The sequence below is a fragment of the Eublepharis macularius genome, chromosome 1 (assembly GCF_028583425.1).
Source record: "Eublepharis macularius isolate TG4126 chromosome 1, MPM_Emac_v1.0, whole genome shotgun sequence".
Lineage (NCBI taxonomy): Eukaryota > Metazoa > Chordata > Lepidosauria > Squamata > Eublepharidae > Eublepharis > Eublepharis macularius.
In genome coordinates, this window is record NC_072790.1 from 198,064,484 (window position 1) to 198,208,662 (window position 144,179).

The window sequence follows — 144,179 nt, forward strand, 5'->3', positions numbered from 1 at the left end:
CTCCTGCCAGTTGCCAGCCTTTTGCTGGCAACCCTACAATCTTTGTGTTAGCATTACAGTCTCGCCCTTTGTCAAGACATGCACAATAACAGAATGGAGGGAGGCAGAAGGCCAGGAGTAGAAAATATCCTTATGTACAATCCTGTACACCTATTGTATCATAGCCAAAGATATAAGATCTAAGCATCTAGCCTCCTGTGCTTCAAAGGAAAAAGCTTCCTTCAGCTGGAAGGCATGGGAGAAAAGTTACTCCCAAAATATCTATAATCATACACTGGAAGTACATGCAGTGCTTCCAAGTCATTTTCAAAAGTGTGCTTCTTGCAACATTTTTATAACTTGAAATATGTTCTGGCAGCTGGATTAACTGCCGTGATAACACACATAAAGATAAGACACTCTTCTCACATTTTTTAAAAGTCTGGAATATTATAAAACTAGCTTCAAATTTCCTTCACCAATTCATCAGACGTTAAACCTTAAATGCTTCTAAGACAAGTGAAAAACAAAACAGCATGCCTTTCTGTGTGCTTAGCTTTCCAAAACTGGTTTTAGTAAGAAATGAAATATATACTGTTCACATTTTAGTGAATTTGCGTAGCTTCTTCTCATTTTTGATTTCTTTAAGTCTCAGAAGTCTTCATTCATATTCCCCCCCACCACCGCAACTTCTTCCATACTGAGAATGCCCCAAGAGTTGTACAGGACAATGGGGTAGAGAGTCAGCTGTATTATACGGAGACTGAGACCTGATTCTAGATTGTTATTACTGCTTCTTATCAACATTTAGATCCACACACTCCACTGGTAACATGAAGAAATTGTGATGTCCCCAGTTGTGATGTCCCCTTTTGCTTGCAAATCAGAAATAGGGTGCTCACTCAGGTTTCTACTCTTAGGATCACACAACAGAGTTGGGTGTTTTCTAAATAGCAAAAAGAAACAAGAATGAGAGTGACTGGTTTCAGGACAAAGGAGCTCATGCAGTTCACAATTCTAACTAATAAAAAGAAGTAACTACAGGAGTCACATGGGATGGGCAGATTATGTGGGCAATAACCACGTGATGTCTTTGATGATTTTTCCCAAGGACTAGAGACACTGAAATGGTTATGTGATTTTTCTTACATAATTTTTTTTCATCCAAGCATTACCAGAGGGGAAGAGCTTTCAGCTATAAGAAATCAACAACTACACCATTCCTGCAACTTATGAATCATATTGATGGCATGGCCTTGAGCAAATCATTCTCAGCCTCAGTTTCCACCTTTAATTTGAGTTTAGCAACTGCTTCCTAAGATGGCTGTGAGAAAGGCTAATGAAGGATTGTAAAGCTGCAACAGAAGTGCAGCCTTCCAGCTGACAAGTTTACAATAAAAAGTATATCTGTAATATCTCATGTGTAATATATCTGCCTTCCACACTCAATCTAAAACTTCATTCCCCGATAATTGTCAAAGTATTCTGGAAATTGTTGACTTTAGCTCATCCTTGTTAAAAGGCTTATGCTGGGTAACAATCACTTAAAATGTGTCTCTATTTAAAAATAGAGACACCTAAAACATATTCACCCGGTAATAAAATAAGTTTTTGTTAATAAACAATTGTATACATATTTGTATAACAAAAAGGGCCTGGCATTGACTGTGCATAGAAAAATATGTGTAAATTGATTGCATGTTACCCCCAAACCTCTGATTTTGCATTCTCACTAAATAAGCAAGTAAGAATATTGTGTCTGTGATCAATTATGCACGTAGAGATACAGTGAACCGGCCATGACAAAATCCCTGGTCCAATCTGTTATGGGTTCTGGAAAATATAGAAAAATAGTGTTGGATCCTATGACTCAGTTCCACTAAAGTGAAGCACTTTCCCCCAAGTGCCGCAGTTAGCAGATGTGAATGGTAGGATCCACCCAGTGGTCTAGCTCTGGCAGGAGGCTGGTTCAGCATCTGCTTCTATTCCTCCTTGGACATCTCTGGTGCTCCTCACTAAAAAAATTGTATTCTGTTTTGTGCAGGGTTTCATTGACCAAAAAAACTTGAAGTATTGGAACAAGAAGCTTTATAAAACAAATTATTCATTATACGTATAAACAACATTCAGTCTTTTCAGATACTGTTCCATTAGTCAAGCCGGGGAAGCTCCTATAAACTGACAACTACAGAGGAACCAAACAAGTTATTGTACTTGGCTTCTGTCAGACTCCCTCATGATTGTGACTAGAGGTGGTCACAGACTGGAAAATGGCATGGACCGCCGGCTCATGGTCTGTCGGTTTCCACAGACCACGGACCACAAACTTTTCACAGACCTGCCTCGATTCGCAAATCAGTTCATCAGTCTGTGGTCCGTCACTTTCAGGGCCCTAGGACCACCTCCTACACACTCAGAGATGCCAACCTTGCAACAAGGCTTCAGCGGGCTTTCCTCCAGTTACCCTCCAGGTTTGGCCAAGATTGCATTTCGGAGGTCTGAGTTACAGACCCCCCAAAGCAGCCGCCCCCAGGAAACTTCCAGTAGATATTAGGAGTAGACATGGGCACGAACAGCATTACGAACGGGGGCTGGGGAACCACAAACAGCCCATTCGTCCGTTCTTGAACAAGCCGTTCATGAGGCTCCATTCTAAATGAACAAGTGGTCGTTGCAAGCATCGTTCATTGCCTTCATCTGCTGTTCATCAAGCCAGACAGTCTGGGGCCTTTCAATCAATTCCCCTGGCAACGGCAGGGACTGAACTCTGTCTGAACACCTTCTGGCTTTTCTTCTGGCTTTAACCCTTCAAAGTACTTCCAGCAGAGAGTCCCGTTTTTGCCCCTGTGAAGAGAAAATGACAACAAAGGGAAGGACCCATGGATCATGCCTTTCCCGGGGTGCAATCTCTCTGAAACTTGGGGGGGGGGGCTTTGGAGGACAGTGAGGACTATGTCCCCTGCAAATTTGGTGGGTATTGGACATTGGGAAGGTCAGTTTCTGGGGTGTTTAAAGGGCCCTGCCCCTTGCACGTGGCAGGAAAGGGCCCTTTAAACTATCAGCTGGCAGGGAGCAGGGGGGAATTCCCCCTGCCCCCTGCCAGCTAATAGTTTAAAGGGATCTTTAAGGGGCCACAAACAACAAACAACAAACATGTTTGTGAACAGGGTCATGTTCGCTACTGTTCGTTGTTCATTGTTTGTGGATGGCAACGAACAACGAACAGCTTGGCTGTTGTGGGTTTTCCGGGCTGTATTGCCGTGGTCTTGGCATTGTAGTTTCTGACGTTTCGCCAGCAGCTGTGGCTGGCATCTTCAGAGGTGTAGCACCAAAAGACAGAGATCTCTTGTTCAGCTTGTTCATTTTTTTTTCGTTCGTGCCCATGTCTAATTAGGAGTCACAAATGCCAATTGACTTACATTGACTTGCAGCACCAAAAAGTTGCAATGAAGCAAAATCAAACAGAAAAGGGTGGGGGAAGAGCCCCCTCACTCACCACATAGACACCTTCCCAGCCGTTGCCTAAGGAATTAATTCTTGATCCTTGCTCTCATAGAGAAGAATGGGAGCTCTCTGTTTGGCAGGCAGAGCTTCTTATCAAGGTTTTGAGGGCTAAGATTGGTGTTCCCATGGCTGCAGAACGTCCACCCCTCAGTTGCCTAGGGAATTAATTCTTCCTCCTTGCTCACATAGAGCAGCATGGGAGCTCTCTGGCAGAGCTGCCTATCAAGTTTTTAAGGTCTGCAAAACGTCTGTGGATGTCCCCTCCATTGCCTAGGGAATTGATAGATCAGAGCCAGGATGTCTGGACTCGTGGACCAATGGACCAGCCCAAACAGACCAAAATTTATGAAAGAGTCCCATGAACTTTGTGTACGCAAACCGCAAACCAGGCTGGACCATGTCAAATTTCAGTCCATTTTCCAGACCATGCCCACCTCTAATTGTGACTAAAGACAAAGCAAGAACAGCCTGTTATTGTGACTACCCTGAGATTCTGTTTTGTCCATAATGCTCTATGGTAACAGAACTGTTTCAGTAGGTAGCTGTGCTGATCTGCAATAGATGAGCAAGGTTCAAGTTCATTAGTGCCTTAAGGACAAAAAAGAGTTTATAGGAGTGCAAAATGCACAAAATTAGCATCTGTAATGCAAGAAAAAATTATGGCCATTTCCACACATCCTTAAAGTGACAGCCCACTCACCAAACACCGGTGGATTTTCTCCTGCACTCCACACATCTCCAGTTTCAAAGCAGTAGCAAGCTGTTTGCCTTCTGTTTTTTCAGATCCTTTTCAGGGATGCAGGAAAGTGCAAGAAATTGCGTTCTCATATAAAGCACCCAAAAACCCGGAAGCCAAACAGCCTGCTACTGCTTTGAAATTGGAGACGTGTGGAGCAAAAGAGTAAAGTCATCAGTGTTCGGTGAGTGGGCTGTCCCTTTAAGGACTTGTGGAAATGGCCTATGTCTTGATTCAACCTTGGGGGATCCATTGTTCCAAATTTGCAAATAAACTCAGTTTCACCAATCTTGTATTATAATTTCCCTTTGAAGTTTCTCTGCTTGAGAACTGCTGCTCTTAAGTCATCAATGGAAAGTCCTAGAGGATTAAAATGTTCTCCCCCTGGTTGTTAAATGTTGTGATTTTTATTAAGCTAATTACAACACATATTATAGCTAGCTTCCTGTCAATCTAATTTAAAATACCCCTCCTACCCTCTGCTTGGATTATAAGGATTGCTTCTTTTTTCCACTCCTCATATATGACAAAGGAAGCTTTCACTCTCAAAAGCTCAAATCTTGGAAATCTAGTTGGTCTTTAAGGCGCTGTGGGGCCCAGATCTTACTCTTTGACTACAGATCAACATGGCTATCCACCTGCAACTATCATCATGGAAGGTGGCCTGTGCTGTATGTAACTCAGTTTCAGAGTTTTAAAAAGGAAAAGAGTTGTATTCTAACACTTAACAAAAATGCCAAGACGGTCCTCTTTTGTGTGCCTCTTTTGTATGACTATAACTCCTAGGCATCAAAGCAGAGTTATAATAAATAATATTTTCTGACCTAGCAGGAAAGCAGAAAGGATAAATCTACAAATTTTAAGGGATGAATTTAGACACTAGTATACAGAGTGTTCTATATATACATGCCTATTGCACACAGTTCCTTATACAGCAAAAATCATTTCACATGAATTGTGAATGTGACTGGGGCTTTTATACTTATGCTGTCAATGGCTTATCATGAACAAAAATGAGTTTGCACTACTGCAGCCATAATCTGAGGGATAAATAGCATTTTTATGGAAGTTACCTAAATGCACAAATGGGTTCAGCCTACGCCTAAACAACATTTGCAGATTTCCAGTTTAATATTAAATAGTAATATTAATCATGGTAGCATGTAACTGACAAATACAGAAAATACAAAAAGACACTTTGCTGGATGAATTTAGCATGAATTTAGGCAGATAGTGAGAGGGAGGCCAGGAAGGGATGAGCCAGTGCCAGGCAATCATGGCCCTTTTTTATATGCCCAGAGTAATGCTTATTGTCTCTTTTGGATCAGGAAGGAATTTTCCTCCAGGCCTGATTAGCCAGGGATCCTGGAGGTCTTTTTGCCTTCCTTTGGGCATAGAGCAGGGATCACTAGGAGGGAGCAGGGGTAGCTGTGAATTTCCTGCATTTTGCTGGGAGTTGTACCAGATGACCCTGTGTTTCTATGGCTATTGTAAAAGGATGAGTGACTATAGACTTTACTACTATTGCTGTATGATTCCACAGGTTTGTTCCTATGTTGGTCTTAGAATTGCTTATGCTCTGTTTCAGCATTTCTTGAACCCTGTATTGGATTTCTGTTGGTTTAAATCTTTGCAAAATTGCACATATATATTCTATTACATGTTTATAGAAATGTCTATCTAGTCAGTGACTACTTTGCTTTAGAAATTTCCATCACTTCTCTAAAGAACAGATATTTCTTAAAACATTTGAAAGGGAGACAGAAGTGGATTTTGCAAGTGGTTAGATCCACATTCCATTGGATATTGTTCTATTGCTGCATTGTCATAATACTGCTCTCCCTGGATTTTCTTGTGTGGACAAGGCAATTAGGAGTGATTACAACAGAACAACAATAATACAATATCCCACTATGAGTGGATCCAGCCAGTGTGCTTTTCCCTGAGTGGTGGATCCAATGGTGTATATTGAACTGTGCAAAGACCCCCCCCCCACACACACACACACTGCATGAATAGGCACCAAAGTGTGGAAAGATTGAAAAATATAAAGTTTCCACTCAATTAGGAGAATTAAAGGGGGGAGGAGTGCTGAAATCTGGAAAATATCTTATTACCAGGAAAGCATAAAGAAATTTATCAGGGAGTGTCTGATGTGCATGTGTACAAGCCCCAACTCAAGGAAATCAAGATCATACTCCCAGCGTAGCTCCTCATGTTCCCATGATCCATTTGTGAATAAGCAAGAAAATAAAGTAATTCAGACAGCATTACAATACGTGTCAAGTTCTGTTTGCTTAGCTACTCAAATTAACAGTCTTGGAATTGCCTCCATAATTGATGGCAAATCAAGCTATTTTGCTTTCTTTAGGATAGTGCTGGATTACAGCTTGGTTGTAAATTTATCCTTGTTTCTGCTCCAAATATGTCATCTGAAGTTCTAAGCTATTGTTAGGAATTCCTGGGTTGCTTGTATGAGTATGAATTAATGAATTCAGTGAGTCAGAGTTATGTACCCACCCATGGGGATACAAATCCTTTCTGTGTGCAAGAATAGCCTTTTTTTTCTAACAGCTTGTGAATGTTAATAGCCTTTTATATTTAAACTTATCTCCTCCCCCCTCAAATGTTTCTAAAGAAATATCTGAATAAGAAACAGCTCTCAAAATTAAAACAAAATACACCTAACCATTTTCTAACACTTACTCTAGAAAAGTTATGGACATTTCTAAAACAGATGCTATAGACCTTCCTTTTGGTTAGATGCCTTTTGCTCAAGAACATGCAGGCTCAGCCATAGATTAATGCTTATGAGCATACCAAGGAGCTCGTCAGATGCTCCAGGGAAGCAACAAAGGAGGAAGCTAGGGCTGCTAGTCCTTTTGTGGGGGCAGGGGATCCCCTACTCCCAGCCTCCTTCCCCCACCATCACTTACCAGGCCAGCAGGGAAGAAAGGCATGAGAAAGACCCGGGAGGCAAGGAAGCTCCCAGGTAAGCATGCAGCAGGTGTGCACCCAGCAGGTGCAACACTATCACTTCCTGAAGTGGCACCAGCATGCCCAGCTGCAGGCATTCTCCCGTGCTTCACAGGGACCAATTCAGGTCCCCAGTGGGCTGAATTGGCCCCACACAAAGCACGAGAGTATGGCTGCTACTGACTCAATGACATCACTTCCCACAAGACTGGTCCCCCTCTTCCCACTGGGAGGGTATAGGGACCTGGCAACTCTAGAGGAAGCATGATTGACATGCACTTCCTCTCTCCATACTTCCAGATCTCACATGAAGGAGAAGCTGTGCGTGCCCCTATAATCTTGCCCAATCTACTGAAGCTCCACTCAGTGATGAGGTAAGTGATTGCCACAAACAGGGACTTTTATGCTGTGTTACCTAGGTTGTGGAACTTCCTCCCCACAAGCGTTTGCTTGATGTCTAGCCTTTTAAGTTTTTAGGCATCAAGCAAAAACTTCTTTGCCCCCATATTTTTAGATGAATTTATTATTTATAGTTGATAAGTTCTTTTTGTTCCTCAGCAATGAGATAATCTTGCTGAGTTTTGATTATTGATTGTTTCAATTACACACTTGATTGTATCTCTTTTTGTTGTTACCTACCTCAGAAGCTGTAGCTGAGTTGCAGTCTAGCAGTCTCTAAAATAAACACATTTGTTCTGAGCAAGAATTGATAGAATAAGATATGATTTCCCATCAGCCTTTTGTTCTCTGGCTGGTGAATGGGACTAAATTTTTCTTCCTCTTAACTTCTGTACCTGTGTGGTAAGAGGATTATTTTGACTGTCAAAACGTACATTGGGAGATGGGGGTGATCCTTTTATACTTTGTTTTAGGATCTATAATAGAAAAATCCTTACCTTTCGTTTGAGTTTAGTCTGGACTTTCCTGTCAGAAGCAGCATTCGTCGGATAAATTATAGCAACACTGTCTAATTATATTAACAAAATTGTAACATGTAATTTCCCTTTCCTGTGATAATCTCCATGTTTAAGCCTTTTGATAAACGAGTTCATTGTCAGTTAAGGCTTCAAAAATTCTGAGAACGTTCCCTGATGAGAGTTACATTGTCACTCCACCCCCCAAAAGGTGAAATTACCCTGGCATGGTTAATGTCAGGCTAAACTACATAGGCAGCCCTCCATGCCCACCCAACTTGGCTTCCCTTATTGGCCTAAGAGGAAAATGACCGTTATTTAACACCTAAACATTTCAGGTGTGACTGTTAGGATTTCTGTTTTGCCCTGGAGAAGAAACTGGATAATATGTGGTGGGTAGGGTCAACAGGATACTTCCAGATGGATGCAGGCCACCGGGCCTGTAAGATGGAGCTGTTCCGCCAGGCATACGGTTGATGCTGGCTAGGGCCTCCCCACCCTGAGCAGATAGTGCCCTACTCTGAGTCATAATGCTCCTAATACAGACTGGGACCAGCATACCTGAGGGACCGCCTCTCCCTGTATGTACCCTGGATAGTGCTTAGATCAGAAGGTAAACACCTACTGGTGGTCCCTGGCCCCAGGGAGGCTTGATTGGCCTCAACCAGGGCCAGGGCATTTTCGGTCCTGGCCCCAACCTGGTGGAACTCTCTGTCAGAGGATACTCAGGCCTGCCAAGATCTTGTATTCTTTCAGTGGGCCTGCAAGACAGAGATGTTCCACCCGGCATATGGTTGAGGCTGGTATCAGATAGATCAAATAAGCCTACCTACCGGTCTCCTACCAGCGGGGAGGGGGGCACTATATAGTCATTTCCCCCCCCACACACACACACACGCATGTGTAGTTACAGAATGATACCAACTTGCACCTCCACCCTTTTATGCATGGTGGGCAGGGAAGTGTGAAGGGGGCCTCATCTTGTGTGTTGGAACTTATACCTGTCAAGATTTTGATTCACTGAAAATTATGTCCTTTGAGATTTCTGATTTTTGTTTTATTCTTTGTATTTTACTTATTGCTGTAATTTGTAGAAATTAAATTGATGATGATGATGAAAAATATCTGACCTGAAACTGAAAGTGGGATGATTCTGCTGTTCATCCAGACACAATCACAACAGAACAGAGGAAGACTTAGCAAGAGCCCTTGCAAAAAAGAAGCTCTCCATTCATGCACACCATCCTATGCATTATGAAGACATTGGCTGATATATACGTGGGAACAAAGGAAATGTTATATATAATTCCACGATGACCATTTCCCCATTTTTTAAAGGAAAAGCACCCAGGGGAGGCAGGAGGAGGAAGAAGAGGAACTATTTAACCCTCTCATCAACAGCTGTTTATCCACTCAAAATCACCCTCCCAGCAACTCTTCTCACTGTTAGAGAAGCACCACAGGGATTCTTTTCTTCTCCTTCTCGGTTAGGAAAGCAGCTGTGGAGAGGGTCTTTGAGCATACAAAAGAGAGCAAAAAGAGTTGTGTATCCCTACAGTCTTCTGCTGTAGACTGCAGTCTCCCACAAGTACTTTTCCTTAGGGGTAGAGAATTATGAAAGTACACGTAATATGTAGCTTGGCACTATACTAATATAAAATTTTTGGCACACTATGTGAATAACTCTGCCTATCAGAAAAGCAACTCATTAGTTTCAGCTTCAGAGATTTACAGTGCAATCCTAGCAGAGTTACACCACTTTACATCCACTTGAGTCAATGGTCTTAGAAGACTGTAACTCTACTTAGGATTGCACTGGCTTTCACTAAGAAAACCAAGAAATAGAAGAAGGTGAAAAGACATAAATGCAAATATTGCCTTTGGGGTGACCTTTGTAATATGCTCCCTTCCTCCCTTAGTTCTGCTGGACATCAGCCAAGAACTACATACGGTCTCTGGCAGCGAATGGTAGAGGGAGAAAAACATTACAAAAAATCCACCTTTTCCTTTCTTGAGGAACTCTTTGGGGATCCTGTGAAAACTGTCTAGCCTGTCTGATACAGTTTAAGAGCCACCACGCAGACTCAGCTGTCAGCTATTATAGCACGAAGCATCCAGAATCAACATCTCTCTCTCTCTCTTTTAAAAAAAATTATGTTCAAGGACATCCATCACTGAATTCTGCAGGAAAAAAAGTTTCCTTTGCTTTGAAAAAATTTCCTCTCTTTTCTCCCTCCAACCAACTTCTCCTCCTAATGCCAGCATGTTTGAAGTGGTGAGACATGTCAAGTCAGGCTGTCAAGGCTGGTAGGTCCAATATTTACCATTCATTATTATTTATGCAGAACCATCAATGTCCATCACAAGTAATACAGCCAAAAAATAAAAAGAATGGCCAGCCCCCAAATAGTTCATGCTCTCCACAGAATGGCTCTGAACAAGATCAGATGCACATTTGATGCACATCCAGTTTCTGTCGTGCACACTAGAGAGGGGCTAAACAAAAAACTCCACACTGCAAAGTTCTGTAAGCAAGCAGAATGGATCCAACTCACCCTGCCCACATGCCAGGGTGGACTGGAGAAGCTCAGAATGGATTTTGGACTCCACAGATTCCTCCTTGGTTTCTTTGATATAGTGGTTAAGAGCAGTGGGACTCTAATCTGGAGAACCAGGTTTAGTTCCCCACTCCTCCACTTGAAGCCAGATGACTGACCTTGGGTCAGTCACAGTTCTTCCAGAGCTCTCTCAGCTCCACCCACCTCACAGGGTGATTGTTGCGGGGATAATAAGGACATACTTTGTAAACCACTCTGAGTGGGTGTTGTCCTGAAGGGCGGTATATAAATTGATGATGATGATGATGATGATGATGATGATGATGATGATGATGATATTTTCCCATGTGAGTTTGAAGCATGAGAGGTGGGGGCATGAGAGATAACACCTAGAACAGATCAAGGATACATTATGAGGGCGTCTCAATATGCTAAGCCTCCAGTGTGACTAGGAGGGGATTTTTCTATGCCTGCCAGCCACACCGTACATAATCAAGGCATCCGAGAGCAATTCAAGGATGTCCCCAATCCATTTCATAAGAACAACTGACTTGCTCCCAGCCTTCAGAGGGACCAGTGGATGATGCTTTCACTCTCCAATGGTAACATCTGATGCAATCAAAGGTTGATTTTAAAAATTGCCTGGTCTAGTTCCACAGAATGCTTTCACCCAGGGTTCCTTTCTAACTGGGGAAAATTCAGGAAACCTCTAATATGTACTTGCCAAGGTTTCAGTAATAGGCAGTCTGTTGCCAAAACTGTATTTTACTTCATCCCTCAGGCAGAAGCCACAGCTCAGTGGAGTTAAGCTTGTTTTAGTCCATTGCTTTTCAGTGTGCTTAAACCTGCTTAGCTCTGTATTGGATTGTGGTCAGGGACATTTGCAGAATCAGTGTGGTCTTGCCTCTGTCTGATCAGTCTGGTGTGACCACATTGATCTCAGACAAAAGTTTTCTCCTTTGAGTGCCTCTATTTGCTCACCGTGACCACATTGATAACAGTGACTCATGGAGCCTTCAGCCTGCTGACACGGAACCCATTTATGCTCACTGTCAACACACCATCCTGTGATACTGGCTTCCATAGGTTCATTGCTTGTTTGTTTGTTTTAAGGATTTTCACCATGTTTTTGTGCTGAATTAATCTGCCAGGTAGCCTAAAAATACATTGAAAACAATAAAACAGGGTTGCAGCAAGAAAACAGAGCCAGCAGCAGAACAAAAGGGGCTTAATCTAGTGAAATTTAAACTTTAAACTACAGTCTTCTCCTTTCATCCATACCACATACAGATTTAAAAACTAAAAAGGACAAATTTCACCTGAGCCCTAAACAGTGACAATGTGGGTGCCTGGCAATTCAGAGTCACGGAAAAAGTACCATAGCCAGGTGATCACCACAGAAAAAATTCTTTTGGTGCTTTGTCTTAAAAATGCTTTCAAATTTTGTCTTAAAATGTCTGCCTATCACTCCTTTTTGTAGTACGTTCTCTCCTCAAAACACCAGTTCTGCAGCCAACCTATCCAAGCCACTGCTTAGGGCAACACATTGAAGGAGTCATTGCACTGGAGGAGCTCAGCTTGCTCCTGACCAGAGGCAAAACAGGGGGTGAGAGATATTGCCTCTTGGACCTGGTCATTGTGGTGCTGGAAGAGGAGGCAATGGAAGTACTTTGCTTGAGGTGGCAAAACACCCTGAACTGGCCTTGTACGCTGTTCATGCTATAAATCTGTGTCCCTGCTTCAGTTCTCTTTTTTCGAGGTTAAAACACCAGACATTTGTCTTTCTTCAGAAGGAAGCCTCTTGGCTGTGTTTGCGTGTGCACATGCATGCACACACACAATTTCTACAGGCTGAGGCAGGACAAAAATAATTTCACACAATACTTTGAGTGTTATATCACTGCTTAATGATTTGGAATTGGGATTAAGCAGTGAAGTGGCTAAATTTGCAGATGACACGAAATTGTTCAGGGTGGTGAAAGCCAGAGAGGATTGTGAGGCACTCCAAAGGGATCTGTCGAGGCTAGAAGAGTGGGCATCCATGTGGCAAATGAGGTTCAATGTAGCCAAGTGCAAAGTAATGCACATTGGAACCAAAAATCCAAAATATAAATACAAGTTGATGGGGTCTGAACTGGCGGAGACTGACCAAGAGAGAGATCTTGGAGTCATGATAGATAACTCACTAAAAACGTCAGCACAGTGTGCGACTGCCATAAAAAAAGCTAATGCTATGCTAGGGGTTATTAGGAAAGGGATTGAAAACAAATCAGCCGGTATCATAATGCCTCTGTATAAATCGATGGTGAGGCCTCATTTGGAGTACTGTGTACAGTTCTGGTCGCCACACCTTAAAAAAGATATCATAGCACTGGAAAAAGTACAGAGAAGGGCAACTAAAATGATTAAAGGGTTGGAACACTTTCCCTATGAGGAAAGATTGAGGCGCTTGGGGCTCTTTAGCCTGGAGAAAAGACGACTGAGGGGAGACATGATAGAGGTTTACAAGATAATGCACGGGTTAGAGAAGGTCGAGAAAGATGTGTTTTTCTCCCTTTCTCACAATACAAGAACTCGTGGGCACTCTATGAAATTATTGAGCAGTCGGGTTAGAACAGATAGAAGAAAATACTACTTTACACAAAGGGTGATAAACACATGGAATTCGTTGCCACAGGAGGTGGTGGCAGCTACAAGCATTGCCAGCTTCAAGAGGGGACTGGACAAATATATGGAGCAGAGGTCCATCAGTGGCTATTAGCCACAGGAGATAGATGGTATTCTCTTTGTGGGGAGGTGGTGCTCTGTTGTCTTGGTGCTGGAAGGAAGGCAGTGGGAGGGCTTCTGGTGTCCTGGCCTCACTGACAGTCCTTTAGATGGCACTGGATTTCTAGCCACTGTGTGTGACAGAATGTTGGACTGGATGGGCCACTGGCCTGATCCAACATGGCTTTGCTTATGTTCTTATGTTCTTATATACCCATATAATGAAATTTTATTATTTTGTTTCATACGTCTTTTAAAAATATTTTCTGACACAACATTTGCCATTTGTATGCATTTACCACGTCACTTCCATGCAATTTAAATGGCCACAATGAATATTGATGGAAGCGGCATCAGCAAGATAGTGTGTAGGGTTAGGGTTAGGTCATATGCGGCTGCTGGATTGTAAGAGTTTCAGTTTCCTACTGCAAGTGCTTAAAGGCTGGGTATGGCTGATGGCCCAACCTGGGCCCTTTTCACACTGCTTTCCTGCTCCCGGGACATTGCAAAATATCGTGCAAAAACTGTGGAAGATAGCGTCTTCTCACGAGAGTTTTGCACGACCGCGCAAAACTCTTGCAAGAAGACGCTATCTTCCGCGTTTTTTGTGCGATATTTTGCAACGTCCCAGGAGCAGGTAAGCAGTGTGAAAAGGGGTGAATCCAAGCCCAGTTTACCTTTGGATATGTGTATGCCTTTAAATTGTGTCTTGTTTATTTAACTTGTATTAGTATTCTTGAAAGCCACTTTAGGTCCCTTTTGGGGAAGAATGCAGCATGAACATATAACAACAACAGTCTGGAGCTCCATTGTAATTTGGGGAGAACTCAAGGCCCCACCTGGAGGATGGCATCCTTACATGTGTAAAATTACTTGGCAAAATGTAACCCTCAAGCGGTATTTTGCCTGTACCAGCTCTCAATAGCAACTTCCACAGGCTCCACTGGGAACTGTAAATAAAAATTCTAGGATGCCCACTTCCCTTAGGCATCCTATTCCACATTATGTGAAAGACGATGAGGCTGGAGTCTGGCCATTGGCCTGAACTCCATCCATGGCTGCTCCAGCATGCTGCTTTTATTCTTGAAATATATCACTACAATATGTGACTCATTTGAAAAATGTCATAAAGCTACTTACTAATAAATCTCTTATGGTTGACAGAGCAGTCCTATGTATAGCCTGGTTTCTAGATTTATTATTCCAGGGAGTTGCCGATACTTATCTCATCCCTTTACCTGTCTTCTTCTTCCAGTTTCTTTTCAAAAATATTTAAGTTTAGGATTTTACCATAAGAGTACCTGAGGCTTTTTGAAGTGTAATGTTAAATAGTTTCTGGTCTTTGTGTTCGCAAGCAGTTCAGCCACTAATTACTGTCACTCTTATTGTCCTACTAAAGTGAATATTATCATAACCATTCCTGACTGTCACCATATGCAAACTGGGACCTTCTGCATGCAAAGCAGATACTCTGCCATGAGCCACAGCCCCTCCCATCTGAGTCACTGATTCACATCCTGGCCACACCATTCGCCACAAAACCAAGCACATTTGGTTACATACCAGTTTCACCATGGTGAGCATGTTTATTCAGAAAAGCTAATATAAAATTCCACTTTGTGAGAAACTATCATGGTGAGGTGATGATTTCCCTGCAACTCTTCCTTGGCTGTTCTGATAGTGGCATCTGCATATTGTGGAATCAAGATGTCCCCAAAAGAAATTGGTTATTGTAAATTAAGATATATTTATCCAATTTGTGCTGATGATTCACTAATTCACTAGCATTACTTTACTAAAAGGTAAAGGTAGTCCCCTGTGCAAGCACTGAGTCATTGCTGACCCATGGGAGACATTACATCACGACGTTTTCTTGGCAGACTTTTTGTTACGGGGTGGTTTGCCTTTGCCTTCCCCAGTCATCTACACTTTACCCCCAGGAAACTGGGTAACCATTTTACTGACCTCGGAAGGATTGAAGGCTGATACTTGCAATATTTTAATCTGTGGATTTCAAACCACTGAAGTGGATTATTAATTACTAATATATAATTACATTACTAATATGTGCAGAGTGTGTTTTACAAAAACTACAGCACTCCTTATGCAGTACATTTGACTTCAAAAGATTCACAATAGTGTAGCTGTTAAACAGCAGAATCAATGGAAAGATCCATTTCTTCTTTCATGTGCTATACAGGGTGAAGGAAGCATGATGTCTTGGGTCCTATTTGTCTGGAAGAAAGGCAGGCATATAAATATTTTAGGTAAAATAAATAAAATGCCCAAGATAGCAGTGGCCAAGAGCTGCATCACAGTTTCCTGCAGCTGTCATTGCAAGAACAGACTCATTCTGTAGTCAGCTGGGCAACCCTTATCTGCAAAGCATACAGATAGGAGCTTTCTCATACAGTGTATTTTCAGCTCACACAGTAGACGCTTCAGGCATCTCTGCCATCTTAACTGTGTCAGCACAAATGACTTCCTACCCAGCTTCTGCTCAACCATCTGTAAAAAGGTCCATTTATTTGCCCATCAAAACGCAACAGGCAAGCTAATTTTGGCACCAAGTCAGGGCCAGCGCAGACCACTTTCCTGACTTCTCAAATGTCTACATTGCCATGCCACAGTACAGGCTGGACCCTGCACAAATATGCAAATGGCTATTGGGGAAATTAATCTGAAGAGATAATTAATAATGTAGATGGAGACAGTACATAAGTACATAGGTCCTTCACTGCTTAAAACACTTCCATTGGATGACATTGCCCATGCACAACAGTGTTATCATTGCCACAATGCAGTCTCCTAAATAGCAGGTATGCCACCACTTATGCTTTCACTGGCAACATCATTGTCCAAAGTTCTCCAGTAAACAAAGCAGTTAACTTCTAGCAAAACTGTCAGAGGGTGTATCTAGAAGCAGTTTGGATGATGGCTCTGGATAGCAGCCCATTCTGTTTATCATACAGTGCTTCTATCTAATGTGCTTCTCAACACATTACAACAGTGCTTCTCAAACTATCTAATGTGGTGGACCGGCAATTTTTTTCCAAAGTGCCAAGGGCCAGTGTCATATTTGCGCCATAGTATTATTGTATTTGCATAGGTACAGAGCACGGCAGATCAGAACAACTGACATTATTCGCAGTATTAATTGGAAAGAGATATACTAGGTATAGCGTACTCAGGGAGATGTTCCCATTTAAATACACTGAAGACTGACCGAAAGGCCATATGTCTGTGCAGATAGTAAATGACAGATTTGTACGAGTGGGGGTCCCCCAACAAAATGTTGCAGATTGGGGAAACATTTTTCTGCACTGTTTTCTCAGCCACCCTTCCCTGTTATTGCCCTTCCCACCTTTCCCTGTTCTTTGGCCCTCCCGCAGGCACCCTTTGCTGTTACTCTTGTTACCTCCCAAAAACCTTTAACCCTTCACTCCCTCCCTGGAAAAGACTTTTACTCTTTACCCCCTCTGTTCCAAATGCCCTTACCGTTTCCTACCCATTTCCAAGTCCCAAACATTTTTTGCCCTCCCCCTTTAACATCTCCTAGGCATTCCTTACCTTTTTCCAGAGCAGTTCTGTCATGGCTGATGCTGACTGGGCCTCGCCATGGCATTGGGTGTACCTGGGCCAGCTCACCTCATTGAGATGCTGGATAGCCCCTGGGTGGGTTGCCTTGCCACAGTGCTGCCTGGGCCTGGGGTGGCTCACCTCACCACAGCACTGAGTGACCCCAGGATGCCTCACCTTGCTGCAGCACTTTCCAGCATGGTCTTGGTGGCCGCACTGCTTGGTGAAAAGGAAAATATGCATTTTCTGCATGTGTGATTTTTAAATTATACTATTGGGTCTTTCTTTCCTGAACTTGCTGCAGACCAGCAGCTGATGGCTCACATACTGGCGTCAGTCTGCAGATCACCAATTTGAGTAGCAGTGATCTAAAACATGTAAAGCTGAGTGACAATTGTTGCATATTTTCTCTTTAAGATATAGGATTGCTGGGTCCCCTGGGGCTCAATTGTGGGCCAGTGGGGCATGGTGGGGCACAACAGGAGTACTTACCTTGCTCGTGCATGCAGCACAGGTATACTGTAGAGCACATCTGCATTGTGCCAGGACAATGTCAATACTGGGCCAATGCGGAAGTGTTTCAGAGTGCATGTGAGTGTGCTGCGGGGTTCCCAGGTGCATTCCCACCTTTCCCCCTGCTCTCCAGGCAAGAAGAGGCAGGAGTGGAGGCTGGGAGCAGGGTATTTCCCTCCCCTCTCGAAGAATTGGGCCTATTAAGAAGACCAGAAGGCCTCAATTGAAGCAGGGGAGTAGGAGGGCATGTTTTCCCTGAGCAACCTGCAGGAATGCTGAACCTACACAAACTATTAAGAATCAAGCCAGGACAATCCTGGGCCTAGGGGACAAGAAACAATTTTTAGTTCAGTATTATTATATTATTTTTTCCATGCCAAGTTATCTGCTCCATAGTTTTAACATTAATAAATAAATAAATCATTTAAGAAAACAGGATATATGTCCTAGCTCCACTATGCAATAACAACACTGATCCATTTAGCCATGGCTATTCCATCCAGAAGTCTCTCTCCAAGATCTCAGGGAGGAGTCCTTCCTAACCCTGCTACCAGATTTTCTTATTGGAGTTGCCCAGAATTGAACTTTGACCCTTCTGCATCCAAAACATGGAGATAAGAACCATTGGTAGCAGTAGGTTGATCCCCCAGAGTAATTGGGTTGCTAAGTCTATGGAGGAGGACCATTCTTTCTGAGCAGAAGAAAATAAAGACAGAAATCTACATCTTGATCAGAAATTTCCATGACAAAGAGAAGACATCAGTTCTCATGTGTGGTTCTTGAGAACTCAGAACAACTCTTTAACAGCCACACTTCTGTTTTCTAGGTTCAGTCCTCTCCTACTTGCTGCCACACCTTTCTTTCTGATGTCTTTGCCATCAGCACTGGACCTTGCACTCACAGACATCAGCACCTTGTCTCCCTTCATTCACCCATCTTTACTTTCAGGTGGGCTGGCCAAGACTGGAGGCCACTGCTGAGCCCTCATTGGGCCACAACCATGAGGAAGGTCACTGTTGCCAGAAGATGACTAGGCATTGGGGTCTCACCACTGGGTAGGGTTCCCTGGACCCCCAGTCGGGTCAGGGGATCTCCCACTCCCAGCCCCCATCCTCTGCCTCCTCATACCTGGCCTATGGGTGGGAATGTTGCAGGGAACAGGAACAGGAGCTCCGTAGCACACTTCAGTGTGCTCTGGAGCCTTTGTCATCGCATTGGGAATCACATCATTCACAGTGCGACAAGGAAGGGAAGGGATTTTAAGCAAAAATTCCCTTCCTCATCACACCAGAATGATGTCATTCCTGGTACTATAATGCTCCAGAGCACACGTATGCTTTGCCCATACAGTAGGTTTGCCCTGCGTGCACTCTCCTGCAATTTCCCTTCCATCTCAGGCTGGCTGGGATTGCTGCCTCCCTATCACACCTCCCTTTCACCAAATCGTTTATTCCAGGCCAGAACAAAATACTAAATGAAAAGCACCAAATGTGTTGAACCTAAAACATACTGAAAATAGAAACTAGATTATCCAAAACAAGTACCTTGAGAATATGTTTTAGATATCTGCTTTTGTGCTTGCAAACTTCATATTATCAAGCCCGGCCTTTAATCTTTCTCAGCAAATGCTTCAGGTGCCCCATGCCTTCTGAGATTAGGTGGGTAACTACTAGCAAGAGTGCAGGAATGCCTGCATGCACCCTGATGACCCCAGTCCTGGTGCCTGTGCTTTGCCCCAGTAGACTTGGAAACCCTAGTGGCAACCCAGTAGAGGGCCTTTTCAGTAATGGCACCAAAACTTCAAATCTCTTTCTCCAGGGAGAATTGCCTGTCTCCTTCACTTGCTATCTTCTTTCAGTGGGTGAAGACTTTTTTTGTTTCACTTGACATTCCCCCCGTGATTTCTCCCCCTTCCTGTGTTTTGCCTGTTTTTATCTTTTGTAGTTATTTTAAGCTCTGGTTTTAAATTGTTTTAATGACTTATTCATCTGCTGGTTTTAATAGTTGATTTTAATCTGTAGGTTTTAATTTGTTAGCTTCATTGGAAGCCCTATTGGGGCAGAAAGGTGAGGTAAAAATCTTGATAAAAATGAGTGAATCTATAATGTTGAATACAAAATATAAAATGTAACATATCTTAAGTATGTATGGGGGTGGAGAGGGGAAACATGTAGCTTCATTATTCTGATTGGTTTTTTTTGAATTTTATGTGTTTGTTTCTTTAAATATTTCACTCATTGTTTAAAAATTAAAAAATTAAATAAAATCAATGAGTCACTCAATCAATCAATCCATCTGGGCATTCTACAGATAGTTCCAAACCACTTCATTCCCTTAATGGTACAGAACTTTCTACCTCTTTCATCTTTAACTAAGATACCTCGGGCCTCCTGGGAAAAAGAGGAAAGAATCATAAACCAAAGACTGGACTATACGACAGTATCATCTACAGGTCCCCAGATGTTTACATCCTGTTTCAGACAAGTCTCAAAGAACAATGGCCTATTATAAGTATGTAATAAGTAGCATCCACAGATGTTTTAAGCTTTCAGTTATAATTTATATTCCAGTTCTAAGAATATTGCTATGAAGTACTTGGAAGAAAAAGCTATTGGCTTCAAGCCTACAGACTTTCAAGTAAATGTTAGGATTGCTGTTATTATTATTTGCCTCCCCTTTTTATTTAAAAGAATGCAAATCTGATAAAAATGTTTAGCTGTGCTGATATGATGGCTCAGAACATTCAATTGCTCGCTTTTTGTGAGGAAAAGGTACATTATCAGTTTAGGTGAGATTAAAATCCAATGCAGACTGAGGGTTGGCAAGAGATCCTAGGAGGACAGGAAGACAAATCAGGGCCTCTTTACACATTACACTAACCTGAGTTGAGGTTTTCTTTAGAATCTACAACCAATACGAATTACTTTAGCCCCAACAGGATACCACATCCTCCTCCAAAATAAAGCTTTTTGTTCTAAAATGTCTTGTCCTGCAGCCAAGGGACACACCAAAATAACACCGTATTTCCTTCTTTAAAATCTGATAGGGAATAAATTTGATCTGGTGAAGGAAGTATGCTTTGAAAGTCTAGCCTCATATTATGTCACCTGTTTCCTGGAGCTTCCTTCCTCGGTAGAAGTGTCAGTTAATTCTGCAGCACTAGGGCCACAAAATTTGTCTGATTGAAAAGGGAGGAGAAACGCTCCATACAAAGCATGAGCAGAAACTATGAACAATTTTCCATAAAAGATGTTTGCGATCCCCTGGGCTGCACTGCACTTTTCAAAGGGCATCATTTCAAAAAGTTTCTCAGTCAGCCCATGATGGACAAGCTAAAGTGAGGACCCAGCAGTTACCATCATACCAGCATTGGGACATAATTCCTGCCGCCTCACCACCACACTTAGCCATTAGTATATAATCCGTATTCTAGACCTGAGCCAGTGTTCATATGTTACATTTTTTGCACTGAAATATATGCATTTGAGAAGGAAGGACTAACAGAGAAACTGAGTTTCTGGACTGTGCTTGGGAATCTCAACATAAATGAAACATTTCAAAAGGGCTATCAAGCATCAGAAAAAAGCTGAAGGTTTGGGGTTTTTTTGGCAAAAGCAGAAATGAAAACAAAAATAATGTGAGTAGGTACTACTCATCCCTATCTAACACAGCCTCTTGTCCTGCCTAACACAGCAAGTATGAGTTGAGTAAAATTATGTGAGCTATGTGCTGAACAGTGAACATGCATGGATGCATAGAAGCCTGGATGGATGCATGCATGGATGATAGTGAAGTTCAGGCCTGGTCTTATAGTCAGCCAAAAAAGACAAATAAGTGGGTTCTAGATCAAGTCAAGCCTGAATTCTCCCTAGAAGCTAAAATCACAAAACTGAGGCTATTTTACTTCAGTCACATCATGAGAAGAAAAGAGTCACTGAGAAAGTCAATAATGCTAGGAAAAGTTGAAGACAATATGAGAAGAGGAAGACCCAAAACGAAATGTCTTGATTCAGTAAAGGAAGCCATGTCCTCCAGTTTGCAAGATCTGAGCAAGTCTGTTAATGATAAGAAGTTTTAGAGGTCTTTCATTCATAGGGTTATCGATGGATGGACAAATGGACAGACAAACAGACGGACAAACGGACGGACGGGATGGATGAATGATGGTGGGATTCAGACTTGGTGAAATGTCTAGAAACTTAGCCCCCATATCCTGAGATGAATGTAGTATGGTTACTTGGTGACAAATGAAAAAGACTTCGCTGATGTGCAGAAAGATTTCATTTTTATTTTACATGATCTCCCAGGGAATTTATGTATGTATGTATGTATGTATGTATGTATGTATGTATGCATGTATGTATGTACGCACGCACGCACGCATGCATGCATGCATGTATTTACCATATTTATAGTCCATCTTTCCCTCTGAGACTCAAAGCAGAGTACATTAGAATAAATTGATCAAAATGATGAGACACCTAAGCAATGCACTAGGACTAGATTTACACAAATCTGAACACACATAGGATATTAGATAGGAAATAGAATGCAGGTCTGATGTAGAAAATGTTATTATATCAGTACACAATAATAATACAGCAACAATGGTATAGTTCACAGTCCCTTTCTCTTTATATAAAGTGCCTTCCTGAGCATTCTGTTATAGTATGGCCCTAAAACCTTTATAAAAATACCCTCCTGAACAGTTATGTTGTACATGCTTTACAGAATGTGGCATTTAAAATAGGTTCCAGGGATAGAATACAAACTCAAATGAAGCCCCATATGCAATCCTTTCTTGGTCTTGTTTCTCAGTCGTTTTTCCCGTCTCATCTTTCTCATCTTCATTCACCACACATATACTTCTGTATTCTTATCAAAGATACTTATTCCTAGCCCTCAGTATAACACGGTTCAGTTCAAGGAACTTCTGTGACCTTCCTCCCCTCCTTTTTTATTCTAATAAATTCTGCTGCCAGTGTTTCTTGCTTATAGAGCTAAATGGAACTCTGCAGAAATGCAAGACAGAAATTTTTGTGTGATACATAGTCCATTTTACTGATGTGGTTATTCATAATCAGATTTGGAATGTATGCCCAGAGGGGAGAAATAAGAGAGAGAAACCTATGCTGCAAGCAAATTAGCTGAATCATCCAGTTAGCCCATATTTCTAGCTCAAATAGTTTAGTCGGGAGCCACTGTTCTCTCACCAAAGCTAATGAGAGCTATTTGTAACATGAGGCTTACAAGTTAAAAAACTCCGCCCCATGTGCATGCTTGGTAGCATTTCATGATGTCCTCTATCACCGGGTTAATGTCACTATCTTTTGAACAATGTCATACATTTTACAATAAAGCCAGGGGGTAAGTACATGCATTTTGCTGCTGGAATCATAAATTCTCTTGACAGCTTTGTAAGGCTGCTTTCAATACAAAGAAGAAATATGTTCAAATGATATGAGAATACTGGTGGAGGGCATGCTGTGCTGTACCAAAGTACATGTGTTAATCTGACAGTGCTCAGTGCATGCTTTAAACTGTGGCATCATTTAGGTTCTGAATGTGCATTTGGTGCTCATCAGATGTGAGCTCCAGGAAGTTCCAGGAGCACTCACCACAGATCTGGTGCTTTCTTCTAAAAAGAGGGTGCTGGTGCTCATGATAGTCTCCCCTCTCAGACCAAGTCCCAAATGTCCAATAGGTGCCAGTACTCCATAAAGTGGTGCTGGTACTTCATACTGGTGCATACCCTCTGAAAATAAGCCCTTCAAAGATCAATTTACTTGGACACTTGTGGACGGTGCTTTTTTTCTTTAAAAAAAGAGGTGCCAGAACTCATGTCGTTTGCCACTTTGGGACCCCCCCGCTCACCGGCTGAAAGAACTGCTGGTAATACAGAAAGTGGTGCCAGTACTGCAGGAAAAGGTGCCAGTACTATGTACTTGTGCATACTTCCAGGAAAAAAAGACTTGCTTATGGCACATTTTATGTACAAATGTGTTAAGCAGGGCTGGGAATGGAGAGAAGGCTTCTAAAATGCCATTGGTTCCAAAAATGAAGAGAAGCCTCGAAGACAGCTCCTTGCCAGCCATTTGCAAGACCAAAAAAACCCCTTTTCTTCCTGTAGTCAGATTCAAAACTGCTTCTTTATTCTCTCTTGTCTTTGGTCCACACCTTCCTAGGTCTCAGTTCCAGCCAGAAGCAGATAGATGAAATGGTAGGTGTAGGCTGCACTTGCAGCTCGACTGCTTGCTTATTTATTTATCTGAAATATTTATAAGCCTGCTTTTCCTTCAATACATTGGGAGAGGTGGATAAGAACCCCATTAAAAACATGGAGATGACCTGGATTGCCCATTAATTCACATTCGTTTTTACTAGCCAAATCAACAGGAAAGAGCTTGTGTTTCGTAATACTATTTCTGTTTTTTGTTTGTTTGTTCTGTTGGAAAGTTTTCATTTGTTTTCATTCTAGGCTGGTAGCATGAAGCCCTAGATTGGGCAGGGCTGGTACGTACCAAAAATGTGTGGGTCTGCCTTGCCCAGTCAACAGAGGAGTAACTTGTGCCATCCTGCTTCAACTTTGCCAGGTCAACACGACCTCAGGCAGTGCACAGCCTCTGGATCTATTTTTAGGCATGGCCCCAGCATGGCCCTGAGAGTGGACAGCACTTTCTCAGAAGATCTAGAAAAGCAATACTTAGGGCGCCATTAAGCCATGTCATCCTTGGTGGAAATGTATGCAGTCATGTCCCACCTGACAGACAGCTGAGACAAAGTAAAGAAAATGCTTTGTTTTGCTTCATCAGCTAAACACAGCTTGTTACTCTCCCCCAAATGGCAGAATTTCTAATAGATTCAGATTTCACAACATACAAAATTGACTTGAAGTGGGGAGAGGGAGTGGATCTGACCCCAGCTGCTTGCTACGTGCACATTCTCATCTCACTCTTATCAGTTACTCCCATTTGCAGTTATCACGAGTGAATATACCCTGAGGTATGTGCAGCATATAAGGTAAATTGAAAACAGGCCACTAATGTCCTCATCCACTGAATGAGCTTAGCTCTGGGACCTTCAAACCAGCCTTTGTTCCCTGCCAGGATGAGATAGTAATTGCTTTGCATGTCTTTTTCTCCCCTTGTGCCTCTTGCCTAGTTTCCTCTCTTCCTCTAGTATTGTCCGTTGTAGCGGTTACATGCTTTTGACAGGGAGCTTACCACTGGGCTCTAATGAATAACCCCTCAGTTTATATTTTGCCTTCCACTGGCAGAGCATGTTTGCTCCCCATAACTCCTAGCAATGCTCTGATTTATCTGCTGCTGTCAAAGCAGCAGCTGCCTTGCCCTCTCAAACAACCTCTCTCCTCATTGCCTTTTGAAGGGTGATCCTTGAGAATCTATTTTTTCCTCTACAATCATCTAGCTGGTTCTCGCTGATGGTTCTGCATGGCACAAACTAAAAGCTGTGTTTTCATTGAAACATTGGCATTGTTTCATTAAGAATATTTACACACTTTCTTTTGTATCAGTGCCTCAAACAACACAGGCGATCACTGACCAAATGGTAACTGTTCATGGTGGACATGGAAACTTGGAAGCAGATGCCCTCTTCTCATGTACAGAATATGAAAGCTGCCCTATACTAAGCCAGACTATTGGCCCTTCTAGCTCAGTACTGACTCCTCAGCCAGAGAAAGTCTTTCCTAACACATGCTATTCTTCTAATTGGATATGTGAGTGCTTAAAACTCACCCCCTTGTCCATTGCATGTCCTCTGCCACTGAACCACAGCTTTTCTAGTCACACAGAGGGTAGGAGCCACCACCACATGGTTTCCAGGTGTTGACTGGGGAATTAAAACATCCAAGAACAAGGCAAGCTGAATGGTCCTTGCTGAACTACAGGAGCCATCCAGCAGTGCCAGCAAGGGGCATCAACTCTCTTCTTGCCTCTTCCTGAAAACTAGTGGTTCAGAAGGCAAGAGGTAAGCTGACACTGATCACTGTTGCCGGTGAAGAATCCAAGCTAAATGGCTTCAGGGGCTCTAGCTGAACTGCTGGGGTTTGGTGCTGCTCGATTCTAGCCACTAGTAGCTCTCTAGGACAGCAGCCCACCGGGACCTTTCTCTGTCCCTGATGGTTTTCCCTAAGTTGAAGCGAGAACATCACATGAACAGATTCATTGCCTTACACTGAGTCAGACTATTGGTCTATCAGGAGCAATATTTTCTACTCTGACTAGCAGCAGCTTTCCAGGGTCTCATGTAGAGGTCTTTCCCATCACCTCCCACCTGATCCTTTTAACTAGGTGCCTGGATTGAACCCAGGAATTTTTCCATGCAAAGCAGATCCCCTGTCTCATTCCCTTCCCTAGACATCAGAAGACCTAATTCACAGTGAAGGTATGCACAATGCTATTCCTTCCATACCAGTCTCCCTCTTTCCAGCCAGCTGGAGGGAGGGAGGGAGACTTTGTTAGGAAACCCCTGACAAGTGGCTGAGTCAGGGGTGAAGTGCCCCTCTCCCTGCTGCTGTGCAGCAGCAGGGAGAAGGGCATTTCACCCCGGCAGGCTGCACTCAGCCACTTGTCAAGGGTTTCCCTGACAAGCAGCTGAGTGGGGGATTTAAATGTCCCTCTTCCTGCGCTGCACAGCAGCAGGAAGACGGAAATTTAAACCCCAGCAGGCTGCAATCAGCCCTTGTCAGGGTTTTCCCTGACAAGCGGCTGAGTCAGGGGTGAAGTGCCCCTGGGCTTAGATTGGGGTTTCTAGGGCAACAAGAGTTCAGACAGAGTTCAGAAAGTCTGTGCCTACTGTTGCCAAGGGAATTGATTGAAAGGCACCAGACTGTCTGGCTTAATGAACGTCTGATGAACATCATGAACAGGGCTTGGAACGAACACATGTTCGTCAGGAACAGGGCCTCATGAACAGCTTGCTCGTGAACAGCTGATTGGGATGTTTGTGGCTTTTTTGTGTTCATATTGCTGTCCATGCCCACCTCTAGTCTCTATTAAAAGATACTCCATTAGTAGGTACAGTGAAGCAGATCTAGCTGCAAGTTGTTACATAATTTCAACAACATTTATTCAATTCCAAGCAGATTTTATTTCTCCTATTTAAAATAATATCTTTCCACTTAAGAGCTGGTCTGGCATCAAAATGCAGTCTGATTCTGTGACCAATCAGATTTCTTGGACTGCAGATTCTGTGGCTTCCTTCAAGCATTGTTTTCATTCTTTTCAAATCCTATCTCAGCAGAATGTTTAGTCTTTTTTCTTTTTTCTTTTTGCTCAGATCTGCAATGCCAAAAGTAACAATTTTTCTGTGTTGAATGTAACATCAGAATCACTCGACACACTTATAAAGAAAAATCAAGCGTACAAGGTACAAACATGCCCTATGAAGAGAGTGTTTGCTCACTGTGCTTGGAAGGAAAGTTGGCACAAGTGCGCTGGGCATGTGTACAATCACTGAGTGGTTTGCATGAAGGCAAACACAAGGAGGAAGTACCTATGCACATGCCCCCTCACCTTCACCAGTGATGCTAGTTTTGGGATGTTGCTGATTATGGGACAGGGTGTTTGCACAAGCACTTCCCTCTAGCATTTGCCCTGGGCAGAGACCACTTGGCAATGACATATAGGCAGAGGCAAGTACCATATCCTTGGGTCTGCTCTCTCTCCCTGCTTAGTGAGTGCATGTGCTAAGAGGACATCTGCACAGGCTCAGATGGGATGCACATTCTCTGTAACTTGCGAACAGGGCTTGTGTCTGTGATTCTGTAATCCAGGCTTTGCAAGTTTAGCCTGTTTTGTCTCTTTCAAGAGTTTGCAGTTGGCACTTGGCACATCCTTGTACAGTGGCTCCACTTTTTAAACTCTGCTTGGGTCACAAGGCACCCACTAAGCCTTTTAAAAGATCAACGGAAGCAATTACATAATTAACACACAATAATGTAACTACATCCCAGATCATGGAGTGGAGAAATAACAAATAACCCAAGCTCACCAATAGTGCAATCCTAAGCAAAGTTACTCTAGTCTAAGCCCATTGAAGTCAATGGGTATAGACTGGAGTAACTCTGCTTAGGATTGTAATGTAAATCTGCCATGTCGCCTTTCTGGATAACATCCTTTTCCTGCAGGTGTAACTCTTATTTCTTAGCTCTTTCTTCATGTTAACCACATGAAATAATGGGCAAATCCACACACCCTTGGCGTTCGCTAAACATCCATGTAGCGGAAGGGATAGGACTAGCCCTGCTGCCAGGGGACAGTTTTGTGTCACATCATAGGAGACATGAGCATTGGAGACAGGGAGAGAACACCTTCAGAAGGAAAAGGAGATGAGAAAAAGCAATAAACGTTTGTGAGGATGAGGCTTTGAAAATGGTCTGTATAGACAAAAACAGGATTTGGGATGCTCCTTGCAGCAACATCAAAAGCATTGTCCAATAGATACTGAAGGCTCCCAGAGATAAAGGAATACCATGCCATAGCAAGTACTACAGTTTCCCAACAAATGGTGATTTGATTGATGGGAAACAATGATTCCCTGCACAACAGGAACATTTGCTGGAACTGTGCCATTTGGATAATGTTGTGAAGGTTGTGGGGGTTTCTCCAAGAAAGCCACAGCATTTAGAATGGCCTTTGTGGAAAAAAACCCTCTGTGATCTATAACTGAATTTTCTGGGAATACAATGCTGCAAATCTAATAAATTAATAGTTGGCAGATATTAGAATGTTCGAGAACAGTCACCAGCTGTAGAAAATGGCATAGATTTAAGAATATTCTGGGTTCATCAGCCAAAAGTTTTCAAGCACTGATCCAACTACATATAGAGTTTAATTGTAAACTGTTGAAGTATGAAACTGATTTAAACTGCCATCTGTCCAGCTCTCTTGCCAGGTGCTGCTTGTTCTGACCAGCAGGAATGCAACAAGGTCTTACTTCCCTTACTGCCTAAGATACATTCACTTGAGAAGCATGAGATGGAACCTGGGAATCTCAGGCACACAAGGCATGGTCACTGCCAGCCCCGCAGAGATTGCAATTAAAGCTGGCAACCTGAGATGACATTTGACATGCAGCACAGCAGGGGAGTCTTTGGCTGCTTCCACACACGTTGGATAATCCACTTTCAATACTCTTTAGTGAAGATTTGAAACTGATTTTCCATGTGTGGAACAAAAAATCCACTTCTAAAGGATTATGAAAGTGCATTGAAAGTGCATTATTCAACGTGTGTGGAAATGGCCGCTCTCAGGATGCTGTTTTGTCCACTAGAGTTTTGCTGCTGCTCATATACCCTGAGAACTTCTGACAAAAAGAAACGGATTATTTACATAAGCATATCTGTATAAGGGACAAACTAGATGTGGTGGAAGGACCATCTCTGTTCATTTACTTCTCCCATTCACTTGTAAAGCCTATCTATTTTTAACCAGAAATGGAATGCACAAGAGGAAATGAGTAAAAGCTTTCCCTCCCTTCTCATCACTGTAACTAGTGGTACTCTGTTTCTTGAGCATTTTTCTTCCGACCCAGACCACTTCTGTTGCCAAAGCCAGGCTTGGGGGCAGGGAAGTTTGAAGCTTCAGGGTTGAATCCTTGATGGTTGTGGCAGGATTGTTGGAGGGACTAGAATTTCTTTTTCCGGAATTTTCTTTTTTTGATATAGCAATTGGTTCCTCTTATTCTATTTTCTTCTTTCAAAAGAATAATTTTCTTTGATTTCTCATTAATTTATTTTTGAGTTTTTTAAACCATGTGGTACTATAACTTTCTTCACCTGTGGATTTCTGCCGGTTGTTGTGCCACTATAATATCATACAAAGGGTAAAAAGCAGTTTAAAGCAGCAAGGATATGTTCAGACAAGTCCTGGCTTATGTTTAATTTTTTCCTTAAAGGCTCACCTTGTTCTTAATTTTCAACTATGCTTGTAGTATATAAATAAATGATAGATAAATAAATAACTGCTTAGAGATCTGAATCTAATTTTCCTCTTCATGAAAGAGGAATTGATTTGAAACTGAATCAAATTAAAAGAGAGAGGAATAGAAACAGATTGCAGGAATCTGGGAGAAATTCAGCACAGAGGAATTGAAAGAATTTCACTTAACAACCCTTGGCCGTGATAATTTCTATCAATTGCCCCTTCCTGCTGCAGAGCCCTGATTTTCCCATAAGCTGTTCCTGAGTGCCCCAGTCCCCCAGAAGCAGTATTTCAGGGAGATCTGTGTGGTGCAGTGAGAGGAGGAGGCAAGAAAGTTCTGTTCCACTGACAGAAGTGCCTTGTGTGAGCAGAAAATTTAGCCTGAATTCAACCTTCAGAGGGCCACAAGGTAAGGTAGCATTTCACTCATCTCCCTTGCATGCTCTATTGTCAGTTAACACTAGTTGAGCACACATACTTTATATGTGAACTACAGTTGCCAACATGTCTGAGGAAAATAATGTCCTGTCCCATTTCATGTGTGAAAATTGGCAGCACAAGTTTTTCATAGCATGAAGGCAAAAAATATCACCTGGTAAACAACATCCCATATTAAAGTTTAAGTTACAAGTCTTTTTTTCTTCAAGCAGTTGGCAAACCCTAATATGAACTTACACTTGAAAGACTTACTTATACATGACTATTCCCATGTAACAGCTTTGTTTTTTCTAGCAAGGTCTATTGGCAATAACCACCACCACCCTTGTTTAAGTTACGTTCTGCAATACTCTGGTCTCAGCAGGGCTTTTCTTCAGCAGGAACACAGTGAACGGAGTTCTGGCACCTCTTGAAAATGGTCACATAGCTGGTGGCCCCGCCCCCTGATCTCCAGACAGAGGGGAGTTTAGATTGCCCTCTGCGCCATGGTGTGGAGGGTGATCTAAACTCCCCTCTGTCTGGAGATCAGGGGCGTGGCCACCAGCCATGTGACCACTTTCACCGAGGGCAATTTAAATGTTAAAAAACTCTCCCCTTGTACCAGCTGACCCAAAGTGATGTCATTGCACAGTCCTGGGAATGTGTGCGCACTTTGCATTTGCGCATGTGGTACCAGAGGCACCACCTCCCGCCATGAGTTGCCCCCTGTGCTGGCAACCCACTGAGTTCCACCACCTCTTTTCCCAGAAAAAAAGCCCTGGGTCTCAGGCTTTTCGTGAAACAGCCTTTGGAAGAGGTCAAAGGGATTTCTACTCTTCTGGCTTTCCAGTGAGGCAGCTGGACAGAAGTATTCTGGAGAGCACTGGAGAGCCTGATGCTGGGCAAAGGGGAAAATAACCAGCCACTGGGGGCATAAAGTAGTTTTTCAGCTCAATCCTATGTCCCGAGGCAGCGTTGTCACTCATGTGCTGACATAAATGGGGCACCATTCCACAGCTCCCTATGGACTTTTGCAGGAGAGTCCCACCAGCGCCTGAGCGTGACAAGGTGAGGTGTGGCCGCTGCCAAAAGTGCCCACCCACCATTCCCCTGACAACCCCACTCACACCAGCTAATGGCCACACCCCTTCCCTGATATCTAGGCGAGGGGCAAGTGGCAGTGCAACCAATGGGGAGGCCGCAATCCCTGCTGCTGCCAATAGCCCCCCCTTCAGAAAGCAGGCATCCCTGCCAGGGAGGGGGGGCAGAGGTGACAGTGAAGGTCCAGATCAAACACCCACCCTCTCGCCCGTCCAGCCCCCATTTCCGATGAGGGCCAGGCTGGTGGCTGCAGCTTGGTGTGCCTGCAAATCCATGCTGCCGCCACCATCACCACAAGAAACAGGTTCCCCCTCCCTGAAATGTAGGACTCTGGCCTAGTAGGGAACTCATCTCTGTTGCCTGGAGATCAGTTGTAATTCTAGGAGAAATCCAGCTACCAGCTGGAGACTGGCAACCCTAAGTAGTCCCCAGGTTCCGGAGAAGCAGGTGGAGGGGAGGCAGGGTCTTCAATGAGAGACAGGAATGCCCATTGGGGACCACATGAGAGGCCGGGAGGCCGTTTGAAAGTGAGGGGAATGAAAAGCGCCTACAAACTTGCTGCGGTGCCACTTGAACACATCACTGCATCTCTACAATGCAAGAACATGGGTTGGACCTCAACAGCCATGCCCCAGAACTGGGGAGATGCCCTTCCCCAGCATGGACTGACAGGCCCTCCCCACGCCAGATTGCCCAAGTCCATCCCTGCTTCTGCAAACACATCCCCCACCCCCTGGCAGCAACTGGAAGTGGACGTGGATTGGCCCCCGTGATAGTCCCATCCTATGCTCCTTCGGGCTGCGGGGGTGAGACCGAGCAGCAAGAGAGGGGCTTGTGTTTTTCCTTTTAATGGGCGCTTATGGGCTGCGTCTCCTTATTTCCTGGCATAAATTTCTGCTGCTGGAGGGGGCATTCCCAGAGCTGGAGTGCCTTTGGAAGCGGACTAACTTGTACCCCGCCCCACCCCCTCCCACACTGGCATGGGGACTTGTGCCAGACTTGCTCCTCCACCCAGCCGCCAACGTGCCTGCTGCCGCCAACGTGCCCGCTGCCGCCAACGTGCCCGCTGCTGGCAACCCATCTGCGGTACTGTGTCTTGGGTGGACACCAGCAGAGAGGGGTTTACATCGGCATAAGTGCCATTTACACCCGTGCAAGGCTTAGTTCTCTCCCTATGTGGTTTCCACCCTGCTGCTTAGGATTGCTGTTTTAATGTTTATTGTTTTATTAAATTGTTTTATATTGTTTTTATACTGTTGTTAACTGCCTTGGGTCCTGAGATAAATATAATAAACAGGAAGACATGTGACTAAAAGATACATAGATTTTTCCATTGTGTCTTATTTGATGTTCTTTAGTCTAAATCAATTTATCCAAGTATTTTTTATTACTATTATTTTAAAAGACTTGGAAATCACTTCATTTTGGTTCACATCCAATTTTTCCCAAAGATCAACAGTAGAATCTGATCCACCTCTCACGTAGATTGATAGGTTCACTAACATTCTTGAAGGGAAAAGAGAGCCTTTGGATCCCAGGAGTCATGCTGTACAATCCATTTTTTAATTGTTGCTATCTTTCAAAACCCATATTTGGTGCACTAATGTGAACCGTGAACATGTAAGCCACAGAACAGACCTGGCTAACTATATCAATCTTGCCTTTGGCTCCAAGCAAATCTGACTCATCTCTAAGTTCTGCCCATCTGTTTCTAATATTGAGCAAGCATGTAAATTTCAATTTCCTCAATCAGTATCAGGAAGCAGAAAAGGTTGAACGGCTGACCACAATGGATGACCCATGAGCAAATAAAAGTCAGGAGCAGACCAAATGTTTTTGCAAATGCAATGGAGGCCCCCATGATATTTACTTAGAAGTCATCACTACTACTCTTGCCTTAAAGACCAGCCAACAATGGAAGCATGACCAGGGGGTATTTTCAATTAATGTTGCCTTCATTCTATCCTGAATATGGAACAGTCTGAAAGACTGAGTGTGTTTCGTCTATCTCTTCTAAGTGTACACTTTGTTCTCTTTCCCTCTCAGCCTATTTCACTGATTGGGATAAGCGGTAAGATTTATATTAATATACTCATACACTAGAATCCATAGTACTCTCTGGAGTTTTCTCTGTTAATTCCATTACATTTTAATCCCAACTTTTCTTCAAGGGCAACATACATGATCCTTCCTAACTGCTTTTTATCCTCTCCACAGTTCTATGAGGTAGGTTATTCTGAAAGACTGGGTGAACTTCATGGCTGAGTGGGGATTTGAACACAGACTAAATTCACATATTGCAAAATTTATATTTTGATATCAATTGATATTTTTTCTGTGAAATCAGTTTGATGTAGTGGTTAAGAGCAGCAGGACTCTGGAGAACTGGGTTTGATTCCCCACTCTTCTGGTTGAAACTGGCTGGGAGACCTTGGGTCAGTCACAGTTCTTCCAGAGCTCTCTCAGCCCTACTCACCTGACAGGGTGATTGTTATGGGGATAAGAATAACACACTTTGTAAACTACTATGAGTGGGTGTTAAATTGTCCTGAAGGGCAGTATATAAATAGAATATTATTAGTATTATTATTTATCTAAAATATAAATAAAAGTGACTGATCTGTAATTATTTTCTTTTTACAAAACCCAGTTTCAAATTTTGAAGGGGCAAGATTCGCTAATGCTCTGAATGCTTACAAAGACTTTGAGGCACATACCAGACTTCTGCACAGTAGAAATAAGCCTTGGGCTTATCTCATCATAAGCTTTCATGGACAAGAGCTCACTTATTCAGATGCTCAACAGGATAATCTTCCCTCCAATTGTATATTAAATATTCTGAATAAAGATGATGATGATGATTTGATCTTCCTAATACTGATCTTCAACATATACTTAATAATAATAACAACATTCAATTTATATACCACCCTTCAGGATGACTTAACGCCCACTCAGAACGATTTACAAAGTATGTCATTATTATCCCCACAACAACAAATACTCTCTGAGGTGGGTGGGGCTGAGAGAGCTCCTAGAAGCTGTGGCTGACCCAAGGTCACTCAGCTGGCTTCGAGTGGAGGAGAGGGGAATCAAACCCGGTTCTCCAGATTAGAGTCCCGTGCTCTTAACAACTATACCAAACTGGCTCTCTTTTTTTGGCATACCACTTTTAGTGGTATGCCAAAAAAGAAGAAGAAGAAGAAGAAGAAGAAGAAGAAGAAGAAGAAGAAGAAGAAGAAGAAGAAGCATATTCTGGATCTGCCAAGTTTTGGTTGAAGCAGCAGTATAGCTTGCTTGGCAAGGCATCAGTGGCACTTATACTTCTGGAGGGTTCAGTTAACTAACTGAAGTTACGGGTTTTGGTCAGTTTCTTGTACAGAGAAACTTAACCTCAGTATTACTGAGTAATGATGAGAGGAGATGTTTATGGTGGCATTACTATGCACACTTGTTTGGTAGATCTATAGGATTTCCTTCTAAGTAAATTTAGATTTTAAGGCTGAAGTACTGATCATACTTTGCTGACAGTAGGTTTCGGGAAAACCAATGAAACTCCAGTGAAGTCAACAGAAGGTAGGTTTATACAGGACAATAGCTTAAATCTTACTTCAGCTGACTATGAAGGCTTTGCATTTCTGTTTTTTAAAAAGGAGCAAATCTAACTATGAGCAAGGGGTCAGATATACTTCCCCAAGTGTTGTGGTAAGGAGATACAAAGAAACTGATAGATAACACAACAATGATATGCTTGATTTGCATACTTATTACAAAAATTGTTGTAATATGCAGACTAAGTTGCCCTGATTTGGGAAACTTGAATAGGCCAAATCTACTGCTGTAGAATTCTCATGCATACTCACTAAACAGAGTGATCAAATTACATGTACAAATACACATTTAGAATAGTGAATTCTGCCACTTGCTCAGTAGTATGACTCATTTTCACATGATCTGGTGCTGAAAATCATGCAAGTGACTGGCATGGTCTGCATTTCATCTCATTTCCTGTCCTTGATGATTCTTGATCAGAATACCACTTCCTGGTTTTGTTGGGCGACAATTGAAGATTTTCCAGTTTGTCAAGTATCAAAGCATTGTTGTTGCTTGTTTGTTTTGAGAGAATCTATAAACTTTCTCTTGAGGAGGTGCATCTGTCTGGGAATGTCATTGTCCCCACCCCATGAGCATAACCAAAATATTTTTTTTCTTCACTAGAAGTTGTAAGTTGGAAATATTTTCATTGTCTAAATAAGCCTGTTATAATTCATTAAAGAGGCAACAGTCTTTATTTGGAATGGATGTCTGTCATGGACCAGGATACTGGCTGTTCCTCACCGGAGGGGTAAGACACAAGGCACTTCCAGAAGCCCTCTTCAGTGTCCAGGAAGTCCCACCCCCCAGGAGACTCGGTTAGCTTTTTCACCTTCAGATGTAGCTCTGCCTTCTATCTCAGCCTCAGACTCTGAAACCATCAGCTCAGAACCGGCTGCAGCCTGTAAACCTGAAACCTATCTTTGAGGAGAAGAGACAGGAGATCATGGAGAAAATAAAAGCCAAAGAAATACAGTTAAAGAAAAGACCAGGGAAAAAGAAAATTTACCCAGATATTAAAATTCTTCAAGAACAGTTGACAGCAATGAATAACAAAGAATTGGAATGGAACCTTAAGAGAATGAATCAAAAGGCGTTTGAAGGCGCAAATAAACCTGGGAAATATTTGGCATGGCAATTGAAGAAGAGAAAGGAGAAGAAGATAATAAATAAAATCTGTGAGGACAATAAAGTGTACCTGGAGCAGACAGCTATCAGCAGAGCCTTTTATAAATTTTATGCCAAATTGTATAATAAAAAAGAGGTGAACAAAGACTCAATAGCGACATATTTGGGGAAAATGAAGCTCCCAGTAATTTCGGAAGCTTGGAGAGACAAACTGAATAATGAAGTAACGGAGGAAGAAATAAGAAAGGCAATACAGTCAACAAATTTGGGAAAGGCGCCAGGACCGGATGGACTTACAGCCAAATTTTATAAGGTAATGGCTAATGAACTGGCACCATTCCTAAAAGAAGTGATCAATGGTGTTTTAAAGGATCAGCGGATCCCAGATACTTGGGATGAAGCTAATATATCATTGATCCCCAAAGAAGGGCAAGATTTGACCAATGTGAAAAATTACAGACCTATATCGTTACTTAATAATGATTACAAAATTTTTGCGAAAATACTGGCAGAAAGAGTGAAGGGATGGCTTTCTGAAGTTATTGAGGAGGAGCAAGCTGGTTTTTTACCAAACAGACAAATTAAAGACAATTTAAGGACAGTTATAAATGCTATTGAATACTATGACAAACATTGTGACAAGGAGGTCGGTTTCTTCTTTGTGGATGCTGAAAAAGCGTTTGACAATTTGAACTGGGATTTTATGTTTGCCACCATGGAAAAGCTTCAAATGGGAGAAAGATTCATAAGAGCAGTAAAGGAAATTTACAGAGACCAGAGTGCAGCAATTGTGGTGAATGATGAGGTAACCAAGAAATTGACTATAGGTAAAGGTACAAGACAAGGTTGCCCGTTGTCGCCATTGTTGTTTATTTTGGTTTTGGAAATATTGATGATACAGATACGAGAAGATAATGCAATCCGTGGAATAAAAATAAAGGACTTTTCCTATAAGGTCAGAGCTTTTGCGGACGATATAATGTTAATTGTGGAAGATCCAATGGAAAATATGCCAAAGGTAATAGAGAAAATAAAGGAATTTGGAGATTTGGCAGGATTTTATGTAAACAAAAAGAAGTCAAAGATACTATGTAAGAACATGACTAAACAAAAACAACAACTATTAATGGAAATAACAGACTGTGAAGTAACAAGCAAGGTAAAATATCTGGGAATTGAATTGACTGCAAAGAATATAGATTTATTTAAAAACAACTATGAGAAATTGTGGACTCAGAGCAAGACTTGATTAAATGGAACAGATTGAACTTGTCATGGTTGGGAAGAATTGCAGTAATTAAGATGAATGTGTTGCCAAGAGTGATGTTTCTGTTACAGACAATACCAATTATTCGAGATTCTAAGCAGTTTGAAAAATGGCAGAAGAAAATATCAGACTTTGTTTGGGCAGGCAAAAAGCCTCGAGTGAAAATGAAAGTGTTACAAGATGCAAAAGAAAGAGGCGGAATGCAACTGCCCAACCTAAGACTTTATTATGATGCAATTTGTTTAGTGTGGTTGAAAGATTGGATGATGTTGAAAAACCGGAAATTACTGGCCTTAGAAGGATATAAAAAATTTTTCGGATGGCATGCATACTTATGGTATGAGAAAGTAAAAGCGGACTCTATTTCTGCTGAAATTGGGAATGGAGAGCATTCCAGCACAATATAGGACATTGTTATTTTATATGACAGCAGCGGCTAGACTTTTGTATGCGCAAAAATGGAAAGTGCAAGAAGTGCCAACTATTGAGGACTGGATTTACAAATTGCTGTACATGGCGGAAATGGACAAAATGACAAGGAAACTGAGAGACCTTGATCCAGGACAGTTTAACACGGATTGGGAGAAGCTGAAACAATATTTGGTGAAAAAATGGGAGGTGGGAGGAGAACTGTGGCAGTTTGAAAATTACTGAAATACAATAAAAGTAGAGGGAGGTGACTTTACCGGGGGGTGGAGAGTTAAATGAGAATTTCTAAGCAACTATTTTATTTGACTATTATATATAGTATTAAGTATCATAGGTGTTATTATAAGAATTATAATGATAGAAATTAATTAATTATAAGAATAGAAACTAATTAATTTCATTTTTGGCAATAATTGTATAATGGAGATATTTTATAATTGCAATGAAGAAACCTAAGCAAGGTGGGAAAATACATAGTAATAGACTATATGTATAGTATAGACTACATGTTAAATTGACTGACTGAGGTATATATGGGTCAAATTGGTTGACTACTTTTGGTGGATAGCTGCATAATGGAGGAATTATATAGTTAAAATAGTACGAAGACAAGATGTGCAGAAAAAGTAATATATAGAATATAAGTTAAATTGGTTGACTTATATTGAATGTATTGTTTATAGAAGTACCTAAAATTATGCTAAATGAGGGATAAATTGTTTGTCCCATATTGAAGATGAGATTATAAAATAGAGAATAGAGTACCAAAATTAGTTAAATGACTATTATTAAAAGAATATATGCCAAGAATGTATTATTTAGTTATGCATTATTTAGTTGTTAAAGTAAGTAAGAAGACAGAGGATACACTGTGTTATATAGATAAGCTTAGAAGAAAGTGAAAGTTAATGTTTGACAGATATAATAAATTTGAAATGAGTAAGGGATAAGGGACAAGGGGTTGGAAAACTGTTGGAAGTCAACAAAAGGGGGGGAAAGGGAGGGGGTTAGAACTGGGGAAATTAAAGGAAATTGACTGTAATGTACAATTCAATGATTTCTAATCCAATAAAAATTAAAAAAAAAAAACAAACCTGAAACCTATCTTCAACTGCTTGTTCAGACCCCAAGAGGCCAAGAAGCATTCCAGCCCCACAGGAACACTCACCACTGTAACCATGGAGCACATTTAAATGCCAGCAGCCAGAGATGTTGGGCTTGAACATACGCCACCATGCAGAAATACTTATTCTTCACTGCAAGACCATTTAAGCTTCTAGGTCAGTTTCATCCAGCCTCAGTGTTCTTGCCCTGGATCAAACAGCTGGTGAAGGCACTGGCAGTCTAATCCGTAACATATAGCAGGACAATCTCTTACAAAGCTGCTAATTCTGTACTATCCCTGCTACTTTATTAGGACAGCTTCTTTTCCACCTCTGCATATTTTTCAAATAATTTGTAAGTTATTTTAAACAAATTCACCCATTCAGACACACAACAATTTCTTCTACATCTTTTTTTTTGGGGGGGGGTATAGTATTTTATTGTTACAGCTATAGTAATAATGATGACCTAGTCCTACAACTACATGAGAAGAAAACTGTATTGTGTAATAAACTGGTCGTTTCTGGTCACCTATTGGACATCCAGGATGTTGCTCTGGCTATAAGACTTGTTCAGTTAATTATTATATTGTCCAGACTGAACATCTGTTAAAACTATTCCAGACCTTCGTTTTTACATACCAGACATGTAATCTCGCTCTGATATGGACAGAATACTTGGATTTTTTAGGCCTAATGTATACTTATTTGACCTCTTTCCCTCATGGTTATTTAAATCTGTAGGAGGAGAGCTGTCCCCATGGATAACAAATATCAACGCATCCTGGACAGAAGGATCATCTCTCAAAGAAGAAGTTTTTAAAGCAAAATTTTAGAAAAGGTGTGGCCATGCAAACCCCAGGCATTTATGCAGAAAACTTCGTGGCTTTTAATCTGGCTTTCTCCCAGGGCATGGCATAGAAACAATTTTAGGGACTAATCCTGAGCAGATCTATTCTGAAGCAAGTTCAATTTTATTCAGTGGGGCTTACTCCCAGGAAAGTATTCTTAGGATAGTAGCTTTAATTACCCTGATGGACTAATCCATCAAGAAGAGTGTATCTCTGTTGGCTTAACTGGACTGGTCAGCAGGTTTTGATACCATTGATCATAGCATCATCTTCTGACCCACCTGATAAAGTTGAACATGCCTGGGGTTATGTCAGTGTTGCTTTGTTCCTTTCTGAAAGGCACATTTCAGAAGGTTGTGCCTGGAGATTCTGCTTTGTTCCTTGGCCATTGGCCTGTGTGATCTTACAAGGTTCCATCTTCTCTCCCATGCTTTTTAAGCTCCACAAGGCATTGCTGGGGGAGATTATCCAGGGATCTGGAGTGAGATGTCACCAGTATGTAGTTACAATCAAATCAATCTCTTCTTTCTTTCAAGATCCAGAAGACCTATGGATGAACTTAACTGGTGTCTCTTGAAGCTTCAAGAGACTAGATAATGATGAACAAACTGAAAATAAATCTGGATAAAACGGAAGTATTGTGGGTCAGGGCTTTAACGCAACAACTCTTTGGAACTTGCTTCTTCCCCCTCCTGCACTTTAGACAGTTCCCTGAGGTCTTCTGGAATCAGCTGATTTTTAAATTCTGGAATGTCTTTTTTTAGTTAAACCCATTCTAGAGTAGCCAGGTCCTGGTAGGGAAATTCCTGGAGCCTGGGAAGGATGGGGTTTGGGGAAGAGAGGGACTTCAGTGGGATATAATGCCATACAGCCTATCTGTCAAGGTAGCCATTTTCTCCAGAGGAACAAATTTCTGTCACTTGTAATTCTGGGGGATTTCACAGGGTTGCCAGGTCTCCCTGGTAACCAACAAGAAGGGGGGTATCTAGTACTTACTGGGCTTTCTTTTCCTGCTAAGCAGCACATGATGATGTCATTTTCAGAAGGGACATCACTGCATGGGCTGCAATTGTCTTTAAGAATCAGCCTGTTTGGAGCCAAAATTGGCCTCTCACAAAGCATGGGAGCACTCCCAGAAGTGATATTGTTGAGCCTGCTGGGAGCACATGCACTGCACATTTGCCTGGAATTCCTGCTGGTGGAATTCCTCATACCAATTGCCAGTAATCACCAGGCAGGGGGGCAAACTGCCAGGACTTTGCCCACCACCATCGGGCACCTGGGAACCCTAAGCATCAACCACCTAGAGGTTGGCAACACTAATCCATCCCCAGTGCTTGTAAATAAATTAATACTAAGCTTTTAATTGTACAGGTTGCAGAGCTGCGAAGAGCTATCAGGGCCCTCCAAGACAAAGATTCTTTCTGGGCAACTCACACAAACCCAAAAAGTCTTATGAAGGGAAGTAGCATCATTTGCCCAACTCAGTGGGCCTTCAGAGCACTCAGGCCCCCAGGACTTTTTCCTTCTAGTCCATCCATCTTAGCATCCCAACAGGGAGATAATCATGTGCGCCTGCAGTTCCACAGAAATATAAAAAAGAAAGGTCCAAGTATGTACAGAATTCAGGTTCCTGAGAATTTCCAGTGAGAGATATGCAGTTGAACATTTTTAAAACATTTAAATTTCTTGCCCTCATGGCAGCAATCCTAAGCAGGTCACTTGGAAGTTAGTCCCATTTTATTTAATAGGGCTTACTCCCAGGAAAGCATTCTTAAGATTGCAGCCTTTGCCTCAAGCGGCTGTAAAAAGTATAGGAGAGTAACAACATTGGTAATTCTATTTGGATTTTTTGAAAAAAAAAATCTGCTTTTAGTTGATTACAAATATGATGTTGATGCACTCACACTCTCCTCTGAATTTTAAAATTCTGCTGCCCAAATGGTGAAAGGTCCTACATTTACTCACAAGCCTGAGGAGGTAGACAAGCATGTGAGGAAACTAGAAACAACACCATGAGGAAGAAGAAAGCTGTGGTGTTATTAGAGGTTATGTTGCTTCATGAGGCACAACATGTGGTTTGCTTTGTTTTGAAATCCAAATCTGACTTTAAAAATCCAAATTTGGGGGGTGGGAAGTATACAAAGCCAAATATTTTCTGAATCTGGAAGCCTATGCTTCACTTGATTGCTTCCTTACAAGGTCACATTGGGGAGGAGTGGGCAAATACACATAGAAGAATTTTTTTTTTACTCAAGACATGGCAAACTTTGTGTCAGGTGTCTTTCTTGAAGATATTGGGGACTCTGATAGGATATTTTACCACACACGCTGGCCCAATGTGTATTTTTATATTTCACTGAATCAATGTCATATAATTAGCTCAACAGAGCAACTGAATTTTGTGATTTAATTATTTTATTTATTTATTTACTTCAGTTAAACCCTGCTTTTCCCCAATGGGAACCTAAAGTAGTTTACATCATTCTTTTCTCCTTCATTTTATCCTCACAACAACCCTGTAAGTTAGGTTAGGCTGAGAAAGTGTGACTCACCTAGCGAACTTCCAGGCAGGGATTTGAACCCATGTTTCCCAGCTGCCAGTCTGACACAAACCACTGCTCCAGGTTTATGAAAACTAAATATGTAGATTGGGGAGGACTGGGGAAAGATCTCCTGCCTCCAGAATGCACTTAGTCAGCTATGGCTATGATACCAATCTGCAAATACATGCCTGATGCTTCCTCCACCAATAATCTCAAGACCCATGGACCAGTTAATAAAGAGTTGGATCTAGAGCTTATGTTCCAGTACAGCAACAGCTTCAGTATGAAAATGGGTGTAGCATAATAGCTAAAAATGGTGAGGTGAGAAGTCTCAATTTCAAATTTAATCTCAGAGCAGCAAACTGAATGGATGGCCTTAGCCTAGCCACTCTTGCCACCCTTTCATTCAAAAGGTGGCGTTAGGGAGCTGCTGTTCTCTCAGCCTTGGCCCCCATCTGCAAACAATGGAAAATATTTCTGGCCTGTGTTATAGGCAATGTTGCTTGAAAGATTAGTGAGAGTGCACTTAAACATTCCAAGGCAAACACAGGGTTCCGGGGCCTGTATTTGCCTTGAAAAGCTAGTGCAAGAGGACACTTGTAGCATTGATTTTAAAAGATCACAAGGAGAAAGCTGCATACCATTTTACCAGACACAAAATATTCTAACTGAGCTATAATTAAAATGAAAAGCTGGGGGGAGGGGAGTTCAGCAACTTTTCACAATGTGTCTAAAAGAAGGCAGAGGTGCCTCCATGCTTACTTGGAAAGGAAACGCCAGGGCCACCTCTAAACTTTAGAGCTTTATTACAGCCTTTGTCAGCATTGCAGGGTGCTTTTCTTTAATCCCTCCCCCCCTTTCTTTTTCTCCTTTTTTTTATATGGTGGTTGTGAATTCGTCTGTGACAGACTCAAAACAGGAAATTAACACCCTGCTGTGAAGCAGTAAAGCCTCAGAGGAAGCAGCACAAGGGTACATGAGGCCTAGGACGGACAAAGGCTCAAAAACACCCATCACCCATAAAAGTAACACTTCTTTTTTTGTGTACACACAGGAAGGATACTAAGAGAGAGCAGCTGCATTATGCGTCAGTAATAAAAGATGCACCAGAGGAGGGAAGGTGTTATGTGGCAGCTTGCTTAACAAACCAGTTCGTATTGTGTAAGCATGTTTAAAGTTATGAGTGGTAGTTTGTTTCTAAAATGTGTGGTGTGGCTCAAACCCTCTTGAAGCTCACAAATCTCTGCATTAGAAGCTCCTCTAGTAGCCAATACTCCCAGATAGCTGTGACAAGGAAAGAGCATTCAGCACTTGCTCAGATTCTCTTTATTTGCATGTTCCAAAGGTGCAGTGGCCCTAACACTGTAAACAGCTAAATTCTATTAAATTGTGGTTTAAATTAAACCCTAGTTATGAGCAAAGCAAAACTCCTATCACTTCCATATCAGAGTGGCAGCCAAGATAGCGTTCAGCAAATTAAACAGGAGTCCCATTGCTCCTTAAAGCCAAACACAATTTATTCCACCATAAACTCGAATCACATCAGGTGTTCAGATAAAGATTTTTGGTAAAGAAACATGAGATACGTTTGCTGAGGAATTTCCGTAGTGTGACACTTCAATCTAATGTTTCTTGGCATTTGCTATACTATAAACTGCAGGATTTAGATCGTAGCAGGATTTTTCCTCTCAGAGCTGGCATTAGGTTCACAATGAATCCTTTATGTCTTTAAAGGTGTGGCTTTCCATACTATAATCCTGTCCCGAAGGATGAAGTCATCATATCCTTTCTCACACTCTGATTTTTTTTTCTTCTTATAAAATAATAATGCAAAGTCTCCAGGATTTCTAGAGAAAAAAATTATGAAGAAATACGTGCATAGTTTTTATTTTATAACTACACTTTCACCATCACAAAATGCTGTTTTTCTGCCAAAAAACACACCATTTACCTGACAAAAAACAGAAGAATTTTACTTCAGAAGAACTTCAGAATCAGCCACTCATAACAGGGTGTGTCAAAATAAAAAGGCTTCCAATTGTGTTATATGAACACACACCCACACAAAAAAAAGATTTCATTTCTTAGCTAGTAAATACTTATTTTTAAAAACATTGTCTGGAAGATCCAGTGCAAAATTTGTGATTAGATCTTCTGATGTCTTCATATAAAAGCAGGTGTGGGTAGCAATTTCAGTCAGGGCCATGGCACTGAGGAGGGAGAGTTTAACCCTTTCTTCCTGAACCATCTCCTAGATAGAAATTGACCCAAATTAGGTTGTCAGTCTTCTTTTCCTTACCAGGACTAAAAGTTGATCAGGGACCCCACATTCTGTCTGGGAAAGAGTGCAGATGAATGTGTTAACTCCTCCCCTGCCCCAACACCATAGGCCCAATCCATATCAACCCTTCCCGTACACATACAGAGCTAAATGCTTGGGGGGCAGCAGCTTGGCCCCTGTCATGTCTGTGTATAGCCATGCCGTGATTTTCTGTTGTTATAATGCTTGTGCCACAATATGTTGAAACTTCAGCTATACTGCTTTGTTACTGAATTGTTGTGTTACTTTCTATGATCCTCTGTAACCATATTGCAGACGTTACTTCCTTAGGTCCCAGAAAGGGCCCCTCTTGTTATCTTAATATGTGAGTCTCGGCTAGCTGTGACCTTGATGTGTCTAGATTCTTGTTTTCTCTCCTGTTCCCAGATGCTGGGAAGTAGGCATTGTATACCTAATCTAAAGTCATAACTGAGTAGATACCCACAGAACTCTTGTAAGCTTGCCCGCCAAAACCTGTCATTTGGAGCACAGGGAAAATCAACTATAACATAGATTGCTTGATTTGAATTGTCACTTCTGTCAAGCTCTGTGATGGAGAACAGACCTGAACTGCATAGATCCTAATAAAGCTGATTCTGCTGGAACCATCGTGTGTTCACTGTGGAGGGGCGTGATGGGTTCACCTGCCAGGGACTGACAGCCCCATGACTTTTGGTCTCGCAAGGTTACATCTGGTCTCCCATGCTTTTTAACATTTACATGAAACTGCAGGGAAAGGACATCTGGAGATTGGGGCTTGCTTGCCCCCAAAATGCAAAATGTAATCAGTCTTCCAACAGATTCCAGGTAGGCTGTGGCAGCATTGAACTGGTGTCTAGATGCAGCTTTGGGATGGATGACCACTAATAAACTAATACTTAATCTCCCCAAAATGGAGGTGCTATTGGTTATTGGAAGGACTGACCTGGGAATTGAATTGCCCCTTGTTACGGGTAGAGTTGCACTTCCCTTAAAGTTTGCAGCATGTGGTAGGTTACCTGGACCTGGGTCTCCTATTGCATAAAGAGCTAGCAGCAAAGGCCAAGAGCACCTTTCATCAGCTTTGGCTGGTGAACTAGCTGCAGCTATTCCTGGATATAAAAGGTCTTGCCTTGGATTTTTTTAAAAACGTTTATTTGTGCAAAGCAATAAAAAAGAAGGAAAGAAAAACAACAAATACAAATAAAACAATACTGGTGAATCTATACATAAGCTTCTATAAAAGATCTCTAAAAATAAGTTCATATGCAATTGTCGTCCATATGCAATAGGTTCAAATGTTGTTAAGTTTATAAGGTCCTCAGTCCAATGAGTTATGAAAGTGGGCTTTTATCTTTCCAATGTGGTAATGTCTTTTAGCAACATCTAGATTGCATTGCTCCAATGCACTCTAGGAGCATCTGGAAACAGCAGTTGATACAGAATGCTATAGCAAGAGATCTGTCTGTAGTGGGTCGTAGGGCCCATATCATTCCAGTCTCATTCCATCTACACTGGATACCAGTTTGCTTCCAGGCCCAATCCAAAGTGCCAGTATTGACCTTTAAAGTCCTCTATGATTTGGAACAAGCCTACCTTAAGGATGGCCTTGTATGAACCTATTTGACCATTATGATTATCTTTGGAGGCCCTGCTTTAGGGCACTCTGTTATCTGAGGCTAGATGGTGGGCAACCTAAGAATGGGCCTTCACAGGCATACCAGATTTGTTGAATTCCTTCCTCAGGGGGACTTGTCTATCCCCCACTATAATTGTCTTCCACCAGCACGTAAAGACTTTTTGTTTTGTTTGGTGACTCCTTGTTGACATTCCTTCCAGTTTATATTTTTAACTGTGTGTGTGTGTGTGTATGCATGCGCGCATGTGCATGCACGTATGTATGTGTGTGCACACGCATATGTATGTGTGTGTGTGCTCAGCATGAGCATGCACACATTATTTATTTATTTATTTATTTATTTATTTATTTATTTATTTGCCTATACTTACTGTAATATATCCAGGATGTTTCTTATGAAACATAGCCAGCAATTTGACCAAAATAGGACTCCACTGTCAATCTGTTAATAAAAACACAAGGATCCTGTCAAGTTACTAACAATGTTCTCATAAGGGGATTTTAATCAAGTTATATATAAGGATCATCTAAGTGGGTTAAACCACAAAACTTTTACTGCAGTATAACAAGCTGTGTAGGACTTTCTAAAAACATTTGTATAGGAGTATTAATAGCCACCTTGGGAAATTCCCTTGTATTAATAGAACTGGTTGTAACTGCTTATGCTGTGCTGGGTCTCTGTGGGAGTAATTAAAGTATTCTTTTTGAGCTATTTGGTCCGTGCATGCTGGTTTGGAGAAAGATTTTGATAAGTGGGGAAAGCTAAAAGGAAAATGAATATAGAGCTGCAGTGTTTACAAATATGGCCCTGGTGCTGAAAGGCTATCCTGTAGCAACAAACTCATTGATATCAAAGGAGCAACAGAAGCCCTGGAAAACTTTGGACCAGTGTATCAAATAACCCCTCTCTCCATTTATGCATAGTTTCTGCACTCTTGCATTTTACTGAGTGCATTCAAATCAACAGTGTAATGAAATCTCTGGATATTTGTACAGCTGACTCTTCAGAGGTGGTTGAAATATACAATTTTACATACACAACTGCATGTGTTCACTTGCGAGTCAGAGTCCAGACACCCCCTTTAACAGACTTTTATTGTTTTAAAGCAGGTATGCACAAATTGTGACCAACCAAGCCAAATGCTGCCTACCAGCCATGAAGAGTGTCCTGCTTGGCAACTTTCCTGTTTTTACAGCCCCAAGCAAATATTTTTAAAAAGGTTTATTATGCCTCATGGACCTTCATACATGGCTAGTGGGTTATGTTTGCTTTCATGGGTCACAATTTGTGCTGGTTGAATGACCCATATGTTCAGAAAATCCTGTCCTTTTTTCAATGCAAAACAGGGTTCTTTTAATATTTAAAATATTTTAAATTTAAAATTTTTAAAATGAGAAAAGAACAATAATATGAAAATTAATAAATAATAATGAAATAGCTATAAAACAAAACTAAAAACAGCAAACTATTTTGCAAAAAAAAAGCCCTGGTACAAAAAGTCTTACATAATCTGAAGACACAAGAATTTTTCCTAAATTAGACTTTCCTAACTTCCTTAGTAAGTGTTTCACCAAGTAGGAACTACAACTGAGGAGGCCTGAGCAAGTGAAAGATTGCACTTGTAATCTTTACGATTGCAATCTTTAAGAGATTCTGCTCAGATGAACTCAGAAAAATATGAGAGGCCATCCTGTGGCTATGTGGGTCCAAGGTCATGGTGGGAATGTGTTCCTTCACTGCTAAAAAACAAACTCCTATTGGCAATGCAATGGAATGCATGCATGTAGATTTTGTTTAGCACAAGAGTAACAACTTTATCCAAAAGGTGTTCTCTTAAAGAAATGTATGTGTCAGATTTGGGCTTTTTACCCCTGAAAGCTCCTGCTATTTGCGGGTGCCAGTTTGGCAACCCTACCTTCATGTTCTCCTCTCTTTCACATTACTTGATAAGTTATTTTAGCTGCAACCACTGCATGATTGAACTGGCAGGATCCATAGGCCTGGTTCTTATACCTATAGAATGAAACAGGTCATCCATGTTAGATGAAATCCATCCCTCCATTCCCAGTCCCCTGCCTTCACAAGGTTCCCTACTTTCCTTAATGTACTACATCTTTCTAAGCTTCCTTCCCAACATGCTTGCTCAAGGAGAATCCCATCTTGATCTATCTTCACCCAACCTTGGATAAGAGCTACCAGCACTGTAGGAGCTGTAGCGGCCATTGGATCCACCATCATAAGAGTTGCCATCAACACTTTAGCAGCTGCCCTAAGAAACAATGCTGCTATTGCTATATCCTGCCATGGCTTCAGACTCCACCCCCACCCCACTCACCTGGTTGGTGGAGGGGGAAGGCACAGGAACGGACCTCCTGGAGCACTGTGACAACATCACTTCCCGGAAGTGACATCATTGTGCAGCCCCAAGAGTGATCCTGTGTATCCAAAGGTGGGGGGCAGCTCCCTCCCTCTGTACTTACCCCATCTTCACCAGACGAGGAAAAGAGAAATGAGAAACGCCTCAGCCACCAACAGAAACTTCAACAAAACAAGAGGAGCAGAGCGGCCGCAACAGCAGCAGAGGGCCTGGCCAGGAGGAGGGGAACTCCGATGGCCAACGAGACAGGAGGAGTGGAGAAAGCTGCAACAGCAGCAGAGGGCCAGGCCGGGAGAAGGAGAACTCCAACGGCCGATGAGACAGGCAGGAGAGGCCCTGCAGAAGAGCCCTCCCACAGCCGGGAGACTCAGCCGACGCCACAGGCCGGTAAAAACATGGCACAATGGCCCCACCCAATCAGAAGTGCCCCAGAGGAGCTGCCAGAAGCAGCAGGGAGCAGGAAGCAAAGCTCCCTTGGTGTGTGACGCAGTCCAGCCAGCCCCACTCTCAGGGGCCATTCCCATTGGAGGGAGGAGTGGAAGAGGGGTGGGAACGTATCGTCTCCAGTCCCAGGGTTGATCCGGCTCCAGCTGGAGCCAGGGGGAGGAAGGCATAGGTCACAGCCTGGAGGAAGGGAGGGCCTTGTCCCAGGGAGACCCCTGTAAATGGAGGCCCCAAGGGCAGGGCAGGGAGGAAGTCAGCTGAAGAGAAGCCAGTGCTCAAAAGCAAGAAAGAGGGAGAGCAAGAGTGGGTACTAGCCCCAGCTAAGATGGCTACCCAGTCAGGAGAGAGAGAGGGAGTCAGGGTGCAGTAATCCCCCTCATCCCCCCCCCCATTCTGAGACCAGCCTAGAGGACCTCCCACCTTAGGTGCCACCCTGAAGGGCTCTCTCCCCTCAGGCTCCAACAACCCTGGTGCTGAGGCTGACAATGTGCATTGCAGCAGGCCGATTTGGGCCCCAAATTGGCCCACTTCACAGCATGTGCATACTCCTACACCTGCATTATGATGTCGCCTAGAACTGACGTCACCAGAAGTGGCATCATCGTGCAGGCACAAGGGACACAGAGAAGGTGAGTGCTAGGCACCCGCCATCCCACTGAGAGGATAAGGGGACTTGGTAACTCTATTCACTACACTATTGTCAGAAACTAGAAATCATGGCTCCTGAAGCTGAAAACATTTTTGCCCATTTTCTTTTTTTTAATAATGCCTTTTATTGAAATTTTCGACATAATTATAAAACATTCAGTTACAAAAGAAATGAGAAAAACCAGATAAAAACCAAAAAACAAAAAAGAGAAAAAACATGAAAAAGAGAGAAAAAGAAATAAAAGAAAAACAAATTAGTAGGAATATATACCAATTTTCCATTTGAAGCAATCAAAAGCTGATACAAGTTTCATTTTCAAGGCCTTCCCCCACCCCAAAATCAAAACAAACTGGCCCCTCACACATGTAGAACTGCATTTGCACAACACACCTTCCCAGTGTGGCTTAGCATTCAAATAGATATTACAGGCAAGAGTTCTTAAATGTTATTCTTCTGACACTTACTTATTCTGAACTTGTTTAAAAATTAATTTTTATGTTATTAAGAAGCAACTAAGCTGCTTAGGGAGTATCAGGGAGAAAACATGAAGCTTTCATAAAGAGTGCTCCAGAGATTACAAAAAAATGTTATCTATCTTGCTGAGTTTCTAAGCTAGATATTCACAAGATGAACTCCCTGAGAAATTGCATGCCAGGAAATCTCTTGACAGTAACATTCTTGACAGTTCCCAGGACTTCTCAAAACAGAATGTTTGCCTGTCTCTTGTTTCTTTTGAAAAACCAAGTTTTTTTGACACTGCTAGTTGCTTATTGATACCGAGTGTTAGTACCTGGCACTGGGAGGAAAAAAAAACCCATAGCATTGCAGTTTATGAGTGTCATCATGGTGGTTTTAAGGGAGTTTTACTCTCTCTCTCTCTCTTATGAAATCATCTGTAGAGAAACCGTTCTTTAAAAGATACATCATTAATGGTGCTTATGTTGTCCTTACCAAGAGAATGGAAAACTATGTTTACTATGGTCTACATCTAAGGACTTAACTACACTGCAAGCAGTTGAACAAAATGATGTGTTGGGGGTAGGGTTTCAACATCACTGGCCACTAAAACCTCATAAACTTCCATCATCCAGTTTTTTGTGGTTTGTTATAGTTTTATTATTTAAAACAGTATTTTGTATCCCAGTCAGATGGATCCATTAGACTTGCTTCCTCCAGGACTGCAGAGGATCTATCTTCATGGTTAACAGTCCACTGGTGGTAACAGGGGACCCCCTCCACTATCAGTTCATGTTTCCTATCACCTTTCAGAGTGGCAGCATGAGAAAAATTTTAAATGGCCATTGGGCTGATAGCGTGATGTCATTTCTGGGAAAACCCAGTAGAGATGTTATGCCTATCACTGGAGATTCTATGGTAAAACTATAAAGATTCTGGAGATTCCTAGAGAAGGCTGATGTCACTTCCAGGGGGAAACCATAGAGTTTTACAATTTTCCAGGGAAACCTGTAGACTTTTACTATAGAGTTTCTGGCGATTCCTAGAGAGCTATGGCTTCAATTTTGGCTTTTTCCCAGAAGTGACAACACTCCACCACCAACTGCCCTCCTCCATGACACCCCCCCCCCATTTCCTGCTGGTTTCCAGGTACCCTTCAGATCTTGGTGGTGCAGTTTTGCAGCTAGGGGTTGGGTGGGCCAAATCTCTTCTCAGTCTAAAACATAATAGGTAGCCTTAGGCAATATACTTTCTCTCTTCCTCACTTCTGTATATGCAATATGGGAAAAATAATACAGGCCTTCTTTACAGGGTTATTGTGAGCACAGGCTTGGATCCTGAAGAGGTTTACAACTGTTGTCAGAAGAGGTTTACAACTGTGGAACATGACTTCCTCACCACCTCCCCGCTCCTGCTACAGCTCAAAATACCCTCAAAAGTCTGCTTTGAGGGACAGATGACAGTCCCCCAGAAACAGCATGAGGGGGAAGTTTGAGGTCTGCAACAGGAAGAAATGCAAATCGTTCCACACTTCCCATTAATGAGAAATTTTCACAGGGTTCAACCCATTACTGTAGCAGCATATGTAAAATATCAATATTTCTCACAATATATCAGGGATCCCAGCAAACAGGAGAAAGCCATATCCTTCAGTAATTGTTTTGTTTGTTTTCTTCTTAACTATGTTGGAAAAATTAGGCTTTGCTGCCCAGGTTTCATGCAGATGAGTAAGCCTTACTTTTTCAGACAACTTCACAACAGCCCTGTAAGAAAGATCAGTATCACTATATTCCAGATGAGAAGATCGAGGATGAAGATAGTGAATTCCCAAGGGCAAGTGAACTCATTGCTGAGTTGAGATTTGAACCATGGATTTCCCTGTTCACACTCAGCAGCTACGATATGACAGACAACAAAGAACAGACCGTTTTTAGCCAGCAGTACATGAAATATTTTTGCTAAAGGTTCTGTACAAGCCCAAATGTTTCTTTCCTGCTCTTCGTTATTATTGCAGCATCTGAGGTCATTAAGACTCATGACCTCTGTTATAGGAGCTGTGCTCAGTTTCCTGTTTAACACACACACACACACACACACACAAATATGCAGAATGAATCAAATATTTATCAGGCAGCAGGAATTTTCTGAACTGTAAAGACCCTTAAGCTATTCCCCACTTATGAAAGTATTTGTGCCTCTACAGCTGTATATACTGAAAAGATGAGTAGGAATGACTGCAGACTATTACTGCAGTTGTTACCTTATTTGTGAAATGCCCACCAAATAGTGGAAATGTGGCCTTGCAGAGAATATTAGCAATGGCATGCACAATGAGCTGAGTATATTTCTGGTGGAGGTTTTTGCATCAGTTTCTTTTTCCACCAAATCCTGCACTGCAGTACTTTTGCTGATTTGCCTACATTAATTCCTTATCTTTTACTTTCAGGCAGGGCTTGCATTAGGATGGCATGATCAGGCACCAGCCATAAGGTTGCCAACATCCAGGTGGGGCCTTGATATTTTCTGGAATTATTTCCAGACAACAGAAATCAGTTCCCCTGAGAAAATGGCAGCTTCAGTGGATGGGCTGTATGGCATCACATCTCCACTGAGCTCCCTCCCTCCCCTCCCCAAATGCCACCTTTCCCAGGCACTGCTTCCACATCTCCAGGAATTTCACAAGAGGTGGCAACCCTAGAACCATTAGAAGCCATCTTGCCCAGGATTCCCCAAACCCTGGATCTGTGCTTTCAGACATGGCAGTGTTTTTCCCATTTCCTTGTGTATAGTGCAATGTTTGCTAAGTGTGAGTACAGGGGTTCTATAAAACTGTACAAGTCATTGATGGATGGCTCCCTAGAATAAGAAAAAACAATAATATTCCTCCTATGTAGCATCTAGAGTGCCTCGAACAGCTGAAAAGGCACAGATTGCCCTATTACTTCCCTCACACATTCAGCTTTCCAATAGTATATCTGCCACCAAGCTGTTCTGAAGAAGAAAGCAGGCAAACGGTTAAGACACAGAGTTGCAGCCGTGTGGGCATCACTGTAGAAGCTAGCCGCTGGTAGGTATGCTTGGCAAATGAATTCAGGACTGGTCTTTACGATGCAGTTTGCTCATATATGCATAAGAAATACTTCAGTGGATCTGATCTGAGCATTTTCCAATGAATGCTCGGCTTTTCGCAGAGATCAACAATCAAAAAGCAACAAGCAAAAATTATTAGAATTATTTTTTAAAAGCCATGCTTGAGGAATCCTGGGACATGAAGGGCTTGAGCAGTAAACTCTATAACCATATGATCCCCACACAGGAAGAAAGGACAGAACAAAAAGAATAAAACACAAACATCAAAACCTCAGAAAAATAACAAGCAGGGCTTTCTGTCTCAGGTGACTTCCTAATGTGGTTTGACACTTCTTAAGAGCTGACAGTGCTATATACTCAGAGCTTGATGCTTATCAGATGTAGCATATTTGTTTGTGCATCAGAAGGTAGCACATATAACATATGCTTTCCATGTGCCAAATTATCCAAGAGGCTGTGAGTTTAAATATCAAAGCAGAAAAAGAAACGTTGAAAGAGTGAAATGTAGGAGAGGAGAATTATGTAAGCCACCTTGGGTCCCCATTTGGGAAAAAGTGGGGTATAAATAAGGTAAATAAAATAAAAGTGAATGAAGTCTAGAAGTCAAATGAAATGTTGAATAAATTGGTAGATAGAGCAAAAGCTCACTAAGTGGCCTTAGGTCACTGATCCCCATTGTGGTACCCATTGGTATCATGGTGCCCACTGATGTGTTTCCTAGAATCCAAAATCCTGGCTGTCCTTGATCTCATTGGAGCTTCAGAAGAGCCCCAGCGGCATTACCTTTGTGTATGCAGAAAGCACCCATACAGAACTAACTGCTGCTATCAAGAGGATGCTTGAATTTGTAATGGCCACCCACAGAAATCATTTTGTGAGTGCCATCTTCCATGGCAGCAGCTATTTTATGACTGTATCTTTTCACAGAATTCCAAAAGTGGCCACAGTTGCAACAAGTTTCAGCACCCTTAATTTAGGCAATCATTCTCACCACCGTCACCACCCATCCCAATCTACAATATAAGGATTATAATGTTGGTCTGTTATAAGCAGGGGTGCCTAGGAGGCCTCCATGGAGACTGCCAGAGCATCACGAAACATGCTTACTTTACATCTGGGGTTTAGGGTAGATGTGATATCACACATCACCAGACATTGTTTCCACCTATTTCCATATCTCAAATGCTCTGAGGCATACTGACCAGCAGCCTAACATTCCTCATTATAAGGATTAGAATAACATACTAACTGGCCTATATTCTACCAGTTTTCCCATTGGCAAAAGAGGGAGAAGTGTCATCCTTTGGACTGCCAAAATCTCTATGCTGGGGATTATGGAATTGGTGAAAAGAAACGTCATATGGAAGAGTGGCTACAGTGAGGAGATTCAGAGGAGACTGAGGCCCTTTTCACACCCGGTCTTTCCATCGTTTCAGTACCTGGTTCACATCCCATGTTTTCAGTGGTTTCAGACTACCGTGGTAGTCATGGGACGCAACCACGCTCTTTGTCTGCTTTTTCTTCCTGTGCACATAGCGCAACTTTAATTTTGGATCAGCTGTCAAGTCGTGCTTGATCAGAAAGTCACTCCCATCCTCAGCTCAACCCTGCATGCATTTGCACGATTACGTTTATTTTTAAATAGATCAAATATGCTGTAACATTTCTGCATTGTTTATCCTTCCTCGATAATCACACTTAATGGAGGAGCCCAGCGCACTTGTGCAGTGAGGCTGGCCTGAAGACACATTGCTCTGCAGTGGCTGTGGGGAAGGTGGGAAGGCAGCATGATGCTCCAGAACACCGGGAATGCTTGCACGGCGAGGTCAGGGCGCAGCATGGATGCATGTCTCTCTATGGTGGCTGGATGGTGGGGGGGTGGAGGCAACGACATTCCAGCCTGCCCAACCTGCTGCTGCGCCGCCCTGGAGAAGCTGAAAGACTACATAATGAAAAATCACCCGGGTATTTAGAAAAATGTTCAGTTGTTATTATTTAACAAAAGGACAATCACTATACCGAATATGTGTGAAAAATTCATACAATGTGCAAACAGTGCATTCCTATACTCCCATCCTCAGCTCAACCCTGCATTTGCTCAATTACGTTTATTTTTCATTGTGTAGTCTTTCTGCTGTACCGGGTATTGCCTTGTTATATTGTGCCCTGGAGTAGCTGGGCATGCTTGCTCCGGGGGCGCTGGGTGGGGAAGGGGGGTTGTAAAAAGGCCATGAGCCGGGGATTGAACCTGGAACTTTTTGCATCCCCAAGCAGATGAGCCGGGGATTGAACCTGGAACTTTTTGCATCCCCAAGTAGATCACCCCCCGCAAGGAAATTCTTTTGGGGGAGATATAGGGCCAATGAACTAATGAAGAACACAGGGAGGGGCGGGATTTTGTAGTAAAATGAAGAAGCAACGTCACGTCATTACAGCGCATGCTCAAACTTTTTTTAAAAAAGAGTGACGTTATATCCAAAGCCCACAAAGCCTGTGACTGGACCGGTACCTGATATCAAGTGTAAAATAAAAAATTGAGAGCAGCATCAAATAGGCAGTGGACAGTGTAAAACGTGCGGATCCAAATCAGAAGTCAACACGATCGGGGAGACTGCTCAGAAATAGCGATTTTGACTGTGAGTGTGCAAAGGGCCTTACTGGTGATGTTGTACAATCTTATCCAGTATGAATGAAACAATTGGACAACAGAAAAACTTCCCAGGATTTTTGGGATGGTACTAGAATTTTTGATTTATTTTTTGCAAAAAAAGTAGTGAAATTGACTAAATATTAAACATTCTGAGGAGGTCTCAAAATATCTAAAGATAGAAAGGAAAACTCTCTTTCTTATAATTAATGGTAGAGTATGAAGAACTATAGAAGATGCCCTCCCAAGGAAAACTGAAATAAGACTTTTAAAATGTCTCTGTTTCATCTTCCCCTGTCTGAAAGGCTTATTAAGAAGCCTGTGATTCTGTTGGATTCTTCAAGTTCCCACTCTAGGAAGGGTAATATTTCCTAGTATGATTAGTAGACACAGGCACGAACGGGGGGGGGGGGGGGACTTGAACACGCTGTTCATAGTTCATTGCCATCGACGAACACGAACAAATGAACAGTAATGAACATGTCCCATTAACGAACATGTTCATTGTTTGTGGGGGCCAAAACGCCCCCCGTTGGACTTAGAGAGCCCATATTCACAGGGAGTGTTCAGCAGGCTCCCCTCCAGGCATCACCCAAGTATGGTCAAGATTGGAATACAGCTCCATTCCCAAATCCGAAACCTCCAGGAAAATCCCATTCAATACAACAAAAGCCATCAGTTGACTTTGGCCCCATTTATAAGTGTAGGACTCGAAGGCAGGCCACCACCCCTCTAGGAGGTGAGGGGTCTGGCTGCTCCCTGGTGGCACCCCCCATGTGCCTGCCCGCCCACCCGCCAGACCTCAGAGTACTGTACTGTACTTTCCTGAGCAGACAGGGATGTGGGTGATGAGTGCGGCTGCCGGGCCTGGTGGGCTCAGGGAGGCTGTGGCAGGCCACCTCCCCTCTAGGGGGAGGGTGGTCTGAATGCTTACCAGCAGCACCCCCCATGTGCCCGCCTGCTCACCATGCCTCAGAGTATTGTACTGTACTTTCCTGCGCAGACAGGGACGTGGGTGATGAGTGCGGCCGCCAGGCCTGGTGGGCTCAGGGAGGTAGTGGTGGGCCGCCTCCCCTCTAGGGGGCAGGGGGGTCTGCCACTGACAGCTGACATCACCCACTTTCCTGCTTTCACCAAAAGGACGGAATGGACTGGAGAGGTCATTTGAAGGGGTAGGAATGTTCCAGAGAGGGAGAGGTCAAAAGAGGGACTAGGAACTGGGAAGATCCCAACAGTTGCGAGGCCTCATCTGAGGATCCCACTGAGGTACTCAGCGGTGGTGGCTAACATCACCCACCTTTCTGCTTTCATGGAAAAGACGGAAGGGACAGGATGGAAGAAGTTGTTGGGAGGGGTCGGAGTATTCCAGAGAGGAAGAGGTTGGACCGGGAACTGGGACGATCCCAACAGTTGCAAGGCCTCATCCGAGGATCCTACTGAGGTACTCAGCAGTGGCAGCTAACATCACCCACCTTCCTGCCTTTGCGGAAAGGACATGACTGTTCACAGTGGGACCCATTCCCCCCTGCCCAGAGGGGACAGCCAGTTCCATTGAGATGGCCCACCGTACCACACAATTTCATGCACAACAGCAGCTAAGCTGTACCTGCCGCAGCTAACATCACCCACCTTCCTGCCTTCGGGGAAAGGAAGGGATGGACAGGACAGGAGAGGTTGTTGGGAGGGGTTGGAGTGGTTCCCGAAAGGGTGAGGTTCAAAGAGGGATGGGGAGCTTGACAGGGAGAGGAGAACAAAGAGGACCCCAACATCCACCATGTTGGATTGTGCAGACTGCTCTGGCAGAGGCTTCTCCACCTCCTGTGTCGCAGTGGAGGCTGTCGCCAGCATCACTCACCTTCCTGGCTTCACAGAAAGAAGGGATGGACAAGACAGGAGAGGTCATTGGGAGGTGTCGGAGCGGTTACAGAGAGGGAGAGGTCAATAGAAAGACCAGGTACTTGTCTGGGAGAGGAGAACAGAGGCTTCCTGGCCACATTGTGCAGCATGACGGTGACGGATGACCCCAACAGGACAGGAGGCTGTTGCCAACATCACTCACCTTCCTGCATTTGTGGAAAGGAAATGAGTCATGGGACCCATTCCCCCCATGCACATAGGGCAACAGCAGGTGCCCATGGATAAGGGTGCACCGTGCAGCACAACCATATCAGCAAAAGCTTTTGAGCTGCCCCTTGTGCCCAAAAGCAGCAACAGCAGCAGCACAGCACCCACCTTCCTGCCTTCACAGAAAGGGTGGTAGGGACCCATTCCCCCCTGCTCAGAGGGGATAGCAGGTGCCATGGAAATGGGGGGTACAGTGCGGTACAACCCTATCAGCAACAGCAGCAGAGCTGTCCCTCATGGCCAAAAGTGGCGGTAGCTGACATCACCCACCTTCCTGCCTTCGTGGAAAGGACGGGATGGGCAGGACAGGAGAGGAAAGGTCATTGGGAGGGGTCATACTGGCTCCATCCAGAGGAGGAGAGGTTGAAAGAGGGAATGTCCAGGACCTTCTCGGGGAGAGGAGGACAAAGGGTTGTTTGTCACAGCTGCATTGCAAAGTGAGACCGGAAGGCCCAAAGGTGACTGCAGTGCCGTGGTAGTCCCCCGTGATCAAAGGTGGTGGCAGTTGACATGACCCAACTTCCTGCCTTCATGGACAGGATGGGATTGCAGGAGAGGTCATTGTGAAGGGTCGTTCCGGTTCCATCCACAGAGGGTGAGGATGAAAGAGGGAACTTGTTATGGAGAGGATGCTACGGGCAGGACAAGTTGTGGGGAAGGGTCATATTGGTGCCATCCAGAGAGGGAGAGATTGAAAGAGGGAATGGGAACTTGTCTGGGAGAGAAAGACAACGGGTTACTAGCAGTGGAAGCAGCTTCGAGAACTGAGGAGGGCTGGAGTCAACTGCACAGGAGCTTGGCCTAGAACCACAGTAGACTTGGGAAGGCTCAGTACCCAGGTAGGTCCAGGCCCAAGGAGGGATGCCGAAATAAGTTGAGGTTGCCCTTGATGGAGGTCAACATGTCCACCAGGTCTGGTTGCAGATGTGTGCAGCGGGGACGGAGGTGGTCTGCCAGGTGGGAGAATACCCGCTCACTCTGCACGCCAGTGGGAGGGCAGGACAGGATGTTGGTTGCCATGATGGACAGGTCCGGCCATACGGCAGATTTACTCACCTAATACTCCAAAGGGTTGGAGTGGGGGGGGGGGCTCGGTGGGCTCCACAAGGTACTTTCGCACCATAGCCCCTGCCGAGTCCTCCACTGTGAGAGATTCACCCACTGTTCTGCGGCCAACCACACAGCCCACCAATGAGGCCCAGAGATCAAGTGTGGCCATTTGGGTGGGTCTTTCCTGGCGTGGCTCTATTCCCAACTCCTTCCCCCCTCCACCTCCTCCTCCTCCTCCTCCTTCTCCACCATCCGCCCCTCGCCCCTACCCAGTTCCCTCAGGCCGGCCTTCTCTTTTTGGTAATGGAGCACCGCTTTGCAGAGCTCCATTTTCCAGCACTGCATCTGACCTGATGGCATGGTGATGCTGCCCTTGATCCAAGGGTCACAGAGGGAGGCCATTTGGTACGGCACCTCATGGTGCAAAGGATGCAAGCGCTCAGCCACACATGTCTGGATCCACCTCACAAAGTCTTGGACCCTGGAGAGCAGCTCTTTCTTGTGCTCGACCTCCTTGGCCAGGAACTGGTCAAGCCTGTGGATCAGGGGGATGACCAGACCCAGGCTGGCCTCATATGAGCACAAGAGCTCAGTGGCCTCCTTAAAGGGTTTCAGCATCAGGGACATCTGGGCAACGACTCTCCATTCCATGGAGCTGAGGCTCAGCTCTTCTTCCCTCCTCAGAACGTCCATAGATGATGGGATGTCCTGCAACGGGCCCTTCTGCTCCACCAGACAATATATCATGTCATAGGTGGAGTTCCAGGAGGTGGGCAGGTCCTGAAAGAGTTGGTGCTTGGAGTCCCCCCTCCCCCTGCCTCTGGAACAGCTCACAGAAAGAGTCGATGCTGCGGGAGAAGTGGGAAGCGATGCGGCGGCAGCTGTTCAGCAGATTGCGCATCCACAACATTCCCTCATCCCAGCTGTCCCTTGGCTTGCTCCCCAGCCCAAGCATGTCCCTCATCACCAGGTGCAGCTTGTGTGCCATGCACACCAGGCCTGGAAGGGATGCCTCTTTCAGGGCTGGCAACATGTTGCTTCCCGCATCCATCACCATGAAGCCACAGACAAACCCTTCCCCCCCGGCCGTCCACTCCCTCAGTGCCGCGTTTATGGTGGTGGCGATGTTGTTCCCAGTATGGACAGCCCTGGTAGTTTGGTATGGGGGTAGACTGGATGTTTCCTCGAACCCCAACCATTCCTCAAAGGATCCCTAACCCTCCTCCTCCTCAAACAGCTTAAAGAGTTCCTCTTCCCCTGGCAGCAAGAGCTCTTCGGCCTCCTCCACAGCCCCCACAGGTGATTTTTGGGGAGTGGGAATTTCTGCTGCCCCAGAAGCCTGCCCAGTACTGCTTCCCACGGGGCAACTGGGACAATCTTTGCACTTCCCCCCATGACCACCCTTGGCCCCCAGCCAAAGCCTCATTGTGCCAGAAAACAAGAATTAAGGAGGAAAGAAAAGGAGAGAACTCTGTGAGCCCTCAGCTGAGGTGCCCACTGAGCTTGGCCCCAGGGCCTGGCAGCAGCCCTGGAACCAGAGGGAGGGGGTAGAGCCCTAGCCCAGCACTCCCAGGAATCTGACCAGATCAGACACTAATAATAATGTAAGCCCTCAGCCAAGGTGCCCACTGAGCTTGGCCCCAGGGCCTGCCAGCAGCCCTGGAACCAGACGGAGGGGCTAGAGCCCTAGCCCAGCACTCCCAGAAACCTGACTAGATCAGGCACTAATAATAATGTGAGCCCTCAGCTGAGGTGCCCACTGAGCTTGACCCCAGGGCCTGTCAGCATCCCTGGAAACAAAGGGGATATATCCCTCTCCCACCCACCTCACACACAAAAAATCAAAGCTCCAATGCACTCTCCCTGTCTCTCTCCCAAAATGCTAGCAACAGCTCTGTCCCACTCCACTACCTCCTAAAACTGAAAGTCAGAACTGGGAGCACAGTGCCCTTTTATAACCAGAGGTCTCATAGAGAAAAGCAGGAGGTCTGTGGTTGGCAGTCAGAACTGCCTAACAGGGTTTGCAGAGATGAGATTGGAGTGCCCATGGCTACAGAACACCACCCCTACCCCCTCTCTACCCCCTGGTCTCTGGTCCCACCTAACCAATTGTAACCAATTTGGAGCTCCACACTTGAAAGGAAGACCTAGCCATTAAGCTACGTTCGGCTTAGATTGGGGTTTCCAGGGCGACAGAAGGAGTGCAGACAGAATTCAGGCAGTCCCTGCCTCCGTTGCCAAGGGAATTGCTTGAAGGTGCCTGACTGTCTAGTTTCATGAATAGCGGACGAACGCAACGAACCAGGCTTGCGATGACCACTTGTTCATTTACAATGGGGCCTCATGAACGGCTTGTTTGAGAACAGACGAACGGGATGTTCGTGGGGGTTTTGTGTTCGTAATGCTGTTCATGCCCATGTCTAATGATTAGTAGAGGCAGTATTAGTAAAATAATTGTATTCATTAAAACACAACAAATAACCAACTTACAGGCTTCAAGGAGACTAAAAGTGCCTATTATTATTTCCTATCAATAAGACTTCATGCTCTTCTTTCCAATGAGCCTCTGAGAGTTGATCTTAAAGTGACAGTATAAATGTATTACAAGGAGGTAGGACTCATAGAGTTGGAGGTGTCTTTCTCCACTTTGGAAGACAGAATAGCTTCTCCATGTCTTCCCACCGTTCACAAATCAGCTGGAGCAATAGATGGCAACATTTGCGTGTGTGTCTGTGTATCTGTGTTTGTGTTCCTGTGTGTGCCAGTATAAAATATCTTAAATCATGTCTTGGTGTTCCTACCATTTGCCAGACCCAGCACATTCATATGTGAGCAGAAAGCATTTTCATGCAGAGATCCTTGATCTGCAGGATTATTTTTCAAGACTAGTAGGCTGCTGCTGCAAATGGGGAAAAAAAAGTTCAGCTGTCTGAAATCTGACCGGTTCTAGCTAACATCATGAAATATAAAGATAATGTAGAGTTTACTAAACAAAGTCTACTCACTCTTATCATTAGAGGAGGGGACTGAAGAACTGTAGAATATAGTTAGCATGAAAGAATATCTTTTATATTTCCATTTTTCATTCTGTGTTACAGTAATACATCATACCCCAAATCATCTTGCAACAAATAAACAAAACTGCAGCTCCACCAATTAAAATTTGTATTCATTAAGATTGACCCACACACATATATGCACTATTTAATCAACTAAAGATTTTCAGCACACTCCTAAACAATCTACTCAGAAATGAGCTCCAATTAGTCCAGGGAACTTGGTAAGTATGTACAGGATTGCAGCCTATGTTGATTCATCTACTTCTGTGAGCTTTGGACAGCAGTAGATATTCGACTGGGGTAGGAAGATTTTTTGATAGCAAAGGAAAATTATTTCACTGCTTTCCCCTCTCAAATATGAACATTTCATCAGCATCTTCTAGGACAAAACTCTCCAGGGGACACATGCAAAAGTGTGTGCATGCACACACACACACAGTTCACAGTAAGAGTTCTGTTACTTGTCACGTCTGAGTTCTGGATAAAAGAAAGCCTAGGCCTGATTAAGATAAATCAGAGGGAAAATAAATATAGTGGTGATTAAAATGTAGGTCACTCAGTTCCAGGCAACAATATACAAGCTTTCTTGCAGGAGTATGTGTCACATAATAATTGAGTGCAGTTTTTGAATAGACAGTATCTGTTGGCTAGGATTCTGAAATGAGGGGTAACAGAGAACTTACTACAATCTTTCTCTACATGTCCTATATATAGCCTTGGCCTAGAAGGTGATGATGAAACATTCATATCCTAGTTGGGGGGAGGGACTTATGCACAGTGGAAAATTTTCCATAGTTCTTCCACATAAAACAACAACTGGATCTTAAGAGACCGTTCAAAGAGAAGCAATAAAAAGAGAACAACGTTTCACAGGAAGGAAGGAAGGTTCTTAGAAAACACTATGGGTTGGCTCTAGCCACCTTTTTTGCTCAACCTCACCAAATTCTCCTTCTTACCACAGCCTTATCCCACATGCATTTGTCCATGCAGGTCCCATGACCCCCAGCATAGCCTTTTTGGTTGGTCGAAGAACAGCCCTCCACCTCTGGGGAGGGGCTGTGGCTCAGTAGTAGAACATCTGCTTGGCATTCAGAAGATACCTAGTTTAATTCCTAGCATCTCCAGTTTAAAAGATCAGGTAGTAGGTGATGTGAAAGACCTCATCCTGAGATTATGGACAGCCTCTACAAGTCTGAGTTGACAATACTGATCTTGAGGAACCAATGGTCTGAATGAACATGAAGCATGTTCATGTGTTCACCTATTTTCACCAGCAGAAAATTTGGCTGGATTTAACACAATGTACTCCTAACTGAGCTTGCCAACAGAAATTAATAACCACCAAGAAAAAACAGATGTACAAAATGGGTAAGGGGATAAAATGGAAAATGCCAAAAGGAAATTTAATAATGCTAGGAGAAGAAAATAAAATAAAGGTAGCTCTGAAATTTTTGTATCCGTAATGTTGGACACCATAAGTGCAAAGACATGTGACATATGGGTTTTAGGTAAAAACTGAAGAGCTTTACTGGTCATGTTGTATTTTTTGCTGTTTTTGTTATTTTACTGTGACTTAGGAGACACATAAATAACATGTTCCAAAAACAATGCTTATTGCATTACAAGATCCTTTAAAAGGAAACTGTCACCCTTGACATTGTATATTGTGGTTTCCCTGTCCTTTACTTTATTCTCACAACAATCTGTGAAGTAGATTAGGGTGGGAGGTAGTAGCTGGCCCAAATTAACCCAATGAGCATCATGGCTGTGTAGGGATTTTAACCTGGTCCTTCCTGGTCCTCTCTAGTCTCCACCCCACACCAGCCATAGGCATGGTGAAGTGTCCATCTTAGATGGCTGATTTGATGGTATAGTAATAGGACTGCAAACGGTCACTTCTTGAATTTATTATAATTTTACTACCATGAGAACTGCTGTTTATGTTTTCTTTCTCAGTTACCAAAATGCCTGGGGTCTCTCATAAGATTTTGAAGATGTCCTGAAGCATTTACAACCATATGAACCTTAAAACAAATCATTCATGTTGATTTGACCCAAACAACCTCTTTTGAATTAACTGTACTGCTTTATGCTCAGTGTGTTTCAAGTTCTGTCTATAAGCAAAGCTGTAAATGATGCCCGATGCCTTGCGCAATCGTCTTTCCAATTGCCAAGACTCCATCACCGAGGGATGGAAGAGTTCCTAAAGTTTCTCATGTCAAGCCAGGAGCACAGTGTTGAAACATTCTTTACAAGACAGCTTGACCTCAGTGGTCCACAGGTGCAGGCTTCCTTTCAGTTATCAATCAATCTCTGGAGCAGCAAAGTTGGCATCCTATCATGGGCCCAACAGGGCAGAGGGTTTTCAATAGGAGAGTGGTGACTGCTTCTCTCAGGGAAATCAGCTGCTGTCTAAATCAAAGGAAATCAAAAATGAATTCTAATTCTATTTGGTGAAGCTATTATGATTATTGTGTGGATATAACAGAACACTTCAAGGAAATGGTTCTTTAAATCAGGTGTTGTTTCAAGCGTTTGCTCACCAAAGAACCTTTTTCAGAGCCATAAAGTGTTTTTCATCAGATGTATCCTTACAGTGAATCTTTGCTTTGCCTATCTTAAGTTTCCCAGTATGATGTAGTGGTCACAATGTAGGGCAAGTTCCGCTAAGAAGCTCATGGAGTAGCTTTGAGTAACACTATCACTTGTTTAATATACCTCACAGGACTGTTGTGAAGATAAAACAGGATAGCTCAGGCATGCTGTCATGAGGACTTGGGAGGTAGGGTAAGATGCAAATGCAACCAGTGACACAGTAAACTATCGATCAGCAAGTGTTTCCCGAGCTATGGCTCTAGCAGTATATGCATTTGAACGTGCTCTCCATTCACATTCTTGCTCAACCAGCAGATCTGAAACCCAAAGCTTCAGAACTTTGGCACTGAAAAGAAATGAATCACAAATTACCACATTCAAGTTTTACCTGAAATCTGTCTGCTAGCCTCCAGCCACTTGGCTGTGGGATGGTCTGTGCTTCAAGAAAAGAACCTGCCCTGGTTGTAAACAGAGCCTTACACCAAGAAGATATATTCTATGTCTATGTCTATGTTAATGTTGTGTTTTTACTGTTACTTCTATGTGATTTTAATGCTGTAAGCTGCGCCATGGCAGCTATGTTGGATGTGTGAGTCTCAAGTTTTAAAATAAGAACAAATCTGTTTATTAATGTTTTCTGGTCAGGAAGAGGTTGGATCTAAGAGTACCAGTTGCCTTAGTTGGTAAATGAAGCAGCCCCATAGAAGTGAATTAGTTATTATTTGAATAATGCTCATCATTAGTTAATACTGCTGATGTTCAGAGTACCAAGCAGGGGGAAATTTATAGACATTTTTGAGCCTTAGCAAACCTACAAACCTGATGCTTCATCTGCTTACAGAAATTGCTTAGTTTTATGTTACACTATGATAGAGCCCCATGGCACAGAGTGGTAAGCTGCAGTACTGCAGCCCAAGCTCTGCTCATGACCTGAGTTCGATCCCAGCGGAAGCCACGTTCAAGTAGCTGACTCAAGGTTGACTCAACCTTCCATCCTTCCGAGGTCAGTAAAATGAGTACCCAGTTTCCTGGGGGTAAAGTATAGATGATTGGGGAAGGCAATGGCAAACCACCCCGTAAAAAGTCTGCCAAGAAAACGTCATGATGTGACGTACCCCCCATGGGTCAGTAATGACTCGGTGCTTGCACCTTTACCTTTATGTTACACTATAAGCTTTCGGCACTGGCCTCATAACCATCCTGTCTGATGTATGCCATCTTATTTTTTAGGTTTCAAAATTTTTCTAATTCCTGTGGGTTTTGCCCATTTACATGCCCAGCAGCAAGAATATTGATTCTTCAGCATCTCTAGTTATATCTATGTGGATTAGGTACACTGACTGATAGCCATAGGACACATGAATAGAAAAGTTCTCATGTTCAGGTTTAGCAAAGTTCCTTGAATCTTCCTTCCTTCCTTGAAAACAGAATCGGCATCGAAATGTTTCAATTTCTAAGTAGAAATTATTCCACTACACATAAACCATTTTGATATCAGTAATGCAGATGGGAACTCCTACTGGAAGAAAAGTAGATTTTTGTAACAGCATTAGAATGACATCGAAACATGGCATCTGAAGAGTTCCAGTATGAGATTCACTCAAGTGCTGTCACACTTCTATCCTGTCAACTGTACCAATTTAGCAAGCACAAACACCGAGCCTAAGACAGGAGACTGGATTTCTAACAGTTACCAGGTATACTGAATAGTCCAACAGCTTAATGTAGTGCAAAATGAGAACAATTCTGGCTTGAACTGGCTTGAACTTTAGGCACAATCTCCAATCAGAAGATGGCTCTTCCATGGATATGTCAAATTATTGTGGGAATTGAGGTTTTATAACCACATCAAGGTCTTTTCACAAGATGTCTCTCTAAATTCCTCCCAGAACTATAATTTCCTGGGTTCATTAAAAAAGGAAGCCACTTTAATAAAGATGTTCAGCATGTATAGGTAAGAAAACAGAAATGAAAGCTCGGCATACATCTAACAAATGCTGTTCTGCACATTAAACTTGTTATTTCTCTTGAAAGCTCAATTTCTCTCTCTCTCTCAGGCTCCCAGCCATAGCTAGCCTTTGTTCTTTCTATATGTGAATTGCGTGGATTTCTCATCCATTCAGTTTTGAATTAATTTGGAGACATCTTCTTCCAACACCCCTTGTTCCACATAAAACACACTTTAGGATTTTCAGTTATTCATGCAACTGTCATAATTTTAGGTTAGTAAAAAAAAATACAACAGGAAAATGTTTTGCATGCACATTTTCTAATGTGGCCACATATGTGTGTATAAGATAGAGGTAGTGTGTGTTAAGAATCGAGGGGAGGAGCATGGTAAAGTGGGCTATAAATTGTAATAATGGAATAACGATGGAAGCATGGGAACAACTATGGAAAAATACCTTAAAAATATCAACATGTACCAGTATTAGAGAGAATGGCTATAAAATGTTATATACCTGAAATTGAAGAATGGACAAGGAAATTGTTGTACATGGCTGAAATGGACAAACTAACAAGAAACTTGAAGGATCAAGATCCAAAAGCATTTTTGGAAGATTGGAAAAAGTTGAAAAAATATATGGAAAAGAAATGGGATGTTAAGGGACAATTATGGTCTTTTGAGGGGTTTTAATGATACTAAGTAAGATAAGATATAGTTAAGATCTTTACTAATAACAAGATAAGAACAATTTTAGTATAGAAATAATGTGTTACAGTGCTGTTGGAAGTCAACATCGAAAAGGGGGGGAAGGGGAGGGGTGGGGGAATATATTCATGGGAATTGAAATAGATTATATTTGTATCTTAATTTGACTATATATTGACCCATCCAATAAAAATTTATTATAAAAAAAAAAGAATCGAGGGAAGGAGCAGAGGCTGCACTACAAGTGACGCCTTACACAGGTTGGACCCTTGTCAGCTTACCTCAAGTTTTGATGGGAAACGTAGGCGTCCTGGTTTTACAGCTTGGCTCTCCATTACAGCTGCAAGACCAGGATGCCTATATTTCCCATCAAAACTTGAGGGAAGCTGACAAGAGTCCAACCTGTGTCAGGCGTCACTTGTAGCTTGGCTCTGAGGCTCAGCTCCACAAGACACTGGGAGTTCTGTGATGAGCGGTCCCAGCATTTTTTTTTTGTGAAAAATCTGGTGTGCATATCCTTGGTGTCCCCACCCTCCATCTTCCCATAAGACCTTGAATCCAACTCACATAGCTGAGTCTTCAGTAAAACTACTAAGCCCCATATGGTTCACTCAAACTGACAGCAACTCTCTAAAGTCTCCGATATAGAGAAGTCTTTCCCATTGTCGGCCACCTGAGATCCTTTTGCTAGAATGCCATGAACTGAATTTTAATTCTGCTTCATGCAAAGCATGCATGTACTGTGCTCAATGTACCACAAATCCAATGCTCTGCGGCATCACACCTGTGCATTGAGCTTGAGACAAAATATGTGCATGTTTCCATGTGCAAGACAGTGCATATAAGATTTTATTCTCTTACTATGCCTCAGTGGCAAATTCAGATAGCTTCCCTCTGCTACAAAATAAGAAAATAGAATTGTCCTTAAAGTTTGCACAAATTGTAAATTTTTGCACAGCACTTCTATTGTTTCTAACAACTAAAACAAACCACTACCCTATCAAAGGAGAAAAACTCAGCACTAAGAAAGAAAAAAATACTGTAGAGTGTTCAGCAGAGGGAGATATTGACACAATGTTCAACTCCGGGATGAGAAGCCACTGGGTTTCAGTATCATTATTTTTGTTCTAAATCACCAATATTCATTTTCTTCCCATTTCTAACTAAATGAAGATTACAAGTTACCTTAGATTCTTGTCGCTGCCTCTTTGAAGGTGTTTTGCTTACATTAACTTGGTGCTCAAGATCATGTGAATGTGCTGTAGAGAGAAAATAAACATAAATATTTGAAGAGAGGCCTTCAATCACCAAAATAATCAAAACAATTATTCACCAGAGTTTTTATACAGAAGAAGGATATTCCCTGAGTAGGTGTTCCTCAAGACAAGATTCAGGGGGCAGGGGAAGATTCTGTGTGATCCTCAGAAAGTGATCCTGTATTGGCTAATGTTTCTCCTTCTGAGCTACCTCACAAAATGTTCAGCAGCAACGACAAGCTGAGGAAATCTGTACAGGGCATTTCTAGGCTTGCCAGATCCCCTGGGGCTCAAACCTGGGGGTGTTGGGGGTGGGTGCACTGGGAGAATCTACTTTGAATGTGCACACAGTGTGTGCGCATTCCAGATCACTTCTGTCTCGTGACAGGAATGACATAGTTCCCAGTGCGACGCTGAAGTGACGAGTCACGCCAGAGGCCAATTTGGTAAAAATCAGCCTCCAGTCTAACCATTTTTACCCAATTTGCCCCAGCTGCTGCAATGCAGAAGCAACCCCCCCCCCCAAAAAAAACACACACACATGGGAGCATGCTCTGGGAGGGTTTCAACCCATTCCTGTGCCTTTCTCCCCACCAGCCAGGTGAGAAGTAGTAGGGAGCAAAAACTGGGAGCAGGGGATCCTAGGCCCCAATGGGGGAATGGGATTCCTAGGCATGAGCTATGAATGTAACTGGTGTCACCACCACTGCTGTCTACATTTCTATATCTGCCCCTTCCTCCTCCCCCCCTCCCGCCCATTGCAATTTATTTATTTATTTCATTTGATTTTTATTCTGCCCTCCCCACTATAGCAGGCTCAGGGCGGATTACATACAATATAAAACATGAATATATATATACTAGAAACAAAGCCCATTGTGCAAATAAATACAACGGGCTCTAGAAAGCTGGGGCTGGGGAGGGCTGGCATAGGGGGGGTCCAAGGAGGGTTGGCAGGTAGGGAGGGAATGGGGGTATTGGGAGGGTGAAGCAGGAGGGGTCTGGGGAGGATTGGCAGGTAGGGAGGGAATGGGGGTCTTGGGAGGGTGGAGAAGCAGGAGGGGTCTGGGAAGGATTGGCAGATAGGGAGGGAATGGGGGTCTTGAGAGGGTAGAGAAGCAGAAGGGGTCTGGGGAGGATTGGCAGGTAGGGAGGGAATGGGGGTCTTGAGAGGGTGGAGAAGCGGAAGGGGTCTGGGAAGGATTGGCAGGTAGGGAGGGAATGGGGGTCTTGGGAGGGTGGAGAAGCAGAAGGGGTCTGGGAAGGATTGGCAGGTAGGGAGGGAATGGGGGTCTTGAGAGGGTAGAGAAGCAGGAGGGGTCTGGGGAGGATTGGCAGGTAGGGAGGGAATGGGGGTCTTGAGAGGGTGGAGAAGCAGAAGGGGTCTGGGAAGGATTGGCAGGTAGGGAGGGAATGGGGGTCTTGGGAGGGTGGAGAAGCAGAAGGAGTCTGGGAAGGATTGGCAGGTAGGGAGGGAATGGGGGTCTTGAGAGGGTAGAGAAGCAGGAGGGGTCTGGGAAGGATTGGCAGGTAGGGAGGGAATGGGGGTCTTGGGAGGGTGGAGAAGCAGAAGGGGTCTGGGAAGGATTGGCAGGTACGGAGGGAATGGGGGTCTTGAGAGGGTAGAGAAGCAGGAGGGGTCTGGGGAGGATTGGCAGGTAGGGAGGGAATGGTGGTCTTGAGAGGGTGGAGAAGCGGAAGGGGTCTGGGAAGGATTGGCAGGTAGGGAGGGAATGGGGGTCTTGGGAGGGTGGAGAAGCAGAAAGGGTCTGGGAAGGATTGGCAGGTAGGGAGGGAATGGGGGTCTTGAGAGGGTAGAGAAGCAGGAGGGGTCTGGGGAGGATTGGCAGGTAGGGAGGGAATGGGGGTCTGGAGAGGGTAGAGAAGCAGGAGGGGTCTGGGAAGGATTGGCAGGTAGGGAGGGAATGGGGGTCTTGGAAGGGTGGAGAAGCAGGAGGCGTCTGGGGAGGATTGGCAGGTAGAGGGTCAAGGGGGGTCTGGGGAGGGCTGAGAGGCAGGGGAGTGATGCATCTGTACCCCTGTGAACCCCCCTGGAGACGGGGCACAATGCATCCCAGCTCCACTGAGAGCGGTGCGGTGCAGCTCCGTTGGGGCTGCCAGATGCTTTGCCTCTGCCCCGGACCAGCCGAGAGCAGTACGGCGCGGCTCCAGTGGGGCTTAGAGGATGCTGGGCGCTTCGCCTCCATGCCCCGGCCCCGCCGAGAGCGCCGGGGCACGGCTACGATGGGGCTGAGAGGGCGCTAGGCGCTTTGTCTCCACCCTGTCGCCCTGGCCCTGCCAAGTGCGGTGCAGCTCCAGTGGGGCTTAGAGGGCGCTGGGTGCTTCGTGTCTCCGGTGGGGCTGAGAGTCCGCCGGGCGCTTCGTTTCCGCCCTGTTGCCCTGGCCCTGCCAAGAGAGGAGCAGCACAGCTCCGGTGGGGCTGAGAGGGTGCCGGATGCTTCGTCTCTGCCCTGTTGCCCTGGCCCTGCCGAGAGCGGAGCAGCGTGGCTCTGGTGGGGCTGAGAGGCCGCCGGGCGCTTCTTCTCCGCCCTGTCACCCCAGCCCTGCCAAGAGCGGAGCAGCGCAGCTCCGGTGGGGCTGAGAGGGCACCGGGCGCGTTGCTCCGTCACCCGGGCTCCACTGGGGCTTGCAGGCACGGCGCTTTTCCCGCACTGCCCTCCCCCTCCAGCTGGGCCTGCGCAGGCGCACCAGGATCAATGTGCGTCGTCGGATAGACGCTAAGGGAATTATATAGTAGGATACATATATATATATATACACACACACACACACACACACACACATATATACATACACACTTTAAAACAGAGATAAAATCATGTACGTATTATAAATATTTAAAACAATGTGGCAGCACTTCTCAAAAAAGGGATCCACCAGCCAGTCCTCTCCACAGATTTTTTAAAAAATATTTGTATTAATTTTCCATTTTTTAAATATAACAATAAAAACATAACAAATAGCAAGTAACAATAAAGAATCTACAATTACAACTTGTAACATTTAAAGCTTTGATAAAACTCCATACATTGGCATTTTGATAAACTACAACTTACATTATGTTGTTTGGCTTCTTAATGAGTTACCATAAGCCTAACATTTCCAAATTGCAAACTGCTTGTTGAGGAAGTTTTGTGACTAAAATTCATTTCTAGAGAGAAATTCCAAAAACGGTTCCCATTTAGTGTAAAATTTGGTTGTTCTCTTTGGATTTGTTTGAGAGCATATTTTTTCTGTTATTTTTTCCATCATAAATTGGTCCCAAATTTTGTTATACCTGGTGTCAAGATTTGATAAACTTTGGGATTTCCAATGCGAGGCTATTGTAGATTTTGCTGCTGCTAAAAAAGTAGTTATTAATTTTTTCCTGATTTGTGGTATTGACTGGTCTTTCCTGATATCTAAAAAAATTAATTCTGGTTTTAGGGGAATAGTGTATGCTGTAATAAGGGCTATTTGGTGTAATATTTTTGCCCAGAACTCTTAACAGACAGGCTGGGAGGATAATACATCTGATAATGAGGGCAGATTTCCCTGTATTCGGCCGGCAGGGAGGCCCTAGCCAGCATCAACTGTATGCCTGGCGGAACAGCTCCGGAACCGTATGCCTGGCGGAACAGCTCCGTCTTACAAGCATACGGTCTTACAGGCATAAAACAGCTCCGTCTGTTTTATTGATCCCTTATAGGGAATTACATTGGATCTCTATTCGCAGTTTCTGTTGGGGCTTTGTTCCTGCCAGGCATAATGTTGATAAGTGCTCAGCCACCAGTAACAGTGGTTGGAGTAACTAAAATGTGGTTGCCACTCAGAAATGTAATTGTGTTCTCTGTTTCCTCCACAAGCCTAACAGCACACTGACACTGTGGTAATGTTCTGCCAGAATATTTCCAAGGGAAACCAAAAGGGAAGAAGCTTCCTCAGTAAGGCTGCACCAAAAACAACAAAGGAAGCAAGCCAAAAGATATATTGCCCTATGTACAAATTTACAATAAAAATTACAACCGTGAATAACAGTTTGGTACAACAACCATTAGGAGCAAGAAAAGTTCCATCAAATTTCTTCAAGCATTCAACAGGTAAGTGGTTCTGTTTATAGTCACGTCGCTGTTAATTCATGATGTCCCAAGGTCCGTAGGAGCTGGTTGAAGACATCAAGGAACGCTGAGTGGCAACGAGCTTACCGGTCCAATTTAATTTGGCTCGTTTCAGGACAAATCCTTCATCAGGCCACCAACTATTTCAATTCCAACATAATCTTAGGACGTGAAAGAAACCATCCAAATACAGAGTCAATGCAAAGTCCATTCAAAGGTCTTCAACCAGCTCCTATGGACCTTGGGACATCATGAATTAACAGCAACGTGACTATAAACAGAACCACTTACCTGTTGAATGCTTGAAGAAATTTGATGGAACTTTTCTTGCTCCTAATGGTTGTTGTACCAAACTGTTATTCACTGTTGTAATTTTTATTGTAAATTTGTACATAGGGCAATATATCTTTTGGCTTGCTTCCTTTGTTGTTTTTGGTGCAGAATATTTCCAAGAGCAGTAGATTAGAGTGAGAAGTGAATCCTATCTATGTATTGTCGAAGGCTTTCACGGCCGGAGAACGATGGTTGTTGGGGGTTTTCCGGGCTGTATTGCCGTGGTCTTGGCATTGTAGTTCCTGACGTTTCGCCAGCAGCTGTGGCTGGCATCTTCAGAGGTGTAGCACCAAAAGACAGAGATCTCTCAGTGTCACAGTGTGGAAAAGATGTAGGTCATTTGTATCTACTCAGGAGGGGTGGGGTTGAGCTGAGTCATTCTGTAAGAGTTTCCCAGGGTGTGGAATGCTAATGGCGGGAGGCTTCACTGTAACCTGAGGAGGTTCTTTTGCATATGGATTGGTGCTTGATGTGCTAATCTTCTCTGCAGGGCTATTGTCGGGTGTGGAGTGTTTTGTTGGCCTGGTGTTTTTCAGAACTGGAGCCCATGCTCTGTTCATTCTTAAGGTTTCTTCTTTCCTGTTGAAGTTTTGCTTATGCTTGTGAATTTCAATGGCTTCCCTGTGCAGTCTGACAAAGTAGTTGGAAGTGTTGTCCAGTATTTTGGTGTCCTGGAATAAGATACTGTGCCCTGTTTGAGTTAGGCTATGTTCAGCCACTGCTGATTTTTCAGGCTGTCCAAGTCTGCAGTGTCTTTCATGTTCTTTTATTCTTGTCTGGATGCTACGCTTTGTGGTCCCGATGTAAACTTGTCCACAGCTGCAGGGTATACGGTATACTCCTGCAGAGGTGAGGGGGTCTCTGCTGTCTTTTGCTGATCGTAGCATCTGTTGTATTTTTCGGGTGGGTCTGAATACTGCTTGAAGGTTATGCTTTTCCATAAGCTTTCCCATCTGATCAGTAATTCCTTTGATATATGGCAAAAACACTTTTCCTGTAGGTGACTGTTTTTCCTTGGTTGTTTGATTCATCCTGGTTGTTTGATTCAACCTCGTCTTACATCAAAGATTCAGCAGATTTCATCAACAAAATCAGTTCTCTGAAACTCAATCCACAAGACATACTTGTCAGTTTTGATGTTGTATCCCTGTTTACCAAGGTTCCAGTAAAAGACACTATTGCACTGATTAATCAGATTTTCCCGGAGGATGTAACAGCCTTATTCCATCATTGTCTGACAACCAGTTACTTCCAATGGGACAACGAATTCTATGAACAGATGGATGGGGTGGCCATGGGGAGCCCACTCAGCCCAGTTATAGCAAACTTCTACATGGAACATTTTGAAAAAACAGCTCTAGAATCAGCACCCCACAAACCCAGTGTATGGTTCCGGTTTGTGGATGATACATTCATCATTTGGAGCCATGGGGAGGAAGAATTGAGGGAGTTTTTGAATCATCTCAACAACATCCACCTGAACATACAATTCACAATGGAGAAAGAAAGTGAGGGAAAACTCTCATTCCTGGATACCTTGGTCATCCACAAAGCAAACTTTCAGTTAGGTCACAAGGTCTACAGGAAACCAACTCACACTGATCGGTACTTACACAAAAACTCCAATCACCACCCCCGACAGAAAAGAGGCATAATGAAAACATTAGTGGATCGTGCAAGACGGATATGTGAGCCGCGCTTTCTCAATGAGGAAATTAATCATCTAAACCACGCACTTCAGGCAAATGGCTACTCCAGAAATGAAATCCGAAGAGCAATCAAACCCAGGATGAATCAAACAACCAAGGAAAAACAGTCACCTACAGGAAAAGTGTTTTTGCCATATATCAAAGGAATTACTGATCAGATGGGAAAGCTTATGGAAAAGCATAACCTTCAAGCAGTATTCAGACCCACCCGAAAAATACAACAGATGCTACGATCAGCAAAAGACAGCAGAGACCCCCTCACCTCTGCAGGAGTATACCGTATACCCTGCAGCTGTGGACAAGTTTACATCGGGACCACAAAGCGTAGCATCCAGACAAGAATAAAAGAACATGAAAGACACTGCAGACTTGGACAGCCTGAAAAATCAGCAGTGGCTGAACATAGCCTAACTCAAACAGGGCACAGTATCTTATTCCAGGACACCAAAATACTGGACAACACTTCCAACTACTTTGTCAGACTGCACAGGGAAGCCATTGAAATTCACAAGCATAAGCAAAACTTCAACAGGAAAGAAGAAACCTTAAGAATGAACAGAGCATGGGCTCCAGTTCTGAAAAACACCAGGCCAACAAAACACTCCACACCCGACAATAGCCCTGCAGAGAAGATTAGCACATCAAGCACCAATCCATATGCAAAAGAACCTCCTCAGGTTACAGTGAAGCCTCCCGCCATTAGCATTCCACACCCTGGGAAACTCTTACAGAATGACTCAGCTCAACCCCACCCCTCCTGAGTAGATACAAATGACCTACATCTTTTCCACACTGTGACACTGAGAGATCTCTGTCTTTTGGTGCTACACCTCTGAAGATGCCAGCCACAGCTGCTGGCGAAACGTCAGGAACTACAATGCCAAGACCACGGCAATACAGCCCGGAAAACCCCCAACAACCATGAATCCTATCTGTTGTAATTTTTCATGTCACAGGACTAGCACTGAAAAGCATAAAAAGTTGCAGACCCCAACCAAAACATGTTGATGTTTCAGTATACACTGCAGCAGAATTAACCCCTACAATACTGAGTAAATGGGAACCACAAGGCGGGTACACAACAAGTTCATTTGGGGACATAATGAACACCTTTTACTTTCCCTGACATGACAGAGCTATTATCAAATCCTTTAATTCTACAGTCACCCAGAGGAATATTATGATCCTTCAAGCTGTCCATGAGCATTTCAGCTATCTGTTCTCCTTTTTTAAGTCCCATGTTAATAAACTCTAGAAACCTTTCTTTAATCTTAAATGTACCATTGTCTTCGTTGTGAACAAAAAATTGCAGTATTAACACATTGTTCATGCTTAGAGGCATTGGGGGGTAGCACCACATATGACAGAATAATAAATAGCCTTTTCTCTCTCTGCAAGTATGGCCTTCAGTATACTCATACCACACAATTCAATAAACTCATTCTGACTATCCCATGACAGATAATGAGCCTGTTCTTTCGTTGTTCTGCTCTCCATTTGCTTCTATTTGACTTTAGTCAAATGGTCACGAGTGATGCTGTCATAATAATCAGCTGTAATCTCAAGAGTTCCAGGAAAGTTAACATTATGTGGGTTACCTATCAGATTGTTATCTCCTTGGAATGCTAAACCTCTTGAAGCAAGGAATAAGGTAACATCCAACACTCTTTCCAATATATCTTTCCATCTTGTTGTTTCTATTAATATTTGTTTTTGATTCTCATTGTCTACTCCATGTCTACCTGACAGTGACAACCATAATTGCTCTGACTGGCAATAGCAAGTTTTATGTTCTATGCTCTTTTAATGCTCAGAAAGTTTAGTATATATGCCATTTTTTCACAATTGGTGAATACCCTTTCTTTTTTAGCAGCATACTGTGCGCAGAGTGGTAAGCAGCAGTACTGCAGCCCAAGCTCTGCTCACAACCTGAGTTTGATCCTGGCGGAAGCTGGGTTCAGGTAGCCAGCTCAAGGTTGACTCAGCCTTCCATCCTTCCAAGGTTGGTAAAATGAGTACCCAGTTTCCTGGGGGTAAAGTGGAGATGACTGGGGAAGGCAACGGCAAACTGCCCCGTAAAAAAAAAAGTCTGCCAAGAAAATATCATGATGCAACATCCCCCCATGGGTCAGTAATGACTTGGTGCTTGCACAGGGGACTACCTTTGCCTACTGCATTGTTTATACCTTTCTTCGAGAAACAATCATGCAGAATCATTGTTCGGTTGGTAGTACTCCAAACAAGCCAGTCTCTTGGTACCTTTTCTCTTTTGTTGGGAGTCTTACAGTCCAGAAAAAAATTCAGAAATATTATGCCCATCAACATCTTTTGGAGTTGACCTTGCTAGTTTCCATGGTTCTTCAAAAGTCAAGACATCAGCTAGAACAATTTTTTGATGGATATGGTCTGTAATGTTTTCAGACCACAAGCTGGGTCTGTAAATGATCTCAGGCATGATCTACAGGTTATCCTCAATTTTTTACTCATGGTAATGGGAATCACAGTCTGGACTGGGACCCTCTGGACTTCTGGACCCTGGTAAAGTGTACCCGCTCCATGCCATATGGGGCCCTGAGTAGACATGGGCACAAACAGAAAAAAAAGAACATGGTGTTCGTTGTTCATTGCCATCCAAGAACAATGAACAATGAACACTGACGAACAAGATCCTGTCACGAACATGTTCGTTGTTCGTAGGGGCCATCAGGCTCTCCTCCAGCCATCAAGATCCCTACTGCAACACTCCCAGAAACCCTACCTGAGCAGGTAGCAGGAAATGTACCAATAATAAACAACAGCTTGGCCCCAGAGCCTGGCAGCAGCCCTGGAACCTGAAGGGGTAGATCCCCATCCCACCACACACAAAGAAAATTCACGCTCCAATGCACTCACCCTATCTCTCTAACAGCAGCTGTCTCTCCCTGAAAGCCAGAGATGGGAACCCCCTCCCCCCTGGTCTTTTCCTCTTGTAACAAATTTGGAGCTCCAGTCCACACTTGGAAGGAAGACCTGCCTATCAATCTAAATTGGGCTTAGATTGAGGTTTCCAGGGCAACAGCAGGAGTTCAGAGTTCAGACAATCCCTGCCTGAGTTGCCATGGGAATTGATTGCAGGTGCCAGACTGTCTGGCTTCACGAACAGCAACGAACAGCAACAAAGGAGGCTTGCAATGACCACCCGTTCATTTAGAATGGGGCCTCATGAACAGCTTGTTCGCAAACAGCAGATTGGGCTGTTTGTGGGTTTTTTTTAGTTTGTATTGCTGTTTGTTCCCATCTCTATCCCTGAGTGCTTTTAAGTAAGATGCCTAACTACACATTTGTAAAATATGCACAGTCTTTATACAAAATCAAAAAGAGTCCAGTAGCACCTTTAAGATTAACCAATTATACAGAAACTGTATTTAGTGCATTAATAATATTTTGCTGGATCCTTCTCAGCACTTTGGACTTTTTCTTGGAAGCATCATGGCAACATATTCAAAATCAATTTACTCCTAAATCTCAAAATGTTTGGGGGCATTATTTTTAACCATATTTAAGGGTAGGAGAGTTATACTGATGGTGTAATCTGTTCTACTTCTTTAATAATCAAAATCAAGAAGCCAAATGGAATTCCTAGACTTGTACTTAAGTCAATGTAGCCTCAAAATCAGGTTCCTGTAAAGCCATTTTTAACCATAATATGTGCAAAGTGGTAGATAGCCATCATCCACTCATCATAAAATATACCATAAAGACGTCATCACACGCCACAGAAATCAGCAGCTGCTGGGCCTCAATAAAAATTAAAGTCTCATTACGACGTCTCTTTTATTATATCTGGCAGTACAATTTTTGCCTCAAACTTCAGGTTTCAGTATCAAGAAATGGTCTGCCCTCAGCAAAAACTGCTGACAACTGGCCAGTTTTCCACTATCAGTTTGAAAGTAAGCATATATATTACTTCACACACACACAAAAGTGAAGTGTAGACATATTGCAGTAAACGCTGGTTGTCAAAAGCCTATAAGCTCTGCTGTGTGGCCTAGAAGCCATCCACATTATACAAGATTAGGAAGGAGATAGAAGTCACAATTGGATGAGACACTGGATCTGGGATGACATCCTAATTTTCATTAAAAGTCACAGGGGCAGAGAGGCAACATCTATCCACTGCCTCATTTGGCATAGTACTTAGCTCAGCTAGGATTTCTTTTTACCACTTGTGGGTTTTTTTTAAATCTACCTGAATTCCATACCCCGATCCGTTCCATGTACCACCTAGCATTTCACTCTCGATTAAAAGCTATTACTTCATTGAACATTTGTGTTTTTTGAAAAGCCTTTTCCTGTCATTTCATGGAGACATTGCATTCCATATTAATTCACATTGATAATCGCACATTTTTCGTGCATGTCCATGTACAGACATTTGCTTAAAAAACCACTTATTTGCATCTTCATTTTGTGAAAAGAGCAAATTAGCTATGACTAAAAGCAGACCATCTTTCTCCAGCTCACAGTACTGCAAAATTCCTGTAAAGATGCCATAAAGCACACTGTCGGGAAATGAGGTAAGGCACACTTTCATACTCATACACAAAAAAGACAAGGCCATTCAACTGCATGGTCATAACATGGCCTCTTGATGCTTGCCAAATGGGTTCCTGTGGTAAATATACAATTTATTAGACAGAAAACCTATAGAAGAGGTTTATCCTAAATGATAAACACCTCCAGCATATGCAAAGCACATCTGTTCTTTCATCCAATTCTGCACAAGCTGAATATACCCTGCTGGCCTTGTATGGTAGCCTGCCAGTGGGCTTGGCAACTCCTCGATGTTGCAGATCTAAACAGGCAGCAAAAATAAATCTATCAAACCCCTGGCAAGTCACATTAGATGGCCACATTTGCCGTAGTTTGTCACAAACTGTTCAAGTCTGATGTAATCCATTCCATTCCTAGCAGTCTATATACACATTATATTTTTCAAGCTTCTAGTTCAAACATCTAGATAATGCCCTTCTTAAAAAAGCATCTCTGTTTCAATAGAGGCGGCTCACCTCTCCCTCCCTCTCAAACAAATGAAATTTAATCCGACCCTAAAAATTTCCTCTCATCCACTATGTAGACAGTTTGCAGCAGCCTAATTACAGTTTCCAGCCCTATGCTGGCAACCCTTGGGAGTCTGGGCACAGAGCATGAAAAGAGATGTGTGTCTGATGTGGTGTCATCACCATGTGGCAACAACCTAAGAATCCCCCCAGTCTAGGGTTGCTAGCCTGTAGGTGGGGGTTTGAGATCTCCCAAAATTACAACTAATATCCCAACAGCAGAGGTCAGTTCCCCTGGATAAAATGGCTGCTTTGGAGGGTGAACTCTATGGCATTGTACCTCACTGTGATCCCTCCCTTCTCCAAACCCCACCCTCCCCAGGCTCCACTCCCAAATATCCAGGTATTTCGTAAGCACAATTTGACAACCCTACCCAAATCTCTATGGTAAAGACCATAGAGATTTGGAAAATCTCTATATTGTAGATGTGGCAGCTGGAAGTGATGTTGCTGCAATGTCACACACACCTCCATTTCTTCCACTGCTCAATTGCCGAGGAGTAGGCAAGTGCATGCAAAGACAAGAGGTTTCCCAGAATGGGAGAGCTTCTGGCAGCCCTAAGCCCAATCTAGAAAGTTTGTATAGCAGTCCTATACTTTATGTAATATACTAGTTTGTTCAGGCAATGAATATGCCCAGTGTGGAAAGACACATCATACAGTGATATAAAACAGAGATGCTGGTAATTTCTTCAAGGTTACCATTAAAAATGTAACTCCTCCCTGCAGTATGAAGTGGTATGACCCATTGCACCTCCTAAGACTTGTTCTGCTTAGTATTACCAAGATCAGGGGTGGGTGTAGTTTTCCTGGAATTACAACTGACATCCTTACAGAGACCAGTTCCCTAGAGAAAATGGCAGTTTATGAAAATGACAGCATCTACGGTACACCATAGAATCTAGGAGAAACAGAAGCCCTAAAGTGCCATCACATCCTTATTGAGCTCCCTTCCCTCCTCAAATGCTGCCCTCTCTAGCCACCTCCCCTAATTCTCCAGGAATTTCCCAAGCTATAGTAGACAACCCTAGTTCTCCAGAACATTGATCTAGAGCAGACCAATGTTCTGGAAATCCTGGTTTTTGTTGGCTGGCTCACAGTTGCATAGAATAGAACCTTGTCACCAAGTGGAAGAGATTTGTACTTGTTCATTTGTATGAAATGTGGTGAAGTAGTTGCTGTCAGAAAAAATGGGTGGATGTACCCCACATACTATGTTGTCCCAATGATTTGAGGTCAGAGTACGTGAGATTATGTTCCTCATACTTTCCTGATTAGTTTGGTATTTTGCTACCCCAATCACTATCTGTCGCCTTTTTATCCCACCCTTCCTTTGAGGAGTTCAGGACAGCATATAAGTTTCTCTCATTCTCCATTTTATACCAACAACAATCCTATGAGGTAGAAGTGTTGGGCCCAGGTCTGGAAGATTTGAGTTCAAATCCCTACCCAGCCATGAAGCATAGTGGGTGACTTTGGTCCAGTCATTCTCTCTGTGTGTCTCAGGTGGCATACTTGATGGGGGATACACTTCTGGGTTGCAGTGTGTGTGAACCAGATCTTGAGGTATGGGTGGATGGGAAGCTAAATATGAGCAGTCAGTGTGATGCAGCACCTAAAAAATGTGAATGCAATCTTGTGATGTATCAACAAAGGCATAACATCCAAATCACAGGATGTCATAGTCCCTCTCTATACTGCCTTGGTCAGGCCCCACCTGGAGTATTGTGTGCAGTTCTGGAGGCCTTAAAAGGCTGTCACTTAGAGGAGGGACAGGAGCTGTTCCTGTTAGCAGCAAAGAAGAGGATTTGCATAAAGGGTTTAAAGTACAGGAGGGAAGGTACCAGATGGACATTAAAAAAACCTTCTTCACATTAAGAATAATCCAGCAGTGGAATCGGCTGCCTAGAGATGTGTCAATTCTCCCTCACTGGCCATCTTCAAGGGGCAGATGGAATACTTGTCAGGGATGCTTTAGGCTGTTCCTGCAATGGGCAGGGGGTTGGTCTGTAAGGCCCCTTCCAACTTTAAGATTCTATGATTTTATAATACGTTTTCATCATAGCATTGATGTGAAGATAAAATGGGAAGGGAGAATAATGTACTATTTATTTAAAATGTATACCATGCCTTTCTCCTAAGACACAAGGAGGCTTATGAGTAGAGATGGGCACGATTAAAAAAAAATTAACAATCCAGCTGATTGTGGATCGGCACCAGCGACGATCCCAAATTAACGGTCTACACCAATCATCTCCCGTTCCCGAACCGTGGATCATGGATCGTGGATGCCAAAGCGGGGCACGCTGGTATTCCCAGCTATGTGGGAAGGTGGGTTGTGGCGGTGGCTGACTCTCTCAGTCTCTCTCTCTCTCTCCAAAGGCTAGCAAGTAGCAAGCAAGAGCTCTGTCCCACTCCACTGCTCGCAGAAAGTGAAACCCAGCCTGGGAGCCCATGGCATGGGTCCCATTCAGCAACACAGGAGGTCTGTGTTTGGCTGTCAGAGCTGCCTATCAGGGTTTGCAGGGATGAGATTGGAGTGCCCATGGCTACAGAACACCCCCTTTTCCCTCTCTCCCCTGGGTGTCTTCTCCCAACTTGTGACTGCTTTGCTGCTCCGTGGTTGGAAGGAAGCCCTGCTCATCAAGGAAAGCTGGGCTTCCATTCAGGTTTCCAGGGCGACAGAAGGAGGGCAAACAGAGCTCAGGCATTCCCCTGGCTCCGTTGCCAGGGGAATAGATTGCTGGCGCCTGAGTGTCTGGATCCCCGAATCGAGCCCGATCGCCCTGATCCAGGCCTCTCCCGACCGCTGGATCATTGGCCGTGGACGATCACGATCCGCCAGGTCACGATCGCGCAATCACCATTATCGTGGGTTTTTTCGATCGTAATGCGGATCGTGCCCATCACTACTTATGATCAACAAGAAAATAAAACAATAATATGCTGCCCTGAGCGACTTAAAGGAAAATGCACTAGACAGATAAAACTGGTAAAATTAGAACTGTTGGGGGGGGGGGCTCACTGAAACAATATCCTGTGACCCAGCAATGTTATTTCCAGCTTTGTAACTGGAAGGGATGTCTCAGCATTGGGCTGTCTTAGGATTTCCCAAAACTCTATGGCAAAAACCATAGTTTGGGGGAATCTAAGAGTATCCCACAATGTGTAGCTTCCTGTTATGCAGCTGGAAATGATGTCACAGTGTCACAGAATGCCATTCCAGCCCCTTCATCCTTCTCCTGCTTGCTGGATCAGGGGCAGGCAATGAAGGGCAGGGACAAGAGTTCCACTGCCCTCAGCAGGCATTTGGCAACCCTAGGTTTACAGCAAGGCCTTCAAGATGAAAGACATAAACATTTGTGTTTACCACTGCTGGTTTTTTTAGTTTCTATAATGTGTCTGTTTATGACTAACCTCTTTGATTAAAAGATACACAGTATATGACATTATAATATGTTGCAGGAATCCAGTAAGTACACATGTGGACAGACACTCTGCTCTACTCAGTTACTTGGGTAGCCACATATGATTTGGGGGAAGAGGAATAATACATCCTAGAGGAGAGGAATACATTTATCCACATCTCTTCCACTACCTGCTTTTTTCTACTTTTATTTCTTCCTGACAGATGAAGTTTCACAGCTCTCTCAGGAAGCCTGGACTTGTGTCTGACAGCTGCAATACTGGAAGATGCAAAAGATTTTTTCCCCTCCAGTCCTGACCCAGAGACTGGAATGGTGTAGCAGGCACAGCTGGATCTCTCGGGCATCGAGCCAGTCCCCCTCTTGCTTCCAAATATGTGTACGCGCATATTATTCACTATATCCTCAGCTAGCTGAAATGCTGACCTCATCTCTTATCCAGTTGTATATTTTCTTTCCTATTGTAAGCCCGCACGACCGCTAAAGGACTCATTCTGTGCACTGTTATTATGAGGGGAAAGAAGAGAGAGCAGATGGGCAAGTTTCATCATAAAAATGGCCATGCTTTGATTTAGAGTCTTACTGTCAGGTCAGTCACAGGAAAAACAGCAGCCCTCCAGGACACTCCTGGATGGGAAGGCTGACCTGGCATGTATCACTGAGTCATGGCTGGGGAAGGTGGAGAGGTTAACCTCTTCCAGTTGTGTCCCCCAGGCTTTTCAGAGATATAGCAGCACAGGGTGGCCAGGCAGGGAGATGGTATCACGGTAGTCTATATAGATATGGACTAGACATGGGGGGGGGGGGACAAACAAGCTGCTTGTTGTTCTTTGCCATCCATGAACGACTAACAGTAACAAACATGACCCTGTTCACAAACATGTTCATTGTCCGTGGCCCCTTAAAGATCCCTTTAAACTATCAGCTGGCAGGTGGCAGGGAGAATTTCCCCCTGCCACCTGCCAGCTGATAGTTTAAAGGGCCCTTTCCTGCCACGTGCAAGGGGCATGTCCCTTTAAACACCCCACAAACTGACCTTCCCAATGTCCAATACCCACAAAATTTGCAGGGGACATAGTCCTCACTGTCTTCCAAAGACCCCCCAAGTTTCAGAGACATTGCACCCCAGGAAAGGCATGATCCATGGGTCCTTCCCTTTGTTGTCATTTTCTGTTCACAGTGGCAAAAACAGGACTCTCTGCTGGAAGTACTTTCAAGGGTTAAAGCCAGAAAGAAAGCCAGAAGGAGTTCAGACAGAGTTCAGTCCCTGCTGTTGCCAGGGGAATTGATTGAAAGGCCCCAGACTGTCTGGCTTGATGAATGGCTGACGAAGGCAATGAACAAGGCTTGCAACGGCCACTTGTTCGTTTAGAATGGAGCCTCACGAATCACGAACGGCTTGTTCACAAACAGATGAGCGGGCTATTCATGGGTTTTTTTCCATTCCTAATGCTGTTCGTGTCCATGTCTAATATGGACCCTCTTCCAGATTTAAGGCTGTGTACATAGTGTTGGGACTGTGAGACAAAATTAGAATTCAGTTGGTGTATTATCCGCCTTGCTGCCCAGCTCTCTCCCTGCCTGAACTGAGTGAGGATGTCTTGGAAGTGGTGTTGAAGACCCTTAAGCTTGATTTCCCAGGGGCTTTCAACATTCATGTTAAGCCTTCTTTGTTGGGAGCAGCTCAGAATTTCATAGCCTCCATGACACCATGGGTCTGTCTCAAGTAATTGGTCCTTCACACTCTTGATCTGGTACATTGTTCGGGGCAATAGGAAGGTGGTCTGAAATTGTAGAAATTGATGATAGTTACTTTGTCATGGACAGATCACTAGCTACTTGGGTTTAAACTCACAGGGATATCAAAATTCTGCAGCAGTGGGGGATCTACTAAAGTGATCTGTCCTGAGTCAAATGGACCCAAATAGTTTTCTGATAGCTCTAAGTAGGCTTGCCAAGTGCCAGCTGGAGGTGGGTAAATTCCTGGTAATTTATCTCTCTTCCTGGAGATCACTGGCAATCAGTGAGAGGAGGCAAGCCACCTGGAGGTTACCTGCCATAGGCAGGCAGCCTGAGCAAATGGCCTTATGCATGCTTCTATGCTCATGTGATGACATCTCTTCTGGTTACACCAGAAGTGATAGCATTGCACTAGGGCCAGTTTTTTAACAATTAGCCCAAAGCATTCCTGCACCTTGTGTGGTGATGTATAACAGAAACTGACATCATTGCATAGGGTGCAGGGAAAAGCAAATATTTGTGCCCCCCATGCACCCTCAAATTCCTGGCAGTTTCCAGGGGCACCTGGCAACCCTAGCTCTAGAAGATTTTCATGAAGATATCATTGGTCCTCCTGTCAATGCCCTGGTTGACCTTTGGAAGTGTCAGACTGAGGCTTGAATAAAAGTTGCAATCCAGACTACCCCTTGCAATGAGACAAGAGTTCATTGATTTCAAAAGGCTTTACTGAAGATAAACAACCAATATAAGTCCACACTCCCAGATCCAAGGATCAGGGCTGAGCTTAGAAATTGTCACGAATGACAGGCAAAAGCAAAGGTACAGAATAGCAGTTCCCTGCGGGCCCCAACCTCCCCCTCAGTTCTCAAAACAATCGGCCCGAGGGTGAGAAAATGAAAGTTTCCCAAGGGCGTCTGAAAGGCAGATATATGTAGACATAACATTCCTCTTCTCTCTGTGAGCTTCCAGTGGAAGGCTTGCCACCTGCAAAGAAAACACTTAATATACAGACAGGATCAAAATGGAGTTTCTTTGGTTTGAACACAGTCAGAACCTGACAGGAAGGACACAGGTGGTTGACATGATCCTAGACACCCTCTTTCAGTTGTTAGAGCCCAGGCAGCTCCTTTGTTTACTGAGGGGCTGCTGGCAATGAAAAGACAAAGGAGATGGCTAGACTGAAAAGGGAGGAAGACAGAATGAATCTGATGAGACATGGGCTTATGCTTATTTTACAGCTTACTCGGTGGTGGAAATGGCATCAAAGAAACAATTCATTTCTGCCACCATTGTGCTTGTACATTGTAGGTCAGCGGAGCTGTTCCAGGTGGTCAGATGGAGCTGAAACAGCTGTGGTCGCCCTGTTGGATTACCTGTGCTGGGTGTTGGACAGGGAGAGTGCGAACCTGTTGATCCCCTAGGTCTCTCAGTAGCTTTTAATACTATTGACCATGATATTCTTCTGGATTTCATTTTGAGTTGGTCTAGGAGGTACCATTTTGCAGTGGTTTCAGTCCTACCTTGAGAGTAGGCCTTGTAGCATCCCCTGCAGTTGGACATGTAGGAATGGACCTATCCAGACAATCAGCACACAGGAGACTTGGGTAGTTCCAACTACAGGCTTCTTTGTTGCTCTCAACAGGGGAAGAACAGATGCACACACACTGCTGTAACTGAACTGGAGTTCTAATAAGGCACCTCCCATACATGCCCAGAGGGGGGACAGAAACTAGCTTGTAAAAGCATACTTAAAGGCACACACACAAGTATAAACACCACAGGTCTCAGAATGTGGTGCTGGGGGCATGCTGCGCAGCTCCTTGGCCTTTGGCCTACAGAGTCCACCATGCTTTTAAACAGCCACATGAAGCCACTGTATGAGGTCATCTAGTGATTTGAGTTGAGTTGTCTCCAATATACAAATGACACACAGCTCTATTTTGCACTTCCAGTGGATCTCAAGGAGGCTGTAGAATTGTGAACTGATGCCTGGAGGCAATTCGTAGATAGATAAACTGAAGCTAATAAACTGAAGCTTAATTCAAACAAGATAGAATTTCTATTCATGGGCAGAAGGATTGACCTGCGATTTGATGTGTGTCCTGCTCTGAATGAGTTTGGGGTGTGGGGAGGGAAGCGATGTCAATAGTGTGTAATACCATAAAGCCTACCCTGATCTCTGTATACTGGAAATCAGTTGTAATTATGGGATTTATCCAGGTCCCACCTGGATGTTGGCAAGCCTAACTTGAAGGAACAGCCATGCAGCTTGGGGATATTTCTGGACCAATGGGTGCCATTTTCCCACTTGGGTGGGGGAATCCCCTACCTAGAAGTCTTGTTTCCTACTGCCGCTCCTTCAGATGTCAGGAAAAAAATTATTTTTCAAAAAACACTGTTGGGTGACAGCATGACATCACTTCCAGGAAAAAAACTAGAAATAACATCAGTTCTCTCTAGGAGTCACCAGATACTTTCTGGTTTTACCACTGAATTTCTGACGATTCCTAGAAAGGAGTGATGTGTCTTACAGGTTTTCCCTAGAAGTGATATCACACTGTTGCCCAACAGCACCTCCATGTCCCTGCCTCCCCACAAACTCCTGACAGTTGGCAGGTCATGCTTGTAACCCTAGCTGGGTGTGAGCCTACTGCTGGATAAGCAGGTAGCAGCAATACCTTTTACACGCTGCCTATTGGCCCATGCTTCCACAATGTAATAAGCTGCAGACATTCTTGGGCAGAAATGATCTGGCCACTATGGTACATGCTCTGGCACACCAATGTGCTCTGTGTTTGGCTTCTCTTGAAAAGTGTTCAGAAACATCAGTCAGTACAGAATGCCACATCTGTACAGAATGTGGATCGAAGTGGATCATAGAGACAATATCACTACAGCATTGGCTCATCACTCCTGGCCCCCAATTCTAGTCCCAATTCAAGCTGCTGGTACTGACCTTTAAAGGCCTATATGGTTTGGGACCAGCATACCTAAAGGGATACTTACTTTTATGTACACTTTCTCAACTGCTACAGTCATTCTCTGCTTCAGGTGCCCCTGCTTTCTGAGGATAGATGGCTGGCAACGTGAGAGAGGGCCATCTCATTCGTGGAGCCATCGAATGCTCTCCACAGGGATATTTGTCTGTCTGTATCTTTCTATCACTGTCTTCCACAAGCCGGTAAAGGCTTTTTTGTTTTGTCTGGTGTTCCCTCAATGATACCGCCTTTCTGCCTTATGTTTAATTTGCTGATTTTATATATGTATTTTTACCTATGGTTATTAATTGCTTTTATGATATATTTTTATTATGCTGTTTTAATTGTTAGCTGAAAAATTCCAGGAGGGAATTTTAAACTGTGCAAACAAGTTACAGAAACACATATATTTCCAGTTTATCCTTTCCAGCCTGGCTCCTCATATATTCTTGATATGAAAACTGCAATAGAAAGTCATGGGTCTCTTACTGACAGTGCTGCAATACTGCTGTAATGCTGCAATAATGCACAACAAGGACAATCTTGTACAGATCTGTTCTCACAAATTCTTATACTACTTTGAGGATTCTTTGAAACCTTGTGATAATATATAAATCCCCAAATATTTTTAGAAAAAAACTTGTTTTAAACATGTTAAGAGGGATCCAAAGGATATTTTGGGGGAGCCTGCGGAACATTTGACCTGTTCTTCGCACTAAAAAAGGCTTACTATATGGCCAAGGGAGCAGCTGTTTGAGAAACACAAGTCCAAAAGTGCTTTGGGCACGCTGGATTAGCTTCCCAGTTCTTTGGGTTCAGGACACTAACATTAAAAACAGAGGCAGCTCACAGCTGTCTAGGACAAAAAAATAAGGTTCTACATAAGATCAGTTGCACATCTGGCTTAAGCGACCTATGAAAGAATGAAAAAATATGTTCATCCAGCACCAGCAAAGTACAGCGATGCCACACAAAGACTGTTGTTGGGTTCAGTCACTTATCTAGATGATCCTGTTCCCATAGTGTTTTTAAAATTTTATCATGTTTTTGTGTATTTATTGGCTGGGGCTCAAAGAACAATGCTGCTAGTTCTATATACTCAAAGGGATTTGTGTTTTTTAAACAGTATTCCCACCCCCTCCAATACCACATGGCAAACCACTTCTGAAATGCAGGGATTTAGAAGAGCAGTTTGTAATGTGGCTTAGGGATCTGCTGTTCAAAACAAAAAGGCAAAAATCCCACTGGGCATGCCCAACCCTGTAGGCTGTTTGGACTATAAAAGTTGTGTTGTTTTCAATATTTTCTATAAACTGCTGCTTTTATAAAAAAAAAATTAAGACCACAGAATAAGCAGCCAAAGGGAGCTTGCTTCCATGTTCCCTGCCAAAAAGAACTCTGATCCAACTGTTCAGAGACTGCAAAAATGAGGGGAAAGAACATTATTTATTAAAAACAGGAACCCACAAGGACTTGAGGGGGTAATTTGTCCTATATACCTGTACCCACATTGCTTCCTCTTTCTCTCCTCCTAGTAGGGTTCATATCTTCTTCCCTTTCCCTGCTTCCTTCTTTTTTTCTCACTCACCAACCAACTTTTATCTGCTCCCCCGCCCCAATCTTCAAGATTATAGTTTATATACTTCATTCATATCCTACCTGTTCCCCCAATGGGGACCCAAAGCAGTGTACATTATTCTTCTCGTTTCTATTTTATCCTTACAAAAAACTCTGTGAGGTAGATTAGGCTGAGAGAGAGCGACTGGCCTAAAGTCCATGGTAGAGTGGGGATTTGAATTTGGGTCTCCCAGTGTCTCACTTTCTCTCCTTCCCTTCCCCTGGCAGCCTCTTCTTGGGAATATTCTAGCCATGTTGTAAAAGTTGTACAGTAAGTCACTCTAGTGAATTGTCTTGTGGCTACTGCCAGGCCAGGTCGAGTTGGCAGATTTTGCAGAAGCTGCTGCTAGGCTGAGGCAAGTTGTGTGGCCTCAAATCATAACCACAGCTGCACCTGGGTAAGTCAAGCAAATTGCATTGCAGCAAGTTGCCTGCTGGCTGCTGCTTGCCCTGGCTCTGATTAATCCTCCCCCCAGGGTAGGAGGGAGGGGAGCAGGGGTGGACTGTGAGGCCAAAAAAGCCCGGGAAAGGACCCTGCTTCTTCCTTAGGCATCCGAGGTCCCCTGGTGGGGGATCCCCTACTTCTGTTTGTTGTCCATTGGGCAGGGTTCTAAAACACTCACTTCCATTTTTTTAAAAGGTTTGAGATTTTTCTGCAAACCTGGGGGGAGGGGTTTTCCAAGTTTGTAGGAAAATGTCTTTCCACAGATGGCCTCCATCTGTGGATTTAAGTATATTGATTATATTATAACTGTTGTCATCATTGTTGTCATTGTAATTTTTTTTCTCTATCTCATTTTTCTCCCTAATGGGGACCTGAAATGGCAACCATGTGAGGTAGGTTAGGCAGTGGGCCAAAGGTCACCTGATGAGCTTCCATAGCAGAGCAGGGATTCAAACCCAGTTGCCTGAGGTTTTCGTCCTTTAACTGGTATGCTAAATCAGCTCTCAAGTGTCATATATCATGGTCTAAGGCCCCCTGAGAAGGAGCATCCTCTCTCCTTCCCAGAAACAGCACTATCTCCAGTGGGAAATTCTCTAGGACCCAACTGGATATAAATCAGTCAGTGACAAGCATGTTGCTTTAAACAATGGATACATGTGGACCCAATTGTGCCCACTACCTCTTGCTATTTACAGAGGTAAAAAACATGATCTCAGTTCACAAACCTCCCCAGCATCATGTCCTATTTGTCCGTCAGACTAATCCTCCTCCTTTTCTTTGTCCCTCCATTCTGCTTCCTTAGTGTGCAATATGGCTGGAGCTCCTCTGTCTCTTGATCAAAGAGAGCTGCTTTGGGATATAATCATCCAAAAACTGGGATATAAATAGCAAGAGATCTTGATCAATACTGACCTGTTTCAAATGTTCCATTCTTGAGCAAGCTGATAGAAAGGGTGGTGGTTGGTCAACTTCAAAGTTTCCTGGATGAGGCAAATTAGTTAGATCCTTTTCAGTGTGGTTTTAGGCCTGGTTATGGGACTAAAACAGCCTGGATCCTTGTGGATGACCTGCGCCAGGAGATGGACACAGGGAGTATAGATCCAGAGGAGTTAGCCGTCTTAGTCTGTAGTAGCAAAATAGAAAAGAGTCAAGTAGCACCTTTAAGACTAACCAACTTTACTGTAGGATAAGCTTTCGAGACTCACAGTTCTCTTTGTCAGGTGCATACAGGGAGTATGACTCTGTTGATTATCCTGGACCTCATAGTGGCTTTCGATGCCATCAGTCACGGTATCCTTCAGTACTGCTTTTCTGATCTGGGATTGTGATGCACCATTCTACAGTGGTTTCATTCTTCCTAGAGGGTAGGTTTCAGGAGGTTATATTGGGGGACTGCTGCCCAGCCCTTGGCTTTTAGCCTGAAAAGTCCTGCAAGGATATCCCCCATGCTTTTTAACATCTACATGAAACCACTGGGTGAAGTCATCCAGAGATATGCAGGTGACACTCAGCTCTATCTTGTGCTTCCAGCTGACCCTGAGGAAACTGTAGAAACCTTGAACTCGTGCTTAATCTTGACAACACAGAAGGTCTGACCCAGGATTTAATGTGTTATCCATTCTGGATGGGGTTGCACTCCTCTTGAAGTAATAGGCCCATAGTTTAGGGATTCTCTTGAACCCAGGACTACTGCTGGTGGCAGCTGTGACAACAGTGACAACAGTGTCTTTTACCAGCTTTGATTGGTTAGCCAGCTGCAGCCTTTCCTAGGCAGGAAAGATCTGGTCACTGTGATACATGCCCTGATTACATTTAGGTTACTGCAATGCATTCTACGTGGGGATGCCCTTGAAACATGTTCAGAAACTTCAATTGGTGCAGAATTCTGCAGCCGGGATGTTGAGAGGAGTGATTTGCAGGGAACATATTACTAGTCTTGGATAATCTACACTGGCTTCCAATCTGTTTCTGGCACAATTTAAGGTGCTACTGCTGACTTTCAAAGCCCTGTATGGTTTGGGACCAACATACCTGAGGACCACCTTCTCCCTTATGAAGCTACCCAACCATTGCAGTCATCTTTGTAGGCCCTGCTTCAGCTGCCCCCTCTTTCTAAGATTAGGATGGTGGTAACCCAGGAGAGGGCCATCTCAGTAGTGGTGCCAGAACTCTTCATACATACATGCATGCATGCATATGTAGGTACGTGCATACATACATACATACATACATACATACATACATACATACATACATACATACATACATACATACATACATACATACAATGATATGGGACATGCATCTAACATGACCTGTAACTCTGTAAATACTGAATTATATCCCATGGATATTCTGCTAGCAGAAGCAGGCTCTTCCCCACCTTCCCTTCCCCCCTCTCCCAGCAGCCTTCTGTGGCCCTTGAGAAGGCACTGGTGGGAGAAAGGGCACTCGCAAAGGCAGAGATCCATGTGAATCAAGAGACTGCAATGAGGAGGGGAATTAGTTCAGAGCTTCTCTTTCATCAGCAGGACACAGGCTGTTTTGTTCTCAAATGCAGGGGACCCACTTGCTTTCTGACACTTTTAATGAGACTTTCATCCCCAAAGGAAGTAAACTGAGCAACGTTATTTGTTACGTTTCCCTCCACAATGCATACACTATATGTACTGTCTTAAATGGCACCTTGTGCTTTTCCTTCTCTATATCCTCTCACTTCAAAAATCATAACACTGTGGCAAGCATCCACTTCTCACCCATTGGAAACCAGGACCAATGAGCTAAAAACGGAATACAGTGTTCTAAAACGGTCACTGTTTAAAAACAGGAAATCCTTCCCCCAATGTTGTTTCTATGGGATTGGAAGTGGTGCTGGTCATCTAGGGTTTTGAAATCTTATAATATGCACAAATATAAGTTGAGCAAATGTCAGTTCTCAGCAAGTTCGATTGAAACTTTTTGAACTTGCTGCATGGGTTCATCTCTTGCAAACTCAAGTGGTGCTTCTGCCGGCTGAAGCTGTCTTTCTAACTAACAACAAAAAAAAGAAAATAGTGCCAATTCTGCTGGTTTTGCACAAAATTTAATTTTTGTGTATATTTTTAGGTGGGTGGGATGACTAAAGGAAATTATTTCCTGTAATGTGGTAGTTTTACAGCTTTTTGAAAAGAAAGCATGCAAATAATGCAGTAACTTTGACATGTGGATGGAAACTGAGAGGACATGGGACCAATGTGTACACTGGGAAATTTTATCAGTGACACTATTCCCTGAAGTACTAGTTATAACCAGATGATGAAAAATACTCCAAGCATACATTAACATGCACTGTTCACAATGAAAGAAGCACTATGTATTTTCATTTTTTTCTGGGGAAAATTTATGAAGCTGGTTTCAGTTTGGACTAATATTCACTCTTCAGTAATTGAACTACATGAAACTGAACTTGGTTCCCAGTTCCCAGTTCCTTATTCATAGTTCCTAGTCCCTTATTTGTAAATTCAAACACAAATATTGGGGAAAATTGAAAAGCTTTGTGCCCTAAAATAAAGTTTGGAGGAGACATATTATACACCTCCATATTAAGGGGACTCTGCTCTCTAAGTGGACCTATGCTAGATCCTCCTACAAATCCCAGTTCCTGAGTTAACAGCTTCAAAGGAGGGGGCCCCCAGGACAAATCAACATGCAGAAATGGGGGTAGTGGCACCCTAAAAAAACTTTGTATCACCCCAAATCACACAGCCCTGCACTCCGGAGACTCCCTTACAAGAAGACATGTTCTGGTGCTGATCCAAAGACCGATTCTGGAGCTAAGAGTTCCTATTTGGGCTGCCTCCCAGAAGCTTGTATTGAGAAGAGATATGAATAAGGAACTGGGACAGATACAGAGACCCAGTGACGCCTATGAGAGTTCAGCTTCATAAACTAGATTTTTCAGCAACATGTGGCTAGATCTAATGAACTGTGATGGAATGACTTCGACCAGTTTCTGTACCATGCATCTTACGAACAGAACTTGATTCTCGAAAGCTTATGCTACAATAAAATTGGTTAGTCTTAAAGGTGCTACTGGACTCTTTTTGATTTTGCTACCACAGACTAACACGGCTAACTCCTCTGCAGAAATGACTTTGTGTAACTGAGCTCTCCTTTTCACTTCCTCTGCAGCTACACCCTCATCCCAAAACCTTGTATGTACTATGCATGATCCTTCTGCTACACATGGCCATAGGGTTGCTAGCCCCTCTTACCTGAAAAGCAGGTGAGAGGAGGTTAGCCAGGCAGGGGACTCGATCCACATTCCTCGTGTGGGTGCAAAACACACACATATACAATAGACAAAATGCTGACATTGCTTCTGGTTGAAAGTTGAAAGTTACAGGGTCTCAAAGGGGCCAAAATTGGCCCCAAAATATAGGTTTTTACTATATTTAGAGCCAATTTAGCCTTACTGAGGCCCTATAGCTTCCAGTTTCTAACCAGAAGTGACATCATCAGTGCCTCCCAGAGTGTGCACACCATTTCATCATGTGTTTCCTCCCTCTCTGGCCTAGCCAGCTGAGCAGGGCAAGAGAGTGAAAGTTAGGAACTGGCATCCCTACATGGTCACCATTTTGTAGGAAAAGGACCAATGCACATATTTACCATGCACACAGCTTCTGTACAGAACCCCATTTTTTTAAGGAAACGGGCATGGAAAGAACATGGAAGAATACATGTGTTGTCCCATTCACACAGAGGTGACTGTGCATACTGAGAGCTTTGTGCATAGTGTCCATTCCCATTATGCACTGTTGGAGTGCCAAAATTCAATGTCTGAAAAAAGACTAAACTGCAGAGGCCAGGAACAGTTATAAAGGCACCAGTTATTTGTTTTGGGAGATCCTTAGGAACAGAGTGGGACACAGCATCAAGGGCTATAGCTTGACGAGAACTTGGCAAAAATCATTCCCATCCCTGCTTGCACAAACTTTTGCATGAACATACATTGCTCAAGAAGTGAGGAGATTTCTGCCCATCTCTCCTTCCTGCTTCAGCAACCTACAATACTCTGTCTGGACTGCACTGGGAGGATGCACATGCTTGCAAATGCAGACAGTGCCTGCTGCATCAGGGCAAATAGGTACAGAGTACTCTACCGCACTCTGTTGCAACTTTGTGCATTCAGCCCATGTGTACCGGTATTTCTCCCTGTTCTTCAAGGCCATTCATAAAATGACCCACTTAGTTCTTCATAGCATCTCTTTCTGAATTTAGGCAAGAATCAATGCCACTTTTCTCCATTGGAAGACACAATGTGGAGTCCTGGACAGCTATCAATAGAGATTTGCTGCACTGATTTTTGAGACCAAAAGGTTTCTCTAGAACCTGCTCATTCTAGTAGTAGTATAACTCATCCAGTGTGTGATAAGGAAGAGCATCCCCATGCAAAATAACATTTCTTCTCACACTTAACCTTTGACATTCCAGAAACTGAGAAACTTTGTTCACACTCTGCTCCAGCACTTTGCACAAGGGATGAACCAATTTGTGAAGTGTATTCAATGCTTCTCTTGAATGTGAAAACACTGTAGTCACATCAGATATGGTTTGAGGTCAGTCCAGTATACAGATGATCCATCGTGATGACATTGCAATAGCCAATGTACTGAATAATAACAGTAATAATACTTAGCATTTATATATGCTTTAGTGTATTCAAAGGTCTTCACATTCATATTATCTCCGTATTACCTATGAGAGGCTGAGAAAGAGTAACTTCCCTCGGACCACCTACTGAGTAAGTGCACAGCAGAAAGAGTGATTTGAATTGGGGACTTCCTGGCTCACAGATCAGGCACTTAGCTACTATGCCTTTCTTGTGCTGAGGAGGTTGTATGTTGTTCTGAACACTTAAGCTGTTAATGACATCCTGACATGTCTGTAATAATGCATATATATTTCAATGAGATTATATCAGAATACAAGGTAACCAAATAAGGATAATCAAATGGAGCTGCAGTGTTTTACAAAGAAAGTACAGCAAATGGCAAACACTAATTAAAAGATTAGCATTCACTTTAATTTATATTTTTTTTAAAGAGCTGTGTGCTTCATCGTGATGATGATGATGACGGAACTTGCATGACTTGAGGACAGCAACAACGAGCCACACATGTGCAGGCTGGTAAGTATTTAGAGCAGATGAGTCCCTTTGTTATACTGAAATACTGAAAGTTCTGAGAAGATGTATGAGAAAGTGAATGGTGGTGAGTTGAAGGTATAAGATGGGCAGGGGTGCTTGGGAAACCTGTCCCAGTAGTCGGTGAGTTTTTTCCTGTGCCATGAAACTGTCAGTCCAAAAGTATGCGCCATCCCCATGAACTAGACACATGGATGCTGAATCCATGGGAAATAGCAGAGGTGACGGAAGGTTGACCAAACGAGCTCGTTTCTTCATATCTCCCTTCCTTTATCATTACTTCTTTCTTATACATTTGATGCCAGTGCTTTGTTCAGAGACCTGTCTGTTACATGGGGGAAAGTCATGGGAGAGAGCCACACCATATCTTATATTTTTTTTCTCCCTTGTTCCATTTAAACTAATTGCAGTTTAGAATTTTGACTTTTTTGTGAGTGAGAGAGAAAGCATAAATTCATTTCTTAGAATTCAGTCCCATTGAGTTAAATTAGACCTATTTCCCAGACATGCTTAGAATTAGGTGTCTCTATGCATACATATGCTTACTTTTGTGTTCTTTCTTCAGATGGCAAGCACAAGGCACAATGGAAAAAAATAAATCATATGAAATGGCAGAATATACCCAATAATGTGTCTGTGGCTGGGGATTTTATTGGGCTGGTTTGAGTCATGTTCTCAGTCCACACATTAAAAAAATGAATGACGGATGAATGGGAAGGGATTGGCATAATTGGAATCCTGCTATTTTACACTTATTTGCACATCTGGAAGAGGTATAGAAAATAGAAACAGAGAAGAAAGAATTGGTGGATTTGACTCACTGGGGGAGAGGGAATGAGAGACCACTAGAATCTGGACAACACATGTTCTGTTTCTAAAGTTACAGGAAAGCATCACTAAGCAAAGATCAGCAACATATTCTTCACATAGCCCAACAGATACTCTTCTATTCATTTTAAAGCTTTTTTCCTCCTCCAGTTCAATGCTGGACATTTTAGCTCTTTCTTTTAGGTTGCCATGATGCATATGGTCATATAATAACAATAACAACATCATCTGATTTATATACTGCCCTTCAGGACAACTTAACATCCACTCAGAGCAGTATACAAAGTATGTTATTATTATCATCATGACAATCGCCCTATGAAGTGGGTGGGGCTGAGAGAGCTCTAGAAGAGCTGTGGCTGTTTCAAGGTCACCCAGCTGGCTTCAAGTGGAGGAGTGGGGAATCAAACCTGGTTCTCCAGATTAGAGTCCTGCCACTCTTAATCACTACACCAAGCCATCCAAACTATCCAATAGATGGAACATTTTAAGAGCGGTCAAGGCATTTTGATATTGCTGTTGTTCTGACAAACATACTTTTTTGCTCTGTGCAAATTCTGGAGAAGGGGGCAATTTACAGCATGTTTTTCAGCATGATCCCTTTGTGTAATTTCTGTGATACTGTGAACTCTTTCCCCTCCCAATCCCCAGAGAAGTTTTGCAATTGTATTTCAGCGCTTCATGGATACAGCATACTCAGCTTGCTGTTATTTACATCAGAAACACATTGAAAGCCAGGTTTACACTGCAAGTGAAAAATCAGCTATCGGCTTGGAATGATACATGCACCATCATCCACAGATCACCATGAACATATCTGATAATGGAGACTACATCTCAAAGACAGACATCAGTATATATAATGTATATTTTTAAAAGTCTCTTGGTTGGGTTTTTTTTGAAGTGTTTATTTTATCCATTAATTATTTGAATGGATAGACCTACTTGTCCAAGTAAAAATGTTGTAATCACAATATGAAAAAATAATCATAATAAAACCACAGTAAAACAATGTGTAAAATAGCAAAGCAAGAAATATAGCTGCACAATAGCAAATAATAACACCAAAGCCAGGGCCAAACAAACTGAAGAATCAACCAAAGACACATGAAAATAAAAATTATTCTTAATGTCAATAGAGACGGAGCTATGGGGATTTCTCAGAGGAGGCAGCATGATGTTGTAAGTAACACAAAAAGCCCTGCCTCTGTCACTACCTGCCTTGCTTTTAAAGATGAGAGGACTCAAAGTCAGGCATCTGATGAAGATTTGAGTAAACTGGCAGTCTTGTATGGGAGAAGGCAGTCCTTCAGCTGCTGTGGACCCAGGCCAGTTCGGACTTTATAGGTTAAAACCAACAATGTCAATTTTGTAAAACAGGCATAAAATGTTCATTGCATCCCTGTTGACCATCTTGCTACAGCATTTTGAACTACCTGAAATTTCTGAGTGGTGTTTAAAGGCAGCCTGCATACAATTCATTACAGCAGTCTTCAATCCTTGATGTGACCAAAGTTTGGATATCATGTCTGGGTCATTCAGGTATACAAGGTAGATGTGCAACCCTGGAGAACAAAGAAGGGGGCATTGACAATCCCTCAGAGAGAAGACTTGCTGTTTTCAGTGTTAGATGGTATTTTAAAAAAAATTAAGGACACCCTAAGGAAGGAACTTAGCTGAAGGAGGAGAGGAAAAGTGATGATGTAGATGAAGTAGAGGACAGGAGATTTTGGCCTTCAGATCCTGGGATACCCAGAAAGTCCACTGCTGGGGGAGTGTTTTCCAGTCAAAAAGGAACTTGGGTGTCTCATAGAACTGGAGACAACAGTCAATTTGGTGTAGTGGTTAAGAGCAGCAGGACTCTAATCTGGAGAGCCAAGTTTGATTCCCCACTCTTCCACTTGAAGCCAGCTGGGTAGCCTGGGGTCAGTCATAGCTTTCCTAGAGCTCTCTAAATCCCACCCACCTCACAGGGTGATTGTCATGAGGATAATAACACACTTTGTAAACTGCTCTGAGTGGGCATTAAGTTGTCCTGAAGGGCAGTATATAAATTGAATGTTGTTACTATGTTATTGAGAGGCTCTGGACCTGCTATATCTTCATGTTTCTGATAGCGTCTTCCAACGGGACCTCCAAGAAGTTTCTAGTGAATCATAATCTCAGAATCCCAGTCTTGATCTTGCAAGCCCATTTCAAAGAAAACCTGGTAACCTTAGTGTGTACAGGAGGACTCATTGTGCAAGGAGCCATTATAAATGGTATTCACTTCTGTGCAAGTTATGATAAAGAGAGGCCAAGAGCATCATGGGCAGAAACAGGGAGTAAAGAAAATCCTGGAGTCCCTTGCCAAGTGACTGAAAATGAAAAATTTCCCTTAACACCCAGCCAGTCACTCATTAAAAGCTTATGGTCAGAAGCAGCTTAGCTTACCTTTATCCACCACAATGGAGCTGCCCCATACACAGTTCTTGCCTAGAAGTATCTTTCATCAACTTATGCAGTTAGGTACAAAGAATAAGGTAACCCTGTGGGGCAACATTAAAGATAACCCAAATCTGTTGAACATTACTATAAGCCAGTTCTGCATACCCACAATTTTATTGTTGCAAATGCCATTATTTTGTCATTCTGAATTTACTTAGTGCCCACTTACACCATCAAAATCCATTGCATGGTGTAATTATGTTCAATTTTCAATGTAAAATGCTGAATTAGCTCTCAGGTTACGCTGCAAAAAAACCCCAAAACACCAAGCCATTTTTAGAAATTTCTCAACTGAATCATGGGCGATTAAAGTTTCTAAGAGGGGCTCCAGATAATTTTCTTATGAAGTCTTAGAAGTAGCTAGAAGTAATTTCCATTGCGGAAGGTCTGGAAGAGCATATTATGTTATATGAATAATGCATTGTTTGATTTAAAACATCTGAAGAACAGAAGTGCACCAACGTGAGGTGGCAATAGGGAGCAGGGAGAGTGTCTACAAAAGCCTCCAGCTAATTCTTGCTGTTGTCCTGCCAGTGGGGTGTAATGTTCAGAGTGTCTGACTAGGGTCTGAGAGACCCCATTCTGAATCCCTGCTCAGCCATGAAAGCTTCCTTAGTGACTTCAGAGGAGAGGGAGGACAGGGAGTTATAATGCCACAGAGTACAGCTTCCAAAACATTCATTTTCTCCAGGGGACCTGATTTCAGTCATCTGGGGATCAATCATAATTTCAGGAAATCTCCAGGTCCCACCAGGAGGTTGGAAGCCTGTGTAGAATAGATATAAAAGAGAGTTATGGTAGGGGACAATTCCATAGGTTGAAGAGGAGAGGATTGCTGAATTCTTCCCTAATATACTCTTTCCCCAATGAAATACTCTCCCACAGGTACTTTTCTCATGGAAGAACGCCAAAACCAGAAGGAAAATAAACCATACAGAAAGTAAAGTGGTTGGAGGAAGTAATTTCAATGGGGAAAGGAGGCAGGGGAACGAGTCAGCATCCCCTTCACACCAAACGTTTCTCCACTACTATTGCTGTCCCACCTTAGTGTGGTTTGACATAATCCAAATTCTACTACATGGGTCATATGCTTTATACCTAGTTAGGTGTGGCCATGGCTCAGTGTGTTTTGCATGAACAAGATCCCAGGTTCAATCTCCTGCACCCTCTGTTAAAAGGAGTAGGTACTAGGTGTTGTGAAAGACCTCTTCCTGAGACACTTGAAAACCACTGCCAGAGTAGACAGTACTGATCCTGATAGATCAATGAGCTTATGTTGAGCTTCTGCCTGAACGGAACAAGAACAGCTGGACACTACCTCTGACGCTGCCTCCCGTTTTGGCTCAGAGAATTCCATCCTGGCCCTAGGCTATATCAGTTACTGTAGCCTGGTAGTTAAGTGGTTGGACTGCAAATCAGCATTCTGCTGTTTTGAATCCCCACTACTGCCGTGAGCTCTGCAGGTGGCCTGAGTAAGCCACTCCTCTCAGCTCTAACTCCCCGGCTGGATTGTGGGGATAATAACAACACTGACTTTATTCACCTCTCTGACTGGGGCATTAATCTATCGAGAAGAGTGGTATATAAGTGCAGTCATTATTGTTGTTATTATTTCAAGATTGGCAAGCATACCAACATTTCGTTGCTATCAATGCAGTCCACCATATCTTAACACTGGAAAATACAACATAAAAATTGCAATCAGCATGTGATAGAAATGCCTTGGAAAATAGCTCTGTTATAAAAACTAATTCACCATCTGTGGGATCCTATTCAGAGTTAGTCCAGTCTAAGCCATTGAGTTCAGTGGGTTTGGACTGGAGTAGTTCTGCATAGGACTGCATAGCAAATTTGATGGGCAGAAGAACAAGCGCTAATGCTTTCTTTATTGTTTGAAATCCATTTATATCTTTTGTAAACTTACTACTCCATGAAGTGACAATAAACCTATGAAAAGATGTCATTTACCACAAATAATGCTTATACTTTCATTAGAACTCTAACAACATTTGTTGAACAGAAAAACAAGCTGTAAAATTGTCTTTCTACTTACCCTTCCTTCTCCTTGCCGTCATGCTGTGTTGTTCTATTACTATGTATGCATATAATAAAATATTTGTATAAATAAAACACATTTTTAAAAAGAGTGGCAAGAGTTTATCCTGTTATTTTATATGTACATAGAGTTGAGGGATCTCTACAGAACATCTAGAACCTATACACAGGTGGCACAATATGTTTACATTTATTAAATGGTGTTAGATTAATACAATTACATTTTGTAAAAGTTTCAAACAATGGATTTATACATGTCAGTGATCTCAAGTATCTTTGCATTCCTTGGCAACAACACTAGGAGGAAGCAGGGCTTTTTTCTGCTGGAACGCGGTGGAATGGAGTTCCGGAACCTCTTGAAAGTAATCACGTGACTGGTGCCTCACTCCCCTGATCCTGGTCCTCCCTGCACACAGGCCAAGGCGCTCTGCTCTTTCACAGCATGCTGAGCCTCAGTGGCAGCGAAACAGAAGCAGGCCCCATGCCCCAGCTTGCTGAGGAGGGGCTGCCTCTACCACCACTTCCTTGAGTGTTTCCCTCCAGCTAGAGGCAGAAGGAAGCCTCCCCACTTGCAACAGCACGCTGGGTGGTGAAGCAGCAGGCATGGCAAATCAGTGTAAGAGATTTCCTGTCCTGGGCGTGGAGACCAGGCACTGGCGCTTCACCTTCCTGGCACTCCTCCGCTCCAGCCAGGCAATGCAAACTCATGGGTTTGCTCGGGCCGGAGCACAACTGACATTGTGGACATCGTCCACAATGAATCCGCTTGTCCCTTCCTTGTTCCCTGTGCTCCCCGTGGGTCACTCCTGAAGGCAGTGCTCTGGCTGCAGCTTGCCTGCCTTCTGGGTGAGTGTGGGGTTTGGGGAGAGAGGTACTTCAGCAAGGTATAATGCCATACAGTTATGGTTGCCAGCTCTAGGTTGGGAAATTTCTGGAGATTTGAGGGGTGGAGCATGGAGAGGACAGGATTTGGGGAAGGGAGGGACCACAGCAGGGTATAATGCCATGGAGTCCACCCTCCAAAGCAGCCATTTGCTCCAAGTGAACTGATCTCTATGGCCTGGAGATCAGTTGTAATTCTGGGAGATCTCCAGCCACAACCTGGAGTCAGGCAACCCTGTGGGGACAGCCTGCGCTTTGTCCACGGGAGGCTGCCTGTGCTGTCTGCTGCACCGACAGGGCAGTTTGCTTGCTGGGCACTGATCTGGCCCTCCTAGAGCAGCTGCTGGCCGAGGAGCGTGACGAGCTGGCAGCGGCAGCATGGGCAACTGAGCTGGAGGGCTGCCAGGTAAGGGGTGGGGAGATGAGTGGGCTTGAATCGTGGGAGCACTGCCAGGGGGTGGCCGTGACCTGTGTGATTATGTCACTTTATGGAAGTAATGTCATTGTGCAGTCCCAGGAGTGCATGTGCACTTTGCGCATGCACATGTGGTGCCAGGGCACCACCTCCTGCCGGGAGTTGCCCGTGGTGCTGGCAAACCATGCTATGCCACTGAGTTCCACCACCTCTTTTCCCAGAAAAAAAGGCCTGGGAGGAAGCAGTAAGTTTACTTCAGAGAGAAATTGGGCCCAATACTGCTTTCATTAATGCCTGAGGTCACCTTACACAGAGTCAAACCATTTATCTTATCAATGTCAGTACTGTTTACTCTGAGTGGCAACAGCTTTCCAGAATTTCCAGCAAAAGTCTTTCACTTTACTTACTACCTCACCCTTTTAACTGGAGATGGCAGGGATTGAACTTGGGTCCTTCTGCATGCTCTGCCATTGAACCATGGCCTCTCTTTCATGCTTTTTTCTTTTATCTGGCATTTTAAAAAATGAAAGCTGCTGTAGCACAGTGGTTAAGTGGTTCAGCTGCAAATCATCACTCTACTGGTTCGAATCCCACTACTGCCATGAGCTCAGTAGGTGGCCTTGAGTAAGCCACTCCTCTCAGCCCCAGCTTCCCAGGTGTATTGTGGGGATAATAATAACACTGATGATGATGATGCAAATGTTGGGGGATGAGGCTGGCATAGCCCTTAGCTGGCCAGGCTACTCTGTTGCTTTATAATAACCCTGGTGGTACAACATCAAACTAACAATGGGACCTACAAAAGAAAAGAAAGGGCGCAAGGAGCAAAAAACAGCCTGGGAAAAGAGAGAGGTGCTCTTTAGTCTTCGCATACATGGCATTATTATCTTGATTTCTTTAAAACTAAATTTAATTTGGTCCAGATGCTTTGACATCTCTTCCTCACTATCAGATCTGTCAGTGAAACGGTGCGCAGGCAACAGACTTGGGGGGAGGGCGTTGGATGTGGTTTGCACTAGCAAAGCTGTTCAAGGATTACAGTCACTGAGTGGAATTTTTATTGCTCAATTAGTCTCACTGATTTCACAATGGAATTATTCCTGGAGTAAAGAAGCTTCACAAATTCTTTCCTCTCATCCATGCCTGCACAAATTGCTGTGAAATAAGGACAGAACAGTGGTAATTTAAAGCATACCCACTTGCTTTAATTAATACTACATTAAGTTTTCTCCTCTTGCACTAAAATAACCTGCAAACAACTCTTTAGGCACTCTCTTGGCTCCTGTTCTTTTTGTTTTTTTTTTCCTTTTCAGAATTAAACAATGTGGTTTTAATATGTGGTTGCCTGGACTGGGGCACGTGAATATTAAGTCAGCTGTATTTGCTCTGGATTCTGATTGCCTACATCAAATGCATGCTGGGAAAGACTCACACATCACATTAATCAAATGTCTATGACTCACCAAAAACTTTTTTTTTTGCCGTCTTTTCGTAAGCATGTTATCCGCTAGACTGGAAGCTTGCAGGTCTCTCCCAGTCTTGCCAGTAGCATTATCCAAGTGAATTTGCTGCCCAGGATAAAAGTGATGGCAGAATAGTAAAGAGTACAGTAGCACTTTTAAGACTAACCAACTTTGTTGTAGCATAAGCTTTCGATATACAAGCAATGCAGCAGTCTTCCCTACTGCTAGTTTTAGGCAGATTTTAATTTACAGAGAAATTTCCACTGCCCTGGAAATTTAATAGTTTCAGGCGGATAGCTGTGATAGTATGTAGTCAGAGCAAGATTCGGGTCCACTAGCGTCTTATGACCAACTATATTTCCAGGGTATGAGCTTTTGAGAGTCAGAGCTCACGTCTGGATTATAAGGACCCCTTATTTTTTCCACTCGTATCTGATGAAGGGAGCTCTAACTCTCAAAAGCTCATTCCTTGAGAATCTAGATGGTCTTCAAGGTGCTACTGGACCCGAATCTTGTTCTCATAAAATAATGAGTTTCTTTTTTCCCAGGAAATAATTGTTTCCCCTTGCTGTAATACCCCAAAAATGTTCCAGGAATGCTCAGAAACTTAATAATAATAATAATAATAATAATAATAATAATAATAATAATAATAATAATAATAATCAGCCAGGTGCAAACCCTGACTAGGAAAACTCAAAATCCTGTCACACAAAAACACATACTTTTTTTTTTTTGCTATACAATTTATTTTTAATGTTACTGTACTATCAGGTAATCTCCCATTGTCCTTTTCCCTGGCAGCCTGAAAGGAAGTGTCCCATGAAGAATGTGCCAAAAGCCACACGATAGATCACCACACTTCCTCTTCATATCTCCTTTGCCTTTGACCTCTGGCCCTTTTCCTTTCATAATCTTCAGCAACCCTGATACTGCACTGTTGTATCATAGTTACATACTTCCTCTTAAAACAAAGTTTGCACAGTAACTATAGTCATCATTTACCTAGTTAGGAAAATGTACAAAACAACTGTCACTTGTAACAAGAATTTAAAATGACCTTGTCTACAGTCACCAGTCCACAACCTCACTGATACCACTATGGTGGATTTTTTTTTCTGTATCTGAGGAAACATGAACATGTGTGAGAAGATTACTGGTCAGAAAATTGCTGTCCCATTAGGTAATTGCTCCTTTATTTTGTTCTGTAATCATGGTATTTGAAGAGAGATCTTACAGGATTTTATTGCCACAAAGTCTTTTTATAGCCCCAGTTAAAAGGTCCCCAGACACCCATTCTGCTTCTCAGATGACTCTTTGGAAAGAACACTTAGTACAAAAGAATTGCTACATCATGATGAGTGAAAGTGTGTTTAGCACTGATGAGGCTTTTCCAGGGTTCTCAGGGGGCACCATCCACTCAGCCTGGCACACTATTGTATTCACACGCCCCATATGGGTTTCCATAACATGCTGCAAACCATTATATTCATACACTTGCTGTCTTGGATTTCTCTAAGATAAGACGTCACACTGATTGATACCAAAAATAAATACCGACATACATGATAAACGGCATACAGCCCGTCACTTTATTATTAACGTTTTCTCCCATTAGAGTCATTTTCATTGTAGGTATGATTTTCTTTCCTTTTCCCTATATCACAATATGTACATTTACATCCACCACAGCCCTTTCCTGTAAGTTCCTATGGTACAAATGTACTGTCACTGTGAACTGGAACTGCATCTAAAACAGAAAATCAGAAAATCTCCATGCAAGTAGGTCAATAGTTTGCAGGCTCCATAAATGACATAAATAAATGACATAAATAAATGTTATCTCAATTTTACTGGGCAGTTTATCCAAACCTGTAGATATAATGCTAGGGGATTGGATAAGTAAGGGATAAAATCAGCCACCAGTAACTATAAAGGAAAACGGATCCAACAGGTAAGTGATCAGTAGATGCTCCACTGTATTTATAGAGATGGATCCCAAAAGTTTTTCCTCTCAATTTTAGCCAACCCCTTCTATTGAAACCACATCATGATGGGTTTGGTCCATACATGACCATGATCCACAGTATAACCTTTTTAGTTACCCACCAATGTTTTTCACCAGTGGAAAAGCTAGTTGAATGCAACCCATACTTCCATATCCCCATATCTCCAATTTTGGGGATATCCATAAGTTACTGGGCTCAGTTAAAGGCATTGGCTATCGCTTACAAAGCCCTTCATAGCCTTATTCCTACATATCTGCCGGATTGCTTCTCCCCCTATGGTCGGTCACAACAGCTTCAATATTTGATCAGGGCCTTCTGCAAGTGCCAAATGGGAAAAATCAACAACTGCCCATACTCATGCATTCTCCCACCCTATGGAATGGCCTGCCTGATGAGGTTTGGATTCCTGGCTTTCTTCAAACTATCCAAAACTAAATCATTCAAGAGGGCTTTTTTTACACAGGTAATAAGACTGTACTGTAATGAAATGGTTCAGAAAGATATTCTGGTAAAGGGATAGGGACTGTAGAATATACTATTGTGTACGTATTGTAATTGCTGCCATTATGCGCAACAGATGTGCAAATTAAATTTTTGCATCTTTTTTGTTTAAGATCGGTTTCTGATTTCTGCTTGTTTTCAGATTTCTGCAATCCAAACCCTATTGCACTCTTTATTCGATGTCCCATATTGATCATATTGACTTATAATCAATCAGCCTTGAGTTTCAGTGAGAAAGACAGGCTATAAATAAATAAATAATAATAAATCTGATTAACAGCCCAGAGCTGTGCACCAGTAGGAAACAAGCATACAAATAATCACACTTTCCTACTGTACTAAGTTCCTTCTAACCATAAATGTTTAAAGTGAATGATGGTTCTTTTAAACTAGAAGAAACAAACAAAAAAATCTGATGCATGAATGTGACACTTGGACACGCACATAGTCTTTAATGAGGACTGCATGCTCTGCTGCAGTTGGAAGATTGCATTAAAAATAATTAAGACTGAATAAAGGATCTCTTCCTTGGCTCCACACACAGTAGCAGCTGCTAAGAATTTAGCAGCGCTTTATGATAAGCATGTCCTTTTTAAGGGTGGGCAGAAAGAAACAAACAAGCCAGAAATATATCCAAAAATAATTCCAGAGGAGTTAGCAGTGTTAGTCTGTAGTAGCAAAATAATAAAGAGTCAAGTAGCACCTTTAAGGCTAACCAACTTTACTGTAGCATAAGCTTTCAAGAACCACAGTTCTCTTTATCAGATGCTACAGTAAAGTTGGTTAGTCTTAAAGGTGCTACTGGACTGTTTACTATTTTGCCAAAAATAATTGTTTCCTTTTGTTAAAGCAGGTTCCAGAACGATGAACTAAATCTGAGAAACCAAATTGAAATGACACTCTCCCATCAAAATGTGTGTTCTTACCTCATAGTGACAGTGGCAGCAGGCAGGCATTGAGCCCACAAGACAGCATCTTGTTTCTTTAGTAGCCTTCACCAATTGGATCCCAAGGGAAGAGAGCCCTTATATTATTAATTAACTCTGTTAGCAGGAAGGAGAAATGTGTGCAATGGACATGAGTGCATCTTTTTTCCCCCTATGACTACCCAGACAATGGCATTGTCTTTCTGCCAATCGGATTCTTGCAAGGAGAGACTCCTCCCTGGCTATCAGCTTTGGGAATGTTTGGAAGGGGGGATGTGCAGAATTCAATTATAGGCTGCAATTTTAAAGAGACTTCCTTTTGAGTAACTACTGGTGTATAACATGAGATTTATACCTGTTTAGGGAGGAATGTGCACCTTGGTTTGTTTTGCAGTGCTACCCAAGCACTGGTCTTTCTTCCCCACTCCCATCAGGGCATTTGGACAGTCAGTTACTGGCTGCTTCCACACACATTGGATAATCCACTTTCAGTACTCTTTAGTGAACATTTGAAACTGATTTTCCATGTGTGGAACAAAAAATCCACTTCCAAAGGATTGCGAAAGTGCATTGAAAGTGCATTATTCAACGTGTGTGGAAATGGCCACTGTGAGGAAAGTGCCATGGTGGGAGGGGTGCAAGTAGTCTGTTCAATCAGTTAAACTTGATAAAAGCCCTGGAAGACTTCAGTCATAGGCTGCAATCCAAAGACAGTTCCCTGGGAGTAAGCACTATTGACTAACATAAGACTTATGTCTGAATAGACCAGTTTAGGATTGCTTCCATCCCATCCTGTGAGCCATTTGCCTACTCTGCACTTTTAAAAACAATCCTGAGAGTCCATTGCTAAAGGAAAACTTATGAGGAAAACACAGGTCTGTTTAGGTCAGGGGAGGGGGAGATACAGACAATCATGCTGCCTTCCTGCCTGCACTGGGTGATGGAGACTGATGGAGATTGATGCAAGAACGCCCCCTCATCATGGCAACAAAACTGCAAAGCACAAGGAAACATGATGCCAACAAATAACAGCAGGATATATTGGCACTATAGAAAAAGAAAAAAGTGTATGTAAAGCAGGTGCCACTGCCACCCTACTATCCCTTTGCCAGCCAGTTTCCTTCCATAGTGTGCATCCACCAACATGTACCTTCTTCAGGGTCCATTGTTTTGTGTGTTTATAATGTGACTGAGAAAAACGCAGTGGATTTATGGTTTAGAGGAAGGACTACTGTGTTGTGTGCAATTTTGGTGCCACTTACTGCAAAAACAACTGCCCCCAAAGAACCTGGAAGCCCTCATTGGAAAGAATGGGGCCAAAACTCATGATAATGGGGAAGGAAAAAAAACAGATTAGATCTGAGCCGGCAATTCCCCATCCAGAAAAAACCCAACAATGGTACATAGCTGTTTTGAAAACCCAAGATCTGAAACAGAAATTGATTTTTTTTAATGCACACCCCTGGTCCTTTTCTAGCATTAAATCACATCCCACTGCTGTTCTAAGCTTCATCCCACAGGTCCAAAAGAGACCTGGGCCCATTTACTGACAGAAGTTCATTCCATCTTACCTAGAATACTCTGATGTCAGTTTCTTTAAAAGTAATGGAAATGGACATAGATCAGCTTAAATCTAAGTACAGTGGTCACAACAAACATCCTTCTATTTTATGGAATCAATACAGCATCAATATTAAGGCTATGGGGAAAAGAATAAGATCTCTGGGCCATTAATTTCAAAGGGTGTTGAAAACTGTGAAGAACCGTAGTTGTTTAGGTTTTCTGAAGAAATGTAACTCAATAGGTTTCCTCATCCAGCACTGGGGTAAGCTTGATTGTCTTAATTCCTCCAAAGAATATGATGGCTTTGGAAAATATGGCTTTGGAGTTTATCTTATGTTGGACCCTTCAGGCAATCTAGTTCCACTAGATTCCCACCTAGGGATTCCATAAATGGGGAAAACATTAAGTCTAGATTTCAGTCTGTTTTGGTCTTCCAACAGCCTGCATGGCCTGCATTCTAAACAGCTTGAGTTATAACAGTGTCAGGATATTCTGTGCTTTGCTGTCCCTGAGTTTGGAGGGATAATGCCAATTTAACACTAAAGCCCAATGTATAAGGCCCAGAATGTTTCCACACAAACACTTTTGCCAAGCTGACTCTTAGCAGGCGTGAAGTGAATTTGGTTTTTGGCAAATGACTATGGATTAAATTGACTGCCAGGTAACAGCTAGTGTTCCCTGGTTTCCATTTGGATAAGAATTGAATCACTTTCTCAGAAAATTATTCTTTGGGAGCAAGTAACTATTTTCATTTGAAATACTAATCTCATTAAACGTGTAGAATAGCCTTTGGCACCGAGTTTGACCACAGCAGTTTGGCCCATCCACTGAAAGCTCAAGAGTAGACTATGAAATATGCAGACATCTAAAAGAAAATGGAATGTGCTAAGCAACCTGATCAAGGTGATACAAGTTTAACAAAATAAGTATGCTGGGCAAATGGTGGAGTTTCAGTGCTTCTGTAGCATTTTTTAAAATATCGATCTAGTCCTTTCTGGTATTAAAATACCAATATGAAACTATCTGCTTCATCATTACATCAACAAAGAAATCCTTTCTATATGACCAGCTAAGTTTCAAGAAAGGCTAAATCTAAAAGAGAGAAGATAGACAGAAGTCCATACTTAAAATGTGGTGTGGTAAAATTTTAATTGCTTGTCTACTAATCTGTTCTTACCAAGTTTCTGTTAGTGGGTATTTATTTATTGTTACTTTTCAACACACAAAGTTTTTAAGATGCTCAGAGCAGCTTTCATGGAGCTTCCAAGGGTCTTTCATATAGACGCTAATAAAATTCATATCAGTGTAGTTTCAACAACACTTCAGCATTGAGGTCTCCTAGAGACCATTCACACGGTCGTATTACCATGACATGGCATGACTTCTGCAGGCCTCTACACAAGCACAAGCACAAGCACAAGAAGAAGAAGAAGAAGAAGAAGAAGAAGAAGAAGAAGAAGAAGAAGAAGAAGAAGAAGAAGAAGAAACCAGTTCTACACAGTGCAGGGTACATTGGGTGCATTCTAGAGGAACTGGCTTCACGTTCTTTGTTGGGCAAGATGCTCCCTGGTTATTTATATGAAAGAATTAATGTGGTTCAGATAGGATGTTGATTAGATATCACTCAAATTGATTTCCCATTATTGATAGTGTGAATGGGAAAACGGGAGCTTGCAGATAACCCCCTTTCAAGCAAGAGAAGATTCAGAAGGCGGGGAAATAACCTGGAAAGAAATGCAGCAGCCTGGAGACTTGATCAGGGATCAGGGTGAGCAAGACAAAAACAGGCTAGCTGGTACCTCAAATGGGAATGAACTGAGGTGCAGCAAAAGATGAATCTCAGGGGCTTAGGACTATATATGTTGTCCCTGCCAGGAAGAGAAGACTAAGTAGAAACAGGTTTCCTAGGTCTGAGAACCAATTCACTTTTTACATTACTGGTGCACACTGTGTTTGCTGTTGCATGAAGGGGAAATACACATCTCCAAACAAGATTTTAGTTCCCAGTGTCTGTATACTGTGTGTTTCTGGATGCATATTCATTCTCCTTTCACATTCTACTATATTCATCATCAGGCCATTAAACATATGTGTCATAGTAGTGGCAAACATCCTCATAGTTTCTTTAATCTTATTTTGGTTTAATGTCACTTATGTTGACAAAATAAATGTTGCTTATGAGGAAATGACTGGGTTTTTTCCTTCCCAATAATTTAATTCCCAGTAATCCCATGTAAATAACATGGTTGGTTAGCTTAGTTCAAAATTGTCATTATATGTTGCCTTTTTTGTTTGCCAACAATAAACAATAACATATGCAACTTGTAAAGTGAACATGTTCTAGACACTATTGATAGCCATGGAAACATCAATGTTTTTAAACAAATCTCCCCGAATTGCAAAATGGTGACCTTTAAGTAACATAAAATGTTGGTGGTAATTGCAACCAGGAGTAGGCTTTGGCCTAGTGGGCACATGTAAGGTGTCCAACATTCCGCCAAGCTGCCTACATTTCCCATCAAAACTTGAGGGAAGCTGACAATTGTCCAATCTGTCCCTTTTGTCACTTGTAGTTCCGCTCTGAGCTGTACCTAGGGTTGTGTTAATTTGCATGTTTAGCAAAGGCTCATGGGACGTATTTAGAAAAAAGAGGTCACCATGACTGGGAGAGCTGGTATAATACAGGGCTGGGCTAGCTGAAAAGACTGGAGGGAGGAGAGTGGCGGCTGCTGTTTGGGAGGCAAAGCTTGTTTCCAGGCTTTGGAGCTAAGATCATCACAGAGCTGACCTCTTCTCCCTGGAAGAACTGCAGTAGCTGGGAAGAGCTGAACAAGCAAGAGCAGGAATTGCTGGCAGCTGAACTCATTGACTGCTTGAGACCAGCACCCTAGTACATAGCTGCCCCACTTCATCTTGCTAGGAGAAAAGGGGAACTGCTCCTAGGGCAACAAGCAAGTCCCAGGATTCAGACAGCATCATCACAAGAAGAGTCCTGCTGTGGCAAGGCCTGCTAGATATTTGGGATGCTGTTCCAGGCAAAGCCTCTGGCCAAATTTACAGAACTGTCTGCACACTTTACCAAGGGATTGTGAGTAGGACTGTACTCTGGGGTCACTGGTTGCTGATCCAGTATTAATAACTTTGGGAATGTTTTCATAGTTGTGTTAAAATAAATTGCATTTATATTTGAATTGGTAAACATATTGAACCTGGTCCTTGGGACTCTGGGGGTTACACCTATATGTAACTTACAGCTTCCAATCCTTGCCTTGTTCTTTCTGCTTCTGTTCCAGATCCAGCATTCTCCATATTCAGATATAGTCAACTTCTAAATACTAGGGTCAGGGGGTAATGTTGCCAACTCTGGATTTGGAAATTCCTGGAGATTTAGGAGGGGATACTGGGGAGGGTGCAGTATGAGGAGGGGAGGGGCTTAGAATCCAGCCTCCAAAGGCAGCCATTTTCTCTAGGGGAACTGTTCTCTGTAGTCTGGAGATTAGTTGTAATTCCAGGAGATCTCCAGGCCCTATCTGGAGGTTGGCAACACTCCCTAGAATCAACATCAAAGGAAGACCTTGGCCCTCTGTGCCCTCTTGTGGGCCACTTTGTGAGACAGGATGCTGGACTAGAGGGTCTGTGTTCTTATGTTCTGGCTCCACAAATCTATACTTTGCACCTCAGCCCCAACATTCACACAAATTTCTTCTTTTTCTCCACATTCACTTTCCAATAAAAGACTTCATCTTTCCTTTCCGAACTACATTTGTGCCCTGGCTTAGCCATTTTGCTAAAGAAGGGCCGATCCTGCCCAAATTTAGATCCTTCATCTTTGTTCTTCACTATAGTGTTGGGTAAGAGCACAAAATAATTTACTATTAAGGACAATAGAAACTTTTTATAGCTGATTTTTGCTAAGATGAGTGTTCTCAAACCATATTGTTTATGTAAGGGTTCTTCCATCTCTTTTTTTTTATAAATTTTTTTATTTTTCAAACTACAAAACACTACACAGCACTACACAAGACTATCACAAGGAAAGGGGAAAGGGAAGGGACAAAGGGGGATGGAAAAAGAAGAGGGGGGGATGACCTACAAACACTAAACACTACACTTCAATGTTTTCCCTTCATACTGTCATAATACAAAAATAGCTCCATAGGATAATGATGGAGTGGTTAATCATACAGAGAATAGGCATTTCAAATTCTGATTAAACTTTCCTCCCCCTTCTAGGTCCCGGACGCAATTCTCTCTGTGCAACCGCTGTTGCGGTGCTCTCCTCCTCCTCCCCCCCCCCTCCGGCTTCTCCTTTTCTTCGTTCTCGGTGCAGCAGAATTCCGGGTTTTTCTCCTCAAAATCCTTTAGTTGATCTTCTGATAATATCTTATAGGCCTGATCTTTATATCTAAACCATATTCCTTCCGGGAATAACCATTTGTACTTTATTCCATGGTCCCTCAGAAGAGCTGCAAACTTTTTATACTTAAAACGCCTTTTCCGGACTAGAAATGGAACGTCCTTCAAAATCTTGACTTTCAAACCCATAAAGTCCAAATCCGCATTGTATGAGTTATATAGGATGGTGTCCCGAATCTTTTTAAATGAAAAGTCAATAATGATCTCACGAGGCAACTGTCGCTTTGTTGCATATTTTGAAGAAGCCCGACGGACCTCCAAAATGGCGCTTTTAACCTCTTCTTTAGTCGTCCTCGCGGGTATCGCCAATAGTTCCGAGACCACCTCCCACAGATCCTCATTTTCCTCCTCTTTCACGTTTTGGAGACGCAAAATTGTCTGCGTTCGTTCCATCTGTAGCCCGATCAGCTGGTTCTCAACCAACTTCAGCTCCTTTTTTGTAGCCTTCACAAGTGATGCACTTTCCAGAGCAGACTTCTCTGCCCCCCCCCGCTACTTCCTTAATGGTTTTCACTTCGCTTTCAATTAAGCCCACCCTTTGATCAGTTTCGTTCAGCTTGTCAACAAAGGGTTTTATGGCTTCCCCCACCGCCCTGCGCACCAACTCTTCGAGCAACTCTCCCTTCAAGGTAGCCGAGATTGACTTACCGAGAGCGGGACTTTGCTTCTTTGCTGCCATTTGGGGGGGGGGGGGGCGCCAACAAAATTCTGGAACTCACCGAAGGGGAAGAACGAGTCTTCTTCAGATCAACCTCTCCTTCATGAACGCTTGTAGAACAGAAGGGATTCGCTTGTTTACGGGCTTCCGCCTGTTTCTTTTATTTGCCGTTTCTCGTTGCCCGGCGGCACTCGAGGCGCCGCGCACGTCTGCCGGCCTCCATAGGGACAAACGGGCAATTCCCCCCCCCGCATTGATTTCGGGGAGTTCTTCCCGCAGCGTCCCGGACCCTGGCTCCCTCCCTGGGAGTCCTGGGGGCTAATCCTTGCGGATCAGCCGCCCGGTCAGGGTGCCCGGTCGTTTCCTCCCGGACCAGCCGAGAGGAGCGTCCGGCATGGCTGAGAAAACGAAACCGAATCCGTAAGGGTTCTTCCATCTCAATGCAGAGATCATGAAATGAGATGTCTTTATTTTTTCAGTCTCAAGAGTGAAGTTTGTTTGTTTGTTTGTTTGTTTGTTTGTTTGTTTGTTTGTTTGTTTGTTTGTTTGTTTGTTTGTTTGTTTGTTTGTTTGTTTGTTTGTTTGTTTGTTTGATGGTCTGCCTTTCTCACTGAGCCCCAAGGCAGATTACACAGTGCAAGTCATTAAGATAAATGGCTAGAACGCTCAATGAACAAAAACAATAGAGTATGGGTTTCGGAAATTTGAAAACAACCATCAATCCAAACACAGATAAAATGAAGAAAACATTTCTGAAATGAAGCATAAGTAATTAAACATGACATCTTTAGCAACATGGAAACGTTAGTTGTGAAACCAGGTCAGTTTGGTGCAGGTCTTGGTCCAGGATTCCCAAAGTATTATAGAAAAAAAAATAGCTCCAGTTGCCACAGACATCCAGTTGCCAAGTAGGACTTGCCACAGTGTATATACAATTATTCAGTAAGCTGTTTATCTGGTTGATCTCACTATATGTAACACATTTTTTGGTAGAGCAAGATCCAGGTTTGACCTCTAAAGCTCATCCCCTGGAAATCTAACTACCTCTAAGGTAATACTGGACCTGAATCTTGCCCTTCTACTACAGACCAACACAGCTACCCACCTGAAACTATCTTCATTTTTTTTTGTTAGAAATTCTTCTCACTTCTTGGCAGCAGACCAGTGGGACCACTAGTTTCATTACACCTTAGTAAGGTATCAATTGTATTCATACTATGTGACCAGAGAAGTGCCAAGGCAAAAGTTCTTTTGCAAATCATTTTAAATAATAAAGCACAAATATTGACACAAACATATAACAATGTAGCAAACATCCACAATGAAAACTTAATCCTCAGATAAAATTTGCTTCCAATCTGAACACTTCCATATGCTAAAGCTGATAAAGAATATCAGGAATTAAGTATTTTTAAAAAACAAAGTAGAGTAATGAGAAATTATTGTAACACTTGGTGCTTGTAAAACATTTCAGCGTAATGGTGCTTTGGAAGGTGCCTGTGCTGGATCAGACCCACGTTCAGCTCGTCCACCATCTTACTACAGAGTGCCCAGACTCCTCCCAAAGCCTACAAAGGCCAGGGAAGCCAAATATTCTTTTGTGTAAAAAAGCACATTAATTTAATTAGCTTATTGCATATTGGGCATTTATCAGTTCTGTTTATAAAATATAGAGGTGAATACCTGCTCTGGTTTGCATCTCTAGCCCTATTCCTGTGGAGTATCCTCCGTATTCTACAACAATGACTTTAAATGCTTCAATCGCATGCCATCTATCATTGTTGACCTGGCCTATAGCCTTATACAAAGGAAACCTTTTTTCTCACACTTCGATCAGTTCCAGATGGAGGTACTGCTGAGACTTCAAGCAAACCCAGTTAATGCACAAAGCAAAGGGATTCAACTATGTGAGAAATTTTTGCCTTGCTACAAAATGTGTTCCCAAATAGAATGAATGATATTTCACTTGCAACCTGCTTCTTCAAAGCAGAAAACATGGCCTAACCAATCATTAATCAAGATTAAAGCACAACATGTGTAACCAATAGAAATAAAGATATCCCTGCTGATGCTCTAGTACCAGAGTGTGGAAAAAATGCCAAGCAAAATGTTCAAAAATAATCTCTCAGATTCTATATTATATCCTGCTTTTTGATTTATCCAAATCCACAAGGCAGCTATGAGAAAAACCCAAATTATGAACAGATCATGTAAATTAAAAATGTACAAAACTACAAAAAGAATGAACCATAGAAGAGCAAGTAAAGCAAATCCATCAGATAATGCAGAGATTAGCACAAAAGCAGCAGCAGCAACTTGAACAGATGCACAAAACAAGTTGTTTTGGGGTTTTGGTTCTTTTTTAAAAACTTTTGGGGTTGTTTGTTATTTGCAGGGGTGGACTGGCCATGAAGACCACCAAGGAAAGTCAAGGGAAGGCCAATGGCCTGAGAGCCCCCCCCCCCCCCCCAGTGAGGGCCTTGCCCTGTGTGAGGCAAGTGAACAGCCGCTGCTGTGGCAAGCCAGTGGCCCAGTTCCTGTGCAGGGTGAGCAAGCAGTCACTGCTGCAGTGAGCCAGTGACCATCACCTGTGCAGAGTAGGCAATCACCTACCGCTGCAGTGAGTAAGTCAGCTGCCTGAGTCACTGCAAGGGTAAGTGAGCCGACTTTTCCTCCATCCCCTCTCTACCCAGGGACAGGGACCTCTCCAGGGCAGTGTTTGCCTCCTAGAATGCCCCTAACGATGTTCATATTGAAGCTAATTATTCCATTTGTTTTATCCATCACCTTCTTCCTCCTTTCTGCACAGCATGGGTGCTAGATCCCAGGATGGTGCTGAGGTTGCTGCCAGGCTAAGCTCTGGAGCCATTATAATCATTGCAACTAGTTTGGTCCAGTCAGGCTAGGCCTGGGCCAGCACAGGAGCACCACAGTTCAGCAGGCCCTCCCCTGCAGTCTTTTTAACACCTCAGATGTCCTTTGAGACATGTCTGAGGTGCTATTCTTCAGTGCCCCATGGAAATAAAGCTTAATGGTTCCTGACAATACTATCAGGAACCTGACAGCATTTTCCAGGATGTGCTGACACATTGCATCTCAGACACATTAGAAGGAGAGTCCAAGGTGCCTGGGGAGGTTCGTGGAAGAGAAATTCTCCATCTACTGGCCTGCCAGGATGGCCTTGCTGGTCTCCACAAGGCAGTGATTCTACCATGAGTATTACCATAGCATACGGCAAATAAAGTAAGGAGAAAAGTCTCTACATCAGCTGGTCTCCTCCTCCCTCTGATTTCTGTGCCCTCTAAACCAGACAGCCAGGTTTCAGAACAATTAATATTAATGAACCTTAATGCATGTCATTCATTTTGGGGAAGTTTTTTCACTATATTATAAAGCATAACTAACAATTAAAAGACATACAAAACAGTATAACCATGAAAGAGTATTGAGAATGAATTAACATGGAAGGAGTTATGCTGATATAAAGAGAGACTCAAACACGACTATGATAGAAGAAGAAGAAGAGTTGGTTTTATACCCCACCCTTCACTACCTGAAGGAGTCTTGGAGTAGCTTACAATCATCTTTCCTTCCTCTCCCAACAACAGACACCCTGTGAAGTAGATGGGGTTGAGAGAGCTCCGAGACAGCTGTGACTGACCCAAGGTCACCCCACTGGCTTCATGTGGAAGAGTGGGGAATCAAATGTTCTCCAGATTAAAGTCCTGCCACTCTTAACTACTACACAAAACTATGATGATTCAAAGAAGTTACTATGTCCATCCCAAATGACTGTGTATATTCTGGAGATCAAGTAGCTAATAAAAGTTTGCCAAATCATACAAAAGTCTTGTGCAATTTCACAACCTTTAGTCAGTCAGATTTTCCATCAGGGCAATAATTTTCCTATGCCAGAGATGAATATTAAAATTATATATAGATTTCCAGTGTTGATCCGGCTGCTGACATAGTGAAATAAAATGTCATTTGGTGTTCTATGGAGTAAGTTACACATTAGCTCAGAAAAGAAACCTAGGAGGGCCAGAGCTGTTATAATAACACTATTGACAACAATGGCTTTTAGGTTAGTAATTTGATTACCCAACGTTCACATTACTTGGATACATACTTGGAGTTTTCCAACTTGAAGCCTAAAACTCTTTTAAGGAGCCCCACTTTAACATTCCAACAAAATGCAATCAGAGTAAGGATAAGGCTAGGATAGTCAACTGCAGGTTGGAAAATTCCTGGAGACTTGGGGATGGAGGGTGGAGTTTGCAGAGGGGAGGGAATTCAGCAGGGATGTTATGCCATAACAAAACTGCTGTTTTCTCCAAGGGAACTGATCTCTGTAGTCTTGTGAGCAGTTTTAATTCTAGAATTCCAGGCCCCACCTGGAGACGGCAACTCTAAATAAGGCGAATCCCTCTGGGGAAGGAATTCCACAGTCAGAGCCACCATTGAAAAGACCCATCCATTATGGACGCCCTCTATATTTTGGGCATTCATGAGAGTGACCTAGTGAATCCTTATGTAATTAGTGCCATGATCTTCAGACTATTTGTTCCACTGTTATCGCATTGCTTATGACAGAAATAAGAAGCCAGAAGGTCTTTATTTTTCCTCAGTAACTATATCTGAGTTCTTCTGCTTATGATTCATGATTCATATTCGGAGCACCCATATTGTGAGCCATAGAGAACCTGGCATAAATTCCTGGGATGAGCCCTAGACTACAGGAGAAATAACTGTTTCGAAGAACAGACTGTCTTCGAGTGTCTGCCAAGGACGCTTCCTTTATCGTTGAGTAACAATAACTGGCCCCAAATATCTGCTGCCAGATCAGCATTATTTTAGGAAAATTTGTGCTCTAGCAACAGCCCTAGAGAAAGCATCGATGATTGTGATGATACATCTACTTGTGGTGAAGCATCAGTAGCTTGCTTATGATAATGGAAGCTATCACTTTAGGGACACTAACGCTGAAATGCAATAGAAAGAAGTTATCTGCTGAGGTGTGCACTCAGAGAATTTTTGTTTCAGTTTTGAATCCAGTGTTTTCAAATGAACTATTTACCATTGTTGGTTTTTCTTGGGTGGAGCGTAGCTAGTTCAGCTCTAATCTGTTTGTTTGTTTTTTCATTATCATGAGTTCTGGACTTGTTCTTTGCAATTAGGTTCTTTGGGGCATCTGTTTTTGCAGATAATAGCAACAAAATTGCATAGAACACAGCCCTCCCTCTAAACTACTAACCAATTGAGTTTGAGAGCACACAACAACAGGAGTTCAGTGTTTATGCAACCCAAAGAATGCCTGGGGAATGCTTCAAGGTGAGTGTTGGGTGGCTGTGCCCATGCACACTGTTCTCTTTGGCTGTGCCCGTGTACACGGTCCTTTTTCAATCCACCAAGTTTTCCTTACAATACACACACACACACAACAAAGGACCCTGAAGAAGGCAAGTGCTGGTGAACACACACTATAGTGAGAAACTGCCTGGCGAAGCACAGAGTGTTTTTTTTAAAGCATTTTTTTAAAAAATCCTGCTTTATGTTCTTTTTAAAACATTTTTTAAAAATCCTACTTTGTGTTCACTTTCTCTAAGTGATGATTAGTATTAATAAAATATTACTGGGTCTGCTGCTTCCTCTTTTGGGGTCCAATTATGAGCCAGTTCCTCATTGGGTGGGGGGCTGCGCCAAGTCACTAAAAGGGCATCAACAACAGTTGATCCTGCAGCAGCTGGGGACAAGAGAAATATTCTTCTTTCCCTCATTTTGGAATGTGACACATGAGGAACCAATTAGTCATTCAATTTTCTGCTTTCCATCATTGCACTGATAGGTGGGGCAAGGTGCAGCTGTGCATGTTCTCCCTTTAGAGTGATGAAGTTAACCCAATGTTAAACTGGAGATACACCAAATCTGTTCTCCCAACATGGAGCTGATCAGAAAGAGACCCAAGCTGTGAATACGCCTGTCACCCCAAACCAGTGCCCCCCCCAAAGGCTGCAGAGTCAAATCAATCCTTTATAGTGTATATATATATAAGTTCCACCCAGAACTAGCCAACTTGCCTGACATAACAGCATACAGTGACCAATTTTGCAACAAAGCAGAAGAAACCCTTGACATAGAATGGAAAACAGCCCCCTACAAAGTTGAGCACACACACACATCAATTTGGGGGGAGGGGACATTTTTTTAAAGTATTTTTTCCTGTCTTTCACTGTTGCCAGTAGTAGTAGTAGTAGTAGTAGTAGTAGTAGTAGTAGTAGTAGTAGTAGTAGTAGTAGTAGTAGTCCAGTGTTCTCAGTGAGATCCAAGGCGGATTACACAGTGCAAGTGAAAATACAATATAATCAACACCTAGAACATTCACTGATAAAGGTACAATAATGAACAGCCATCAGGACATTTTTGAAAAACAAGCATAAAGCTGAGCACAAAGATGAAATCTTTCTGAGACCAAACATAACTAAATTACATGGCAAATTTAGGTCGAATCCACATTCACCCATTACCCGCATGTTTATCGGATATCTTCCGTTTGCCTCCAATCCACGATTTTTTCCTCTTCGTTCACATTCCTGCTTCCAATCCGTCTTTCTCGTGCGTCCCTCTGGTCACACGGCCGCTCGAAAACCGCTTTTTTGGGCGGGACCTTTTTTCCCGCCCATTTTTTTATTTTTTTGAGCGCACTTTTCCGTTATTTCGATCTTGCCTTATAAAGAAACATCATTGAAGATAATAATGCCTCTCTTTCCCCCACTGACAGCACTGATGGCTCTCTCCCGTTTCTTTTTTTGGAAATTTGGAAGCATGTGGGAAGCTTTCGTGGGCATTTCCTATGCAGGACAGTTCAGTGCCTGAATTTTACTGAAGTTTCACTTCCTTGGAGTGTCATTATTTCAATATTTCATCATTTCGATATTACAGTAATATAAAATAAAAAAAATAAAAAACAGTTTAAAAGGAAGTTTCGCGAGTCCGTTCTGAGGATGGATTCACACCAAAATGATTTTTCAGACTACCAGATTTGATTCAGAAACAGCATAATCAATAAATCCAATGCTATGAAGTCAAAAACAGTCTTTTGCAGACTACGGAGCACTTGCAAGTTGAATCAGCCAATAGGAACTCTCGGAACGGCCGGAGAGACAGGAAGGGGGGTGGTTTTTAAAAAAAACGCGTAAATTGCGCATTGGCCCGTTCACGGCCACTGTGAAACTCCAGTTGAAAACCTGTGACCACATATTCGGGAGAAATGCGAATGAAATGCGTCTGTTTAATGAGGTAATGTGACCGGCACTCGGGATTGCGTGGGGAATGCGGGGAACATGCGACTTAGAATGAGTAATGTGGATTTGACCTTAGTATCATGGAAACTCCCTAGTAGGTGCATGTCTGCCAGTACTCAATAGAGTAGTGTACTTCTTATAGCACAGACCTATAATCTGGCTCCAGAATAATTTAATTTTGCATAGTTTGCAGAAAGCAAGAAGAGTAGGAGCTTTCCTGGCCTCCTCAGGCAGGCCATTCCATAAGGTGGGGTCCTCCATAGAAAAAGCATCTGTGCTGCCGGCTATTAATCTGCTCAACCACAGGGCTGTATCTGCAGAAGGCCCTTTCCAGCTGAGCAAATCTGCTGTGGCAGAGCATAGGAGAGAGTTGGTTGACAGATATGAGGGGCCAAGGCCATGAAGGGCTTTGAATGTTATAGTCATCATGACCTTGAACTGAGCCCAGTAGCTGATGGGAAGGCAGTGGAGTGACTGCAGAATGGGAGTGATATGCATGCTCTGTCTAGCTTCTGAGAATAAATGAGCTGCTGCATTCTGCTCCAGCTGCAGCCTCCAAGTCAGCTTTGAGGGGAGACCTATATAGAGTGCATTACAGTAGGCTAGTCTCGATGTTACTATGCCATGAATCCAAGTGGCCAGAGCAGCCATGTCAAGGTAGGGGGCCATCTTCCAGGCTAGTCAGTTGTGAGAAGGTCTTTTTAGCATCTGTATATACTTGCTCCTCTAGAAGCAGCACTGGATCTAGTATAACCCCATGGCTCTTAACTGAGTCATCCAGGGTCAACTGAACTCTATCAAAGGTCAGACGCACAATGTCCTTCAAGATCTCTGCATTTCCAACCAGCATAACTTCTGTCTTGTCTGGGTTCGATTTCAATTTGTTTGCTTTCAGCCAGTTGTCAACAGCTGACAAGTAGCAATTCAGTACCTCTATTGCATCACCAGAGGATTTGGATAATGAGACATAGAGCTGAGTGTCATCTCTATATTGATGGCTTCCAATTCCATAGCTATGAATGAGTTCTCCTAAAGGCTTTACATATCAGTTGAGTAACATGGGGAATAAGATTGAGTCCTGTGGAACCCCACAAAATAGTTTCCACACTGGTCTCCACTAGCAACCCTGTGAGTTTGTCCCATGAGGAACAAGAGGAGCAACCAACAGACACGCATATCAACAAAATGGCAATTGCGTGCATCCTGTCAAGTCAGGCTCAGGCCAGTTTGCTAGGAAAGGGAAAGCACAGCTGACTGGAGAGAGGGGCAGATGGAGGCAGCAGAGTCTGCAGCTGGAAAAGGAGCAGATAGGAGCTGATCAAGGGGCTGAGGCTGGCACTGCGGTGAGATCCTTCCTCCAGAGGAGCTTGCGAGGACCTGATTGGCAGGGAGACAATGCCATTACCAAGGTAGCACTGCAAAAAGAAAAAGATGCACATTCCCCCTTCCCTCCAACAGAGTTAACAAACATTTCTGAAGCCGATAAGCAAAGCGTTGGTGTTCCTTCCCTTGTGAGGATCTAATTGGCAGGGAGACAATGCCATTGCCCATGAAGTACTGAAAAGAAAAAGATGCACTCATGTGCATTGTGTGCCCTATATGTTTTTACCACCTTGAATAAAGTAATCAGAAACATGTTGTATGTGAACAATAGTGACTAAAAGTGGTGCATGTAGGAAGAATAGCAAAGACTTTTACCATATATGGAACAAGAAATGCCAGATATTCAAGCTGGATTCAGAAAAGGAAGAGGCACCAGAGATCACATTGCAAATTTATGTTGGCTAATGGAACATACCAGCAAGTTTCAGATGAAAATCAGCCTGTGTTTTATAGATTATAGCAAAGCTTTTAACTGAGTGGATCATTAAAAGCTATGGAAAGTCTTAAAAGAAATGGGGGTGCCACAACGTCTGATTGTTTTGATGCGCAACCTGTGCTCTGGACAAGAGGCTACTGTTAGGACAGAATATGGGGAAACAGAATGGTTTCCAATTGGCAAGGGTGTCAGACAAGGATGCATATTATCTCCCGACCTGTTCAACCTCTATGCAGAGTGTATCATAAGGAAAACTGGATTAGATCTAGAAGAAGGTGGAGTGAAAACTGGTGAAAGAAACATTAACAATTTGAGATATGCAGATGACACCATGTTAACAGCAGAAAATAGTGAAGGCTTGAAATTACTACTGATGAAGGTTAAAGGAGAAAGCACCAAAGCAGGATTACAGCTGAATATCAAGAAGACAAAAGTAATGACTACTGAAGAATTACACAATTTTAAAGTTGACAATGAGGAAATTGAAATTGTTCAAGATTTTCTATTCCTTGGCTCAATCATCAATCAAAAGGGAGACTGCAATGAAGAAATCAGAAGACTGAGGGCCAAGCTACAAGTGACGAATGACACTTGAACAGCAAGTGGATTGAGTGGAGCGCTAGTGAACAGGGAGAAATACACTTGCCATTCAAGTGTCATTCGTCACTTGTAGCTTCGCCCTGAGACTTGGAAGAACAAGTTAGGAGCTAGGAACCAAGATCAAGATTATTCAAACTATGGTATTCCTCATTGCCATATATGGATGTGAAAGTTGGACAGTGAAGAAAACTAACAGGTAGAAAACTCATTCATTTGAAAAGTGGTACTGGAAGAGAGTTTTGCAGATACCATGGACAATAAAAAGACAAATAACTGGGTACTAGATCAAATCAAGCCTGAATTCTTCTTAGAAGCTAAAATGACAAGACTAAGGCTATCTTACTTTGGTCACATCATGACAAGACAAGATTCTCTGGAAAAAACAATGCATCATCACTCTGCATCGACTGGTTATTGACTGGCTAGAATGACTGTATATTGTGAGACCTTATTAACACCTTGCCCGTGAGGAAGCGGTTGTCGCGAAACGGGAATTGACAAACGCCTGGCATAGACCCGTTGGCTACTCTGCAGGAACAGTTTGCAGTGGCTACTCTGCAGGAACGGTTTGCAGTGGTTGTTCCACTGGGACGTTTGATTGTAACATGGTCTACACACAGAGAGACTCTTATTTACCTATATTGCTTACCAGTTGGTTTGTTCATATGCATTACTGATGGTTCATTCATTGTAATATTAACTTGACTTTATATTGACTGCATTTACACTGGGCACATTGCACTTTATAAATTGTTTGATATAATTCAGTTTTGTACTATGTTTCTTTAATGTTACAGTTCATTGCTTATTGCCTTCCGTATGGTTGTGGTCTGTTAGTTTGTCAAGTGGAGGCACCCCTTTGTTTTTTGCTTGCTTCTCCTCTATCTTTAGCAATTTTAAGAGTTTCCTCAGTCATTCATTAGGGCTTCACCTTTCTTTTGGCTACAGGAATAGTCTTTTCACATTCTTCTTTGATAATATCTCTGAATATTTCTGAATCGCGCTAGAAAGACGCTATACTTCTGGGTGTTTAGCAAACATTTAGTGCAACACTGGGACGTGCTGAGGTAATGTGGATTCAGCCATGGTCTTTAAATTCTTCGGGAATATTGTTTAGATTTTTTTGGCACTATGATTCTTTTAGTGTTTTTCTTCAGCTTTAATTTTTGATATTAGCAACTCATGAGCTGCATCATAATCAGCTCCTGGCCTTGTTTTAGCAGAGAGGATAGAGCTTCTCCATCTTCTGCTTCCAATTATGTAATCTATTTGGTTCCTGTATTGGTCACCTGTGATTTCCATGTATACGATCGTCTTTTTGGTTGCCTGCAGCATTTGCTAGCCATGAATAGGTTGTTGGCTTCAAAAAATTCTGAGTCACTCTTTTCCTTCATTTTGTGACCCTAGTCCAAATTTTCCAACTATATTTGATTTGTCAGGTGCTTAGGATCACCTGTCATATTCAATACACCCTGCAGCTGGAGCCAGGCAGCCAAAGCTGATGCTGTTGGGGTGATTCTGTTATTTGAACCCAGGGTGGGAAACTGAGAACAGGAGGTGTTTGTTCCTGTTGTAATCTCTCCCAATAGGGGTGTGCACCTGAAAAGAACTCGGTTTTCCTGCTTTGGGTTTACCCAAAGCAGTAAAATGATCTGTAATAACCAGAAACCAAAGCGGCAAGCCCCAGCCCTCCCCCCCAACCTCCCAATTACTCCCCCCTCCTCCACACCCTCACCCCACTTACCTGGCCATGGAGCCAAGAAGAAGACCAGCTGGGCAGCAGGGAAGGCCGAAGCCGGCTCCTCAGGGGCCCACGCCACCTTCTCCGCTGCCACAGTGGCCAGCTGGGGGGCAGGGAAGCCTGGAGCCAGCTCCTTAGGGGCCTGTGCCACCTTCTCTGCTGCTGCAGTGGCCAGCTGGGGGGCACGGAAAGCTGGAGCTGCCTCCTCTGGCCCTTTCTGCCCCTTAAATGGCCGCCGTGGTGGCCATTTGAGGGGCAGGAAGGGCCTCCTCCACCTTTTCCGCTGCTGCAGCAGCCAACTGGGCAGTGGAGAAGCCCAGAGCCAGCTCCTCAGGGGCCTGCGCCGCCTTCTCCAGCACCACAGCAGCCGGCCTCCTCTGGCCCTTCCTGCCCCTTTACCCAAATCAGAAAGCCGAATCGCACACCCCTATCTCCCCAGTCTGGGAGCCTGCCTGACCTTGAGAATTCCATGAATCACACCACCTGTTTTCCTACTTGCAGAGTTAGAGGACTGTTAGGAGAAAGGGCGGGGGTGGTAATTAGGAGTAGCCTTGTGGAACTATTTCTGATTAATACTTGTCTGTAGCCACCAGTCCTAGCGAGGATGGTGTAAGTGTACGATACTGGCAGCTTATCAATAAAGAACTTTTTATCATGAAGTGAAGTCTCTTGAAAGGTGCCTGACATCCTTACATGATTCTGCTTTGTCTCCTACTTTTGCGTTCCAGTCACCTATGATTATCAGCATATCTTGTTTAAGCATATGATCTATTTTTTCTTGGACACTTGCGTAAAAGTTTTCGATTTCTTCCTTCTCAGCATCTGGAGTTGGAGCATAAACTTGAATGATGGTTATGTGCCAGGCCTTCCCTGAAGTCTGACTGATATTCCTCGGTCAGACTTTGCATTGTAGCTCTTGTCTTGACTGCTTGTGCTATGTCTCGCCTCACTATTAGAGCAACACCATTTCTTTTCATTTTGTCATTTCTGCAGTAAAACACTTTGTGTTTTTCTGACTAAAAATGTCCTGAGTTAGTCCACATTAGTTCATTCACACCCAGGACTACAATGTTTAAACGTTCCATTTCTTGTTTTACGATTTCTAGCTTACCTGGTTTCATACTTCTCACGTTGCATGTTCCTATTAGGTTTGTCACACAGCTCTGGATGTTCCTTTCCAGCTGTTCACATCCACAACCGGATGTCCTTTCACCTTTAACCCAGTCCCATCATTAAGAACAGTGCTATTCGCACTTGTCCTCAGCTCTTCCCCAGTAGCCAACTGAGTGCCATCTGACCTGGGGGTCCTGTCTTCCAGCATTACATCATTTTTTTTCATTTTGGACTGTCTCATCATAAGGTTTTCAAGGTAAGAGATTAACAGAAGTGGTTTACCATTGCCTTCTTCTGCACAGTACTAACCAGGGTTAGTTGAGGTAACACTGCCTTTGTCTGTGAAAGATCCTCCACCATTGTTGCCTTCCACTACTGCTACAGCCCAGTAGCTAACCTTCAAGAATTCCTCCACTTCCATCACCATTGGAAGATTCAATTCTCTTCTGCTGATGTGACTGTTGATTCCTGAAGGGAGGGAATGCATCTTAGTCTGGTGTCTCAGCTTTGACCATTCTGCCTTGAGTGACTCTTCCAGGGGTTTAGGCTCCTAAATCACATTCTTAATGAGCCTAAATAGTAGCTATGCATGCAAAAGGTACAAATTTCTTTGTACTTAAAAAAAATTGTGACAAACCTTTGCTGGTATCTTTATTATGATGTATGGAAAATAACCACAGCGAATGCTTCTCTTTTTTCCTATGTAATCTATTCTTGAGTAAATCTAAAAGTGGGCCTTTGAAGCTTGTTGTGAATCTAGCCCCAATGAAGCCCCTTTGCCCTCATTTGATACCTAAAGTGGTGCCCCCAAATCGAGCAATTCTGTACTTATTGCCGCCGTAGTTGGAATAAAGAGGCAGACACCAGGTTGGATCTAAGGGCCACTTTATTAACTATATACATTAACAACAATGCATCCAGTGGCAAGGGCCTAAAGCGGTACATGTCAGGCCACGGGATCCACCTGGACCACCGCCCTGACCTGTCTGGGCGAGCCCCGAAGCCCCGGGTGCGACCCATCCCATGGATGGTGCGGACCCGGCCGGCCAGGCAACGTGGTCACCCCCCTGTCAAGCTCCTAACACCTCAGCCGTATAGCAGTGAGGTAAGGACTTGCAAGCTGGGGTTTCCAAAGGCAGCCTGCCCCCCCCCCGACTGGCAGCCGTCAAAGCAGTACCAGCCCCTCAGGCAGGCTCCTCTTCCCACTAAAGGGGAAGCGCCAAGGGTGCTCACCGACCCGCACCCTAACTAACCCAAAACCTGCCAGCCCCCAAGTGACTGACCCCACCCTACGCCAATTCCTCAATCCCACCTATTGGTGCAAGGTAGGCGAAAAAACCCCTCTCCACCGTGCCAATTCAGAAAAGGGGGAAAAAATTCCTACCTGGCTCTGTCAACAGCAGCCGGCTAATCCCGCACCAATACAGGGAGAGGAGGGTGGGCCGAGCAACAAACTGCGACTGAGGCTGGGCCGGGCAGAGCCGCTTTCGCGCTCCTGCTCTGCCACGCCCAGCCAGCCAATCAAGGAAGGAGGGAGGAGCTGGTGTTGCCTCACTCCTTCCCCGGCAGCAATAACAGCACCCGGCAAAGCGGCCTCCCAGCCTGCCGGGTAAGTGCTGCATTACTTATTGAGCAAGGAGAACCACTGTCACACTATTCTTAAAACACCACATAACCAATAGGATATGACTACGTAAAAATATCTGAAACCACATAATGTCAGTCAAGTCAATGGTTCCTGCACTCACTGGCATTTTAATTAAAAGACAAAGGGGAAGAATGGTAGCTAACTGTAGAAGCAAGTACACTAGCTACAGTGAAACAGTGTTATGAACATTTTGCCCCCTTTCACAGCCCCCTGTCACCAAAAGGGGGGACCCTGTTCAGCAGCTGAAAAGAAGGCAGGCAACTTGAGGCGGGGCTCAGCCCTAGTGGTCGCTACAGTTCCTTTGGGGAGGGGGTTCCAAACCCTCACCATTGCAATCCAGAAGAACTCCTGTACAGCACAGTTAACACCAGGGTTAATTTTTTTAAAAGGCTCACAGAACTAGAACACATTATTGTGCATGTCACTATTCATGGAGCAAAGATAATAATACTTACATTCCAACAACCCAAAGCCAGTAACCCATGAAAAAGCTGATTAAGCAAGAACAGAAAAAATATTAATTAAGGCTCGAGTTCAGTCTTTTTTGCTTTTTTTCCTTTCCCCCTCAGTGGGATTAATAGTTTAATGGTCATAAGTTTCTCTCCCGCACTTCACAAGTTATATGAGTTTAGTCATCTATCAAAGGACGGTTTGACATTTTCTCATGGCCAAGGGATTCAATATGTTATTTGTTACCAGCATGCTCCTGGATAGATCAACCTCAGCTTTTGGCATTCAGCAGAGGAGAGTTATTCTAAACCACTCACTCATTTGCTCACATGCTGAATTCATGCAGGGAGAATCTTCTGGCACAATATTTTATTTCTGACTTCTAATATTCCCCCCCCTTTTTTTATACCCCATATTGAAAACAGAAACGATACCATTCTAAAAAGCCCATTGCTTTTTTTTTTTCTTTTTTGGAAAGCCAATATTAAACATAACAGTAAATGAACTTTTTGAGAAGGTTAAAGTTGCTTTCATAAAAAACATTTTCATGCAGGAAATGGAGGCAGAGTGTTGAACTAAGAAATTCACTTGAAAGGATTTCTGCATGGACTCCAAGGGCTACATTATCCTTTAAAACAAAACAAAAAGAGCAAAGAAAGCTTTTTTTTTTTAATTAAAGCTGGGTAGCTCCAATTTCATGAAAATGGTGACATGGTAAAACTCATCCCAACCCTGTCATTTTAGGTAATTCTTTTAACCCCTTTCACTGTTTGAAACAGCAATTATTTTTTAAAAAAATTATATGGGGTCTACTGAATGAGATTTGAAGTTGCTATTGCAATATTTCATTGAAAATTAACCTGTGATCCAACTGATTATTACTATCTCATCGTGCTAATAATAGTAATTATCATCAATTATCATCAAGTCTGACTCTCTGATGAGTAGAGGTGAGCTGGTGGCCTTGTGTGATAAAACTGGAACAAGCAACAGACTCCATTGCTCTCCCTGGACATCTCCCTCACCTCCAGCTCCTCCTCTGTCGCACCCCATGCTGAGGACCTGGAGCAGGTAATGTTTCTTCCTCTTTCTCTCCTCCAGGCATATTTGAACACTGACAAGCCAAGCATGCTTAACAGGGCTTCTTTAATACTCACTAGCATTATCTTGAGAGAGTTCGGGAAGCTCTGTTATGGTTTCCTAAACTGGGGGACAAGGAGACAAAAAGGGTTTGCTGTTCAGAATGGAGTCAGAGATAGCAGGTAGAGGTGGTATTCCCATTGTGAGCTGTCATTGTCATGTATGTACTGATTTTAGAGGGAATTGTGTGTATGAACTGCCTTATTGAATCAGATCAAGCTGTATCTAGCCCAGCTCAGTCAGAAGCATCTTGAACCTTGTAAACAGGGCATCATGTACAAGGCTAAGGTCAAGCATGGTATGTTTCGTCTCCCCCTATCCCTGCAAAACTATGAGGTAAAATTTTAGTATTCCCATATCTTCTTAATATATTTTTATCACTTTAGGAGAAGCAACAGCTAGGAGAGAATAAACAACCAATAAAAAACCAGAGGAACAAATTGGTTGTATTATATGTTATATATTATTTTTAGAACAAGAACCTTCCTGGTTAAAAACATTTAGCAGCCACTAGTGTCCTCACTACAGTTGTAGTGCTCCGAAGTATATCCATTTGTTCAATTTGGTGTAGTGGTTAAGAGCAGCAGGACTCTAATATGGAGAACCAGGTTTTATTCCCCACTCCTACACTTAAAGCCAGCAGGGTGACCTTGGGTCAGTCACAGCCCTCTCAGAGCTCTCTCAGCCCCACCCACCTCACAGGGTGATTGTTGTGGGGATAATAATACTGACTTTGTAAACTGCTCTGAGTGTGGTGTTAAGTTTAATGAAGAGCACAAGGTTATTATTATTATTGGATCACAATACCCAAGATTCTTCTTGAATTTACTTTAAAACATACATGTATGTGGGCTTCTAGAATTTTCTGTTGGTTATGATGAAATTGCTGAATCTCCTTTCATTTGTTTTAAGTCTCACAGAAATGCAGCAGCCCCACCTAGAGAAGAAGGCCTAGGTCCCTCAGCCTTCTTGAGCTGCATCTCCATTATACTCCCACATGCAACTTTATTTTTTAGACAGCCTTCTCTTTGTGGTGCCTTCTCTTACCATTGTCTGTGTAGCAACAGTCAGTGAGGTGGTTGGTCCAGTCTTCTGGAGTGACTTACCAGAATGGACATGCAGTAATCTCTCCAAGGCCAGACTGGCAACCAGTGAAAAACGGGGGGCAGGGATAGGGGGGGCATAGGCCAAGGCATGATGTCATTTCAAGGAAAACCACAGAAGTGATATTATCATTCTCTCTAGCAGGACTAGGAGAGGAATGATGTCACTTCTGGATGGTTCTGGGAAGTTTGTTTTTGTTTTTGTTTTCTTCCACAATACTAGTATCCAGGGCACTTTCACTTGATGTATTCAGGGAAGCATGCAAGGAAGTTTTGTTTAAGGAGGAATTTGGTGGAGAGTTAACTGTTTATTTAATTTATTTAAAAGATTTCTATCCTGCCTTATCTCCTTGGACTAAAAGCAGCTGTTTGGCAGATCTGGCTGCATTTTTAACCTGTGCTGTGACGGGATCACATTCCCCCAGTGGGGATGGGAGATCTCCTGCTCTCACCTTTTGTACTCTGCCACTGCTTACCTGGCCAGCAGCGGGGGGAAGGTGGGGAATGGACCTCCTGGGTGTGCTCCTTGGGTTGGCACGATAACATCACTGATGTCACCGCACTGCCCTGAAAGCACTCCCCCAGTTTGCAGCAGGCCAATTTGGGCCCCAAATGGGCTGAATCAGGCCCATTGCGGCCTAAAGTGGCCCATTGTGAAGTGTGCTCGCCCTCCCCACCTTGCGTGATGACGTCACTTCCCAGAACTGACATCATCACACCAGTGTGAGGCCATGCATGCACTGCATGCACAGGTGAAGTAGACACTGGGAAGAAGAAAAAGGTAAATGCTGGGACCCCACCACCACCACCACCACCACCTGGAGGGTAAGGGAACCCTGCAGCTCTAGCTGTGGTTTTTATCTTGTCAGTGCTCTAATATGTTTTTGTGTCCTTATTTTGTTAGCAATCTTGAATCTAAGGAGGTAAGGTGGAGTATAAATAATTTACATAGATAGATAGACAGATACATAGACAGACTGTGGGCCAAGCTACACATGACGAATGACACTTGTGTAGCTTGGCCCTACAGTCCTGTAACAGTCAGCGCAAGGATCCACCCCAGAATGCCATGAGCTTCCTTCTGGTCTAGGAGAGAATATTGACTTCTTTTTTTTCAAATACAGCCCCATGGCAAGCCACATAGCAACCTACTTTTGAAATGAGAAGGAGTTGTAAAATGGTTGGCACCGTTCAGTTCTGTGCAAAGGAGGGGGGGGCGGGAATCTGGCATGCTATAATAAAGACAGCATCAACTGAGTCTTGCTTGCTACCATCCCACTAGCTGGTTCACTGACACCATGTAAATCAAACAGTTCTCCTATTTTCATGCCTCATGCTGAGACACAAAAAGACCACAGAATTAAGAGCTCCGGTGTTGCCACCTCAGGAAACATGCTAGATGAATATGTAGACCAATCCAAATGCACTGTGATTGCCAACTCTACTACTTCATTAGGCAAAAAGGAGAAACATATACCACCAGTGATTAAAGCCAGATCTTGGCCTGATTTACATCTCACACCCTTTAAATGTCAAGCGTCCAATTAAAACTGTTACTTAGTCACAGGGGGGAGATGGACAGAAGATTTTAGATTTGGGAGGGGGGGTCTCTTTAATAACATTGTTTGAAAGACTGCCGTGGCTATACATCAATAAAACAAAACAGAAAAACAACATTACAATGCCAGACTACAAAATTGCCACTTTCCTGAATTTAGATTAGTATATCCATCCTGCCTCTGCAATTGTTGGTCTGGTTCCTCCTCTCTTCCACTCATGGAAAAGATATAAACTGAATTAGAAATTTTCATCAGGGAAAAACTGTGACATATACAGCCTGCACAATCCAGTAAATGTGCTGGCACAAGAATTTCTGGTACAGCAGAGAAAACAAAATCCTGGAATACTGAAGTTTTGGCAGTCAGTAGGGTGCTGGGAAAGGCATTATTACTATAACTGCATACAGAGTTTCAAATACAATCTGAGGCATCCCAAACTGAGCAGTTTCCGAACTGGGATCTGATCATATGACTCCCCAAAGGAATGCTATTTGGTTTGATTAAAATATCCTTATTTCAGTTTTTTTTCCTGTGTTATGAGAAAGGATCTCGGAAGGCTTTTTTTTTTTTAAATCATACCAGATTTGCTTGCCTTGTGCAAATATTCCAATTAAAATGAATGTATTTTTGAAGGTTATTGTTTTCATCAATAGAATATAAATGGCATAAAATGGAGCAAAGACATGAAAAAAATAATGGAATCATTAACGACAATAACAAAAATGAGAGAAACTGTAACTACATATAGCAACAACATATAGAATTGAAAAGAAAGAGAAATGGTTGTTATGGCTCATCTTGACTTCCAGTCAGATATAGAGCTTTTTTTCAATAATGCTATTTCTATCCCCTTGGCCCTACCCTTTCCTATCCCTTGGCCCTCCTGCTACTTTCTGTTGTGATATTGTTTTGCACCACCTGTGTGATGCCATCTTAGAGGCAGTATACACAAAAAATGGCCACTGTAGGAGATTATGCTCAAGGGAGGCACTTCCCCAAGGTGCCATGTGATATGCAGCTGGAAGTTAGCTCATGCCCTATCCAAAGAAGCTTGCCCATGGGAGACTGCAACAGCAGGTACAGGTAAGAGTTGTCCGCTCTGTATTGTAGGGCTGCCAGGCAGGGCCTGGCAATTGGCAGAGGAACTTACTATTGGCAGGGGCCCTTCCTGGCAACATAACAACAAAGCTGGTGACCAGGGCTATCAACTATGGGATGGGAAATCCTTTGAGATTTTAGAGTAGAGCCTGCGGGGTGGAGTTTGGGGCTTAAGTGGAGTATAATACCATAGAATCCAGCCTCCAAAGCAGCCATTTTATCCATGGGAACTGATCTCTGCCATCTGGAGATCAGTTATAAATAGACATGGGCACAAACAGCATTACGAACACAAAAAGGCCAACAAACCGCCCTGCCGGGTGCGAGTGGACCAGGGAGAATCTCCTTGGCCTGCTCGCACGAGGCATATGCAGCGCCGCAGTGCCAGCCCTGCCAGGTGCGAGTGGGCCAGGGAGAATCTCACTTGCCCACTTGCACGGGGAAGATGCGGTGCTGTGGCACTGGCCCTGCCAGGTGTGAGTGCACCAGGGAGAATCTCGCTAGCCCGCTCGCACAAGGCAGATGCAGCACCACAGCACCGGCGCTGCTGGGTGTGAGTGGGCCAGGGAGAATCCCCCTGGCCCACTCACACCCAGCAGGGCCAGCGCCATGGCGCTGCATCTGCCCCATGCGAGCGGATGAGCGAGATTCTCCCTGGCCCACTCGCATGGGGCAGATGCGGCGCCATGGAGCCAGTGCTGCCAGGTGCAAGCGAGCCAGGGAGAATCTCGCTGGCCCGCTCACACAGGGCAGAAGCGGTGCCACGGCTCCAGTCCTGCTGGGTGCGAGTGGGCCAGGGAGAATCTTGCTGGCCCGCTCACATGGGGCATATGTGGCACCATGGAACCGGCCCTGCCAGGTGCAAGTGGGCCAGGGAGAATCTCCTTGGTCTGCTCGCGTGGGGCAGAAGTGGCGCCACAGCGCCAGCCCTGCTGGCTGTGAGTGAGCCAGGGAGAATCTCAATGGCCTGCTCGCACGAGGGAGGTGTGACGCAACAGTGCCGTCCCTGCCGGGTGTGAGTGGACCAGAGAGAATCTCACTGGTCTGCTCACATGCGGCAGAAGCGGTATTATGGGGTATAATACCATAGAGTCCAGCCTCCAAAGCAGCCATTTTATCCATGGGAACTGCCATCAGTTATAAATAGACATGGGCATGAACAGCATTCACGAACACAAAAAAGCCAATGAACAGCCCTGCTGGGTGCGAGTGGGCCAGGGATAATCTCCCTGCCCCACTCACACAGGACAGAAGAAGCCTGGCAGCGCTGGGGTGGGGCAGGGGGGGGTGGGGGCTGTGGTTGTTTAAAGGGACCTGCCGTTTGCAATTGGCAGGACAGGGCCCTTTAAACTATCCACTGGCAGGTGGCAGGGGGAATCCCGACGAATGCAGGCCCCGACGAACAATGAACAACAAACATATTTGGGACAACATCATGTTCAGCATTGTTCGTGGGCAACAATGAACAAGGAACAGCGTGTTCGGGTTTTTTCCCCATTCGTGCCCATGTCTAGTTATAATTTCAGGATATCTCCAGGGCCCACCAGGAGATTGGCAAACCTACTGGTGATGATGGTTGTTGTGGGTTTTCCGGGCTGTATTGCCGTGTTCTTGGCATTGTAGTTCCTGACGTTTCACCAGCAGCTGTGGCTGGCATCTTCAGAGGTGTAGCACCAAAAGACAGATCTCTGTCTTTTGGTGCTACACCTCTGAAGATGCCAGCCACAGCTGCTGGCGAAACGTCAGGAACTACAATGCCAAGAACACGGCAATACAGCCCGGAAAACCCACAACAACCATCGTTCTCCGGCCGTGAAAGCCTTCGACAATACTACTGGTGATGCACTGGCATCATTCCCCATGCTTCCAGAAGTGATGTCAGCACATTGCCAGGGAACATCCGTGTCAGTTTGACATTTGAGCAAAACATAGGGTTTTGTCCATATGCCAGACTGTTCCACGTGATGTCAGCTTGTTGGGATGCTCTCCATCTTTCCATCAGTTTTGCAGCAAGCACTGGCAGGTGGAGGAAAAGAAAGAAAGAAAGAAAGAAAGAAAGAAAGAAAGAAAGAAAGAAAGAAAGAAAGAAAGAAAGAAAGAAAGAAAGAAAGAAAGAAAGAAAGAAAGAAAGAAAGAAAGAAAGAAAGAAAGAAAAATGGAACTGAATGAGCTGGGACGCACATACTGATGCTCTATTGCATTACCAAAGCTATAATTCTAAGAATACTTGGGAGTAAGCCCTGTTAATAAAATGGGATCGCTCTGTAGGACTGCTAAGGACGGCTTTCCAAGAGCAGTAAGTTGCATGTGATTGCTGGAGCTCATTCATTGTGTAATGAAGCAAATGGTTAAATGAATTTGGAAACATTTCTTCTTTTTAAATACTGTTGTGTAATCATTTGTTTTGGAAAACCAACACTGTAATTTGTCAAGAGACAATGCACTTCTCCTAACAAAGTTAACCTGTCTTCAAGCATGTGAATCAAAAAATTGCACAATCTGCAAATGCCTAAAAGAATCACATTCCCTCTTGTGCCATTTCAAAAGTCTGTGATATTTGATATTACTTCACAGTCTTCCATGCCATATCTCACAAATGTAGATGTGATCTTGTGCAGCAGCAAAAATTAAGAGGAGTTGTGTGTCACCTTAAAGATCAACAGATTTACTGTAACAGAAATTCTCAGTCTTTAAGGCTTGAAGCATTTTCCTCAACTGTCAAATATATATGGGGCCAAAGTAATGTCATTCACCCCAAAAAATGATTTAGTGGCCTTTTGGATTGGCACCAGCCTGTCTGGCATCACGAATCATTCACGAATTGAACGAATCGGCCCCCAAAGTTGTGCATTTCGTGAAAACCATGGCCCGGCGAAACGCGTTTTGAAAAACAAGAACTGGCCCGATTCATCACGAAATTTGGTTCGTATTTTGATTCATGCCCATGTCTTTTAGCTATTGCTGGCCTTTTTGTAGCAACCCTGTCCTTCTTTGGTGGTCTCCCATCCAAATACTGATGAGGACTGAACCTGCATAGCTTCCAAGTTCTGACTGTTGGAAATACAGTGTCTTGTGTACAGAGAAGGCAGAAGACTCAGAATATCTGCAGGGGGCAGCAGGTCTGACAGTTACATAGATAGCAGGATGGGATCCTTCTTTCTTTTTCTCCTCTGTCTTTCTTGCATGTCTCCAGAGTCCAGACTGGTATTCTTAGGCTACTTCCCGCTTCTTCCCAGAAGTCCCTCTCTTCCAGTTTAGTAAGGTAGTTAGTATCTATTCTATTTCTTTCCTTTCTATCAAAGTTATAGTTCCTGAATAAACTCTCTTCATTCACTCCTTAATCAGACTTAAGATCATTCCTAAGACATACCAGATTCTACACTGACAAGACTGGACTAGCCTGGAATATTCAGGTCAGTGCAAAGCAGTCTTTAGTCCCCATTATTTGATTCCCACCCCCTCTTTGCATATATAGCCAACTGATGATCACTTCATACATCTGACAAAGTGGCCTTTAGTCTATCAACATGTATGCCACAAAACATCTTAGTCTTGAAGGTGCAATAAGATTGCTGTTGTTTTACTTTTGGTTAATAATTTTTTTAAGAACATGCATTTTCAAAAAGACAAATATAACAACTGAAATCTAGAAAAAACTGAAATAAGGTGAGTGTGTGTTAGTGTGTATAAAATGAAACAGTAATATAAGGATCACCAAATCAGTGCCATACCTGTAAATGAAGCAAGTTACAGACCAAGTGCTTTGCCTAATGAAATGGGGGTGGGGGACCACAGATTTAACTGCCCAAGCCAAAGATCATGTTTTATTTTTGTTGAGCAGGATTCTTATCTAGTAAGATTAATGGTTTTTTTTTTCTGGCAGTGGGGGGAATCTGCATAATCAGTATCCTTTTCATTCCTATGAAATAAAAAAAATTACCCATATAACTAAACATGTATAATTCATATTACATATATTGTCAAAGGCTTTCACGGCTGGAGAACAATGGTTGTTGTGGATTTTCCGGGCAGTATAGCCATGGTCTTGGCATTGTAGTTCCTGACGTTTTGCCAGCAGCTGTGACTGGCATCTTCAGAGGTGTAGCACCAAAAGACTCCATTAGCATTCCACACCCTGGGAAACTCTTACAGGATGACTCAGCCCAAACCCACCTTCCTAAGTAGATATAAATTACCTGCCAACATCTTCTCCACACTGTGACACTGAGAGATCTCCGTCTTTTGGTGCTACACCTCTGAAGATGCCAGTCAGAGCTGCTGGCAAACCAACAGGAACTACAACGCCAAGACCACGGCGATACAGCCCGGAAAATCCACAGCAACCATCATATTACATAGCTCTACATACCAAAAAAAATCTGTCAACAAAGCCCAAGTAGCATCTAGACAAATATGAGCTGTTTCAGCTGCAATCCTAAAGACACTTTCCTGGAAGTAAGCCTCATGAAACAATATGTTACTTACTTCAGAGTACATCTGTTTAGGATTGCTCCCTTAAATTAATTATGTTTGTGAAGAGGAAATGGTGTGTGTTCTTCCCAAGGTATAAGCAAATGCATGACTGCTGCTCTAAACTTTAATTATACATATATATGTACACATTTGAAAAGATCCTATTTTTTTCCCTCCAGAAATGCATAGTGAAGGCATGGAGCTGAGCTCCTTGGAGGCATGGCAGGATTAAAAAGACACCCAAACATTCTTTGCTGTGGCCTCTACTTGGTGAAGAAGGCTCTAACACTTTGTTCATTCTACAGATTACATAAAACAAAACAGGGCAGGATGGTATTTTTATAAAGGGAAAAGAGTTGGAGCTTTAATGTCTGTTACGTTTCAAAGTAGTTTTATTGCACAGTTTTATTTGTGTTATACTGATTTTAATTTTGCAATCCATTTTATTACATCATTTATTGTAGGCATTATACTGTTTTTGTTGCATTGTTTTTTAAGTTTGTAATCCACCTTGAGTTTCAGCTCAAAAGGCAGACTATAAATGAAGTAATCAAAAGGAAGAAAGAATTGTACTGGGAGAGCACAACAATGATGCTAGGGGAATATCTTTCAGCGGGAGTCTGGATTTCATGGTGTTCTGGGCTGTACTGGTTCAGTTTGCAATGGAAATTCAAATGACTGAACGTTCCTCTGCATAAAGAAATTCCCTCAACATAGGAAATTAGATGTCAGGCAGACATCATGGGCTTCATTTCTATGTAGATCTGCATTATAAAAATTAGCCCCAGATGTGCTTGGAGTGAATTTTGACCTGAACTGTGAACTGACATCCTAGAACTGATCTGTTCCTTTTTATTGGTGCTGCTGCTGCTGTACTAGCCTCTTCAACTTATTTTTGCAGTCTTACCTCAATCTTGCAAGAAGACTGGGGGTGCAATAGCATAGGGACCACTGCATATATAAACTGGCTCTTCAACTCTGCGGATTGCCCCACAAAAACCATTGGCAACTTAGAAGGACCATAGTAGTCACCTTGATCTTGCATGGCATCTGTTTCATATATGGATTTTAAAGAAACCATTAGTGCTTATATGGTTCTCTCTTTTTCATTTACTGTGGCTGGTTTTTCCAAATACTGTTGAGTAAGAACCTCCTTGTTGCCAAATGTTATGTTTGCAAATCAGGTAGAAAGAAGACTAAAACAGGGGTATGGGTGTAAACGTGGGATTTTTTTTTGAAGAGGCAACCATCTGAAAATCAGGAAGGACTTTCTGGGTTAGAGGCAAAGCTTCTGAAGGTTTTTTAAAAAAAAAACAATTCATCACATGCAAAAGTCTTTTTACTTACAGTCTTCAGTTGTAATGGAATTGAGGAGCTTTTTGGATGACTGAGGCACCCCTTCTTGGGTGACAGACAAATCTGCACCTCTTCGCTCCCTTTCTCTTTCCTCTCTTCCACCTGTTCATGTCAATGATCAGAACAAAGTAGTTGATTTCACAAATCTGGGGTTTCCCCCTCCCTATAATTTTGAAAGGTCCTTGGTTACCCCTCAGCTCTGCCATCCCCTCCAGTGGGGGAGGGTGGTTTCCTGACCCAGATCCTGTTTTTTTCATGACCATTGGGCCAACAGTATAGCATCACTTCTGGAGAAAACCTGGAATTGATGCCAGTCTTGTCTAGGAATCATCAGAAACTTTAGAATAGAGTTTCAAACAATTCTCAGAGATGAATGATGTCACATCTGGGTTCCCCCAGAAGTGGCATCATGCTGTCTCCAACAGCCTCTCTCTCATGTATCCTTCCAAGACTTGTGCTGATTGCCAGGCAAGGCCTATTACTCCCCCCCCCCACTTCCCTTCATATTTCCTGGGCAGCAACTACTTGCACAAGAGGTGCTACCAAGATGTGCACCTGCGCCTGAGATATGGAAAAACTCAGCAAAGTTATTAAAAGATTTATTATAAGATTGCATATTTGTTTGTTAAAACATTTGTACCACCCCTTTCCTCTTGGCTCAATGTGGATTACACATAATAATTAAAAATTATAAATGAAAGCCAGTGTATTGGTTACAGTGTATGGCAAGGATCTGGAAGACTCAGGTTCGAATCCCCACTCTGCAAGCTTGCTGGGAGCCTTGGGACAGTCACTCCCTGTCAGCCTAACCTACCTCAGCACAGTTGTTGTGAGGATAAAACGGAGGAGAGGACAACGATGTAAACCGTTTTGGGTCTCCACTGGGGAGAATGGTGTGGTATAAATGAAGTACAATAAATTAAAAACAAATAGAATAAATACCTCCTTTCTTCTGCACAAGATCCCTTCACTACATATCAAATCAAAAACCCCAGCAAATGCAAGCCTTGCCACACCTCCTGAAAATCTCCGACTAGTAGATTTAACTGAAAAGAAAAAAGTTGTTAATACTCTGCAGTATCCAAAAAAATTAATACACTCTGCCTAAACTTTAGTTATGGACTAATATCTCCCTCAGCTAATGAACTAAAAGAAAACTAGACAAGAAAATGACAAAGTCCTTAATGCAACTAACTTAAAGTGGACTCTAGTTGACCTGGATTACCTTCCTTCAGGCCCCAGATTCAGTTAATAAGAGGTCCAAGTCCTGGGGCTTAGGAAGGCCACAGAGGCAAGAAACCCTGGTGATTCAGGGGAAATCATAATGATCCCAAGGCCTCTAAGTCCACGATTCATGACAGGAGTGACAATATGAAGTAAATTAATTAATGAAGAGTTTTGCAGAAGTTTAAAAAATAGAAAAAAACCTGCAATGTGGGATTAGGCAGGCCTGGGTGTCTGCCATCATTCCACAAAGTAAAAGAAACAGCACAGAATGAGACATTGCTTTACTGTGTACCAGATCACATTCTGAATTCATCTTCCTGAACAACTCAACTCATCATGACTGCAGTTGCCTAACTGTTTATGTGTTATCCCTGATGCAATGCTCTGGTACCAGTGTGTTGTTCCTCGGAACAACTTGTGCTTTTTGAACCTGAGCAGAGTGACTGAACAGTGCGCTGTTTCTCTATTGGCAACAGAGAATGTACATCCTTTTTAAAAAAAAATAAGAACCTTAACCTACTATGTGTCACATGACTCATGACTACAAAGCTTGCCTTTCGATATGAGTTGTTGTCTTGGAATTTTTTATTATCTATTTTTAAAGTCCAAGATCCCTATGGAGAAGGAAGCAAGATACTTGGATAGTGTGTGCCATTTGTTGTGAAAAAACAATAGACAATCTTGGTCCAGCTCTAGTCTTCAGTATGGCTGGGGAATATCCAAGTGTTCACACTGGTGATAGAGGACATCATGATAAGCATCTGGATGTGAATCCAGTTTATTGTTGTAGTTTCTGATCCAGTAAAAGACCTAGTTGCAGAAACAGGCTTCTGAACACAGATCTCTTCTAAACCCATTGACTTCAATGAACTTGGAAAGATATAACTATGTTTAGGATTACACTATACATTTAACATTACGTTATTTTGCTTTGAGAAACCTTAAAGATGCCTTGTTCAGGAACATCACTTAATGTCAGATCCGAAGATTATCTTAGAAACACAGCAAAAAGAAAAAAGCAGATTTAAAAAAAATACCCATTGCAAATCAAATAAAAGCAATAAAACATGAAATAAAATGATGCCACCAGACCATATAGTATAAAATTACAGCTTTTCCTCTAGACCATCCCCACACTTTTTTTCTTGATACCTTTCACTTGCACATTTGCTGCTTCTGGATTATAGGTTTTATCTGCTTCTTTCTGGCTAGTATTGTTCATTTACTTTATTATACATTTAATTTTGCTTCCTGTTATACTGATATTAGCTGTTCATGCACCTTCCACATCTTGCCATCCTTATTCTTATTTGTTATCTTTAAGTGGTGTGGGGTACACCATTTAGAACTTTTTGGGCATCCTACCATGAGTTTTTTTTCTCAAAAGCATCTAAAAATGTACTGGTATACTTACAGATTTATGCTATTCTATTTATTTCTTACAACAGCATAACTGTAGCTTCTGTTTGATACCTCCAGTTTAAGAACTGCCTGTATTTATTTATTTATTCATTCATTCATTTGTTTGTTTGTTCGTTTTGTTTTAAATATTTTTTATACCTCCTTTCTACCCAGAGCTTAGGGTCCCCAAGGCAGTGAACAATCAAAGCATTCAAACAAGCTTTTAAAATATATAATATGAAAACAATTAAAAACAACAATTAAACAATGCCAGACAAAATAAATAAGTCTTCACCCAGGTGGTAAAGGACAGTGATAGAGGGGGACAAATGGTTCTGCCTGGGGAGGGAATTGAATAATTTTGGTATCACAACTTAGAAGGCCATTTCTTAGGTTGCCACCCTTCTAAGCCTCAGGTGGTGAGGGTACCCAAAAAAGGCTCCCTGAAAATGGCCGCTGTGATCAAGTAGGATCATATGTGAGTAGGCAGTCCTTAAGGTATCTTGGTCCCAAGCTGGATCACGCTGGATCAGACAAAGGCCCTTCTAGTCTGTTTCCAGAAGCAGATATACATAAATTACTTTGTTTGTTTCTCTTTAATTTAGAGCTTGAAGCAGTTCACAACAACTTCCTCAGTTAAAACCAATACAAAACATAAGATACACTATAAAATCACAATAAAACAACAGCATAGTATAAATACTACAAAGTATTGATAGAATATTGATTTGGCAGTTTTCTCCACAGAAGGTCAAAGTGCCTTGGTGGTGGAGTGTGCTCTCAAGTCATAGCTGACTTATGGTGACCCCTTCCCCCTTGGTGGGGTTTTCAAGGCAAGAGACTAACAGAGGTGGTTTGCCGTTGCCTGCCTCTGCAACCCTGGTCTTTGTTGGAGGTCTCTCATCCAATTACTAACCAAGGCCAATCCTGCTTAGCTTCTGAGATCTGATGAGATCAGGCTCACCTGGGCTATCCAGGTCAGGGCCCCAAAGTACCGTACATTGATAGAAAAAATACAATACAATACAATTTAAATAATACGAACAAACAAAATCAGCTATATCTTGGAACAATGCCAGTCTGCATGGCCCACTTGTCCAAGGCAGGTTTGCTGTCCCCTGGCAAGATAAACATAAAAAGTGGCTGTCAGGCCAATAACGTGACATCACTTCAGAGGAAAACTTGGAAGTGACATCAGTCCTCTCTAGGAATTGCCAAAAACTCTAAGGTAAAACCATAAGTTTTGGGTGACTAATAGAGAGGACTCTAGGTTTTACCATAAGGTTTCCAGCAATTTTTAGGGAGGTGTAACATCTCCCTTTTCACTTCAGTCATCCTTACTACTCAACTAAAAAGTTCCAGAGTTTTGGCTTTTCTTCATCTATAAAGCATGCTCCAAAGAGAGGAACACAGACACAAAAGAAATCATCCTCTTTATTCTCATAGGAGGTTGAATTTCCTCTTACTCTTCATCTTCTACAAGTATGGAGGAACAGAAAAGAGATGGATACTTCTAGGAAGCCAGATTTTGCCTGAAGCTTACTAATCAGTGGCCTCCTACTCAAACTTGATGAGTCTTTCAAAAATCCACAGCTCACACAAAGAGATGCATAAATATTGCTTCATTTTTATTATTTTTATTATTTATAGAAAGTTTGATGTACCTCAATGTATCCAGGTTCCTTTGGTCTACCAAGCTGGTACTGCAGTAAGCAAGTTTGCCCCCCTAGTTGGAATGAGAGTCAGACACAAAGGTTTGGGTAAAATGGGCCGCTTTATTAAATGAAACAGCAAACAACAATTACGGCAAGGGGCCTAACTAGCGGTACAGGTCAGGCCCTGGGGTCATTCACTGGGACCCCGCCCTGACCTGTCTGGGCGAGCACCCGCTGCCCCGGGTGCGATCCATCCGTCAAATGGCTGCGACCCGGCTTGGCCAGGCAGAGTGGTTCACCCCTGAAAAGCTCCCCCAACCGGCCGAACGGCAGCGGAGTGAGACCGGCTTATCCAGGGGTTCCCCACCCAGGGCGTCTGACCTCGCAGCTGGGCCGTAC